The sequence below is a fragment of the Nothoprocta perdicaria genome, unplaced genomic scaffold (genome assembly GCF_003342845.1).
Source record: "Nothoprocta perdicaria isolate Ctin4 unplaced genomic scaffold, notPer1 scaffold_92, whole genome shotgun sequence".
NCBI classification, from domain to species: domain Eukaryota; kingdom Metazoa; phylum Chordata; class Aves; order Tinamiformes; family Tinamidae; genus Nothoprocta; species Nothoprocta perdicaria.
This window is the reverse complement of record NW_020456221.1, coordinates 2887825-3031658: the sequence shown is the minus strand read 5'-3', so window position 1 is coordinate 3031658 and position 143834 is coordinate 2887825. Positions and strand designations below refer to the sequence as shown.

The 143834-nt window shown below is 39.2% G+C and overlaps 2 protein-coding genes across 3 annotated transcripts; one reads left to right on the top strand and one right to left on the bottom strand.

The window, feature by feature from the left end:
• Nucleotides 1-22807: 22807 nt before the first annotated feature.
• Nucleotides 22808-110927, top strand: CAMK4 (calcium/calmodulin dependent protein kinase IV). Its single transcript, XM_026052855.1, has 10 exons — nucleotides 22808-22881; nucleotides 37171-37233; nucleotides 37859-37941; nucleotides 50295-50367; nucleotides 88842-88932; nucleotides 90316-90390; nucleotides 96397-96472; nucleotides 102779-102905; nucleotides 104926-105078; nucleotides 108703-110927. Exons 1-10 carry the CDS (start codon nucleotides 22867-22869, stop codon nucleotides 108865-108867), a joined length of 921 nt encoding a protein of 306 aa, XP_025908640.1. The 5' UTR covers nucleotides 22808-22866; the 3' UTR covers nucleotides 108868-110927.
• A 9645-nt stretch (nucleotides 110928-120572) lies between these two features.
• STARD4 (StAR related lipid transfer domain containing 4) lies at nucleotides 120573-130984 on the bottom strand. Of its 2 annotated transcripts, none has more exons than XM_026052847.1 (6): nucleotides 130943-130984; nucleotides 130531-130651; nucleotides 128022-128071; nucleotides 126399-126525; nucleotides 125014-125128; nucleotides 120573-124642 (listed from the first exon to the last, which is right to left on the bottom strand). In XM_026052847.1, exons 2-6 carry the CDS (start codon nucleotides 130633-130635, stop codon nucleotides 124416-124418), a joined length of 624 nt encoding a protein of 207 aa, XP_025908632.1. In that variant the 5' UTR covers nucleotides 130636-130651; nucleotides 130943-130984; the 3' UTR covers nucleotides 120573-124415. The 2 variants fall into 2 exon arrangements, with proteins under 2 accessions (XP_025908632.1, XP_025908631.1); XM_026052846.1 differs by lacking the exon at nucleotides 130943-130984 and adding an exon at nucleotides 130777-130825.
• Nucleotides 130985-143834: the final 12850 nt, after the last annotated feature.

The following is a 143834-nucleotide window of genomic DNA, read 5'->3' as shown; positions in this document are numbered from 1 at the left end:
TTTTTTTTTTTTAAAGTATGAATGCAATGTCTCTGCATATTCCCCTGATGTCATCCGTTAATGAAGTAACTAGAAGACAGTAGGTATATAGTGGGTATGTAGCTATTGAGTGGGGTTACTTCATCTTTATTTCTGGAAATACAAGGCAAAGTCAAATAGAACTAATCCTTCTTTAAACACGGTATATATATGTCATCATGCTGCGTTAATAAAACAAATGGAAAATGAAAATGTTGGTGTTCTGTTGCTGTGCCGCTGTGCGTTCAGCTCGTGGTAATCTGGTAGTGCCTGACTGTGAAAGTTTTTCACATCTAGTCATTTCAAAATTTCTTCCCTCCACAATTTTGAGGAGTGTTTGCAGCTTGGGTTTTCTATGATTTCTTTCCTGTTCTTTTTTTCTTTCTTTTTCAAAATTGATTTCTCTTCATTGTTAGGTCACTCTAAAAGTTAGCATAGAACTGTGCTCTGATACTTTCTGGCGAGTATCTCTTCATATAACAAGCTTCTTGAACCTTTAAATAATTATGTACACTTACCAGAATGTTACAAATGTTTATATGCCATTGTGAGAAGTGGTAGAAAAAGTAGTGTACTTTACTTGCCATTCAGTTCTTGCCTAAGTCATTCTTTGACAGTTTGGTAAAATTTGTTTGTATGTACAATATATATTTTAACGTTAGGAAGGGCAGCATCTTTGCTAATACTAGTTTAAGAAGTATTAAGTTCTAGCAGTGACATAGGCCCATATCTGGGCCTGCTAAAAAAGAGTGAAAGTACTTTCAAAATGCCTACCTAATTGACTGACTCAGTGATAAATAGACATCGTTTTAATAAACCAGTGGAATTTAATTTTGTATGTTTACCCTGTAAAAACTCAGAAAACTCAGTTTATCCAGTTGTTGTGCAATTTCAGTAGAATTTTTCAAAATTCATGACACTTTTTACTTAGTGTTCTATTATAAAAATGAACTATTTTTTTTTAAAGTAGCAAGACTTGAACAGTGTAGTTTTATTCCCATCTTTGTCTTAGGATTTTTGTCTTGTGCAATCAAGATTTATCCAAAATCATTTGACTTTAGTTTTCCAGTCATGTCAGGAATTAGCAGAAAAATTCTTCTTTCATTATTATGTCAGGAAAGCTGTAATCGAGCAAGAAGAGCAGCACTTGTAACAACAGCTAACTTTATATTTAAATGCTAAGTGATATGCTATAAGTGCCCTTGGAACTAAAGTTGATATAAAAAGCTGACATTTACAAAATGCCAGTAAATGGGTAAAGACAATGCACAAGGACGAAGTTTGATAACGAAGCCTATTGTTGGTAATTAGAAGATGAAATTAAAATAATTTCTTTCTAATTTACATTTGTATTTGGGAGCACAAGAGAATTGTGGTAAAAGATGGGTTTGAGAGGCAAGAGTAGCGTTAGTCTGTCAAAGATAGATTGATAATGCTACTTCTTACAGCCCTCTGCAGCTGTTGGGTTTTGAAGCTTGCAGGATGTGTTTACTTCTATGTGAAGAGCAGGTGGCCTTTTCTAAGGATGGTTTTCAGGCTTGTTGAGGGATATCTGGCTTAAAGAAACTTGTCTGCTTTAAATTAGCCTTAGTAGCATCTGCCAGACCTCAGGCTGCGAGCCTGCACAACAGAGGCATAGGAATGGTTTGTAAATTGACACCATCCCATTTAGACCATGTTTTGGTCATCAAGTTGAGAGTTATGCTCACAGCCTGAGGTTTGTTACTTAAACTTGATGCAGATGTCACAGGGAATAGTTTGTGTGGAAATTTGTTTTCCAGTTGCTGTATGTGGAAAGGTTGGAAGGGCATTATTATTTAACAAGTTTATGTCACTATTTCAACAACACTTTGCTGATGCAGAGAGCTTTTAAAAATTGGCATAATGATACATTTCCTACTGAATGTTCTCTAGCATATTGAGTTAAATTGGAAAAAAAAAAAGCAAACAGTATAGAAAGTGGTTTCTTCCTTCCTCTCTTCCTTCTCTTTTTGGCTTCAGCTATTTATCCATTTTTTAAATTTTATTCTTTCCTTTCTCGTCTTAGTTTTCCAAATTTGAAAATGAATACAATTGTTTCTATCATACTTTGTGATTTTCTTTCTCTCTCTTGTTTTCTTCCATACCTGGTCACCACATGTTCTGAAACCACAAATCTTATCTACATCTTTTCTGTTTGCCCCTACCACCCACTCCTCACCACCGTACCCTCATTCTCCTCTCAGTGCTTCCTTCTTCCTTCAGGCTGTCACTCTCCTAGTCTGTCTCATCTCCAGATAATGAATTTCCCCCATCTTTCCCCCATCCAAGACTGACTTCTCCTTTCCTTTCAAAGGGTTGCTCTCCCAGTATTCATTCACCTTCTGCTTTGAATGCTGTTTTGCTGTGGAGGAATTCTCAGTTGCATGTCCTGCTGCTTCCATACTCTGATTTCGTGGCTTGCGTTGGGCTGCATTGGTCAGGATCAAGTTCAGGGGAGGGAGCAGATGGAGAAATGGAGGAAGTTGTTGGTGCTGGCTCTATCAGAGCAGTACTAAATACTATAGGGAGGTTTCTGCTCCAGCTGAGAGTCTTTCACCAAGTCACTGCTGTACAGGCTGCAGTACTTAGGGTGGGCGTAATTTCCCCTAACCACAGACAGTTACTGTTATAGCTGCCTATGTAAAGCTTTGTTGGTGGTCAGAGAAGTGAAGTGCTTTTGGAGTGTGTTTCATCTGACACCTGTTAAATGTCTTTAGAATGAGTAGAATTGTGCTGCAGAATTGTCCATTTCTTGCTGTTATCTACAAAGAGAATTTGGAAGATTATCTCAGAAGGAAATGCCAACATTTGATCAAAGGAGTTTCACTCACTGTTTTTTTACAGACTCAGAAAAAATAAAATTGTGTCTTAAGACACACAAGTAGTTTGACAGTTGAGGAAAGGTTTTCAACACTTGTATTAGCATCACAAACTGTTCAACAAATGGGGAGATAAAGCTAAGTTAGAGCAAAGCTGTTCATGCTAATGAGACACTGATGAGTCCACTGATAAGGACAAATCACACAAAGTTCTGCGTTTTAACATGGGTAATACAAATAATGTAATGTAGGGGGAAAAACAACTACAGGGGTTTTTAAAACCTCTTGTCGCAGCTCAGTTTTACTCTTCAATAACACATCTGTGTGTATGTCTTAACTGGATGCATACAGAAAGGGAACTTCTCACAATTTTAAAGACTTCATTTTTAAATGTAGATTTTTTTGCTAGCCTTTTACAGTAAGTGGTAAGAGGATGTTTAGATTGCAAGGTAGTGTTTGCTGTTTGCCATGACCACCTTGATCTTCAATTCTGTATTCATGCAGCTCTTTTAACATCCACTTCTTAAACATTTTCAGCTCGTCAAGTTCCACTTTGGAGTCTTGCTCCTTTCTTCCTGTATGTATTTTTTTTCCCCAAAGTAAATTCCCTTGAACTGACATTATTCCCTTACCACTCTTACAATATTCTTTGAAGAGAACTAACTCCCTCAGTGAAACAGCCTTTAAATTAGGTTGGGGAGAAAATTTATCGCAAAAGAGTACTTCTGACTTTGAGGAAATTCCATTGATGCTCATGAAGGTTTTAATGATCTGTCAGAATATGTTGTGCTGATAGCTGTCATCTTACGTGCTTTGGGCCATATTATTCCCTGTTGTATAACTTCTTCAATCTCTTTAACTCTATGAGAAGGTTAAAAGTTGGTTCATTCCACAACTAAAATATACTGGAAAAGTAAAAAATCAGTAGGTCAACCAATTCAAAAATGTTGGTGTGTGCTCAATTCTTTCCAGTATTCAGCAAAACAGTTCATCAGTCTTTACTAGGAAACCGTAGACATTTCCCTCACACACTTGGACCATGTTGTACTAATACAAGTAAAGAAATGAAAACTTGTCCACTTTTTCCAAAATATCAATACACTTAATAAGACAGCTTTCCCTATAGTCTTAGACTTTCATGGTTGTCATAAAATTATTGTTATTATGGTCAGTATAAGGACCATAATTAATTGTATAAACATTACTTGAAATACCTATGCAGTGATATATATTTTTTTAACGCTGCTGTGTGTACTGTTTTGAAATGGAACTGGAAGAGCAGTTTAGATTATTGTGCTCATAAGCACTCCACCAGTATTTGAATAAATGGAAATGATTTAAAATTACCTCATTGTTCATTTCTAGTACTGTGGAGTATGCCAACCAACTTTTTGTGTTCATTCAAAATAGTCTTTACGAAATGAAGTGAGGTAAGTTTAAAAAAAAAAAAAAAAAGAAAAAGAAAAGCATACCAAAAGCAAAACCTTACAAGTGGTGAAAAAAGACTACAATTAAAAGCCTGAAAGCCTGTTATAAATAACTGTCTCAATAAACAGAGACTCTTTTCTGTAACTGAACTGATTGTGCTCACAAAAAGATAACTGAAGCAGTAAACATTTAGTAATATCAAGAAATTATCCTTTGGAGATTACTAATACAAGGCTTTATTATTTTATTTTACTGCTATATTGTGCATTTTCATCCTTTAAAAATGTCCTTTATTCAAGGCACTTTACATCTTATCATCGCATATTGCATGTTTCTATCCCTGTTTGCCCATTGGAATTAGATATTTTGAGTACTAATCATTCCTGTGTATCTGGCTGTGCTACAGGAATAAAAGGATGCCACTTGTCATCAGTCGTGGCAGCTACAGCCCTTCTCATAAAGAAATGAAGTCCTCAAGGTCTGCACACTGCATAAACATAAGGTTATCTGTCACACTCCTGTTCCTTCCAGCTCCCCAAGGTTTATAACTGTTAAACCACAGTCATTTTATTCTCCTCTTGTCTGCACCGGGAGCTGATGAGGTTTGCTTGTCAGATGAGCTTGCCCTCCTTTTCAAATGTGATATGCTAGGCAGTGCTCACATCTCAGAGTAATGGGTGGATCTTTCTCATCATGGAGTAATGCAATTACAAAACCAGATGTCTCATTACTAACCTCCTTTCTTTTACTTTGCTAGAGACAAGAGGCTTTCATTTATCACAGCCAGTGTTTTTCATTATTGGACGAACTGCATTGTTAGAAACTAAGCAGTCAGTAATCTTTATTTATGGATAATTACTGTTCACTCATTGCAAATTAAATTCGCTGTGATAGACAAACTACGAAATACCACTAAAGTTAATGGGAGTAGAATTGAAACTTAAGGGAATTATTTCAGAGCTACAAGCTGTAGTAGGAGGAGAGTAGTGGAGAGTAGTGGAGCAAACTTAAAGAAAACAGAGGTTAACTGTTGAGCTGGTCAGTGAGACTGTCTTTGGACCTTTCTCATAACGTTAGAAAGCTGATTTACTCCTTTGCAAACAAAATGTGGTGTCAGACTTACAAAGTTGCAGAGGCTTTTGGTGGGAGGAGGGACATAAAGATGGAATTAGGATGGATTAGTTGTGTGATATCTAAATGGAAAGTTTGATTTGGTTTATTTTTTATTGCTTACCAAAACAAAACTTAGGTTACACAGGAAGTTGGCAGTAGATTGTTAACTTCAACAGGCAGGTAAACAGTTTTGTTGAGACATTAGAAATGAGAGACTCTTAATATGTTTCTTTCCAAACACAGTTTACTTAATAAAATCGCAGAAACAATGCCATTTCCCAACAAACTACAAGTCTGTCTAGAGATTGCTGTTAACACAGAGTAACTTTTACTGTGCACGTTGCTACAATGAGTGTGTACATTCGAACGACTAGATATGTTAAGCCATACCATTACTAATTAGGTGTCATTTCTGTAGTTATTTTTACAAGTAAATCCATATAAAACACACCATATATGTGATGAAAGCATACTCTAAAGTACAAGCTCAGAACTTACTAAGGTCCTGAATACTATTTACAGTATTATCAAGTGTTGGTTACTCTGTTCGTTTATTTTCGTGATACTGCAAATACATTTGTTTGCAGATTTGAATGGTTGAAATTTCCTCTTCGAATTTTCATTTTTTTTTCCGAAGGCTAGCTATAACTTTTTTCTCAGTCTAGATTCTTGCAAATACTAATCCAGATGCTGTCTATTTTCTCTTCTTGAAATGTATTGTTTATTAAAATATTTGGTAGCTTTATAAGGGGTATTACCTGAATGGCTAATAGGTTTTCTTAAAAGAAGTCTTCTTGCTTACCTGGTTTCTTAATAGTCAAAAATGTGTTGATCTCAACTCTGAATAAGTAACTGAGGTGCTCTGGGCTCAGAGAGCTGCTGCTGATGAGGGGACACCCTGGCACAGCTCTGCCCTACCCTGCAGCTGCAGGCTTGCTGTCTAGTCTTGAGGGCAGCCTGGGTATGACAGTAGGTTTCTCATTTACTGGCAAAAAGCAAACAAAAATGAGAGAACATGATATGATAATTACATTTGACCTACAATAGAAGTAATTCAGTTGATTATGAACTGTACTCGAAGTAAGCTCTTGTATGCAGAATAGTTGTTCTTTTACAAATCTTTGATATAGTAGATAAGGAAATTAGAGGAGGACTAACCCACAAGCAGTTATCAGATGTGAAAGGGGGGTTTTAACTGTAAATTCAAATCTGTTGGCTAGGAAACAATAGGCTGTGGGAAAGCCAATATCCAGGAAACTAAGTAGATTCCTAGAAATAAGGGCAATTCGAAGATGCTAACTAACCTAGCATTAAACAGAATGATGGAAAACTTGTTCTAGAAAATTTCTGAGAAACTGTCAGTATTTGAAAGTATAAATATGAACTTTAGGTAAGTGACACATCTTTATGTGTCTATTAAAAACTACTAACCTCTTCTGTTTCCCTCTTACGGTAGACACCAGGATTTTTGTTCCAAATAGTAGCTGCTGATGCAATGTAACATTCATTGCTTTCTGCTGAATGCAGAATAAGAGATTGTCTGGCACCTAGGCTTCAAACTGCTGCCTCCAAACTTTCCGTATTGGTGAAATGTTTTAATTTTCACACTACAGTGAAGAAAGAATTTGGTTTCTTGCAGGGATTAGCTGTTGTGTTAGGAGCTGTTGTGTTAGGAGCTGTTGTGCTCCTAACTTCGTGTCAGTGAAGTGAAAGGATTCATTTGAGCTTATGAGCGGTGAATCATATAGTGAAACCTCATGAAGTTCAGTGAATTAATAATAAGAGTTCCAAGCAGAGGGCACGTGGTGTGAGACCATTTAACAATGCGGTAATATTTGACTTGATAGAGAGGATGCAGTTCAACCTTAAATTACACGGACTGTTGAAAGAGATATTTGAAAACATGCCTCGGTTTTCCTGCTAATAACTCATGTGCTGATAAATGCACCAAGAATACCCTAATTCCATCTGTCCGTTTGCTTTCTTCCTTCTGAAAAAAGGACAAACATTTGTAATAAATAATGAGAATATTGTTTGAAATTGCCACTAGCTAAAGGGTTGCAGAGTGTAACTTTGTGGTTCTTGCCCTGCACACTTTCCACTTGAGAGCAATTGATTGACCAAAACTGAGAGCTGTTTCATGACCCAGATCAATCAGGCAGAGAAATGTTGGTCTTCTGAGTCAGGGTGACCTTTTCAGAATTTCCTTCCCTCCTTCTCTCCATAGAGTTTCACCATATGGCTAGGCTATCTGAGTATTTCTGCAGCAATGACGTTTTATTTCTCTGCCTATAACCAACCCACCCTGCTGAAAAGCTAACAGATGGACTCTGTCAGTAGCTAGTGATTTACACTGGTGATGCTATGCGTTATTTTTAGTGTTATTTAAAAACCTTGGTTTTACCTGTCAGAAAGGCAGGTAGAAGGCATTCTAAATGCAAGAAAGGCATTTCTGAAATGTTGGTGTAACTTGGCTTCCGCTAAGGATACAAATGAAAGAATAACATAGCACTTGCAAGTCAGTCTCTCAGATAAACATGTCCCTGACAAAGACTAGCTGTTCCTGGCACAAAATATTTAAATTTTAACAAGAAGGAGAGATTTTGCCTTTGGGCAATTCTTCAGCTAATTTACTTAATTTAGATAATTTGTGTTCTGCTATTGTATCTCAGTGCTGCAAAACAGCATAGTTGGCTCAGGTTTTATTGTGGCTATTTGTGATGTGTATGATGAGCTTTTTATCCTTTGATAAAAGCTAAGAGGTATCTGAATTACATGACCAATATCTTTTCCATTTCTCCTTCCCATTATTTTTTATAAGTGCATCAACGTTCCATGTTAGAAGAATGATTTTGTTAAAGAAAGATGGATTTTGGTGTATGCTTTTGGTTTTTCCCTTTGGAGGAAAGAAGGAGCAAATTTAATCTGCAATTAGCCATCTCGACTGATGCTAGTGCTTCAACAATACACAGTTAGGTCTTAATTCTACCCTGATTGTTGTTGATGGCAAGTTTGCCCTGCAGGCAAATTTTGCATTTATGCTCTTTCAGAAAGGCTTATCAAGGATATGGGTTTTCAAAAAGTGCTTTAATTGGCTAAATGCAGCAGTAGGGTAAAATCTAGAGATACTAGAGAATAATGTGGGATAACAGCATATTGTATGGATACAGGGCTTTTTTTTCTTAAAGGATTGGACCCAGTGATTTTGAATGATCCTATCCAGAAATAAAAATGTATAAAAATGAAGTAATTAATGTGAAATACATGATCTTGCGGTAGCATGTTACTAGATTTAACCAAGAACAAGAATATATCATGGCCAGCAACGTTTTCTGATTATATTTGTTTTGGAGTGAATTTATTGCTTAGAAATGTGAAAGATTAATAAACACAGCTAGACAGATGCGACATCGTTTTTCTACACTCTAGCATGTCAGTTTTGTCTCTTGAGCATTAGGCTGCGCTGATTGAGTTCTGTGCTTTAACTGACATATTTCTCCAAACTGTGTGATCACTGTCTATATGTATAACTGCGTGACATCACCATGTCATTTGGTTTAGGCCTTTGACCTAAACTACGTGTCAGACTGACGTCACATGTTCACTGTTGAAAGGGTGCTGTTTAACTCATCTGCTCTTTAGTCTTTATATCCTCCCCCAACTCTCTGTTGTCTTTAAATGGGATATACAGTGTTTCTAACCTTTTAGAGCAGCTGTACAGTGGGATATGTTTGATGTTGTCTGTCAGCTCTGAATAGGCAAACTTTTTTCAACCTTGTGCTTTCTTGAAATTACTAAAGTTACATTTTTGCAGTGTCTCCCTGGAGGTTCTCTCTTGGACGCTTTTGTTTGCATGGTATTTGTTGTGTTGCTGGTTTTAGTGTGCATACTTAGCCTACCTGTGAATCAGCTCTTGTTCTGTTATGGGTTTACCAGGAGAAGGAAGATGGCTAAAGATTTATTAGTGCTAGCTTATATATTGTGCCTATTCTAGTCTCAGTCACAGCCGCATGACTGTGTATCGCAGAATCTCAGACGGGCTGAGGTTGGAAGGGACCTCTAGAGATCATCTAGTCCAACCCCCTGCTCCAGCAGGGACACCCAGAGCACGGGGCACAGGGATCCAGACAGGTTTGGAAGATCTCCAGAGAAGGAGACCCCACAGCCTCCCTGGGCAGCCTGTGCCAGGGCTCCATCACCCTCACAGGAAAGAAGTTCTTCCTCACGTGGAGATGGAACTTCTTGTGTTTCAACTTGTATCCATTGCCCCTTGTCCTATTGGTCCCTTCTTCCTTACGTTCACCTTTCAGATATTTTTACATTTTGATCAGATCCACTCTAAACTTTCTCCAGGCTAAACAGCCCTAACTCACTCAGTCTCTCCTCATACGAGAGATGTTCCATTCCCTTAATCATCCTGGTTGCCCTTCTCTGGACCCTCTCGAGAAGCTCCACGTGCCTCTTGTCCTGGGGAGCCCAGAACTACCCCCAATACTCCAGGTGCGGCCTCCCCAGAGCTGAGCAGAGGGGCAGGATCCCCTCCCTCCACCCGCTGCCAACATCCTCCTGATGCAGGCCAGGATCCCGTGGGCCTTCTTGGCCACTGCTGCCTCATGGTTAACTTGGTGTCAACCAGGACTCCCAGGTCCCTCTCCGTGGAGCTGCTTTCCAGCAGGTCGACCCCTATTCTGTCCTGGTGCCTGGGGTTATTCCTCCCCAGGTGCAGGACTCTGCACTTGTCCTTGTTGAATCTCATGAGGTTCCTCTCTGCCCAACTCTGCAGCCTGTCCAGGTCCCTCTGGATGGCAGCACGGCCCTCCAGAGTGTCGGCCACTCCACCCAGCTTGGTGTCATCTGCAAACTTGCTTAGGGTGCCCTCTGTGCCCTCGTCCAGGTCATGGATGAACAAGTTGAACAGCACCGGGCCCAGTACTGATCCCTGGGGGACACCACCGGCCACAGGCCTCCAACTGGACTCGGCCCCATTTATCACCGCCCTCTGAGCTCTGCCATGCAGCCAGCCCTTGATCTGCCTCACCGTGCACTAGTCCAGACCACACTCCCGGAGCTTTCCTATGAGGATATTATGGGAGACGGTGTTGAAAGCCTTGCTTAAGTCAAGGTAGACAATATCCACGGCTCTCCCCCCATCCAGCTGGCCAGTCATCCCATCATAGAAGGCTATGAGGTTCGTCAAACATGATTTCCCCTTGGTGAATCCATACTGGCTACTGCTGATCACCTCCTTCTCCTTGACATGCCTAGAGACGCTCTCTAGGATGAGCGGCTCCATCACCTTTCCAGGAATGGAGGTGAGGCTGTGTAGTCTCGCTGTATCCCTCATGTCATATTGTGGGTATTTTTATTGCTTCCTCTTACAAGGGATAAACGTCTTCAAGTATGGAAATTAGTTTATAGATACATTACAGCTTCCTCAACCTGAACCATATCTTTGATATAGGGAAACCACATCTTTGGCAGGAGAAAGAATAGACATTTATTTACGCATAACATGAAGTTGTAACATTTTTTTCAATGAGGTATTTATTATTTCAAGTTTTATCTACTTATTTTTAATTGGCCCTAAACAGGAATAGAATACTACCTGAGATGAAATGATGCACAGTCATCTCCAAAATATGGAGGTTTATAGCGGAGAAAAATGTAAACCATAGGTAGTGAAATATGACATGCAAATCTCCTGCAGGAAAATGGAAAAAGCAAGGGACTGTAGGGAGGCAAGGACCAAAAGCAGAGCACAGGCTTGAATGTCCTTGGGAATGTGTTAGACATTGTTTACAACACTTTGTGGATCCTTGAAAATGCAATATGAATTACTCATGCCAAAGGGCAAGGCTGTATTAGGCATGATCATTCATACTTTGTCAGCCACTTCCCTTTATTAACAAGACAAAATATATTCTTTCACCAGATTTTGTAACCTGTGTGCCTCCAACAGTTTTTCAAGTTTGTGAACATATTTTCAATGTTTAAAAAACATTAGTGTTGCTTCATTGAAAGTACTAGTTTTCTGTTGCTGCGTCCTTCTGACTGAATTCCTGAATTTGCTATTTTAAACAAGTTTATTACAGACAGTTTACTAAGCAGTCTGGGAGAGAGACTAAGATCAGAAGAAAAGAATAGATCTGAGAATGTAAAAATACATGAACTTCTCTGTCAGCATTAATAGTGAACCTTTAACAAATATGGTTTTTCTGAAGATAAAACACGTCATTTAAATTTATAATATAATATCCTCCTTTTTGAAACTAAAGCTTAGACAGTTTGTCTTCACCAAAGGTCTTTAGGAAATCGACATATGCTAAAAATATATGCGTGTATATTATATTTTATCTTGAAATAAAGATATATATGTATATATTTCAAGATAAAAGCATTGTTAACTGAATCCTTTCAAAAACTTATACATATGTAAATATCATAAATGCATAAGCAAGCAGTCTGGATGGTTGACCTATTGTTCATAATAAGAACTAAACATTCTTTCTTAAGTCTTTAAGAAAGACCTGTTAATCAGTTTGTTGCAGTCTTAGTAAATGAGGCTCACAAAATCTCAGTCCAGAAGGGGCAATTCAGCACTTGTGAACTACGTGGAGTTTGGTGAATAGAGGACTTCACATGTTTGCATCACTAAAATCTTTAAGCTCACTCAGGGTATTTGTTTCTCAAACCTCTATAAAATTAGTAGTAGGAGGCAGTGTCAGAAGTATGGTTCTTATTCTTGAGCCCATCTCTGAGGTTACACTCTTCTGTAATGTAAGATCATGAAAAATATCTCCTCTCTGTTTGGATTCTTCTACCTGCCATACTTAACAGCAAGTTTTGTTTGCTCTAAAGATCAGTCTGTGATGAGAGGCCAGCACTGGATACCATTGATAGAGCAGTGCTTTTGCTGGTGGTTGCTGTTCAGAGACCTGCTTGAGATGTGGAGATGTGATTCGCCTTTGCACACATTTTCTCTCCATGTTCAAGTGGCCCTGTGAAACCTGGAAGTGGGGCTGGAATTAGCTGGACTTGTTTGTTCTAACCAGTTCATTCTCCTTTATCTTGCTTTCTCCTTATGCACAGGGAGACACTAACTTCTTAGAGAAACAGATAGAACATCTATTTCTTGCTGTATTGTAAGATGCTAAAGTAATCTCAGATGTAGGCAAAGTGTGGAAAATGCTATAAATGTGGAGAAAGTGCTTGATCTTCTCACTTTGAGATACCAGTTGTTGTGCAACATTGTTAAACAGCTCTAAATACCTACTTCTTTGGCAACAGCTTTAAGAAGGATGTATAGGATAGGTCTCTGACAGAAGACTTTCTCTGTCTTCGTGTGCATCACTGTGCATCACGACTTGTCCCGATGGGATGTCAAGCTGTGGCGGATAGGCGTGCTGAAGCCCAGCCTGAGAGTGCACTTCCCAAGCAGTGTCATCAGCGGCCAACATGCACCAATAACTGACGGTATCGTCATATCCCAGCAGAGCCTAGAAGCACCTGAACGGGTACATGGGCATACATGGGCACTTTTCATTTCAAGTCTTCCTCTAAAAGTATTATACAGGCATTTTTTTTTTAAGTATATTTGTAAATCATATAAGGGGTATGTTGCAAACACTGCTTAAAGAGTGATTTTATTTTGCGTTCTGATGAAGGCTGAGAATGCCAGTCTTTAAATGTTTCACTAGCATATGCTGTACTTGAAGTTTCAGTACTTTGGGGAGAACATGGAAGAATTTAGTTTTAAATCTGTAATGTGCCATAGTGCTATTTTCTTTCTATATTTTAGTGTTTTGGGAAGAACATGGAAGGATTTAGTTTTAAATTTGTAATGCACCGTAGTGCTACATTCTTTCTGTGTAGTGGTAGAGGCCTAGCTATATTAGATTAGAGTTGTTGTCCTGTATTGCATCATATCTCCCTCCTTCAGTCCTTTAAAAATGGAAATTGCAATCACTGGAAACTACAGTCTTTCTATAACATAGCCTGTTAACATTGCTTACTCACAGTGGCTGAGTCAGGAAGCTTTAAGAAAATAATATATAGAGATGTTTATGGAGAAGATCTGGAATCTTCCCCTAGAAAACAGTAATTTTATTTTCATATTTACAAAAAGCTTGCACATCTCAAGCACTGAGTAGCAACGACACATTCTTAAAAATATGTTTTGTTGACATGCACTTGCTTGTGTCTATGTCATTACAGGATTCTCAGTTATCTCGATCACTAAGGTTGGATTCTGTAATGTTCTGAATGTCCTTTTAATTCCTGTTAAGAGTATGTGTCTGCACTCTAGATTTGTGAAGAGGAGGAGGAAAAAAAGTTCTTTATATAATAGTGAAGACAAGCAATTAAAAGATTTAGCAATTAAAAAAGATCAAACAAAAGCAAATAAAAGAGGCCTTCATGAAAGGTTAATAGTAGCCAGGCAATTAACCCATTTTTAACAGTGAAATAAATGCAGGCACATATACAAGAGATTAGAAAATATTTAGGTAACTGGGGAAATGCTCATGTTGGTAAGAAGTTAGTGATGTTCACCCCAAATGCTGAAGAAACTTTGTGGAACATATCTCAGCCCTTAGCTGGTATCTCTGAGAATAGACAACAGGCAGCGGAGCTCCCAAATTAACTAGTAAAGAGGCAAATGCATGGGAGGGAAAAAGGATGAAGATAATGATGAGTAAATCCATGGATTATAATCTATTGGTATGACTTCCTTTTTTTTTTTTTTTTTTTTTTGTAATAAGTGTTTTGGTATGTTTTGGTTTGCAGAGGGTCAGTGGCCCAAAGAGTGATGTGGAACAGTGAATAGTGTGTCTTGAATTCTGATTTCAGCCCGTCGCTTGTGAGCCTCTTGTGATTACAGATGAGAGAAATGGGTGAAGCACCACACATAGAGGAAATCTAGCATGTGGGGAAGCCCTAGATGTCTTAGCAGTGTTGCCCTTCCCAGACCTTGGATGGAACATCTGCCTTGCTGGAAAGGTTGGGCAGTAGTGGCATACATGGTCTGTGATTTCAGTTTATCATTTTAGTTCAAGAATACAGTATTTCTAAAGGAGAATATAGCATTAGCAAAATGCAATGTATTGATTCCAATTATTTCATATTACCCAGCTTTCATTCTTATCTCAGTCTGAAAAGGGCTGTCCCATGTGTTTCAGTGAAGAAAATATACTTAGAAGACCTGAAGAACTTTAGATTATGTCATGTTAAAGTTATGTCCGTCTTGTTGTGGTAAAAGAATTATGAGTTCACATCGTGCATAAGCATATTGGGGAAGAATAAACAGACAAACCAAAAATCAACTTCTTTCATAGAAACGATAGCATACAAATGGTTGATTCAGCGTAAGGTGCAGAAAGCATTATAACTTAACTAAATAAGAGCTGCTTATGGTCTTGAGATAGGCATTGGCACAAGAGTTTGAAATATTCCAGAAATGCTTCAGCCTGAATCAGCTGGGGAAGAACTTTGTTCGAAGCTTGGTTTAGATGTGCAGAGATGACTAGCAATTTTCCATCCGATTTCAGAAGTTTGTTTGCTTGCTTGCTTCTTTGTTTGTTTTTCTACAGAGAGCAAGCTGCTAATATTCAATCTTCTGTAACTCCTCTTCTGGATCCCTTCCTAGTCCAGGAAAATTTATTAGCCTTTGAGAACTACTGGGTTGTATGAGACTGTTACGTTAACATTTTCTTGTCATTTAGTGCAAATATTGGTCTGTGTTCTGCACCTGGAGAATATCATGAATCAGTGATGTTGACACCCATTCAAAACACATACCATTTAAAGCACTTCCTGGAACGCTTTCCAGACTAACCAAAGAATGTCTTCGAGGGAGAAAGAAAGACCAGCTGTTCTGAAATGGTCCAGGAAGAAAGGTCTTGCAGGGTATTTTGGAAGCTTTTAAAAGGATTTTACTGCTTAGTGCTATCTCTTCTTGCACATAATACGTCATGAAGATTAAATAAATGATGAGAATGGAATATTTATGCTTCATTAATGCCTCTTCTGAGGAGAGAAAACATGAAAGAAAGGGCTGCTTCTGAGATAATGGATTAAACAGTGTTTAAAACACGGCGTAGTAGCTATGTTCACTGGAATATTGGAAGTTATTGGGCTTCGTGTGCTGTTTAGAGAGGAAAGACAGCAGCACTGTGCCTTACAGAGGTAACAAGTATATGTCAGAGCGTCAGTAGCCATGAGAATGCATATGGGAATATATATATGAGGATACATATATATATCCATTATGCAAGGATTGGTGGATCTGGCTTTGAAAATTTACTCTGGAGTTTTCAAAGTTCAATATTTAGGATTAAACCTGCATTTTGTTGGAAGCATTGGGAGCTCAGTGGGTCAACTTTTATCTCCATTTCTTGGTTCTGCCTTTTTCGTTGAGTTGCTTGAACATGAGTAGATAAGTCTGTCCCTGAAAAGGGAAGAAGTCTCAAAGGAAACCTGTTTTAAATAAAATATTCAAAATCATTTCCTAGTTCTATTGAACTCAAGAGCTTCATGTGGAAAAATAAATTTGACACTATTGCAACTTGGTTTTCAGCCACCTATTTTTTTTCCCCAGGCAGCTTTCACTTGTAAATTTTTTTTGACTTCATAGAAAGATTTTTTTTTCCTATTGTGAAGCTACCCTGCTGTTTTAGAAATAGAGCTGTTCCTTTGTGAAGTCTAACCCAAATATTTGAAAGGGATAGGAGTAAGAGATAGGAGTAAGAATGAGCCCCTAATATTTTCTCTGTGTTTTTCTTCTGTGATGCTGCACGGCTTAAGTGCACTAGCTTTCACCTCCCATCTGCATTTCAGAATCTTACTAAAAATATTGCTCAGGAAGCACCTCTATGAAAGTGAGTAACACCAAGGAAAGCAACATAGCCCTTTACGAAGTGATAACTTCTGGTAAGTCACTCCAGATTGTGCTTACATGCTTTCAAATGAAGGTAGGAAATGAGATACTGTTTAAGACATTTCTAGTAAGTCTGGGTCCCTTTTCTAATATATGGAGTTTCCTGATGCTAAAGCTATACATTTGATAGAGCAGGCTTAAAGGGAGGGCAGTTCAAATTTCCTCCACTTCTTAATGCGAAGGAGGAGTCCCACTGGAGAGAAAAGCCTCTTCAGCCCCCTGAAGCTGCTGCAAGGTCAGCCCAGGCTCCTCTCCCTGCTCCTCTCCTCTCCCTGCAGTTGCAAAGCAGCAGAGCAGTGGCTGCTGGTCCATTCCTGGTGCCTTGGGCTGCTGCGTTTTGATGAGCCTTTCGCCAGCAGACTTAACTCACATCTAAAGCATTACAGTGCTATAGATTGTTACTTATAGAAGATGCTAAGTATGTTGTTAAATGTTCATAAGAGCATTGGCAAAAGCTAGTTTGATTACTCTTCACTTACAGATAATATAGGCTATAGACAGATAACTGGATACATAGATACATAACACAGATAACTCACATACAGGGAGTATTAGGAAGATGCAACTGCTTAAAATGTCAGGAAAAAATGTATATTGCTTTTAAGAAATTTCTTTGACTTCCTTTTTTGTCCGGTTGCTTCTCTTAGGGTCCTTTGCATTTGTCTATAAAATGCAGTGACATTTTAAATTGCCTTTGCAGACCGGGATAAATAAGAGTAGATTGTTATAACGTCAGATATAGATTAATGCAGAAAGTAGAAATCATGGAATGAAAATCTGGAAGGACATTCAGTTTCTTTCTTGTCAAAATCAAAGCAGATAAAACTATGAAATATTATGGAATTATGTTTTTTCCATAAATTATGATTTTTTTCTATCAACTTTGCCTTCCTGAAATAGTGACTTATTATATAAATAATTTTATTTAAGATTTCAAGCTGTTTTTAAACTAACTTCTTCATTTTGCAAAATTTTCTCTTTTATTTATTTGGTACAATACAGTGATTTGGGAGGACTGCAGTTCCACAGAATTGCATTCAACTCACACATGAAGCAACTAATGTTTAGAAGAAGCTTTTAGAAATTATTGAAGTTTTTTCTGAAGATCAGCATTAAGTCAGAAGAGAAGAGGAATAACACACATTTATGTAGTCTGTACATTCTTTAGAACTTTCTTTGCACTTGTATTTAGGAAAGCAGGTTGTATGATATCTTAAAAATTGCTTATGAGTTCACTGGAGAAAAGAAACTTTGTTCTGGTATACCTAATGCCTTCTAACATAAAAGTTGTGACAATTTCTGAATTAATGCATGTGTGTCTTTTAAAATGAAAGAATGCCGATACCATGGTATATATCATTTTTAAAATGTAATTTTCATTTGTATGAGAACCACTTTTTTTTACTAACTTTCCTTGTTCTTTCTAAAAACAGTAATTTCATTGCTTTAAATCCAATTTAACCTCTGCGTGTCAATGTAAGGCAGTGATGTGTTTTATTATGATAGAGAATGGTGAGGTGGATTGAGAACTTGCCGCATGGCAGAGCACAGAGAGCGGTGGTTAGTGGCACGGAGTCCAGTTGGAGACCTGTAGTTCCCCCAGGGGTTGGTCCTCGGTCTGGTCTTGTTCAATTTATTCATCAACGACCTGGATGAAGGGCTAGAGTGCTCCCTCAGCAAGTTTGCTGATGATACCAAACTGGGAGGAGTAGCTGATAGCCCTGAGGACTGTGCTGCCATCCAGAGGGACCTGGACAGACTGGAGGACTGGGCGGGGAGAAACCTCATGAGGTTCAACAGGGGCAAGTGCAGGGTCCTGCACTGGGGAGGAATAACCCTGGACACCAGTACAGATTAGGGGTGGACCTGCTGGAGAGCAGCCCCGCAGAGAGGGACCTGGGTGTCATGATGGATGACAAGATGACCATGAGGCAGCAGTGTGCCCTGGTGGCCAGGAAGGCCAACGGGATCCTGGGGTGCTTTAAGAAGAGCGTCTCCAGCAGGTTGAGGGAGGTGATCATCCCCTTCTACTCAGCCCTGGTGAGGCCACATCTGGAGGACTGCGTCCAGTTCTGGGCTCCCCAGTACAAGAGGGATCTGGAGCTGCTGGAGAGAGTCCAGCGCAGGGCTACGACGATGATCAGGGGCCTGGAACATCTGCCCTGTGAGCAAAGGCTGAGGGAGCCAGGCCTGTTCAGCCTGGAGAAGAGAAGGCTTAGGGGGGACCTGATCAGTGTCTATAAATACCTCAAGGGAGGCAGTGAGGAGGGGACTGGCCTCTTTTCAGTGGTGGCCAGCGATAGGACTAGAGGAAATGGCTACCAGCTGAGGCACCAAAAGTTCCACAGGAACTTAAGGAAAAATTTCTTAACAGTGAAGGTGACAGAGCCCTGGCACAGGCTGCCCAGGGAGATTGTGGAGTCTCCTTCTCTGGAGATCTTCAAAATCTGTTTGGACACAATACTGTGTCCCATGCTCTAGGTGTCTGTGCTGGAGCAGGGGGTTGGACTAGATGATCTCTAAATTTTTCTTCCAACCTTAAGGATTCTGTGATTCTATGATACTTCTGTAAACTGTATAAACACTGAAGATTTTTTATGGAAGCCAGTATTGGATCTATGTCTTTAATGTGAGAGTGGAGATTTCTATGACTCTCTGCTGTGCACACTTTTCTTGGACCTCTTCATTTTGTGCCTGATTGGATTGGACAAACTAGATTGTGTAATAACTCTGACTATTTGAAGCACAAACTAATTTATTTAAAAAAAATCAATTCAAAACTTAAGGAATTTAATCTAAATGAAATTTAAATGAGATTATATTGAGGAGCGTATTTGTACTGAAGTTGATTTGAAAGGCATTACAAAATCTGGGATGAGTGTGTGGTTTGGAGATGCTGTGACCTACTTTTGTGAAAGGACCAGTTTCTCTGCTTGTAGAGAAAGTGCTGTTGATGACTGCTTTTAATATTTTATTACAGCAACTGTAGCTCCAAGATTTCACTTTTCCTAGCTATCAGTGACCAAATAGATGTGTGGCTGTGTTTCATTTTTGTGCCCCTTCTTCTTGTTGAGGCAGCTTCTCATGGGGCTGAGGGAGAAAACGGTCCTTCCAACCAAGCATCATTTCTTGCCTTGGCTCTTCTCTGTCTGTGTCCATTTCCGCAGTGGCTCCGTGCCTGGTTCTGCAGATTCCATTTTGTTCTGCTTTGCCTTTATTTGCAAATTCACAGTATCACTTCCACCTCCTTATGGACGTTCCTGCCTTCATTCCATCTGTGCTGACACCCTTATTTTTGACTTCATGTTCTTGAAGCTTGAGTCTCCCTTTTCCCTTGCATTTGCAGTCTTGGCTCCATAGCATGAGCAGACCCTATCATGTTTCCTTCCCTTCATGCAATGAAATTTAGCTCCATTGCCTGCTGGTCAGACAAATCTACCTGCCATAGTTGGTCCAGCTTTACCACAGATACTCGGGTAGTGTGTCTTTTCTGCAACGAGCAGCTGCAGTATCTGAGAACTTTAAAATGCAGGTGTCATTCTCTTTAAATACTATTTTTTTCAGACTCCTTGTTAATTTTAGTATCCATCCGCATTATTCTCTTCATTTTTACCAACATGTTTACGCTTCTGCAGTGCTTTTTACCCTTGTCTTTCTCTATGCCTTATTTGCAGATGCTGTGAATCTTTCATAGCTCGCAGCTATGGAAGCAGCCCCTTCAGCCTACCACTCATGTTTCTTGTTTGGAAAATCCTTTTGCAGTCCATGGTGTCAGCACAGATGTCTGCTTGGCTCACATACTTTAGTTCACATCATTTGTGAGCATTCACTAAAATATTGTCTGTAAGCCACTTGTTTTGTGATATGTTTATGTTCAGTGTAGTGTAGAAGTAATGATATGCTGATCTTCTGCTTTTTTAAATATTTAAAATACTTCCTTTTCTAAATTAGTGTCCTAACAGAATTGAGAAGTCAGTAATGCCAAGCACTGTAAGCAGAAAAAAATTCAAAATGATCAGCGAAGTACATATTAAAGGACAAAAAAATTTACATATACATATTTCTATTTCAAAAGGTCTTTCAAATTTACATGAAAAGCAACACATGCAGAGTTCACTGATCAGAATTTAATCTGATTTCATGTATTAAGCAGTTTTAATACTTCAAATTGTTCATGCCGTCTTTGAACTAATTGATGAGTACATTTTTCATGTCAGTGAAGTTTTCTTGTAGCAATGTGGCTCTGCAGTAGTACTGAACAGTGTGTGCAGCAACTGTGATCTATTTCATATACAGCATATAAAGAGGGTTTTTTTTGAGTTGTTACTGCTCATAGTGCAGTGCATCAGCCCATCATGTGGAAGCAAGTGTTTTATTGTCCATTATGACTAAGTAGCGTTAGTTAAATGCTAGTTAAGCTTTTTAGTGAGTTCCAAAAAACAGAAACCAAGGAATCATTGAAAATGTTGTAGTGTTTGGAATTTTTGTTCATATAGAAAACTTCTCAGTGCCAAGTTTCAAACTGGTAAAGCAAACACTGCAAACAGTATTACGGAGATGGTGACAGCCCTCCATGTACTGTCTCATCTGGTTGTGCTCTCAGTCAAATAAAACTGTAAAATATTGTTTGCATAAGCATTTCAAGAAAGATTACTGCCTACTTAACAAAAACATATGTCGACTAATTAATTTAACTGCTTATATTTCACTATGAATATGAGAACAGAGAAATGATTTGTAGTTTTTTCTGGGTATTCCCCCTTGCAGTACTGTAGAGAAATGTTAGAACTTCGAAACCTTATCACTGCACATCTGTATCTTTTCACATCTTGTGTTGCATGTAAAAACGTAAAAAATGTGTTTTTTTTTTCATATGGTGGGATTTTTGGCCAAATAGAAGAAATCTAATTAAATTTGTGTAATGATTCTGGGACTTACTGAGGCTTGTGGAATCCCCACACATTTATCAATACACTATTAGACAATTATAGCATTTTTGCTGAAGAGTACTGTGTTTGCACTTGGTGCACACCACTCCTTGGATGATTGAGCCATGTGCACCTTGCAGTAGGTGCTGTAGGTGACCTTTCCTGATGAGGAGGTCTTTCTGTAATGCATATTCTCAGTCAGTTCTTGTGCTCACCCTGGTACTCCAAAGAGTAAGGGCATGTCTGTATAGGGCACCTGCACCATGCCTGGCAAGTGCAGAGCATGCACGCAGGCCACGCAAAACCCAGTTTTGCACTGCACCACAGCCCAAATAATCAGCCCTATAGCAGTTTAATGTATGTGTGCAAATATGACTAAAACATTCTTTTGTTTAAAAACAAAGAACTGATGTCATACCATAGCCTGTGAGTCTCTGTTATAGGCATAGGAACTTGAATTTCCTCTGATTCAGAGATGTCTGCAGTGCATTTACCTATGTGGTACATATGGCAGTCTTTCACTACACAGCTTTCATCTCTGTTGTTCAAAGTGTACAGTAATGGCAGTTCCTTTACATAAAGATCTGCAGCTATTCAGAATTGCTGAGTCCTCTAAGTGAGCAATGGAAATGGAAATCTCTTGGGGACAGATTTGCCTGCTCTGTTCCACATGCTTAATAGTGTTGGTCAATTTAGAAGTGTCTTAAACCCAGTGCTCATTTGCAGCACTTTAGTGTATCTGTTTTTTTGTCATCAAAAGATTTTTCATCTTTTTACCACTGGTAAAAGTGGGAACTGGACTTAGTACTGGTACATTCCTAGCAAGTACCAAACAGTGCACAGTGAGTTACCCAAGGAGGAATGACTAACCTTATGTGGGTGTTTGGGAAGTGCCTTCCAACTAGCAATTCTGTATTTCCATGTTATGAGCGTTCAACCCTGCTGCATTCGAACGAGTGCAGCTTGAAGGCAGATGGGAAATGTGAACCCAGTGTAGTGAAAAAGCTGGGGATGAGCACCACCAGTTCCCGTGGTTCTGCTTGCCTGGGCTAGTGTCGGGTTTGGGCGCTTGGGCACCTGTACTCTATCCTCCTCTCCATTACCACCATGAACTTTTATTTCACAAAACTCAACTAATTGTTGCAAATGGATTGCACTAGCAAAGGCAAGTTATGGATTTGGAGCCAGATTACTTTTCTCCATGTCTCAGTTTCTTCATTACTTCCAGAATGTTTCAAGAGCCAAAAAAAAAAAAAAAAAAAGACCCATAAAGTATCTTGGCCTCTTGTTTCTGTTGGCTAAATAACCTCTGCAGTTTACTTGTCTAATGAGCAAATAATGAGCAACTTGTCTAATGTCAACTGGTTTTCGTTGATTCTGTGGGGAAAAAAATGAAGTCTCTTTGCTTCCAAGTAGGGAAAAGTAGAAAATACAGTTCTAGCTGTGACCATCTAAAGAATTAAGTTAATTGTGTTTATTGACATATTTGAAAAGGTGTATGTTCAACACTTCTTCTTTTTTTTTTTTTTTTTTTTCATTTAGTGGGGCTACATCTATTGTCTACAGATGCAGGCAGAAAGGGACCCAGAAACCTTACGCCGTCAAAATGTTGAAGAAGACAGTAAGTTTCCTTGTTTTTTATTTGGGAATGTTGTACAGAGGTGGGGGTCTCTTTGTCAAGAGGGAGCAGGTTAGATTGAGGATATTCCTGAGATTTGTATTTTCTGCAGATGAGTTTTTTCCATTCCTAATGGTTAAAACAGCTTAGAGATGGCAGTACTCTGTTGACAATGTCTTATTCCTGTGAATCTTGCTTGTACCTTCATTTGACGTCCTCTGTATAGACCTAGATCTGGTCAAAATGTTCTTTTGGACAAAAATTTATTTTCTTTTTTTGCCAAAGAAAAGATACAGATTCAGATTCATTCATTTAAATATTCCATAAATTCATTTCACGTTAGTGCATTCTTTTGCTCCAAACCATCATTTTATCAAAAAAAAAATCAAAATTATCAAAAATATCAAAATATCATGACTGGGCTTTTTCAGGAACTCTTTAAAGTATCAATTCAGAAAATAAATTCATTTGGATATTTGTTTCAGTTCTACCCAAAAATCTTTTCTTAGATTCCAGTAGAATTAAATATTTCTAGTGATTTTTTTTCTTCCGTTAAAAAACTCATAAGAGAACCAGTTGAGATGTCAGTTATTTTTGCAGCTCCGTATATATCATACTTCTACAACAGTTATTTCTGTGTGTGCTGCAGAATGGTTGGTAGAAGGCATGAAGAGAGCCTCAAGAGGAAAGGCTAGCACTAGCTTGAGAGACTTTAAGCAGCAGGAGAAAGAGGGAGATAGGGAAGAGCAATCCCTGTTTCTAAATAGAGAGGAACAGAAATTTGAGAGCAGGCTGGCAAGCAGTGAGGCATGGACATAATTTTTATTCATGAGTCATTTTGATGCAGTTTATTCTAATGGTAAATCATCCATTATTCCATAAAGTTCAGCAATGTCCCCATGTAGCAACATAATGATGGGTGGGTAGGCGTAAACATGCCTAAACGTTGAATGGTCTTTGTGCAAGACATAATGAGCAGGTTCCACATGAGTAAAATGTTGGCATTAATTTTTCATCTCAGAAAATAAGCCAAATTTTAAACTGGCTTAGAAATTTAGTTCTGTGAGCTGCTTTTGAATCTGCATCTGGTACAGTGGAGGGAGCAGAGCATATGCGAGGCGTTTACATTGCTTCTGCTTAAGTTCTGTTATCCCTATGGAAATGCAGAGAACTTCAGCTTCAAGTTTTTATCTGTTCCCTATGCCAGTGATTCCCATAATGTTTTACGAATGTGCTCCCATGTTTCTCACTCTGAAATGCACTAAGAAAAATTACATTATTTGAAAATATATCTTTGCTATTTTTGTTTTTTTTATAGCGTGATTAATTCATCTTCATGATGGGCATATTCATACTAGATCCAACTATTTGTTTTGGGGAACTGTTTAATTCAGACTTTTAGCATACTTTTGGAGCATGTGAGTTATATGTTTGATGATAGAAGTATGGGAAAGCAATGAACAAGAACATAAGAATATACTTACGTAAATTGTTTGCACAGCAACAATAGCTGAACTCAGTTGGGCCTTGATTATGTTAGTAAGATTGTTTACAATCTTACTCAATGCAAGTTTTATTGTATTGTATTAGAGTGAGTATAGTGTGTGTATATATGTATGAGCAGTGTGCTACCCAGTGAGTATAGTTCATGAAATAGGGTTTTTCCTGTGTAATTGTTACACTCTGGGATATTTTGCTGCCTTATGAGAACAAGAGATATTAATATATTGATGGGTTTATTGTACAATTAAGCACGTGATAGAATAGATTATTGGTGATAATATGCCACCATATATGTGTGAGCCATCAAGTGCAGCACTAGATCAGTTTGGCCATGCAGTTAGCAGCATCAGTGACAGCAGTAACGGTGTTAAACAGTGTGCTCGTAGCAGGTGTCTCATCTTTGCACAACTCAGTATAAAATAAAGTGTGGTCCTAATCATATACTAACGTTTTTATTAGTTTAAGTTTCTTGTTGTTATTTTAGAACAGCGATCATAAAGAACAGAATCACACAATTGTGGAAAAAAAATAACGGGGTAAAACAAGAGGAAGATGAGCTGACTTATTTTTGATGCACACAGTCCCACTTTTACTGTTCCTGGTTCCAAATGCACATGTGGGAGCACTGGAGAGCACTGAGAGATTAGGAAGAGAAAACTAAGGAAAATGGTGAAAGCGCAGATTTTCTGTTCTCTGATTTTCTATTTAAACTATCTAACTTTCCATGCTGCTTAGGACAGTACTAACTAGGGGAAGAAGAATGTCCCTAAGAAATGTGTGAGGATCAGGGAAAGAGACAGCTTGTTCTGGGGAGGGTTGCAAGTCATCTGTGAGGAGCAGGCTGGTACTGACAGACATTTCCAGATCTGTGCTTGCTGATCACCCTGGTGCTATGGTTTGAAGAGCCTCAGGAGTCGTTATTTTTGTCCCTTGGGAACAGCTTAGCCAAGAAACAAATGATCCTTTGCGAGTTGAACTAAATGGTATAGTGGAAGCAGATTGCAAAGAAAATAAAATGCCTATCAGTGCTCTTTTTATTTAGATAGTAAGACTAATTTTTCATTTTGGCTAATGCTTTGTCATTTAAGAGAAAGTAAAATTTGGGTGAGACATATTAGCCATTTCTGAGAACAAACTATTGTTGAGAGATCTGAGTGCCTAGGAATTTCTGTAGTAGCTCTCTATTATATATGTTTAAAAAAATAATATTCTTAGTTTTTTTGGTACAACCTTGTTTTTTTCTAAGTATTTTAACAAAGAGAAATTGAGGAAATATGTTTGTATAAAATATAGCTTTGTGAATGAAATGAAATAATAATTTGAGAATGTTTTATTTCAGGGTAGAAGTGTAGTTATTCTTAACTATTAATTAAAATTTTATACTGTTTCCAAAGAAGAAAACTCACCCTTTTTTTTTGTTGGTCTGAAACAGTTGATATAAAATGCTTCATTTTCCTCCTTTGTTTTGTTTTTGCTAAATTCAGCCCAATTTTTGTTTAGCTTTGGATCCACTATGTTGTTACATAGTGAATATTACTGTTAGCGAATGCTACTGTTAAACAGAGCAGACAACCTCTGCTCTGTGGTTTCCAAGTTGAAATACTGGGGGTCTACATCTTAAATCTAGCAAGTGCCAACAATTGTATCTGACGTAATTTGGGAGCAGTTGTTGCAATAAAGCAACATGCTTTGAAGGAGGGAGCATGGAATTGTAAGTCAGATGGTCTAGATGGTCTCGATACATCCTACTGTACTTCACTGTGCCGTTGGCACAATGTAGTCTTCTAAGAGAAAGTTGTTTTGCTCCTTTTGTTTCAACTTCTTCACCCATAAAATTGAGAGAGTATTTACTCATTTTGCTTCACAGCAGTGCTTTGAAGGATAGCCTGCTTAAAATTCCTAAGTTTTAATTAATATATCTTGTCCCATAAGAGTTATTAACCATGATGAAACATTAGGCCCCCTGTGTATGAGTCAATGAGGCATCCAAATACAGAGACTATTTTAGAGAATTCTCATTTTGACTTCATTTTTTTTTCCCTGTATGAGTGTCTTCCCTCACAGGATTTGTGATGTTTAATTAATATCTGTGAGGCACTTTAATTAAAATCAATCTTTATGAAGTAGCATTCTTTTTGAAGACTAGTTGATGTAGTTCAAAATCACACAAGGCCACATAAACTTTTTCTCAGATCAGAAACAGAACAACTATTTTCAGGCTATCCATATGTTGAAAATAGTATGCAAATGTTGAAAATAATTATACTAATTAGTTGGACAATTTGAGAACATAAAATAGTTTATATCTGTGGAGCAGAGAGGAGGATGAGTAAAGGAGAAGGTAAAAGACTTCCGAGCCTCCCTCCTGGACATGTGGTTGATATTTAGAGGTAGGGCCTGAAGGAAATTATAGTAGGCTGTGGAAACGAATATAAAAAGTCTAAACTGAGTACATGCTTTTCAGCATTCAGTAGAAAACTAAAAGTGACTTTCTAATCACACCAGAAGTGTGTGACATGCAGGTGTGAGGAGATGTAAGGCGAGTAATTACTTTTGTTGTGAGGGACCTTGACTATGGCGTTCTGAAATATTAGGGTAGCAAATGTTTAACTCTGTTGCTCTGGCAATGGTCTATCCATCTGCTCTTTGTTGGTCCAGGGAAGTTTGTTACTAGTCATGAGGATGAGAGGGTCTTTGATCAAACAATGTAGAGGTATTTTGAGGGGGAAGGCTGTTTTTTTTTTTTTTTTTTCCTAAGACATAATTAGCTTCTGATGTAGATAGCCATTTTTTAATCCTTTTCATTAGTAGACAGTGTATGGCAAGCAGGGGTGTAGTTGTCTGGTCTTTTCATTTTGCTTTGCAGTGAGATGTAGTGCTAAGTGGTGGTCAAGAGGCTCATTTAAATGTTAATCAGAATTCTTGGAAGAGTGCTGCTCTTGGCTGAACTTTGCAATTGACTGAGGAGGCAAATGTCACAGATACTTGCCTTGAAAAGGGCCTAGGGACTTTGTATCACACTCAGAGATAATCACTGTTAGAATTAATAAAACAAGACCTTTGTTGACTTGTTGAGGGAAAAAAAGTGTCTTTTTGTGGCTATGAAATGAAAAATTTTATTTTCTGGCGTTATGGGACTACAGTTTGAATGCTCTTGACTCCGTGTTCCTCTAATCTCAGTATCTATGGGCTCTGTAACTAGACCATATATGTCATGTGATATTGCAATTGAGAGCACTCTCTCTAAACTGCTATATGAGAGGAAGTGTTAAGTCTGGCCCACAGAAGAAAAAGCCTGAGATAAATACTCTCATTTGCCTGAAGTACTATAGCAGTAGTTCTTTTTTCTTCAGTTTTCTAGTGTCAGAATATCCCTCTAAATACATGAATGTGTTTATATTTAAAGACAATGTTTTTCTCACAAAACTGACATTCTTCATTAAAAATTCAGTTCTCAAATAAAAAAGAAATCTTTCAGTTGTTCTTAACTGTAATGCACAACTTCAGTGTAGCACAGAGGTTGAGTAAGCACTCATATTTTTCATAGTTAGTATTTTCTGAGTACTCTTATTGCAGTTTCAGTAGTTATTTCAAGCTGCTTCTAAATATAAATTAAATCCATGAAATGTACAGTGTGTATAGAGGCACAGAAATATTTCTTTGTTTTTCTATCTACACAGGCAAAGAATAGCCAACTAAAAGCATATTTTTTCTTCAGTAAGATTCCAGTTGGTTTTTGTCTTATAAACCGTCAAGTTAGAACTGATTTAATAAAAGTGGAAATGTTAATGAAAAAAAAATCTTAGTAATATGCTATTTCAGTCCTTGGAAAGCAAAAAACAATTTTTTGTCTCTATTTCAAGAGCGTCCTTTGGAAAAAGAAAAAAAATCTCATTGTATATCTGAAAAAAGTGTTCTGTGTACAGAAGGTTATTTAACAATTTATTAGTTCTTAAGTAATTTAGTTATAATCTGCACTACAATGTGTTATATTATATTTCATTGTTATGCAGATGATACTTAAAAATCCCTTTATGTAGAACAATATTTTTTACTTGTCACTGTTTAGATAAAATGTTCTTCATGAATAAGTCATCTCCTAGGGTAAGTCAAAAGTAGAGAGTATGTATTATGTCTCCTTTTTTTCCCACTGCATTTAATTTACACGTAATTAGCTAATTCATTTCTGGCATTCACAGCTTATTTTTTGGAAGTAGAAAGGCAAATTACTAAAAAGAGGGAAACGAAAAGCTCAACTCCTTGTGCAGTTCAAGGAAGCTTGGCCTACTGAATAATTTGCATTGCTGAGCAAATCCTGAGAGGCTAAATAATATCCTTTAGACTATGAATCCAATGAAAAATGAAATAATTGTCACATGCATATGTTTAGGCTTGAGTAAATTAAGGAGGACTTTCATGTAACAAGTCCCAAGAGACTAAATAATATCCTTTATTTTGTTAATTCTGTTAAAAATGGAATGAGTTTCACATGCACATGTTTCAGTTTGAATAATTTAAGAAAACTTTTGATGTAACAATCTGAGCTGGTTTTCTTCCTTCACCAACCCATCCATAGATATTTTGCTCCTGACCACAGTGTTTTCTTCTCCATGGCTTTAAGCATGTCTAGCAAAACTGTGGAGTCTGGTTTGTACGTATTTGTAGAGCAATAAGAATGGGAATTGGCATGAAAGATGTTACTGCATGATGGGCTATTTAACACCAAAACCAAAGCTTCAGGCCTGCAAAAGGGCAGAGCTAAGTAATAGTCTGTCTGAAGCAGAAGTAAATATTAGTCTATCCTGAGATTATAATCCTCTTCTTTAGAAACCCTTTGCTATTTACATAGCGTTAAAGACAGTATAGTAAAATGCCTTTGGAGCTGTCCTGGAGGGAAGACAGGATTTGTGTGTAGGCAGCCTCTCCACAGGGTTTGCACTGGAAATTTGGGAATATCTCCTCCTCTTGTGTTTCAGGATACCATAATTTTCAAAAACTCTCTTTTGGGATCCTATAGAATGAATTACTATTAATATTAGGGGAGAGAGACTGAGTTTTCTTCTTTTATACCATCAAACAAACAAAAAATATAAGGGAAAGCTAGGTGCATGTACAAAAATGAAGAGAAAAGAGCAGAAGACAAATGACAGCATTCTCTGTGCGGCTGGCAATTCTGTTACTGGAATAAAACAGGGACAGAATATGACTTGCATCCTGGATTCATTCCTCTGGCCTGCAGTCAGTCCCTCTCCAGCCTCTCAGAGAGTCAAATCCAATGCAGTTTTGTAAGACAGCAGTTATTTTAATAGGAACTTGGTAATCATCGTTTACTTATTTTTCAAACTGATTGGGCTCACTGGTATATTTCAAGATAAAATATGTCTTCTTTGGCTTTTATTCCTTTTATTTTTTGCCCATTAAAAAAGGACACAGGTAGGCAGAAATAGAAATGTGGAGGTGGAAGGTAAAACAACAGCTGTATGCACAGCAAGACCTGTGAGCACAAGTTATAGAAGAGCCTTCAAAAAATCATGAAGCCAGCATTGCTCTCCGATCTCTGTGGCATGTGTCACGTGGTCAAAGCATTCCTAAAGACTGGAACAAAAGTGCAGTACAAGCTGAATATTTGATGGTAATAGCTGCAGGGTTACTGTATACGGGTGAGGATTATTGTAACTTTGGGCCAAACTGAACTAGCTCTCCATTTGAGTAGTACTTCCTTATGAAAAAATAAAAACTAAATAAATGATTTTCCATAAATGCAAAAAAAGCCAAAAAAGTTATTCCTTCTCCTTCTTTGTAAGCAGCCTTCTAGTATTATTGTTTATTTCCAGCAAACTATTCCATTATAGTTTGCATATATTGCATTAACAGGCATTTGAAACTTCAACCAGTATGTACCAGTTAAAGTATGTAACTTGTATGTTTTAAGCAGTTTCGGGGACAAGGCCTCAATCACTAACTGTAGGTGTAGAGTTACTACCAAATGACACTAAAGCGACTTAGGGAACACCTCATTGCCATGAACTGTGGCTGATGCATGTCTCAGAAGACTAATCTGAAGGGACTAGATAAGGACACTGCAAGTCATCTTGTCTAGATGTCTTAAAAGAACCAGTGCTGAGATTCTGAGTGCTTCATTAGAGGACACACACAAGACTGGTACTCCACTCATGAAATTCTCAGAATTTTATCTTGCCTAATGTATTTTGAGCAAATCAGTCTCAGCTGGTCACCAGACTTGCAGCCAGGCCTTCCTCAATCATTATCTATGTTATTGCTTATAAAATGGAGTGGTAGAACATTTGTGTGCTTGCCTGGCATAACTCGGTATTAAGGATAAAATTTACCATACTTATGATGGCACTGGTGTATCAGACTTAATCATTGAGTAACCTTGAAGGATCATATGAATCATTAATATGGCTATGTACATTAGCTTAGCATTTTTGTACAGTTACTTAAGTACCAGCAAGCGTCATCTTGGGCTACTACATTTGGCTATACCATATTTAACATCATTATGACTCCTTTGAGGAGTCCAAACACATTAGAGTAGTTTAAGGTAAGGATATGTCCTACTACCTAACAATTCTTGGTTTCTAGAGAAACTGCTGCCAAGCTAGACACTCGAGAGAAGTGGCAATATGGTTTACAGGTCGGGATGCAGCCTTTACACAGAATGTCAGCTACCCAGAAATGGTTGCATGAGGTAGATTATGAGCTAGCTCAACAAATTTTTACCTGAAAGTAAGTTTTAAATGTGAAAATGTATAAAGGAAAGGTAAGGATGGACAAGAAAATGGCAAGGACAAGTTTTCTAAAAAATCTTATAAACAAGGGTACTTGAGAATGGAAAATTATCCTTGCCTTTTGATCTACACATTTTTCTTCTGCTTTAAAAAATCTCCACCCGGCCCTGAGAACTGCAACAATACCAGTGTCACACTATAAATAGTAAATAGCTGAAATGAACAGTGCATGAATACCTAATAGCCTGAAATCTGCTTGCATAAAGTGCTCAACATTTATCAAATGTATCTGCAGAAATCTGTATATAAATGAGTCAGGACCAGAAATAACAACCAAATTAGTGCAACAAACCACGATGTATAATAAGGTCAGCTCATTTAACATGTAGCTTCTTTTGAACTCAGTTGTAAAATGTGTTATTGCAAGTCACCAGCATAGTCGAAGCTGTAAATGCCACAGGATCCACTCTGCATCCCTTTGTGATACCACTGAGCTGAGACTGGTGGGCAATAGAATCCACCCACAAAGACGCGGGTGCCTTTGGATAATATTATGTGAGTCTGATCAGCTTTACCTTTAAAAGCTGGTGTTACAGAGTGCAGGGCCTGTTAATTATAATACATCAGCAAGCAGTTTACTATGTTGAAGTCTATCCTTCAATCCTGCAAATCATCATTATCCATCTGATGACATCTCTGCCAAAGTGAAGTGCCTTGCTATGTAACTGTATTTTGACAAATGGACATTCAACACACTATCATATACAGATACTACATTTTTCTTTCCTTTCACTTAGCACCTAAAGATAGAAAATATTATTTTCTCTAATAACTAGAGCTCTAATAAATGTTTTTGTATTAATAATACAAGTTGCTTTACCATATCTCTATAAAAATTCTCAGCAAAAATCCCTACAGAGTTTATATACGATATTGCAGGAATGTGCAATTACCTCTGTGCTTTATTATATTGTTTGAATTTTTTTTTCTTCCTTAGGGACCTCATGTACAGCTTGAATAGACCCAAAATAGTCTACCAAGATTTAAAGACAAAAAAAAAAAAAAAAAAAAAAAAAAAAGAAACTTTTTTTGTTAAAGAAAATGTTACACCACTGTGAGTACAAAGGTTACTGCCTTGCAAAGAGAGCTGCTGACCTTGCTGAGGAGGTCAAGCAAGAAGGGCCACTAAAACAAAGGAGGAAGTCTTTATTTCTGAAATTCATTTTTATCCAATAAAAGTTAACCCAGAGAAGCAAGTCACTGGAGGCTGATGTTAAATGCCCCATTTAGAACAAAGAGGTAATCCTTTATTTCAGAAGGGTCAGCTCTCTTGATGCAGAATTTACCCTCTGTCCACTGCTTCACTGGTTGCTAAATTGCCACAGAATAGATTAAAAAGATAGCTTGGATCAAAGCATCTATTTTTTTTTCCTGCTATACTGCCTTTTGTATCCCTCCAATATTGTTTATTATTTATGATGAAAGCTGACATCCAGATCTTCCACTGTTTGTAAACCAGTTCAGATGCATCTGTTTCAATGGTACTATCCAGGTTTGTACAGGTTAGGAAAAAACAGGCTGTGTGTCTATGTGGAGTTGTAGCACATACATTCAAAAATTTTCTTTAAAGTCTTTTTATTCCTGAAGTCTGAAAGGCATTTGAGGAAGATATTATATGTATGAGTATCTCTGAAAGTGGCTAGAATTAAAGTAGAATTTCTTGTTATATAGAATACTTTGACAATTAAAAAAAAGGCTAAAACAAAAAATGCATATTTTAAATCCTTCTCTTAGGAAGGAATTATAAGTTTTATTTGAGTTCACATTTGGCAACTTGATTTCTCCTTTCTTGACATTTCATGAGAACTAGTAACCCAGTGGCCCATTGCATAATCATTGAGAACTTGGTAATAGACATTTTAGACCAGAAGAAAATAAGCAACCCTCTTTCTTGATAGCATGTATGTGTGTAGTCTTTAATATTTCAATTAAACTATAAGAAGATAATATAATGATAAAGTAAAAAAAAAAAAAAAAAGAATTTCCACTTTATTTTTTAAGATATTCCAGCACTTTCCCTTGCTGAAGTAATTTGAGGTTAACAAATTAGGATGATTGATTATAGGTCTGGTGCTGCTTCACTGACAGACCAGCATCAAAGATCCTGTATTAAAACTGTGTCTATAAAACATTTAATTTACTAGTACAAGAGAAATGAAATAACTGCAGAGAAAAATGCTAACACATTCAGAAATAATGACATTTCTATGGCGATAGCTTAGTGTAAATTAAGAGGGTGGATAGTTTCATTCACCCGCATTTTCAGATGTTGCCCTAACTTTCTGGGCCTTGGCTTCATTATGTATATAGTACTCTATTAAAACTATTAATCCTTTGTCTGCCTGGAAACAGGACAAATGATCACCGTTTCGAATGGGCATATTGCACCACCATCTGCCTAGTGAACTTGGATCACCGTGAGGCTGTGGCTACCTTAGCTGATTGCTTAAAAGCCAGCCTGCACATGCCTACCTGTGCTGCAGTCGCAGCTTCTTTACTTATTTTGGGTAAGGGGACGGGGGGGACACTACATACAGGAAAACTAGGTAGTACTGTATCACTACTCAAGATCATGCTTGCTAGCTTATTGTGTTTTAGCACTTCATGAAGATGGCTGCACAGAGAAGCCATAGGCAGAAGCACGTAAGTGTAAGTCTTAATAATCACAAACCATTCTTATGATCCTGTGAATTCTTACGAATTTGTATCTAAGGACAGTAGAGACTTCATGCCTAAGATCACTGGTGAGGAACAGATTAAATAATTTTGGCAAGGTGACCTGAAAAAGCGCTACTAAAATCGAAGTGGACATACCACAAGAGAAAGGCAGAATGCTATTTCTTAGGCCCATCACAGAAAATGCCTTTTGATTGCTTGCAAATGGAAGATACAGTTCCATAGAATTTCACCAGTGTTAAAATCACCCAAATGTGACGTCTGCACAAAATGAATCAGAACTAATATGTAAGTTCTTCACACAGAGAAAAGCTATCTTGTAAGTCAGAATCAAATCATACTAATGAAACATCTGACCAAAAGTGTACACTCGTATGTTTAGCAGAGATAAGAGACAAAGAACAAAGAAAGCTTGTACAAGAATAATTGATAAACGCATAGAACCAAGACATGTCTGAAATTTAAGATAAAAGAAAAAAAAGAGACAAAGATAAATAGTTTGCAGGTCAGATATTAAATCTGCAAAATCATATCACAGTATTTGATCTGTCCAAGCATACTTGCATTTCCCCAAAGTTTGTAGCAACACTCTTTTGGAAAACTACACTTTTTTTAAAAAAAGGTACTCCTACAGAAGTATCATATGGAGCAGGGAGAAATGGCATGACTGTGACCCTAACAAATGGTTTATCTCAGGAATATTAGTGCCCTAGTATTTGTGACCCAGGTAAACAACTAAGGCAAGTTTGGAGCTGACACAAGGAGGGACACTTTGTTGGAAGGAACTGAAATAAGGTAATTATTCATATAGTTCTATGTTTGTGTAAGAGAAGAGCATAAAAGTAAATGAAAAAACAGGTTCTCTATAATGATATAGACTAGGTGGGATCCTGCTTTTACTATAAAATGATTCAGTCACCTACATGTAAGTACTTCTGTTGTAATAACTATCCAAAGGCTATTTTGCAGGATGCTTATAAATATTTAGTATTGCTAAGCATCTATGTATTGCTAGTTTGCTATTACATCTAAAACATCCCAAAGTATTAGATAAAATTTCCTCATAGCACCCAGAGGAAGTATTATGAGAGTTATTCTTCAGGGTAAGTGCTCAAAAACAGAGAGAGTTGCCTGTGATCACAGAGTAATTTTGTAGGAAAGCAAGGAGTCCAAAGTGAGTCTCAGATCACTCTTTTTTGCTTAATTTGTTGCCACCAGCTATAGAAGAAGAGGCCATAATCATTTCTCAGTAATACTCCCTTAGAGCCAAAAGGAAACATCTTTAGGATTTGGACAGCATATTACATGCTTATTGCCAGATATTCTTGACGCATGAACATTTTTGAAACAAGAGAAAACAAACTGTAGCTTGTTCAGTTTGTACCAGTCCTTCTGGAGGAGGTAAGCAGCTCAAACCTAAACAATTTTCATGGGGAGGAGGATAGCTGTCCATGCATTACTGCGTTAGTTTTTCTGATCCTATATGAGACACAGAAGCCTTGTACGAAGCATATGAATCCAGTTATATTATTCTCTCCATCGTCTGCATCTTGTGATTCCGAAGGGACCAGGGTGAGCTTTCTGGGCCTCTGGCTGTACATTTTCACTCAAGCAAGTAATGCAGAGATGAAAAGTCACTAATGTCAAGAGGGTTTTGAACCCGTGGGAGGCCTCTTCACAGGAGTCAAAATGGATAGGCTGTGCTCATAGCATTTTAAGAAAACTGTGTGGGAAAGACAACATTTGGGCTCTTTCCCATACAGAGTGTGCTGCAAGTGCTGAGAGATATTTAGTTATTGATCATGTTTTTTTATCTCCAATAAGATATTCAGAAAATAGATTATTTGAGTCGTGTTTAATTTTTGCTTTCTACTACTTCTCTGATTCATCATATCTGCTCAAAGTTGTTTTTTCTTTCTTTTTGCTTCCTGCCAAAGTCACTCGAAACAGATAAATGTCAGTTTCAAGAAAGCACTAAGTGTCTAATTATTCATTTCCACCGCTTCTACAGCACTGTAGAACTGCTATCTTGGAACTGCTTCTGATTTACACATGTACACCCAAGGGGTGAATCACATTTTCTTTCAGTAAATCTCTCTGCAATCCTGAATCTGACTTTCATTATCTCTAGAAAACTAAAATACTGCAATGTACTTTTCAGCTTCCAGGAATTTCTTTTTTTTTTCTTTCTTTTTTCTTTCTTTTTTTCTTTTAGCATAAGTCTTCTGAGAATTTGAAGTATTTCTATATTCCTTTTAGAGTTTTAGGTAACAGTTAATTCCGTACGTACTGTAAAAAAAAAAAAAAAAAGAATTGTGTTTACTGGAAACCTTTAATTAGCAAAATAAACAAGCACGTTCAATGCAAGTTCATCTGTGTCAGCAATTTGGGAGAACTTAGTCCCTTAACTTGCTGGATGAAGAGTGCTGCGGAAGAAATACATTAATGATTTTCATCAGCATAGGATTTCTCTTGAGTTTGTGCATGCTTGTTACAAAGATATTTTCTTTGTAAATGTATTGATTGCAAAATGATTCTTCTATGTTTAAGCACTCAAGTTGAGAGGTTCTGTCTGATGAATGAAATACTCCTCTGGTCTTTGTTCTGAGAAGTAACCAAATAGCACCAAGGGCACCAGATTTTGAGCCTGAACCTTGAAAGACTGTGCAGTTTGAGGAGAGAATGAAAGAGAAGGGTTAATCCTCCCTAAGTTTCAACCAAAAGGATAGTATTTTGCAAAAATATATCTTTTTCTATTTTTTTCCTGTAGCAAGTGAAAATTAAAGCCTTTTAACCTTTCTGAGGCTGAGGAATGCTGGATGCTTGCATCGCTTCTTCTCTGGATGTTAAACTACTTAGGTACATACATTGTATTGGGAGCTGGTAAAACAGACTTTTCTCTTAGGCTGTCTAATACAACTGTTGATCACGGTGTGCTGGAAAGATTTGGTTTTGGTGTAAATTGCACCAAATGAAATACAGGTGTGCAGGACAAGAGCAAAATTTAAATAAATATAGGAAATTTGCCTTTTTTCACATATCTTTCCGATATTTTATTTCTACATGTTTATGTGTACATTTGGGAATGTTTTGCTAGAAACACATGTTTTTTTCTGTTCTGGTAACTGTCTCACAATAAAGGAAAATGGCTCCTTACATTATGTTTGGTTTTTGTATCTTACTTTTTCCCCTAAGAGAAAGGGGAAACTGCCGTTCATAGATACATCCTGTGATGCAGCTGAAAGTTTTATGATGAACAGATAAATCAATTTTTCGCTTTTTCCCCCCTACTTTTAACCAGGTAGACAAGAAAATTGTCCGCACAGAAATAGGAGTGCTGCTTCGCCTTTCACATCCAAACATTGTAAGTTTAGCTATGTTCCATTCTTGTGTTCTTTTTAAAAATACCTTCTGTTCCTAAGAGCTCCATATTGACTGCTGTAGTTTACATATACAGGCTTATGAGAACCTTCAGCTAAAGTTTAATATTTTCCTCATAGGCACATTAGAGCCTTTTTATGCAAGACTGTAAAATCATTCTTATTCTTTAAAACAAACTGTTGATGTTCTGGCTGAATAAAATGAAAAACTGTGCAAAACAAATTCTGTAAATGGAGGAGGATATGGTGTTGTCAGCCTGTGGAGGATGGGGAAGGTTTTACATTCAGCTTGCTCTGAAACATTGTCAGACAGGTGTTGACAGGCACTAAAGAAAGCAGTTTCTAAACTTCATGTGTTACAGAGAGTTTGCTGAGGTAGGAAGAGTATGACAGCAACAGAAAGAGAATGCAGAATAGACAAAATCAGTAAAAGAAAAAAATGTTTTCAATAAATTGCTAAACTGAAAGCCAGTAACACACCAGTTTCAGTTGGTCACATCTTTTGCTTTACTTGATGTAGTCTGTTTCCTTCAATAGGTCCTGTGGTATCAGTGCTCAGCAATTGCATAGATGAATCATTTTGGTTTTCTTTTTTTTTTTTTTTTCCAGATAAAACTGAAGGAGATATTTGAGACCCCTACAGAAATCAGTCTTGTTCTGGAACTGGTCACAGGTGGCGAGCTGTTTGACAGGTGAGTGGCCTGTATGCACCTCGTTTTGCGCAGTGCACAAGGCTTCTCCTTTGCACACAGTCCCTATGTTACTAATTACTGGTGTTATTTCATCAACATACGGTTTATTCACATGCATAAATAGCTGCAGGAGTTGGCTTCAAATTCGTGTTGGGAAATGTTAGAATTAGGAGGACTTTTCTAAGGACAAAATGAGTTGAAAATGGAGGAAACTATTAGCAAATTTGAAAAAGCTTGTACTGTTAAAGGAAAGTGGGTGGTGTCAGAGTGTGCTGGACCAGGCAAAAAGAGGGAAAAACGGGCAAAATTACACTGGCAAGTCAGCATGTAAAATGTGGGAAGTGGCAATCAGCCAGCCAGGAGAGCAGCACTACATCAGATTAAAAGGATGGTAAGCAGGAGTGACAAAAAAAGAAAGACTGTTTGGCATTAATTGTATTCATAACAATTCTGCTTTTGTTAGAAGCATTTTGCAAGATAGGTATTATGTTCTGAAAGTAATTTGCTCCTAAAGCTGCACATTCTTGTAGTGTAGATGCATATGTATAAAATGAAAAGAAGGTAATATTGTTGGGGACAGTATTTTAATGTTAGGCATTTGTTCTCTTAAAACAAGTGAAAATATATACATTTATATTTATATATAAAAGCATTTAATACTGGCTTGGGTAAGCCAGTTAATTCAGTGAAGCAATCTAAGGAAGCTGTAGTGCTTTCCAAATCGTTCAAGGATGAGTTATTTAATCTTCCTTCTTCTATAATTAAATTTTAGTATTGCAGTGGATTGTTACATAAACATGCATTGAAGAAATGGTCTGAAAGGCTCTTTGAGAAAACAAAAACGTACCTTTCTTTGTATTATGCTCATAGCTACAACCTTGAAATGAGCTATTTCCGAAATGTACCAAGTAACTCCTTCTGTAACATCTTTAATTCCAACTGAAGTAAGGTGCCTGCTAATGCAATATACAGTAGAAAGAGAAGAGATGTGCTGCAAGCAAAACAACAAGTTCCCCGTCCTCAGCTAGAAAGGACTCTTTGCAAGATGTCTTACTTTTACATAGCCCTCAGTATATGCACATGGTTTCAGATAAACTGTTTTTCAGGAAAGCTGGGTACTGCACAAGAGTCTCTGATGGGAAGTGTTTGTCAATGAAAAATAAAAAATATGCCAGTAAAAGGACTGCTTTCTGAGCACGGACCATATGTTTGGTAGAAGAGCTAGAAATGGAACCTTGCACGTGATCCAGGACGGGGAATTGTGTTACTATATGGAGCTTGGATTTAGCATTATGACATTTTCAACATTCTGTAATCTTCTGCTTGGGCTGAGATTATAGGATTTGAGTCCTTGGGATTTATCAGTCCCCAAAATTGTGCGTATAATCCATGAGTTTAGCTGTTAAAAACCTCAGGATGTGCCTAGAACAGAAGCAAAGCTGTTCTGTCACTTCTCAGAATTGCGGTGCCCCCTTGTGATGCTAAGAACAAGAACTAATATCATCAGTGAACTCCTCTGAATTAAGCACACTCCATACAAGAGAACTGAAAATTTTGGCAATACATCCCTATCTGATTTGTGATTTGGAAAAATTTTAAAAAAGTATCTTTAGCTGCTAAAGACAGCAATAGAGAAATAACTTCACTCTTCAACTTTAGTCTGAAAATAATTTAATAGAACTATGCAGTCTGGATTTTTTGCACTAAAAGCATGAATTAAATGTTAGCTGTCCCTTTCTTTCAGTGAGGCTGAAGGATTAATGCTGTCACTGTGCTGAACAGTGACTGCCTTCTGAGTTTTAGTGAGGGATTATTCAGCCTTTCTTCCATAAGGCAAGTTTCCTCTCTCACATCTTGTCTTTTCATTTTATATGTCTTTCTCTCATGCCTGAGAGAAATGTTCTAGTTTTCCAAGAGCCCTTGCATGTTCTCTCCTCTTTGTTTGTGGGTCTACCAAGGGTTTTAAGAAAGCAGCAAAGTAAACTCTGTACCTTGAAGGAGTTACTCTCCTGCCTCTTCCAAATTAGCTGTCAGCAAATGGCAACAGTGGACCTGTTGCACAAATGCATCTGGTTTCCTTACTGTAATATGCAGCTACTTTCTACATCAACTATTTTACTGCTCTTTCTGCCATTCAAGATTTCCATTCTTTTTTTGCATAGTATTTGATTTGCTGATGAGGATCTTGCTTCCCCTTATTGTGAAGATGACTTTATAAATGCCTTTATGAATGGCTTTATAAAGATCTGATTAGTTTTCTAGAATCATATTAGTGTTATTTATGCAAAGCTAGTTTCATGCCCGTCTAACATAGAAGTTCTGGGTAATAAAGTTATTCACTTCCTTCACCATATTTAATATTTCCATGAAATCATCTATGTTATGTTTAAAATGAGTCTTCATTGTGACAGTTTTTCAACTGTGTTATCTGAAAGGAGATATTTCCAACCAAAACCAGCCATTTCACATCTCAATTAATGGAGCTGAAATAAGACTGGTTTTCTAAAGATTATTTTTCTAAGGGAAATCTGTCTTGCATACCTTATAAATCCCATTCTAGGTCCTAATCTAGTGCAAAATTCCACTGTCCCAAACATAACAAATTTAAGTCTACCCCCAATTTGAAAGGTTTTATAAAACAGAATGTTTGTGCAATGACTTTTGTTATCTTAGTAAGTGCGCAATAACAAAAGACTTTTGAGGACAAATCTGTATACGAAATGAATACAAAGCTTAGAGAAAGGTATGCTAGCTCTGAATGAACTGAGGCTTCAGCTGTTTCCTAATACCTTCTCCCAAGTCCTGTGTTTTAGGACTTTGATGTTTATTTGGCCCTCCTCTTTCAGTCATGCATGCTGTAAGTGCATTTAAAAGAGAGGTATTTCGACAGGGCACTGAGGGACAACTCTCCTGTTCTGCTGAGTGACCCAGCTGCAGTGTGTTAAGCAGCATATGGCAGTGTTTCACACCCTGCCAAAATACTGAGGGCAGGCTGCTGTCACACATCCTTGCTGGGGCAAGTCCTTACTGAAAAGGCTAAAGCATAACAAAAATAGCATATCAGCTCAAGTACATGGTAGAATGATCACGGATAGTTTTACTCTGCTTTCTCTGTGTACCAGCATGGTCCTTGAAGGACTTTCAAGAAGCAGTTTAAATGAAAGGAAATCTAAAGCTGCTACAATCTCTACTAAAGGTTGTTTGAAGTATCCTTGCGGATAGGAAATTGCAGGACTGGAGAAAAAGACACAACCAAAGGCCACTTTTCACCTCACTTTCACATCTTCCCTATCAAGTTGTTGTCATAACCAGGCATGCCATGCAGCCAGAGTTCAGAACATAGCCATTATGTTTTTGTTGTTGTTATGAGAACCTTGAGAGAGAGGGAGGGAGGGAGGGAGGGAGGAAGGAAGGAAGGAAGGAAGGAAGGAAGGAAGGAAGGAAGGGGAGGGAGAGAGAATAGAGGTGTTCTATTTGTTTTTTGGATGACTTCATATTATGAATTGATTTGAAATCATAAAGTAATAAAAAATAATGTGGGTAGTTTTAAAAGGCAGATTTATAATCTGCTCCTAATTTCACCTCCTCTCTGTGTAAGAGGAGAAAGCTAAAGGCAGAGTTGACTCCATTAACTCTCAGATGTCACTGAATTATCTGAATTTCAGCTCAATTAAGTGGAATCAGACATTTTAATATGAGTCAAAAATCACAGTGGAAAAAAGCTTAAATTCAATGACTTTAAGGGAATGCAGAATGATTATGTGGCTCAAAAACTTCTGGGGAAAAACTGCCCCTGAAGTTATTTATCATTTCTATAAGTAAATGTCTGTCAAAATAGTTGCTTTTTAAAGTATTTTTGTTGCTAATCAGTAAATTTTAGACTGTTCAAAAGTCTGATTAGATAAGTACCGAGTAGCCTCTTCTCATTTTATTTTATTAAGCCTTTTGATTATTATTATGACTTATTTTTTCCCTGTAGTTCTTCCATTTTGGAGTAATGATTTCTTTTATGATGATTTCAGTTACATTTTTTCTTGTCTGTTCCCTTTGCCCTTCTGTGCCTTCATGGTTCTTTTCCTAAATATAATTTCTTGATACTCTTAATTTTGCCTGTCTTTTGCATCATATGGCATATTTCATAAGTTTTTTTTTTTTTTTTATCATTTTATTGATCTTTTGGCTTTGCTCCAAACAATTAACTTACTTAGTATCACTAACAGGTACAGGTCTTGCTGCACAAATGAAATCTGATTTCTGTCTTTTATTACCTTTCTTCTTTTTGAAAATGGTCTTTTTTTTTTGTTCAGATTTTATTGATATTTATTGCATTTTGATTGAATCTTTGATATATCCCTTTTTGAAATACTAATATCAGGGAGGAAACAAAGAAAGCCTCACCTCTATTTTAACTTCATTTTGCTCACAATGCCTGAAGATTAATGAGAATATTTTCCATGAATTTCTTTTTTCTTCAGCTTGAAACTATTATGGCAGTCATATATTCTCCCTGGCTGAACTTTGTTGCCTTGAACACAGACTTGCTTCCTCATTTGCCTGTTGATTAAGTACCATGAACACCATCTAAAAATATTGCTACTGACCTATTCTTGACTAACTTCTGTTTCAAATTTCTTACCATTTCCTCTGAGACATATGTTTAATCTGATACTCTTTCAAGAATTTCCTGAAACCTCCAGGCATACTGCGGAGAGATACCAAAAATAATAATGGAATTCAGCAGTAACTGAAATGTGCGCTTTTTAGCAAAGTGGTAGCAGAGAGGATCATCTCCATCATTTTGAACATATGTCTTATTCTGTGGTGGCATTTTGTCTCTTGAACGTGAATTAGAAGAGTCTTTGGACTCTCTTTTTCATAGGAGCAAGACACAATCCTACCTCTGGACTTGGAAAAAGGAGCTCTGACTTGACTCTGTTTTTTGAGTAACGGAAGACAAACTTAACACATAAAATATCTCTGATAAAAGTTCCACTTGATGTCGTAGTAACACATGCAGTATCTGTTGATTTCATCTGCAGCAGTGTTAAAAATCAGTAATTTACAGAATAAAGAAAAGCTTTATAGCTTTTGTAGTCTTTCTGTTACTAATTAAACTAAACTAACCACAAACTGAAGCTTGTTTTCTTTCTGTTGCTTTCTGGTATTTCCTTCCTGTACCATGTCTATAGTAATATCTTTGTGCTTGTTTGTGTTCAGAATTTCATTTTCTAACACTGGACAGAGCTACTCTAAGCAAATATCTGCTTGGCTCTAATGTTCTTTCAAGATGAGAGATAGTCTAGTTTAATATTTTTTAATGTTTATATATAATATATTATTTAAAGTATGACCAATGCATGCACTTAGATTAGATCAAACACCAATCACCAGAACACACACATTTACAGCTTTATAAATGAAGAAACAACTCAAGTAGTGATAATAATGCAATTACAGTACTGCTAGACTTCTGAGAAGCGCCTCCACCTGTGCTTTCTGGTGAGAGAAGTGTCTCCTCCGAGTATTTTGCTGGCTGCCTGCTGTGTTCTAAATGTGAACTTGTGTAATACCAAAACTTGGTAGTTCTTAACTTGGAAAGCTTTTAATTTAAAGGCATTTTCACTTAAAATGTGCTTTTGGCTTATGTGGGTATTAGGATGATGTTGCAGGAATTGTGAGTGGGAGTGTGTCCTAGCTGGATCCAAGCTGTATGTCACTGATCAACTCTGGGAATTGGGCAAGGCTGTCAAAGAAAAGCCAGGTTGGTGCCCCAGAGCTCTGGAGTTTGGCTAAAGGTGTTAATACCAAGATACCTTGGGATTTCAGTGTCTTTGAGAAACACATTCTCTTTTCCTGACAAGGCCTTATTGTTGGGATATAGATGTGACCCATATGCCAGAGAAAGGGGAAAATAGATGCATCTGTTAATGTAAATAGTAACTGGAGAACCCTTAGCTGTGATTTCCACACTTTCTAATAAACTTAACTTTTTTTTTTTTTTTTTGAGGGGGATGAGGAGGGGAATGTGAAGACCTATTGGCATCTTTGTGCAGACACCGAGCTCTGATATATACCTAAAGCCAAGTAGGGAATTCTCTACTTGAGCCAAGAGCTATTTGTCACAACTTTGGTGGTGATTCAGTGCCTATAATTGTAAAACCAATGTGCTTCAGTGCTTAACTGGCACTGAAACCAGTTAAGATATGAATGTTTCATAAATTTTGTGCATATATTTGTTTGCTTTTCCTGTTTCCATCATGGCAGGAACATAAGAGGAAACCAAAATATTTTAGGAAGCAATATAGTTATCGAAATATTCAGAGCACTAAAATGTTTGTTCAGAACTTGCCGGCCGTTTGTTTCTGCTTTACCTTTCTTGGGAGGTAAATGATGTTGTAGAATGAGCTCCAGGGCAATGTGTTTAAAATGTGTGACACCAAAGCTGCGCTGTGTGGGCAGGTTGTTCACCTGTGCTCCGGCACCATTCTCAAACATTCTCCCACACCAGCCAGGGAGTCAGATTTAGATTCAATATTAAGAAAAAAATCTTTTTGGAAATTTATCCAAAAGCTGATTCCTTTTTTATAACAAATTTTGACACCTGTAAGATCCCTAGCCTCTTGTTTTTCTATGTTGTAGTGTAAATATTCTCAGTTCCTTCAAATTTTCAACCTTGGTCATATTTTCTTTGTCACACTTCATTACTCCCCTTTGTAATTTCTTCTCATTACCTGATTACTACTCAGTACTCTTTCTTTTATTCTTTTCATATGAGTAACAGAGTTTCAATAGAATAAATACAGCCACTACATGCATCCTTTTATTATGAGATGCATTACTTTCAGTGGCTTCATACAGATGTGTCAAGTTGAAGTGTACCAAGCTCTAAGAAGTTTGTTTGAAAAAGAACACAATTCAGTGCATGAGCTTTTCTATCTACATTGCAGGTTGCAGAAGCAGAGTGAAAAAGTTTGTAAAATTTGTTACTATTTTATGCAGAGCCTGAAATAAAAAAAGTCTTGAATAATGAAAATTCGAACAGCAGAGAAACCTTCCTGCTTTTGCAGCAGAGTAACACTGCAGATGGCCAGTAGCTACAGTAACCTCCTCTGGAAAACTGAATAACTTATTTTATCAGACACCTTTCAATATTCTCTGTGAGAGAAATGACTACGGGAAATATGTTATTCCAGCTCCAGAAACTAACTTTCCCTTTATTTGGTAGTGTGAGTTGTCCTGCTGTATTCATTTTATGCCTCTGGCCTTAGGAGTCGTGTCAGGTTAACAGGGCAGCCCAAGCCCAGGATCTACTCATCCCACTGTCCTGCGCTGCCAAAGAGAGAGCTCCTGTCTCCGGGGGCAGTGAAAAGGAAAAATGACAAGGACAATCTCTTTTTTCCTCTTTCTGTAAGGATACAAATATGTCTCAAATATGTTTGCACATGTTTGGGAAGTACGATTAAATAAGGTTGTATTTTAAGGCTCCTGGTGCTTGATGTCATGGCCCCAAAGAAGGCACTGTGTGCTGCCACAAAAGCACTTTCTGATATACAGCTAAAACAATATTCTCTTAATCTACAACTAAACAGCATATTTACATTCACTAAAATTCAGACTAGGGTCTCTTGATTATCCGAGTAACAGTAACATCAGTCTGGAAATGTTTTATAGTGCTTTCTCTGGATTTCTATATTGACATGTTGGATAATTAAAACATTCTGATGCAATCACAGAATAACAGAATATTCAAGGTTGGAAGGGACCTCTAGAGATCATCTAGTCCAACCTTCCTGCTCCAGCAGGCACACCTACAGCATGTGGCACAGAGTGGCATCCAGGTGGGTTTGGAAGACCTCCAGAGAAGGAGACTCCACAACCTCCCTGGGCAGCCTGTTCCACTGCTCTGTCACCCTCACAGGAAAGAAGTTGCTCCTCACCTGAAGATGGAACTTCCTGTGCTCCAGCTTATGGCCATTACCCCTCGTCCTATCACTGGCCACCAGTGAGAACAGCCTGTCCCCTTCCTCCCTGCATTCTCCCTTCCTGAACTTATACACATTAATCATATCCCCTCTGAGCCTTCTCTTCTCCAGGGAAAACAGGCCCGGCTCACTCAGCCTCTCCTGTACGGGAGATGTTCCATTCCCTTAATCATCCTGGTTGCCCTTCTCTGGACCCTCTCGAGAAGCTCCACGTGCCTCTTGTCCTGGGGAGCCCAGAACTGCCCTCAATACTCCAGGTGCGGCCTCCCCAGAGCTGAGCAGAGGGGCAGGATCCCCTCCCTCCACCTGCTGCCAACATCCTCCTGATGCAGCCAGGATCCCATTGGCCTTCCTGGCCACGAGGGCACTGCTGCCTCATGGCTAACTTGGTGTCAACCAGGACTCCCAGGTCCCTCTCCGTGGAGCTGCTTTCCAGCAGGTCAGCCCCTATTCTGTCCTGGTGCCTGGGGTTATTCCTCCCCAGGTGCAGGACCCTGCACTTGTCCTTATTGAACCTCATGAGGTTCCTCTCTGCCCAACTCTCCAGCCTGTCCAGGTCCCTCTGGATGGCAGCACAGCCCTCTGGAGTGTCGGCCACTCCACCCAGCTTGGTGTCATCTGCAAACTTGCTCAGAGTGCACTCAGTGCCCTCGTCCAGGTCATTGATGAACAAGTTGAACAGCACCGGGCCCAGTACTGACCCCTGGGGGACACCACTGGCCACAGGCCTCCAACTGGAATTGGCCCCATTTATCACCACCCTCTGAGCTCTGCCATCCAGCTAGTTCTTGATCCACCGCACCTTGCACTCATCAATATCTTTTCAAAAAGTTAAAAGCAAAAACTCTGAAAAAAATGGACATTTGCAGCCATGCAATCCTAACTTCATACCTATAAATATCTGAAATATTAATACTTTCATCAGTATGTACTTTGTAAGATGTTTGGCTGTGTACAATGTAGGGATCAGCATCTGTCAATAAATGCTTTTATGAAACTATAACAATATGATTGTACACAAATGTGGTTAGAATGTCATATGCTTGTTTGTTTGATCATCGTCTTCAATTTGAATCTTTATCTTGACCTGGTTGTTTGTGATCCCAAATATAGCTTTTTGGTCTATCTCGCTCTTTCATTGATATGTCAAAGACAGTACTTAATAGCTCCTTATTGTTTCTTTATTGTGAACTCTCAATGAAGTTTTAGGCTTTCTTATTCATGTTTTTGTTAAGGATCGTTGTGTGAGCAAGGTATAATGTTTCCTTTCCATGTTGACAAAATACAGTATGCTTGTAGGTTTTTCCTTCTCTCACAAAAAAAAGGCAACGAGGCAGTGTTCATCGGAAGGCTCAAACCACAAAACTCCTGTGAAAGAGACGTTTTGTTAGTCTCAGGTAGGAGGACTATTATAATAAGCAAATTGTCACACCTACCATTTACCTCCTGTAAACTATCACAAAAAGATGCAAAAATACTATGCAAATGATCTGTTAGGATTATTACTAGATCTAAACTGGAGTCTTTTTTATTGCTGCCTCACATAGAGCCAGTTTGGAGTTTTACAGCAGACTGCCCCTTAAAAATAAGTTCGCATCCATAGTGAGTTGTATATGTTATCTCACGTTCTTGCTGTTACAGAAGATTAGATATTCTATTTACTGGAATAATATTATTTAAGAATAGATATGTCTAGTCTCCAGACTTGTGAAAAAAAAAAAAGGTAACTGCATGTAACATAAGCTGTGCATATATTATTCACGTGTAATGTAATGTGATGACTTGCATGCAAAATATTATTTTCTACGGTTGTTTTTAATGCTGTCCCAAAGCAAGACTGCATATGTCATTATAAGTTGTTTATTCAAACTGTAAATTCACAAGGGCTTTGTCTTTAATGTCTATGTACTCTGTTTAAAAGGCACATACATAATCAATCTTATCAATACTGACATATAGTTGTCTGAATCAGGATGTCAGTTTTGAGTATATCTTTGATCTCTCTTGTTTCAAGGGATCAGGTAATTGGTAGTTCTGCTTCTGCACTGACAGGTAGCTAGGAACTTCTTTTGGTTTTGGTGAGTTGAGGGGAATACAAAAAAACAAAATGTCTTTTTTTCATTTTGAAGATGTATCTCTTTAGAGGGGAAGGAATGAGTGTTGGTTTTAGACTGCATGGCAACATTGGAAATTCATCAGCTCCAAAGGGAAATGTAAATGAAATTATTACTGCATTGCCATGTTTTTCTCCGATTTTAGTCACATACATGGGAAAAATCAGAGAAATGTAAATGCTGCTGCATAAAAGAAACCTACCCTTGTGCCTCGTATATTTCTGAGGTCACATGCAGAGGGAGACCTTGCTGCCGTTCTGGTGTCTTTGCTTAAGACCTGGAGAGACAACTCATTTCCCTCACTCATGAGTTGGGGGCTGTCCTTCCTTGTGATGACCCCAAGCTCTGGGGTATTGGAATTAAACCCCATGCACTTTTGGCAGGCCAGCATTCCTGTAACAATTTCATGTGCAGACTTTCAGTTTTCTGCTTTCTGATTTTTTCCTGCAATGCATAATGGGATATATTATAAAAAATAAACTAATGTGGAAGCTGAGGGTCACATTAACATATCCCCCACCCTTTAGGGGGAAGAACCTACTGGTGGCATTGTAGAGTCCAGGAAGACAGGTTGGTGGTTCCACTGCAGAGCTTCCTGATCAATATAGACTATTGTCTAGAGCATCATGTTTGCGAGACATGTCTCAAGTCTCAAGGTTTATTCACACTTTTGCATTCATTCATACTGCACCAAAGGTCATAGAGAGTAAGTAGTGGCGGTTTTCTTATGCATATTAATCACAACTTTTTTTTTGTCATCATAGTGAAACTGAAGGGAACTGCTTCAGAGGTAGCTCAGTATGAGTCTAGCAACAGGAGTGATGAAAAAATACTGTAAAAGGGGAGTGGGATCAGAAAATTTCTATTCTGGACCCTGGGGCAGAAGGTTTCTGGAAGCACTGAAGACTGTTGGCTTCGAGCATTACAGACTTGTTCTTTCCTGATTCATGGGGCTCTTCCTGCATTGTTTTGTAAAATTAACTACTGTGCCTGTGGTAGATCACTTTATAAAATGTGTAACGAGGCACCACAAATACTGCCTCTAGAAAACAGCTGTGAGTATTTTCTTGATCTTTGAAAAAATGAATATGATATAAAACCGAAACTTCAAGTCAAGAGTACCTGTGATGTAATTTTCTAAGGGAGAGTTATTGTGGTTCACAATTACTGTGTATAGGTAGGTGTGGTTATAAAAATACTGCTGAGTTTCTTAACTGGAGCATTTTTAAGTTTTAATTATGTTTAAGTTTAACTTAAAACTAATTTTTAAGTTTAAATTATGGATTACTTGTCAGATTAGTACAGTTCAATGCAACTGAACTGTGCATTTATATTTGGGTTCATTTTGTAATGCTAGTGTATATTCTGGAGGAATATCAAATCCTAAATCAGTTTCCAAAATCTGTGTCACTGCCAACATTGTTCTGAAGGATCTCTAAAAGTATACATGGATTTTGGGAGGAAAACTGCATTACATTTTCTGCCTGTTATAGATATTTCTGAAACACCACACTAGGTTAATGTTTTATCATTTAAGATTCCAAGGAAAGAACATTATTAAAGAAGAAAGCTTGATTTTCTTTTTCTTTTTTTTTTTTTTTTTTTACATCATTGAAAAATAGATTTTTGGAGATCTTTGGCACTGATAAATATTGTTGAACTCACCAGAAGCTGCGCATAGTCAAGACATTTATCACATCAAGTGTCATTTATGCAAAATAAATACAATATACTGGAGATCTACATTAAGAAGAAAAAAAGGTTTTAACTAAACCATGAGCGTGTGTGTTGACTACAGAGCCTCCAGCTTTATAACAGTGGGAAACTAAAGACAATTGTTCATCTCATTAATAGCTGGGTTTTTTGAGGAGTTGGGGAATAAATGAGCACTTAAACACAGCTTAAGTTAAGTCCAAGTGCAAAAAAGCAGCTCCTAAGGAATACCAAAGGGATACTTGGTTCATCTGAGTGTAACTGCTGTTCCCAGAATTTTAATATCTATTGAATCAAAAAATATTTCAACTGGCAATACGTACATTATGAATTCTGTACTGAATTGGTATTTAAACTCCAGTTTCTCATTTAACTGTGAAACACAGATAACCTTGATTATAAATGGGATGTTTTTATTCTTTAAGGACTCCTAGGAGTGCTTAAATTTGATTGTTTTCTTGTACACTTTTCAAAATAAGCTTTAACTTGCACAGTTTATATACTTTAATCCTTAACACAGTTTCTCCTGTTGCCTTTTCTGTAGGATTGTGGAAAAGGGTTATTACAGTGAACGAGATGCTGCTGATGCTGTTAAACAAATCCTGGAGGCAGTTGCTGTGAGTATTGTCTAGCATCATATGCTCAGCACCTAATCTTTCACCTAAAATAGCTCAATGAATACACAGTTGTGAAAGAAGCAGAGAAGTTCACTAAAGAATAGTTTGCACAATTTGCCTTCAATAATTACTTTTTATATTGATTTTTTTGTTAGGATACTGATGCTGTGAAGGGGAAAAAGTGACCTTGGATGGCAGTCAGCAATAGAGTTAGGGCTCATCTTTTGGAGCTGAGTGAATGTTCTTTGCCTCTATTTAGTTTCAAAAACCTTTGGAGTTCTGCACTGGTATGTGAGCTCCAAAAGCAATTTGAAATCATTGGCACTTATCTAGTCTCCCATTCATTTTTGGATGAGTAGATAGCAGTAGTTTGCATGGAATCTTAAACAAAAGAGAGTACATTACTCTCCCTCTCACCTTAAATGGATGATAGATTGATTGAATGTGTTAGGTGGTAAAGAGTTAGGTTACATGAATTCAAGTTAGAGATTCATGCAGAGTATTACCATGAAAATAGTTATGCTTGATTTGAAGTTGTTGCCTGGAAATGAACATTCACACTTTTTGATGCTATGCAGAAGCATTCAGAGAAACAGTCTTCAAGGAAACATAGCAAGAAAGTGCGCTCCTGAGGAGATGGATAGTATAGATTACAAAGTATCCAATCAAAAATAGTTTTCAGAGCTCCTTAAATTAGATATGCTCAGATTTGCAGTAATATTGTTAAATTTGTGATCAGTAGGTTGTGCAGTGCCTAATGTAACCTCTTCCTTTCCATTGTGTGTGATTTTTAAAAATTTCAAGTTTTGTAGAATTGTTTCACATTCAAAAAAGAGAGATAACAGTCTTCCATGGCACAGCACAACTTAGAGAAAAGTTTAAATGTCTTTGAGGCAACGAGGCAAAGTCTTCTAAGAGCTACACTTCATACTACTGTATGTTATCAATATTTCTTAACCGCTTTTAACTGTCCCATCCGATTTCACAGCAGAGTTTCCTAGGCCAGCAGTCAGATGCTAAAAATGTGCATAAGAAATTAATTAGTGTACACACTAGCATCAGTCACTTCCAGTGAGCAAGAGATGGACAATGAAAAACTGGCCAATTAGGATACTCAGAAGACTTGAGGCGAATTGCTCTGCTTTCTGCAAATGCAATATTAGCTAAGTAGAAGGAGAGATACAGGCTAAAGGTTTTGTCCGGTCGTTTAACTTTAGAGTCAGTTAATATATTTTGATTTAGAATCATAAAATCATAGAATGATAGAATGCTTAAGGTTGGAAGGGACCTCAGAGCTCATCTAGTCCAACCCCCCTGCTCACGCAGGGTCACCTAGAGCACGGGGCACAGGGCTGCATCCAAGCGGGTTTTAAAGATCTCCAAAGAAGGAGACTCCACAACCTCTCTGGGCAGCCTGTGCCAGGGCTCTGGCACCCTCACTGTCAAGAAGTGTTTCCTTAAGTTCCTGTGGAACTTTTGGTGCCTCAGCTTGTGGCCATTTCCTCTAGTCCTGTCACTGGCCACCACTGAAAAGAGGCCGCCCCCTCCTCCTCACTGCCTCCCTTGAGGTATTTATAGACACTGACCAGGTCCCCCCTCAGCCTTCTCTTCTCCAGACTGAACAGGCCCAGCTCCCTCACCCTTTGCTCATAGGGCAGATGTTCCAGGCCCCTGATCATCCTGGTAGCCCTGCGCTGGACTCTCTCCAGCAGCTCCACATCCCTCTTGCACTGGGGAGCCCAGAACTGGACACAGTCTCCAGATATGGCCTCACCAGGGCTGTGTACAGGGGGATGATCACTTCCCTCGACCTGCTGGAGACGCTCTTCTTAATGCACCCCAGGATCCCGTTGGCCTTCTTGGCCACCAGGGCACACTGCTGCCTCATGGTCATCTTGTCATCCACCACAACGCCCAGGTCCCTCTCTGCAGGGCTGCTCTCCAGCAGGTCCACCCCTAATCTGTACTGGTATCCAGGGTTATTATTTATTTATGTAGTATTTATGTAGTGTGGTTGTCTACAGCAGATGTTTGGAGTGAAGTGGTTAAGTAGGCAACAGGTTGTGAAGGCCTTGTGAAGGGGTAGCTAAAAGCACTCGTAGGAGTGCAGACAGTGCAGGCAGGAAGCCAAGGAACTTTGGTTGTTCTCCAAGAATACCTGACTCTTCAAACAAGCTCCCATTGTCAATATCTTGGAGAAGAGAGGTCACTTGGAATGGCTTTTTCGCAGTATAGTGATGAGCCAAGCAGGATCTGTACAGATTGGACAGGGAAGTGCAGAATGTGAAAGGAACTGTCTTGAATATAGGATTGGGGGCAATGAGTACCCTCCATTGGAGCTACCCCATGGTGAGGAAAAGTTGATGTTGAGTATGTATGTATATAGAGTTATAGAGTTGATAGGAAGGCTGTATAGGGAGTGACAATGTGTTTATTCAGAGAGAAAAGACCAATTCCATTGTAGTTACCTGAGATGGGAATGAACTATCTCATTGTGGAAAACTTCTCTAAAAATCATGTTTGATGTTGTCTGTAAGCCCGTTCACCATAATTTAGAAACAAGAACAAGTATTTACTGCAGCAATGTGACACATTACAAGACCATCATGTTAGCTTCATGCTGCTTTCTGAATTATCCTGACTGCATACTGAGTCACCCACATGCAAAGTATGTATTTAAATTTGGTGCACAGCATAATGAATTTGTATAAGCTTCTTAAGTTTAGATCAGATTATTATTTTATGGCCAAATGGTTCTTCCAGTAGGACTGCACCAATTAAGATGGTTCCAAATTATTTACCATTCTTTTGCAAAAATTATACATTGCTGAAAAACGTTTCAGCTCTTTATTTTTAAAAACAGGAACCAGGTAAGATCTTCGGCTTCTAAGAAATGCAGTAGCTTTGTTCAAGTCAACAGAACAGAGGTGGAGAAAGGTGAAAAGCTTACTTTTTGTAAGAGCATAGAGTAGTTTAATTTTGGACTATTATATATGCCAGTACTTGATCACTAAGTAGAAGTGCTATAAACTTGTGTTCTTATGGCTGACACTGAACATCCGTGCCATAGCTGTGAAAACTGTGGTCATGGCTGCTCCCAAATTGGGATTTTGCCAGCTGTGTGAGTATTTCAATTCCAACAGAAATACTGTGGCAGAATGGGTTTTGTGGATAGCATTGGACTTACCTCTAGAAACTGTCTCTAGGTACTGCAGAACAATCTTTCCAGAATGAAAGAAAATATATCTGTAGACAATTCTTAAATAATACATTTCACTCAGAAGTCTATGCCAGCTAGTACCTTATTGACTTTAGGTAGATATTTTTGACTTTACAAAAAGCAAAGCGTTCAGCCTTAATTTTCTTAAACTCCTGTGCTGATCTATCTACTTGTTTTATAAAGTCCTCATTAAGGACTCTTATAAATTTGTAGTAATGGATCTGTCTTTTCAATATATTATTGACATGGAAAGCTATTATGTCTTTATTTAATAGAGGGCTAGATTTTCAAGGAGGATATAATCAAAAGTGTAAGAAAATCAAAAGTGTAAAGAAATCAAAAGTGTATATCCTTAAAAGGATATAATCAAAAGTGTAGTGCATTTTTCAAAAATTCTTAAGCATTTTTGCTTAATTCCCTTTGAAATTATTAAACTGAATGGACCTCTATTCTTTTTAAAAAAATCACATAGAGCTTCTAGCTATTTCTGTTTCTTGTCAAACCCAACTACCAAGCTATGACTGGCCTATTGAAATTAGAGAAGACGACAGAGAGCAGCACAAAATGAATCATGATCATAGAACAGCATGGAAATTATAGAAATGTTTCTTCCCAAGAGGAAAGAGACCAACAAACACTATACTGTCACTGCTGCCTGGAAACCACAGAATGCATTTTGCTTTTTTTATGATTTTCCATGATTTTTCTTTTTCTAGGTTGTTGCATCTTATCTATTGTTCTAGGTCCATGCTCTAACACAGCATGGTCTGATCTAACAGTTTGCTCTGAGAAGAAATTACCCTTTTTTCTCTCTCTCCCACACCTTCGCTTTTTCTCTTTTTCTTCCCTTTTCTTTAACCAAAGAGACTGCTTCATTCACACAATAAAAGCTTTGCTCAAAACTAGGGCAAACCAACATTCATCTTTTAAGCTCTTTGGCTGCGCATTTCAGGCAGAGGTTTTATTCCTATCCAATCTCAGAACAGAATGAATTTCATTCTTTAAAGGAGATGTATTTGAAGACAGTTTCACTCAGGATATCATTGTCCTTTCCCACTTTCTCAGAGGATAAGATATATACAGAAAGATCTTTTTTTTTTCCCTGTGGGTTTCAGCAGGCATATATCCCAGGGTCTGATCTCACTGTCTGACTTGCAGGAGATATTACTTATGTTTGTAAAATTAAAACATTACTGAGCTGTTAGTCAAAAGAAGACAATGAAACATTTGTTTCTAAAGGACATGCTCCTTTTTAACTTTTGTAACTAATTTACTTTTTTGATTAAACTTAAGAAAATTATTCTAATTTCTTTTAATGCGTACTTTCAAAATCCTGTGTTTATCGTTAATAATAAACCACAGTCCTTCTTGCCTAGTCTGCACTAGTGTCAAAGTGGTAATTTTCTACTTGAGAGTTAAATTATTCTTTCTGTTATATTTAAATTTGAAATTATTTTTAATGATTTACCTTTTGTAATTAAGGCAGTTAATGACATATCCTTTATATTTATTTTCAAAGTCATTTACTTTAATTTCCCATCACATTTTATGAAAGGTTGTTTTCTTCTGATTGGCTATTATCTTGTCTAGATAGGAACATTTTTCTGAAGCTACATGCAGGCCCCTCTCCGTTTCCATTTCTGCTTTTTTTTCCTGCCATTTCAAACTCCATTGTATGCCTGCACTTTTATATTATTCCTTGTCAGCTTAAATTCGTAGGAAGTATGCTGAATTCTCAACTGTCATGACAAAGACTGAGGATACTTGCAGGTTTGAGAGTGAAAGTCTAGATTAAAGGTTTATATTCATTTCAGTGAACTTTGATGTCACATATAATAAGTTCTACAGTCATAGGTAAGGACCAAACACAGACATGCAGCTTGCAACTACATTTTATATATCCTGAGTCCTTATTATCTCTAAGAAGTAAAGCTTAAACCAAATGAGATAACCAGACTTTAAAAGATTACTTGAGACCCAGGAAAATTGATTAAAATATTTGGGGGTTATAACACTCAAATAATAGTGAATAATAAGTAAAAATTCAGGATGGATTTTTTTTTTCCTGTACAATCATTGAGTTAGTGCTTGTCACAGATGTAGGCCATTGATGGATTTTGGTTTAGAAACTGACTACAAGGCTGAACCTTTATCAAGGGTAAAATTGTTACAGAGCTCAGGAGTGGACACGGCAAACATGTTGTATTATTAGGCTTATGCAGGTCTAACAGACACACTTTTCACAGCGGTAAGTGGAAACAAATCAGAAAAAAAAAAAAGGTTTAATTCTATTTAAAATGAAGTCTCCTCAAGACAAATTCCATGGAGTTAGTGGAAGGAACAGCTATATATTGCATCACAGGATAAAGACAGGTATAAAACAGCAATAAAATGTGTGAACACTTTATGTAAGAAGAGAGAGCTTGTGCATAATTGTAGATATTGAAGAATTTTCACTTCCTCTGCTTATAAGATTTTGCAAAATGTTTCCACTTTAACAGGATATATATTTATACTTGTAAATCTTTCCCTACTGGATCTGAGTGTGTTTTGCACTCTCTCTGGTATAAAAGAGTGGTTTTCCAAGACGCTTTCTGCGATGTGTGGTGCAAGTTACAACTGGAAAGCAGCAATTATTCTGGTCTAATTCAATCAGAAACCAGCCATCCATCTCTGCACTTTCCAGGTGAAGGAAAAACATGTTTAGCCATAGCCCAAAGGGGAAGAGAAAGTTCTGGCAGATTTTTCTCCTGTTTGCTCAAAATTGATATTTTAGTGACTTGGCAAATTTTGACCCTTGAGGGAATATGGAGTTGTGAGTGCAAGGAACAATTTTTGTAACCATGACTGTGATTTTGTGCTAAGGAGTATGAGATTGTAATATGTTCTTTTCCAGCATGGTCTACTTTTCTATTTTTTTTAATAACCTACCAACTGGAAGAAAATTGCACTGGTTTAACACTAGCACTCTCCTATTTGAACATATTATTTTGACAAATTTATGTGGTGACATTTTGGAAAAGGAGGCAGAAGAATTTTGAGTTCAGAAGCAATACACCAGCTATTTGTAGTTAAAAATATGGTTTGTGAAGTAATCTGGGAGGAAAAAATGATGAGCAAGCTTGTAATCATCCCCTTTTTAGAAAAGCAACAAAAAAAAAGGTTATCAGTATGTCAGAAAAAGCCTGTATGACCTTTATGATGATTTGTGCCAGGAAAAGTAAAATACAGAAAATTAGGGCACTAAATCTCTTTTCTTTCTTTGCCCGAGTTCCGCAACTCTGTCACGTCCCTGGGCTAGCCTGCAGCACTGTTAGCCTTAAGCTTGCTTGGGAGGTGAGGACCGATCACAGGCTCGCTTTGAAGCTGCCGTGAGGTGAAGTGTCGATACCCGTGCCCATGAGCTGGGAGTGGGTGCCCTGCAGCTACTGCAGGGCCCTCAGCTTTCAACAGACGCCGTTTTCCCTTTGCTTTTGAAGCAAAGCAGACCTTGGAATAATCTGTGCTCTTTTTTATGGATGAGACACAAACCTGAAGTTTCTTCTTAGAAGAGTATCAGCTGCAATATCCTCGAGAGCTGATTGTGTCAATGGAATATTCTCTGCCTGGCAAATTTCTCCATATTTATTTTTTGCTGGCTTTTTCGTTTGTTTTAAACTTTGTTTTATAATCTGTTAGGTGGTTCTGTCACAGCAAATATACCACAGATGGAGAATACACAAGGGTGCTTGTTATGTGTGCCTTAATGCCAGGGGAGATGTTCCTAGGGCCATAGTATGTACCTTGTCTCCTGACCAGTTCTCTGTAATGTGACCTCTGCCTTTGGCTGCTGCTTCTTCACTTCTGATTCAGCAAGTTTGGGGAGCTCCTGCTGGCATAGCTTTCCCCAAGGGCAGCCCTTGTGCTCCAGTATCCTTCTGTCAACAGATCTTACTTGGCTTGTTCCCAAGCTGTCATTCGAGTCTTGTGAAACTTTGGCCTCTGAAAAAGTAGCAAGAGCATCTGTGCAAAATTGTGCATATTTCTGGGCCTCTTCGTTAGCTACTTTCAGATGCCCTCCTGTTCTTGGGAGCAGAACTGGGAGACAAAGAGGTCCGTTTTGTATGGACCTCATGTAATAGAAGTCTGTTCCAAATGGGGCATTTCTCCTTTGGGGTCCTGTTGATTTAAAGAATTAAGACAAAGGCAAAACACTCTTCCTGCCCTTTCTGCCCCTCTGCAACTGGGTGCTATTTTCTCTTGGAGGCTTGAGAAGGACACAAGAGGGGAACATGCACCTCTGTGGAGACAGGATTGCTGGGCTTGCAGTGGTTGTAGTGCCAGCATGAGCTCTTTTTCAGGGCTCTTAAGGACAAATGAGTTTATCTGAAATAATTTTGCAAAAAGCTAATAGAAAATTCAAATTACCATGTATTTGAGTTCTGCTGTATTTTTTGAAAACTCTTTTCACAGAAGCAATTGCATTGAAACAATATTAACTTTTGATTAATATTAAGGAACTGTTCTCCATTTTTAGAAAATGTTAGTGAATGCTAACATTGGTGTGGGGGGACGTATATGAAGAGTGTTAGTGTTAAATAAATGCAATTCATTTTACTCACTTGTGCCAATATTGCCCAAAAGATTATTAAAACAGATTTTGCGATAGTTTCACGCTGCTGAACTGTGCAGCATTGGAGCATAATGGGTCCATCACTGCAAGATGTCCCTGTAGAGAAAGTTAGCAATATGTGTTGTGTGAATTAAGCATTCTGCTTATTGCAGTAATCTGTCCTGAAGTAATGAAGCATTGAATGTTTTTCAAGTCTCTTCCTTTTCTTCTTGTCTTTTCCTGGTACTTTGTGTTTTGTTTGCAGACATAAAAAATACACCTCAATATTTGCTCATTGGCACAGAAACACAGGAGAGTATTGAACTTTTTACTTTGAGGTCAGGTTAGATGTCAAATGTTGTGGTGCTGTCTGTCCGAAGAAGAACTACTACCTGAACAGTAATCGAAGTAATATTTATGCATTCATCAATTGTAACATACGTCTTCAGCAATGAACATTCTTAGAAGCATCCTTAAACTCAAAGAACAGATTTTTTTTTTTTGTAAAATATTGTGCTTGTTGACAAATTGCTAATGTCAAAAATTTCATGTTAAGGATATCTGCATGGCTTGTGGCTATACAGCTCACACAAATAGTGTATATAAAGCTTTTCAAAGAATCATGTAGAAATCAGCTGCTTTTACACATTTCCAGTTAAATGCCTAACTGGAGTTATATGTAAGTGGGTAAAACAGATTTGCATACGTACGTGATATGCAAGCATGCAGTATATAAATCTAAGCGCAATTTGAAAATTACACTGAGAACATCTGCTTTTTATTTAAATATGTTTACCAAAATATTTACAAACCTCTAATTACAAATTAGGTTCTATCATTTGTTAAAGGAGTGAGATTATTGCTAATCTTTGTTTTTGTTTCATTTTGTTTTGCTTAAGTGAAAGATATTTTGTTTTCTGAGTATTAAAATGAGTATAGATCTTTAAACATTGCAAGTCGGTCTGACCTGGGCAATCGTAGTAACCTTTGTTTCCCCCAAGTGGCTACCCCATATTCAGGGACATAGCTGCATAACTACATAGTAATATTCACTTATTCACTGAGAGCAAACAGATTCAGCATCAGTGCTGCCAGGCCAGTTTGTACCCCAGATGTACCCCAGAATGTACCAGCATCTGTCGCTGCTCCCCGCCAAGGCAGTGCCCAGTGCTCACTTCTGCCATGGGCTGCCTCACATCCAATGTGCCGAGTTGCTCTCTGCCCCCTGTGTCTACACAGGACAAACTGCTATCAAGTGACTTGTGTTTTTCCAGTTCTCTCAATTAAAAATAAAACCCCTTAGTTCCTTTTGTGTTGCACCTTTTTCGGCCTCCAAGAGGCTATTTAGCACATGGACCAACTTTAACTTGTGCATAATTGATTATACACTATAAAGGTATGGCCTGAAGAATGTATTTTAACATATAAGACTCTGTAATGAGTTTTGCCTAAACCATTTTTTTGAATGTGACAAAATCAAGTATGCAGAAATTATGTAAACTTCAAGTGCCAGTAGTCAAACTGATTAGATCAGTCTAACCATCATTTGTAAGCTATGAATTATAAAGAAATGTCTGACCCAAAGATGGGAATACAAGTCATACAACTTTCAGAAAGTTTCTACACATTATTCCTTTGTAATGCAAATTAACACAGGAAATGTCAAGCCAGGTACCCCAGTTGTACTGAATGATTTAATGAGTGTGTGAGTAATTGACAGGTATTCTAAATTCTGTGTGAAGTCTTGTTCTGAAATAAGACAAAAGGCAATAACTAAATGGAATCCTATTAAAAAGGTAATTTATCATCCTTACTGTGAATAATTTTGCAGTGCACCTGAAGTTGCAGTAAGAGAAGAGAGCTTAACATATTTTATTGTTTATAACATCGTTTGTGTATCACAGTGCAAGGAAAGTATGGGTCATTTGAGAGAGATGTAATACCAAATGCCCAATATGATCTTTTTTGAGCTTCTTGAAATAACTTAAATACCTTCTTTATTATTCATTATATTAGATTAAAAAGTATGTAGGTTCTAACAATACTTCAAAAAAGAGTTTCCACTTCTTATCCATAGTAAACTTTGTATTTCAAGGCAGTATGCGTGAGACAGAGGAGAGCTGAAATGAGGGAAGAATCAGGCCGTATTCTGCAGGACAAATGTATATATTGCTCATTTGAATCTGAGCTGAGCATATTGCCATAGATACGGCATACAACATAATTCTTTATAATTGAGATCTAACAATATCCACCCTATGAGAGGTACTTTTTAAAAAATAATTTTCGTTGTATGTATTCCAGGAACAAACTGTTCATTTCCTCAAAATTTGTTTGTGAGGCTTAAAGGTGAATTCCCTCAGAGAGGGGTGATGTAGCCCATCACCTCCAGAGATGCCTTCATAGAGGCAGCAAAAACATCTCTGCCTTTCTTTCCATTTGGTGACAAGAATTTAACAAGGGTTTCATGAGCGATCCCAGGAGATTTTTCTAGCACATTTCTGTCAAGAACAAATAAGCAAGTAGGTAAACTGTCAAATTACATAAAAAAACTATTTAAATGCTGCTGCTGCCTGAGAGAGGAATACATTTGTGTCCTAAATATGCTATTTCTGAGGCAGCATCAAATAACAAATGGTCTCATAATGAGATAATGTATTTAGGGAGTGAAGATATTTTGAAGGAGTAGCTTCATCATTTTTCTAGTTTACCTTCATTTGTTGCCCATTGCTTTAATAACATGATCTAAATAATAGATTGGAAGAGTGGGTTTTGTTATCACACCTATCAGCACCTAAATTATTTTGCCAAAGGTATTTTGGTGACCTGTTTTGAACTTTGTATGAAGCTTCCTTTGCAGCATGCAGAGAAAAGATCTATGGTGAAAGAGTCTGGCATTGCTGTCATCAGCAATAAGGAAATGAGGGTATTGTATTTGCTATTATCTCTAATAGAGGAAATGGAACAGGCACTAATGATTATGCTGCAGATCTACTGTATTACAGTTAATGTCCAGTGCAGCAAAAATTCAAGGTCATATTTGCTAAGTTGTTAGTATCTCAAATGGTGCTTTTAACTGACAGATTTGTCGTCATACTTTGGAAACAAGTAACTGCAATATTATTTTTGAAAAATATGTGGAAATAAAAGAAGAAAATGACTACTTAGCACTTGTTTTAACTTACAGCATGCTTCAAGCAAAGTGTCAAATGCTGCTGTTCCAAGCCAGTGCCCGCAATTCATTCTTATGTAAAGAAAGTGCCTTTTACATGATTAACTGTTGCCAAAGAGCTGATTAAGGGCTTGAGGAATTGATATGTTCTGTGGTCATCTCAGATAAATGAATTGTTTTCTGTGCCTTTATTTATCACACAAGTTGTTGAATGTATGCGTGTGGAAGGTGCTGAGCCCGTCCAAAGGCCAGGCTAATCTATTTGATTAGCTGGGGTCAAAGGATAAGCTGATTATCCTTTGGTTATAACCTGCTGCCCCATTAGTGAGTTCCCACATGGAATTTGGGTACTCCAAGAAAAGAAGGTATTTGGAATGGAAAAGCACTGCTTCAGCGAACACCAAACATTGGTGTGTCCCTGAGCACCAGGGAGTCACTCTCTTTTCTGTGCAGTGTCACTGCTCCTAACCCACAAGTAAAGAAGGCAACTTGCCCTTAGCTCGGCAGGAGCTGCTGCCGGCCAGGAAACACTGCTTTATTCTTTCGTATTTTGTGTTGTGCAAACCATCATGCAGGGACATGGGGTCCAAATATCCATCTGTGTGAAATATAATATATATAATATGTAATATATAATATATATAAGATATAAGAGCGTGCAAGCTGTCTCCACCAGAAGTGCATGCCACAGTCAGATCCTGGCAGGGTTCTGACAGCCTCAGAGCCAGAGAAGCCCTGAAGCACCTGAGAAGCCTCCCAGGGGCTTCAGAGAGAGATGTAGACACCATCACTAGAGATCTGAAGCTGGAGAAGATGGTAAGAGTGATTCATGGTAGATCTCAGAAGACAGAAAGTTTGCTTCAGAAATCGCCCTATAGGAAATTACAGAAAAACACCTAGCTGTATACAAAGAAGGCACAAACCGACATTGTAAAGGTGTCGGCATTAATTACTGCCCTTTACACATAGCTTGCAACTCTGATAAATGGGATAGCCATGGGGAAAGATATTACTTATTTCCCTACAGGGCATATAGATCTCTAGTTTAATGCTATATTAAATTCCCTATTTTTTTTCCTAAGGCTTCAGAAAACATCTAGGGGTTTAATGATTTTTGCAGAGCTCAGTATAGGACCAAGAACCTGAATATATTGTGTACAAGGAACCTCCCTCCAGTTTTCTTTGTAGACTCCAGGACTCTTGTGTAAGTCACTGCCTAGTCCCACAAAAGGGTTTGCTGAAGTACGAGGAGGCCTCTTTCTTCGTGCATTGCCAGTCACAGGGCTGTGTTGTCATCCTGTCTCCCAAGTCTTCTTTGCCTGCAGAAGAATGTGAGTTATTTTTTGTTCTTGCCACAGTAATCAAGATAAGGAGAAGCATACATTGATTATCCAGAAATAAAATGCAAGTAATGCATGATGCATTTGCAAAGAAAAAAAAAACCTTGACAGAACTAGTGCTATGTGCATTTTTTAGTCTACAGATTCATAGAACTGGACTGGCTAGATAGCAAGTTGACAGCAAAATGGCCACCTACAAAATTGCTCTTTTTCACTATATATTATAGCAGTTTACCCAAGCAATTGCGCTTGTGGTATGAAGAAATGCTAAGACAATTTCTGTCTTCTTCAGGGATGGTTTCTAAAGTGCCAGGAGGATGGCACAAGTTAAAACTTGCTGACATTGGTCACTCTCCAATAGACTCTACTCTAATTTAGCAGTCTTTGTTTCCAATAAATGGATCAATTTCTGTGACCCCAACAGTAGGAGTGAAAAAGCACTTTCCAGATTCTTTATGTGTATCTCAAAATGAGAACAAATGTAGATCATTTAGGGACTTGCACTGAGTTTGTTTCTCCCCTTTTTCTGCTGCCTCTTTCTTGATACTTTTATGTCTCTGTGCCACTCTACACAATATTCTCAGTAATAGATGTGGGGTGCTGCTCTTCAAGTACTCATATGGAATATGTAAATATGTGCAAAAAAGCAAAATGTAATTTTTAGTGTGAGTGTCTGTGTATAAATGAACCCATGTGTCTCCTTGATTCAGATGACAGTGGGTGACTGAGGGCTTTTCCAGGAACACTGATCATCCACGTTTATTACACAGTGCCTGAACATAGTGGGAAGGTAGCAGAGGTTAGTCATCCAGACACGGACGTGTTTGTTTGCTTAGTGAACAGAGTGGGATGTGGGTTTTGGATGAATTTTCTGAAGCAAGCTGTTGTGTGGCAGTGGCAATGGACAGAGACTGGAATGTAAACAAGCAGTATAATGATAATATATATTATTGGTGTGTGCTTTTTTAAAAACTCTGTTCAGCTGAGTCCATCTGATAAGCACCGAGTCAGTATGTTGTCAGCTATGAAGTAAACAGAGGAGCGTTTTATTGCCTGGATTTTAAAAATTATTTTGTTGTTCCACTGTGGTTTCACGAATGTAATGCCTGGTGTCTTGGATTTTTCTGTGTTACTTTTCTTTACAAGTTTTAACTACTGTACAACTAGACATTATAAACCATCAAGGTTGCAGGTAGGCACTTTTCCTTGCATCTAACTATCTAGTTTACTGATATTTTGTATATTTTTCATGTTTTCTTTCTATCTTTTTTCATTTTCAAAACATCAATATATGTTTTTATGTTAACAAAATAACTTTAAAAGGCACCCAGTAAAAACTGTCTCAGTTTTAAAGTCTTAAAACTATCTCTCTTAGTTTAAAAAGTAAGTTTAGAATTTCATTATAGAATAAAAAGATATATTATGGAAGATTTTTTTTTCTAGCAAAAAAATCAACTTGGTTTTCTCTGTAGCTGCAACTCCCTAGAATAACTTTGTACATGTGGCTGTCTAGATGAAATAATTGAACAAACTCACTAATTAGAACTTAACAGCTCCCTGTCTCTTTTAAGAGGGAATTCTGTCTTCCTGCGAAAATGCTTCATCAAAGTATTCTTAATTTGAGCAGCACATGAGTGATCATAGAGGCTGCTGTAGAATATGCAACTGTTTCTTGATGTCCCACCAGGTAAAAAAATCCCCTCCAGGGTGAAGCATATGATGTGTCACGGCACAGCAGGTTGCTCTCAGTGCACGTGTGGTTAATGGTGTGTCTCTGCCATGCAGATGAAGCAAAGCTGTGTGGTTGCACTCACAAGGAAAGAGAAGGGGCTCAGGTCCCCAGGCATGACTAAAAATATGGAGTAACTCGTGGCTGTAACCCTTCTGGGATGGGGCACATCAGGTGCAAAGGATTAGTTTTCCATCACTTGTCCCCTGCATGGACTGAATGGCTAAACTGTTGAGGAAAAATTATTAAAGAGACGTTCATTTTCTCGAAATGGATTGAAATATAGATGAGAGGATGGGCAATTATTCATAGCCCATTCAGAAAGAGAATTCTTGGCAGGATTTATTTCATGAAGGATGTATTTGAAAATATTTATCTGCTTTTCTGTGCAAACATGACTGCCTACAATAAATTTGGCTGCATGGTTATTTAGAAGGACAAACCAGTAAAAAAAAAAGTATTAAAGTCACAAACAAAGTTAAATGCTTAGCAGCACCAGTCACTAGTAAGCCATGAATTCCCTTTTCCTGAAGGGATTCTGTTAAGGAATCCTTTCTTGAGGAAGGGGCAGATTGAAAAATAAAATTCTCTGAGCGTATCTTTTTATGTTGTGGTTTACAATGTCTATTTTAGGAACATACGGGATATACCTATACCTGTTTCAATAATATGAAGAAATACTTAATATTTTATCCAAAGTACAAGATAAGTTCAACAGAAAGAGGAATGATATGGTTAGACTAGCATGGATTCAGGAGCATTTACTGAGAAATAGCTACTGAAATAGCTAGTAAAACATGGCCCTCTTCTGGGCTTGCCTTGATCAGATGAGGGTAACAAAATAATGTAAGTTAAGGAGCAGGCGCTAGAACTGTTTTTAGGAGTGCTGTGTGCCGAGGTGCTTTGCGATGATGGGTGAGCGTCACATTTTGCAGGATGTTGTGGCTGCTGGGCTTGCGATGTCCCCAGCTGTGAGTGGCACGGGCATTAGGCGCAGATGTGCGAGGCCTGGGCTGCACAGCTGGCTGCCAGCCTCCTCCCTGAGCAATGCCAGAGCCAGCTCCATTTGGATAAGCAGCCTCTGGAACTCTGCTAATGCCGTCTTGCTTGGAAAGCCTTTAATCTGGGAAAGCAGGGATTTATGATATGCTGCATCCCTTCAAGTTTAATATATTTGATATAAGGTAGTCAGACTGCTGCACAAAATGGTCATGCAGCTTTTAAAAATATTACTCTATGTTACTTTTTACTTAATACTTTTTTGGGGAAGGGGAGGCTCTGCCATGACCATTTTATTGACTCCTAGAATTGTTCAGAATGAACTATAGCTCAATATGTCTAAACGGTGAAAAGATACAGGCTGCTAAGATTTAGAGATCTGTAGTTTTTGGAGGGTTGATATCTTTATGCTTCATGTGCTTGATTTAGAAAAGGAAAATTCAAATTTTCAATATGTCAGGGGACAGCTGTGCAAAAGAAAAGAAATAATTCACTAGACTGTCATTTTCTAACACAAACACCCCTCCTTGGAGGGTTGGGGTTCATTTCAGAGCTCTGTCCAACATGTTGCATACTTGGCAAGAGTGTTTGGCTAAATTTCTTCCATGTGGATTTGCAAATGTGAAAAGAAACTACACAGGCCAAATAAGGTAGCTCCTTATGCTTCCCAGCCGGCCCCGTGCCAAAGATTGAAGGAACAAACGCCACCTTTATAGCCCTTGCCCAAAGACCAAAGCTAAAATCCTCTCTGATACAGCCCATCCCAAAAGTCTCATTGGAAACTATCGAAAGAGTCTAGCAGCCGTTCATACCTGAGAGCCCAATACCACAGGGTGCCCACAAAAGACTACTCATGGAAAACAGTGTGAGAAGCACTGTGTACACACAAGTGAGCCAGCAGAGATGGGAGTCATTTGCCTTCTTCATTGAGCTTCTTGTTCCCCTGTTTTAGCTTAATGCTGTTGTGGTAACTGTGCAGCATTGAGGGCACTGCAAAGTTCTCTAAGATTTAAAACAACTTTTTTCTTTTTTTTTTCCTATAAATATGCTGAGTCTAGAAATGGATGTGGGAAGGAGGTTATCTGACAGGGACAGAAAACTTTACCTCCTTTACCAGGATCTTTTACCTGGGTGCTCAGGGCATGAGATATCATGTGGAGGTTCTCCGTGATTCCTCCTACAATCCTGAGCTGGCACAGCTGCATTCATTGGTGCTTTTGGGAGTTGAGGAGTTGATCCATGACACCAAACAAATGTAGAAGCTCCCAAAATGCTCTCCACTTCCAACAAAAGTGGAGCCTCCCACGTGCATGGCCAGTCAGAGATGTGCATAAAATGTAGGAAGATAAAAGAGCCAGCTTCGGACCCATTTCTATCTTCTCTATAGCATCTTACAGAGTGTATTTTTCTTCAACTGCTAATTATTTCAATTTCCTTGTAATCTTATACGTAAATATTTCAAATTTATTTTAAATTGTCAAAAAGTACAGGAGAGAAAAATATTCAAGCAAAAATTGTGCTCTTGATAAGCTGTCAAGCTATTGCTTTTTCTGTGATGCTGATAGGCTGGTAATGCCAGCATGTGTGTTTAACATTCATTTCTGAAGTGACACAGATTTACAGGACCTTCTGTTTAGAGTGACGGGCTGATCTTCATAGTATGACTTCACAAAATAATGATGTGCTAATGCACAGGGTTCAATAAGTAATGTGTGATATTATAGCTCGGAAATCTTCTGTGCTTTTTTCCCATACTTGTCCCTGCAAAATGCCCCTCTCACCTTTTGCAACTTGTGGGGCAGATGAGTTCTTCAAGCCAAGGGCTGTGGTAATGTGCTCTAAAGCAATTTTCTGCCATTGGGACATCTCATCAAGGTAGACAGCTCTGAGGGTCACTTTGTGGGCAAGGTTCATTGATTACCTAGTCATGATAGTTAAAGACAACTGATGGAATTTATTTCTAAATGAGTGCAGAAAGGCACTTTGAGCTTGGCTTGGCTCCTCTTCTTCATGGTCTAGCACAGATTTTCTTCTGCTTTTTTGTATTTCCCCAGTATTTGTTTGGATTTTTGTTAGCAGGAGAGTGTTACGGACAAACAACAGTGTTCCTTTTGATAACTAGTCTCTTAAAAGATTTTAGATGCAAGTTTTTCTTGGAAATCACCACTGGCCTTACCCCTTAGGTGTCAACACTGACTTCAAGTATAGAAAAGTTGCATATTAATTAACTTAGAAGATTGTTTTAATGTGATTTAATAAGATAGCTCCATTTTGTATTCCACATAAATCTACTAAGGCCAAACCGTTCTGTATGTTAAATAAATAGAGTCTCTTGAAACCCAATATTCAAATTAAATTTGTGGCCTGGGCAAAACTGGGATGAATCCAGAGCCCTGGCACTGAGGCCAGGTCCTGGAGAGGGAAAAGCCTTTTCCCTGGTTATTTCTGGTGAGCAGCAGAGCCGTGCAGCTCTCTGCTCCCACCAGGGCTGGAGCCAAGCGGTAGCCAAGGTGCTGCTGGATGAATCCCCGCGCCAGGGCCAGCTCCCGCCTTGCTGAGGTGGGAGGCCTCGCCGAGGCCGGCAGCCCCACGGCGGGAGGCAGCGCTGGCACCCGCTGCCACGTCACGGCGGTGCCTTTGCTCCCTGCAGAAAGAGGTGCCCACGCAGAGCATCCCAAGCGGCAGCCTCCCCTCCTGCCTCGACGGGAGCCACGGGCGCCTCTGCTTTGCCCCGCTGGTTGACGGAGGGAAAAGGGAGAACTGGAATTTTTCAGCGTTTTGCTTTTGGCATTTCTCATGAAAAGAAGCAGCTCTTTCAGAGGAATGGAGGGGAACATTACAGATTCATGTATTCTAACGTGCAGTAAACAAAGACATAGAGTTGGTTTTAAAATATACTAGCCTCAAATATTGTATAGCAGTAGGCTGTAACTGGGGGCAGGTAGAACTGCCTCCAAGACTGAGAGTCTTTATATCAGTTTTCAGGTGGTATCCTGAGTTTTAGAAAACTTTGGGTTTTGGCAAGAGTATTTTCCGAAAACTGCATTTTCCTAGGTATTTTTTTTAACAACGTTGTGCCTAGCACATGTTCATGGCATGTAATTGTAACCCTGCAGTTTCTCCCTCTCTTGATTTCCTTAAGAGTTATGCAAAGGGAAGGAAGAAATTATGCTATGACTATAGAAAAACAAACCTGTTTGCCAGCTCACCAGCAAAGGAATGAAAATAAGCCTCAGTTGAAATCCTTGAATATTCCCTTTTCTGATTTATCTAAAAAAAAAATATAGACAGTGCCAGTGGAGAGCAGCTAAAACTACCACATAATTCTTTCCCGGGGGGGCCCAGTATCCACCATTGCATGAGCTTCCTGTTTGCTTTCACAATTCTACAATTACAGTCTTCATAGATCAGTCCTATGAGAAGCAACAAGATAGCATCCGTCCCTTTCCATAATGATTGCTTTAACAACTTGTCATGTAGAGATCTTAAAATAGTTATATGTTGGCTCACAGCTGTAGCAGAAACTAATGTGCATGCAGTTTCACGTGGATAAAATGTCTACGTGGTATGCCGCTCTGAATTTTGCCCTACTGTTTAATAAATTAAATATGTGTGCTTTCCACTAGAAAAATATATCGGTCTTAACTTAGTGTGCTAGTGTATGTTTATATATACCCAGTTGTCTGTATATCTTGATAGTTGGTTAATTAACATTCTTGACTGCTCTTAGTAGGCTCTGTAATATTTTTGCATGGAAAATAACTGGCTATTGCACACAATTTCATGCATTTTGTTAAAATTTCATGATAAAAGCTTCCAAAATCTAGGATAAGACAGCTTAAACCAACTCCCACTAAGAAATAATCCAGCAAATGTCATGTTAATGTTGAAAAAGTCAGCATCTTCATCAGTGTTATATTTCTGAGCTATTGCTGCTGAATCTCACCTTTGACAGTATGCCTGATAGTGTCTCCTTCCTTGTTTAGAAACAGCTTTGAAGAAGCAGTTAGAAACTGCATTAGAAACAGTTTAATACTTACAAGCTGGCAGGAGCTGAGCACTGACTCTCCTGACCATCAGGAGAAGCCTCAGCCTTTTTGTTTCCTAACGGAGCTTGAAAAAAATTACATACCTGTGCTGAAACCTGAGCACAGGTTACATAAATCATGGCTTTTCCTCCGGCTGGTTTGTGCGTCGTGAGTGAGTCACCGATGCCGCAGCGTGGTCCACGGAGCAAAGGCACCAGCCGCACGTCTGTCCCATTGACTCACTACCATGGAAAACAGCATCCTGCCTTCATGGGGATGCTGCCTTTAGGAGCCCATTGGGGACACTTGAATCTGAAATTCAGCTTTTTGCTTCCACCTTCTCCAGGGTTCTTGTTCAGATGCGTTTATCCTGCAATGATGCATTTCCTTTGGAAGTTAGAAACACAAGGTTGAACATCCGGTCCAAGTGGCTGATATCACATATAATGCCTCTCACATAGTGATGGATCCAGTCAGGAAAGCAGTCAGACTAGTGAGTTTTAGGTCCTGAGATTCTGTTGGGAAGTTTTTTTCAGTGGTTAGGGAGCAACTTGAGATTTTTTCATTTCTTGCAGATGTTTATCTAATGTCTTGAGAAATGGCAGGCGTTTCTCCTCCAATCCTGTTAGGCTCAATAAATCCTTATGTTTAGTCTTGTAATCCCATGGACTTCAACATTAATAGATTTCTGATCAGGAGGACTGAACCTGATTTTAGTCACCCTGTGAGACTTTATTGCCAGGTGCTATTGTAGGCCTCTATGTTAAAGAAAAAATAACTGACAGTGGTGTAAATTTTCCTGATCATGCTGCTAGCCCTTTTCTCTTGTGCACCCCTTTATTTATTTAAAAGATGATTTTTTTTTTCTGGATAAAATGAGAATTTTTGTGTTCTCCTAAAATCCCTGCTTGCCTGTCAGTCCAGAAAAGATTCAGCATATAGGTTTGATGTTACAACTTATGGCAGTCAGACTTTTTGGTGTCTGGTGTAACCGGAGCCTGGTGCAGCATCATCACTTTGCACAACAGTACTTCCTTCACTACATGCAAGGACTGAATTTATCTCTTGCAAAAATGGCATTGCACTGCAGGTTCTTTCCCCTCTTGAGGTATACGAATACACCTAAATCTCTCTCTCCTGCTCTGGTATTTCCATCATTTCCAGCGGATGAATCCCCATCTGTGTGCTTGACAGCATTACACAGATGTCCAGTGGCAGAAATGATTACTACCCTTGGGAAGTGCTGCTGTTTCACGAAGCTCAGTGGACTTGCCCATGCTGAGCGCTGTTCGTCTCCAGCAGTCATGTGAAACAGTTTCCCTTGGCTGTGCAAGGGAAATGGCAGAGCCGTGTGTGTTACAGGATGAGCTGTCAGCTTGCTGAAGGGTGCACAGAGGTGGATGTGACCTGATATTTAACAGATTTTGGAGAGAATATCCCAATAATAGCAGCACTGCAAGAGAGCCAAACAGGTGGACAGGGTATGGCAGGGAGGCAGTGTGATAGCAGAGGAAGGGCACAAGCCCCTAGATGACCAGGAAGATAAAAGTGACCTGAACATTTAGGCCTCAGAGGAGGTACAAGAGTGAGAAGCAATGTACTTGAAAATTGTTTTTAAAAAACAGCAGTAACAGAAACCAAACCAAGATGAGTTACAGGCATTGTGTTAGTAGAGTTATGAAGGCTAAGTAGAAGAAGGTTAATTAAATTTGGAAACATATGCAAAAGAATTTGTGTAAACTGGAGGCCTTTTAATGAATGAGACTGTACAGAATCTCAGCTTCATCTTCTGCAATGCTGTCTTTGGTGTTTGCCAGAAGTCTGATAGAAACATGTGCTTGCCAGGTCTCTCTGAGCCTCACAGACTCAAAGGAGTAATTTTCAGCAGCGACTTCCCTTTTCATCACCACCTCAGAGCTCCAACATCTCTGTGCTCCACTGTCCACCTTGAACTGGTGCTGGCAGCCCCTTAAATCATTCTTCTTTGACATGCTGTTAACAGCCTCGCAGGCTGAGCCACTCTTGCCTTACAAAAGACATTTCTCATCTGAAATTCTTCCACTGCAGTGCTGATAGAGGAGTCATTTCCCCATACTTGCTTACAGCATCATGTATACTGCTGCCTTGGCTGAGTGGAGACTGTTCCTCGCTAGGACATTCAGCCTGGCAAAGATCAAATTAAGATCGATACTGAAATGAAGATGCAGTGGGTATTTCTAGTTCACTGATCAACCAAAGTCCTCCTGTCTCCTTGCTTCTCTTCTGTACGTCCTGCTCTAATTCTGATCTGTGGCCTGCCTGTGTAATCCCACCACACAAGTGGTAGAACCCTGCTCAAGATAGGGCTTGATGCATGGTTTAGTATTCCCCAGCATTTTCTTTTAAGCACTACAGAACCCACACAACCCACAGAAGCAGCTGGAATTGGAGACTAAAAGGTATCCAGAAAGCTATAAGAAAGAAGAGAAAGAAAAATATCCAATGCACTGTAAAACAGATACTTAATGTGTAAAATGATGATGTTTAGAAAAACACTATTGCAATCCAACCTTTATCTAAAACACAATATATATCCTTTTGTAGATAAAAACATGAGGTGTTAGTGTTAACTTGTCATTTTTATTAGAAAAAAATATATAACATTATTTTTTTTCCTCCGACCATCAAAAAGGTGCTTAAAAGGTGAGGGGTTCAGACAGTGTAAGTACAGAGGAATGCTTTAAGTACCATAAATAGCAATTTTGTTTTTAAGACAAACACGTTTTGCTCTGTGTAGATTTGGAAAAGTACTAAACTACAGAAGTGCAGCATGAGGTCTCCATATCCTGGGTGAGATCCTTGGCCTCCTGCCCTGACATCACTGTTCCCACCCACATCTTGCTCTTTGGTGTCAGAAAGGGATGAGCAGGACTGGGGTGCGCAGAGACACTGTGGGGAGGATGAGGATGAGGATGAGGGTGGTGGAAGGCAGCAGGGCTCAAGCAGATCTCTGCCTCCTGCCTCCCCTAGGAGCAGGGCCAGGGCATCTGCCTCTCCCTGTGCCAGAGGAGAGACACCCTCTCCAGGACCGTTCCCTGGAGACTGAATGGGAAACTAGCTGATTTTCCCCATGACTCACTTTAAGAGAGGTCAGCTAACTGTGGTTGGCAAATTCACACAAACTCCTAAAAAAAGATAAGTTTCTCTCCACAGGGGCACAACACAGACAGCACAAATCTCCTTTGCTCTCGGCTGCAGTCTCTGTCCTAATGGGAACCATGCCGTGTAGCCTTCTTTATAAATGTACAGAGCATCTTCTTATTCGTACTTCAGGTTTTGACCTCCCCACACTTCTTGGAAGGTTGCCCTTAAATACTCACAGCTTTCACAGTCAGGAGCCTTTTTTTTCATTTCTAGCCTGAAGATATTCATAGCTAACTTCTTGCTGGTTTTGTATGCCAAGAATCCTTTAGCTTAAATCTCTCCCTTCCACCTCCCTGGTGTTTGCCATAACGCTGTTCTAGGCAGCAGAGAGATCCTCTTTCGAGCCATGGCTTTGTGTTTCGGGGTAAGATGAGGTTGATGCAGTCCCACCCGTGCCCCTCTTGATCCCCATGGTCCTTCTCAGCACTTTGACAGGAGCATTTCCAGAATGTGGGAGGCAGGAGCAGTGTGCAGTCCTCCAGACGCTTCCCCAAATGCAGTTGCCTGAATTCTTCCCTTCTTCTCTTGGGATTCTCCTTTGGGCCTGGTTTGCCCTTGGCCTGTGCTCATCTCCTTCGCAGCTGTAGCTCCTGGATGGCCTCTAGCCTGCGAGCAAGCAGAGGTGCTGAAGCTTTACTCCTTGTGTGTTCCAGGCAAGAAGCTGACGGGTAGTGCCAGAAAATCTCGCTCTGTTGTAAATGTACCTCGTTGTACCTTGTGCTTCTTAATACCAGTTTTTCCAAGATCTCAGGCTTGTTTATGTTCTTTTTCCCTGTGTGGTATTTCCTGTGTGTACTGAAAATGTCCGCCTGTCAGTATCGTATTTTGTGGAAGTTAAAACAAGCAAGTGGTATTGCAAAAGAGGAATAGTTCCTTCAGCCTTCTTCAGCTTCATAATTCATTTTCAAAACTGTCATGTCCAACTTAGCCACCTTTCTCTCTACTTTACTTTTCTCCTGATAATCTCCATTTTTCAGTAACTATTAGCCAAACCAGTAATCTCTCTGAAGTAGTATCACATAGTTTCCTGAAATCCACACATATTCACAACTCTGGCTGTTGCATGAAATTTAGGTGATCAAAACCTCTGAAGACAGTAGCTTTTTTTGTACTGTGTGTGATCCATAGGCAGAGTGGTTTTGCCTTCAGCATTTGCCTCAGCTGTGATGTTCAGCACGGTTGTGGTATCATGATGCCAGGCTTATCAAGGGTGGAAATATTCAGGAGCACATTGAAGTCAACATTGCTTTGCTTTCCATGAGCGCTTTTCAGTCTAGCAGTTATGTTTAACCATAGCTTGCAAAGGCTGAAGTGAGCTTGAGAAATGGCCTGGGAGGGAGCTTTCAACTTTCATGAGCACTTTCCTCCACTGCATTCCTTCACTGAATTTCACATTCCTACTTGAAGTCCAGGTAAGTGAGAAGTCTCTGTAGAGAGCAGGAACTCTCATAAATGATAGCACTGTAAAGAACAAAATGGCCAAGACTGAGATGTTTACCTGATAAACGTCTACCAGACTGTCCATAGATCTTCGATGAAATCCTTTCCTCACTCTAATCAATAGGAATGTAGCCATTGTCTTGAAAAAAGCCAAAATAGTTTGTTTTTGTTAACATTGGTTTAATTTTATGTACTGAGATTGGAAGGAGAAGGTATTTCATCCTGTTTAGTATACTTGTCTCTCATTACACATTTTAATTTTATTTATTGAGATTTTGGATGTAAAGCTTTTTGTAAGGAAAGTCTTAATACTCTTATCTTGTCATTGAAGAGTAATAATAAATGTATTTATTTCTTATAGGGATTGTCAAACTAATCAGCAAAAAAAGGATTATGCATTCCTGGTTATCCAGTCTCTTTTTTCATATATAGAAATAAAATTAAGCCTATGCCTAACCTTTAAGCCTCCAATGCTTATTTTAAAAAGCACAATCCTAAGTTTAAATGGAAAAATAAAAAAATAAACAGCCACCTTAAATTCTGATAGTATGCGACTGACTAATGGCCTTTGCACTTAATTCCTCATTTTTAAAAGGGGAACCAAGGTAGTTAGCGTTGGCTGTTGGCTGTTCAAGGTCAGCGATGCCTTTGAAATATGACGTCAGAGTGACTAAAGGACCAAAACTAGCTTGTGTACTTTGCTTTCATTGGTAGGTAACAGGAACATTCACCAATTTCATATGATTCATTGCAGTTCATCATGTGTAGCTCTTGTTTTTTGTGGGTTTTTTTTTTTTTTGTAGCTATGCATTCTAATTGAACATTATTATTTACCATACATTTAAGCTTATTTTACATTGCAGTGTCCTCTACCATGAGATGCTTTTCTCACTTTAGAGCCTTGGGAATTGGGTCGGAGATGACAAGGAGAGGTCTGTGGCTGTGTTTTATCACTGTTTGCTGCAGAAATGCCCCCATTGTATGAGTTTGCGACAAGGCTGTTGTTGCTTTTGTTCAAAAATAGACCTGATGGCTGCAGATTGGAAAAGGCTGACTTACTTGCAGTGGCAATACCATCTGTCCCCAAAGTGAAGTCAAGGAACCGACATTTTCTTTTCAGTTCTGCAGCTATGAGTATTGGAAGAATTTGTTGCCTAGCACAATATTTTTATTCCCTTTGAGTATTTTTACAAGGATTTTTTTGAAATCTGAGAAGAGCATGGCACACTAACTAAGAAACAGAAATTTAACTTTTTTAGGCCCTTTGGGAGATCTCTGTTTTCATAGCAAAAATTGGCTTTGAATGAAGATAGATTCTTGTAGAAAGCAGGAAATTAAGCATGGAAAGGTGACTCAGAAATTTTTTCACTGAAGAAAATAGTGTTCTAGTTAAAATCTATTAGAGTGTTTTCCAGTATTGGGACATCTCATCAAGGAGATTTTTTTTTTTTTTTGCCTTCTGTGCACCAGATGTTGGATGATTCTATACATTATATGGGAAGCTTTAAAAATCTGTGTTGTCTAGATTTCTGGACTAGAAAACAGAACTCAAAGGAAGTTTTCTTTGTTAAGCAGAAGTTAAGCATCTTGTGGTAATCTATTGTAGATTTGTCTGAAAATAGATGAACTGATGGCAAATCCAGGTTTAAAACTGAATTTTTCTTAGGATGGTAATTGATATTCCAGTCTCATACGTTACTCTTTTAGAATTCAAGTTGTGTAGCATCCAGCATGCTGGGGAAAAAGTTAATAAGGCTGTCATATTTTTCAACAGAATCTGTATTGTTCTCTTGTATTCAGGAGCCTGCACCAATTGAATATATTTATTTCAAAAAACCACGTAATTATATTCACATGCAATGAGACATCTTTCCAAAGGAGCCAGTCAGCTAAATAATGCAGATATCTAAAGCCCTATCATTCTGACCTCTTCCACTTTCTAGTAGATAAGAATTTCTTAATTTCTTCTAAATATGATTTTGCAGACATAGGCCTTTTCTACAGTTTTGATTTTATAAAATCTATGGTTTCTTTACAAATAGCTGCGGGAACATTGATGTGTGCAACAGAAAGATCTGTTCTTCACATCATATAGAGATAAATTCAGGCTTGACAAACTGGAGTGGAATTGAATCTTAGAAGTTCCAGCTGTTTGGAGTGTGGCAGTCCTAAATAACTGTCCATGAAGATATTTTTTCAAATGAATAGTGTGCTGAGTGACTGTGATAGAGCTATAGTAGACTTCTATTTCTGAGCCTAAATTATGCTCTACAAAAGAATGAAAGGAGCAGACAGTTTACAGAACTTCAAGAGCACCCCTCAGTGAAGAGGTCGCTGAAGTAGGAGGGAGGTGCTGGTGTAGCATCTTGTCTTGCTTTTCCGAGCATGGGTTGTGCTTATAGGACTGTGTCAAGAGGATGGGATCCATCTAGGAAGACTGCACGTCGTCTGTATGCTGTGAGGGTACCTCAAAGAGTGAAAAGGCTGTTTTCATTGCAAAGGGTAATGCCTCACCTCTAGAGGATGCTTCAAAATGCATGTGTCCATGCTGACCTTGAGGGTTGCACCATTTAGAACTATCCTTTGTGAAAAGTACTAAGGAAAAGAAGGCCTCCTAATATTTTTTATGACAACTTTCAAGATATATGCTATAGACAATCCTTTTTTTTTCAGTATGTGATCAAAACAAGGCATGGAAAGTGATGCTATTATTTGTATGCCAGACTTCCTAATGCAAGGCAAGCAGTATAATTAACACAAAAGGGCATCTGCCTGCTGTTTATGAATAAATGGCAATTCCAATACTAAAATATAAATATTTATTGGTTATGTTGAATTGTTAAAATTATTGACTTTTTATACACATAGTGCAGGAAGAGAGTTTGACAAATGGGCAAGAGAAATATATTCATAGGTTTATTACCCTGAAACTGCACCTCGAAAACAAGTGTAAAACTGACCACACTAAAAATATCTGTATGAGTTGCTTTCTTTATGACAGGAAAGCTGAAATTCATTGGTGCTGAATGAACTCAGCTGCATGCACTGTCAATTAGGGCGCTGTGATGTCGCTCTAATTGTGGGATACTAGATCTGTGGTCAGTAAATCTGTGTGCTTAGAATACGTTTCTGTGTTGGGGATAGTTTTTTTTCTCAGCGTCTTATCAGCGATAGCATCACTGATAGGCCTGTTCTGGACTGTGGGAGTTTAGCTTTCTAAAAGCAGAACAAAAGACATTACTTAATGCAGAATTTTGAGATAACTCTGTTGTTTCAGCTATACTTCTTTTTCTTTAAAAACCTTTTTCTTCAAAAAACTAAACTTTTTATTTTGTACTGTGTTAATTCTTAGCTTAATTCTCACAGTCTGCAAGTGGGTGGCTCTTCTGCATGGGTTTAAGAAGAAGCCACTCTATCAAAACCGTTCTTCCTGCCGCAATCTTGTGGCCTACTTACAGTTTAAGAGGAGAATTTCATGCCATTGCAGACAGCTCCCTGCACAAAGCTCGGTTGTTTGGAATTTGTGTGGGAAGGTGCCAGCATTATCCTCTCCTACATATGTTAGACTGCACAGAAATGAATGCACATGGTTTGCTAGTATAGCATTGCTGCAAATAAGGCTGCTTCGCACTACAAAAAAATAGGAATATTTAAGAAATAAAACTGTTTGCGAATGTAAAGGAAAATAATTGTTAAGTTTACAGTTAAAGTTTTATATAAGCTAACTGCTTAATTTAGAACTTTCTGTCTAAGTTATTTCCTATCTTTGAAAACAGAAGAGTAAGCAAGGAAAATAAACTCATTTTGATTTATGCCACAATACAGAGGCATTTCATCATACTTTTTAATACACTCAGGCTCAGTGATTTCATAAATCAAATTAGCTGGGTATATATAATATGTATTTATAAAAGTGCAAAGGCAAATATGTTTTGCTATGCAAAATAATATTCTATTAAATTAGTTTAAATTAATCAAAGTTTTATGAAAGTTTTTGGGAGTCAGTGGAAAAGTTGGTAAGCAGTCAGTAAGAGACTTAAGGTTGTACTAGAAATTCCCAGAGCAAATAATAAAAGTCAGACATCTGCAAAGAGTGGGATTTCTGCTGTGTTTGTAGAAGCTTTCATTATTTGATGCCTTTCCAAAACTGTTTTATTGTCACCCAGATACAGAATTCCAGAACCTCATGAAATGTACCGAGAAGTGAAATCAATATCGCTGCTTAATGCAGTGATAAAATTATCTTCTTTTTGGTCCCAAAGCCAATGTAAGTGCAATACGGAAGTAGTGGAGGAGTGACAATTATGCTGCATATGAATAATCTGATGTGTTATCATTTCACACTTTTACTACTGCTACCTCTGACTCCTGTGTTGTTGGGTTGTGTAATGAACAACAAAAGCTGCGTCTTGTAAGCAAGAGCAATGATCCAAAATCAGTGGACAGGATCTTTTCAAAAGACTTTTTAAGCAAGAAAGCTGTAAGCAAGAATTTTAAGCAAAATACTGTATCATGTCTCCAAACAATCCCTGCACGTCCAAAATAATTTCAAATGTTGTTTTCTATTCTAGGAACAGATTTTTTTTAAATGTAGACCTAAATCAGCTTTTACACTGGAAGCAACCAGTGTAAACCAAATAAAATAAATGCACCTTTCTGCAACCAACAGAAATTATACTATCCAACTCATAAAGCCCAAGTCACTCCAGATTTCAGGTCCAAATTACTTACAGTCTGAGACATAAATGGAAGCAAAAAACCAAACCATTCATATTAGTCATATTACCTTGCTTTTAAATGTAGCCTGAATTGGTTGAAGCAGTGGAGCTTTAATTCAGTGGAGAAAGCACAGTTTTGATAACAGATCATTATGCAGCCCCCTGGCACTTTTACATTTGTCAGACATCTGAAATACAACCAAAGCCTCAAACAGCTTTAAAGATGTGGAATCTAAAGTGTAAAAAAAAAAATACGTCATTTGGTCTAGGATAAAAGACTACAACAGCTTCAGGTCATATACCATATCCTCGTATCAATCTCTTTGTCCTCATATCTATCTGTAATTGCTGTGCAGTTACTGGAAATGTGAATTATAAATCAGCTAGCACACTGAGAAGATTATAGCAGGATGTAGTTACTTGCTAACCATAAAATTTTGTATTTCTCTTCATCCTCCAAAATGTAATTATCACATCCCTATGTGTCGTCTTCTTCAAAGCCCAAAGTGTGTGACTAAAGTGTATATGTGTGTCTATCTGTACACAGTTAAGTTCTGTACTGAATGGTTATTTTAGACATAAATTATTTGGAGACTAGCTTTGCCATTCTTGGCTATGAAGTGGTTACAAAAGAGCCCATGAGAATTGCTCATTCACTTTCCGCTTCACAAAGAAGGGAAGAGAAAATAGAAATGTGTATTTTTTCTGTAATGAATAGTTCCTCTTTGTCTTGCTAGATTATTAAATGGTTATTTAAACTTAGCTGCTTCAGAAACATCATTAATTAACCACATCCCTATCAAACAGTACATAAGTGTAATTAAACTAAATTGCTACCTGGTAGCATTCATTACACAATGACATGCTTCTGATAGGGTATAGAAAGAGCTTAATTACAAGTCTAGACATCCATGAAAATGGAAATTAAAAAAAAAAAAAAAAAAAGCATATTCTTTTCAAATTTTTAAAGATTTAGTGTCTACATTTTTAGGTGAAGATGTACAATACTGAGTTTGAACCTCTGGCTTTGCTTCTGCCTTCAGCACCCTGCAATCTTGATTTTGCAAGAGATTAACGAGGAAAATCCTAAAAACAACATGTGTAGTAATAAAAGTGATACAAAAAAATCTCTTTTTAAAAACACAAGTGAATCTAGTATTTGTGGACATGCCAGTCTTATATAAAATTAACTGTGGTCATATTCAACAGCTTTGCTACATACCTTAACAGAAATTAATATTTAATATCATAGTATAATGCTAAAATAACAATGATAAAACCACTGTGCCAGCCATGGAGGAGAGCAAACTCATCTCCACAGCTGCATCACTGCACACTGAAAAGTGTCATCTTTACTGAGCGGGAAAAGGAGCAGTGAGTCTGCAAGCAGAGCACTTTCCCTGCAGAGAGAGGTTGGCTTTGGCAGGTAACAGGGAGTAATGTGAGCCCTGCTCCCCACTGCACCACGCTGCAGCCTACAGCCTGGTGCGCACAGGGGTCCCTGTGGAGCTCCCTGAATCACATCTTTGATTTTCTGACGGCCTTGGCATGGAAACTGGGCTCGAATGCAGCCAGGGCGCTATGACCCAGACACCTGGGAACAGCCAGGAGCTGGTGAGCAAGAGGGCAGGGAGCAGAGGGATTTTAAAAGGGATTACAGCATGCACAGAGGGCACGTGCTAGCGCTACAGCTGCCTCTGCTGCAAGAACGTCCTCAATTTGAAACACTGGGAACATTCCCAGAGCTGGGAGCCCAGATCACACAGGACTAACGCATGTTTTTGCCTGTCATTGAGGGCAAAGAGAAGATGTCTAGCAGTGGTCTTGCTGAGGAATAAGTAAAAGAGGTGTAGGAGGACGCACACCATGATCTTACACAGCAAGAACAGAATGAGTAGGGAGGTCTCCTGAGACAAGATACTTTAGTATGTTGATATACTAAATATACTATATATTAGTATATAGTAAGTATACTATATACTATAATCAATACTATTGATATGCTATAATATTATATGCTATGATATAAAGATATACTATCTTTAGTATATTATATAACTGCTATTTTCCTGGAGGTGACCAAGTAAGAGTCAATAGGATGTTACTGGGTTGAGCAAAATGTTGTTAAGGTTTGCTCAAGCTAGTTCCCTCCTGTAGCCCCCATGCCACACAGCAGGAGTGTGGCCAGCACAGGCAGTGTGCAGGGCACTGGAGGCATAGTGGGGTGTTCGTGGCAGATGTTTTCCCATCCACCCACTTGGATGAAGGGACAGGGGACTACCTTAAATCCTGGAGTTAAACGCAAGCAGGAAGTATACAGAAAGTGGAAAATTAGTGAGGCTGTTTGAGCTTGAGTGATTAGAATAGCTTGGGTGTGAAAGATAAAATTGGAAAGAGAAGGACAAAAAATGAGATGCATAAGATAAAAGGGATAGCAAAAATAACGATTCTTATAACAAAAAAAAACCACAAGGAAAGGAGAAAATCTGCTGGAAGATCTCTTACAAGAAGATTGCACTGCTTTTGTGACCTTTTTTGCATTAGTTTTTATTGAAAGATATGCTATAACTAGATGCTTCACACAAATAACAAATCTAACAAGACAAAGTAACAAGACCAATAACAAGAACAAAAGAATAGGGTTGAAGAGTATTCACATTGTTTAGATCTTTTTTAATTGGCTGTACCCAATAACCTTCTCAGTATGATCTTTCTTTAAAGAGCAGGTTTTTTAAGTCTGAAGCAGATTTCACTGCTAATAACAGTCATTTCTGATGGATGCTAGGCAAGGTACCAAGTGTATGTAGTACTGTGCTTCAGGAGGAAAGAGGAGGAATTAGAGAGTAACTAACTGTCTTGAATCTGCTTCCCAGGGAAAAAAGAAGAAAAAAAAGACTGTAATGAAGCACACTAATTTTAGGCACCTGGAAGATAATAAAGCAGGGAGGTCTGCAAGAAATTTTTTTTTTTTGTTTTGTTTTTTGTTTTTTGTTTTTTGTTTTTTGTTAAGATCAAGTCATTCCAAGTCTATTTTTTTCTCTTGTAGAGTGAAAGTTGTGGTTAAATGGGAGGAGCAGGCTTGATGAGTGTGGAACATTTGATACTTGCCTCCCCTGACAGTCTCACAGTAAATGAGGGAAATGTGATCATGGTTACTTGATTTAAACTTAGTGCAGTGCGGCTTGATTATCTGTATCCAGAGATGGTTTATGAATGTGTCAGAAGGTATCAAGGGAGGATATTCAAGAAAAAAAAATTCTTGGATCTGACACTTTCAGTATTATATTAACAGGAGCAGGTAGAATGGAGGTTATTCTTAATAAAAAAAAAAAATGGACAACATAAAACTGGGGAAGACTAGAAGTATTTTGGAAACAGCATTAGAAATAAAATAACCAGTAAAAATTGAAGATCTTTCAGGAGTGTCAAGGACAACATTGTGTGGCTTGAGTGGTCAACAGTAAAAACGTAGGACTGGGAACAGATCAGAAGGACCTAAAAGTTACACTGGATCAAAAGACAAGTGTGATAGTTTGTAAAATAGGCAAATATATTTACAAATATATCCTGTGAGATTTTTCAGGCCTTGACTAGAATACGTTTTTTCATTTTGAACACATTGATGCGATTTGATGTAGCCCAGAGGAGAGCAACAAAAAAGGACCGTGTGTCTAAAAAATTTAGTCTGTTAAAAAAAAAATAGAGAGAAAGAAATGGAGACTTCTAGTCTTAAGGAACCTGGTGGTAGACGTCAGAATACAGAAAAGGCTGCTGCAGAAAAGCAGTTAATCTGCTTTCTTCATCTAAGATATATATGAAAAAAAGTAATGAGCTTCATCTGCGCTTGTGAAAGTCCAGGTGAGATATAGGGGAGTATTTCCAGATTGTCAAGATAACACAGACCTATAATAAATTTCTTTGGGAGACTATACATTATCAGAGTATCTACTATCAGAGGTTGTTAGGTTGTAGGAGATCGGGAAACAGTTTTTGTAGATGTAGATGTGATCTTGCCCGTGAGCATAGGGAGACACAGATGATTTAGATTCATTTCATGATTTAGGTCCAATTGCTTTTCTGAAATTCTGTTTAATAGCTACTATAAATAAAAATAAGAAATACTGGCTTTTTAAGCAGCTCTCATTAATCCTCTTGTCCTAAAATCTTTCAAGTTAGATAAGAACCTGAATTATTAAAGGATAAAACAACAACAGAAACAATAAAATCTCATGCAGCTATTAGAAAGAAACTCTAAAAAGGAAGTGAAAGTCAGAAAAAAAGCCCTTCCTCTGCAGTCATATCAATTGTACAACAAGAGCTGATGTTGTGTACCATGGGAATAAAGACCTACATGAAGGCAGCCTTTATTTTAAATAAATGGTATTTTTAAATGGTGTTTCACAAAGGGCCTATGTATTATTCACATCTGGTGCTGGGGTTTTCCTTAGAGTTTATAAAATAGTAATAACGCTATCACATTTTTTTCTAGAATATGTTTATGGCAAATTACCTGAGGGATGATAAACACTAGTAATGCAGTAGCCTACTGTGTTGCTGAAGCATAGCTGATTTCCCATGCCTGGCCTACATGTATCTCACTGAGCAAAGCAATTGGAAAAATAAGTGTGATCAGAGAACATCCAGGGCTCTGTGCTTAAGAGAAAGATTTTTTTCACATATATTTTATTCCATTTGCATTGTGTTTGACTCAGCTAATACAGACTGTTCAGGGGCTCTAAATATTTCTGTTTATTTTATTTTTTCTTCTTGTTCTCTTTCACTGAGTAAAATTTCCATATGTTCCTGAAAACCAGTAGCAGTGCTGTTTATAGTACCTACCTTGATATTCTGTTCAAAAAAAAAAAAAAAAAACCAAAAACCAAAGAATAGAAGCACAAATGTGTAGGAAAATATAATTTGTTTTCTCTGTACTATTGGCCAATTTGTCTGATGGAGTTGTCAATACTTGGAGAATAATTTTTTCCACATGGGCTTCTTGCATAAGCTGTACTGTAAAATTTATGGTGGCCTGTATTCCATATACATCTCGTGAAGCCAGACCAAGTGTTGTTATTCTATATATGCTCTGATTATATAAATTGAAATTGAAATATGTTATACAAAAGTGATTTTTTTTAATTTAGCTAAATCTGTTTCTAAGTCAAGACAGGAAAGTGCAGATTGTTGTCCATATGTATATAAAAATTGTTATTATCAAGTAATCTTCAATAGGAGCAGGAGCAGGTACATAAGGAATAGGATTGGAGGTTAGACTCTTGTCGCTTTGCCTGTCTGGACTGATTAAAGACCAGGGTATAGGGACAGTGCTGAAAATGGGCACAGTCTTGGAAGTTCACTTTGGCGGTGGGTTGTAGAGCAGGAAAAGTTCTGTGTGAATGGCCCATGGCTCTCACTGCAGAGCAGAGGAAGAGGGAGCTGCAGTAGGTGGATGCACTGGAGATCTTCAGTAACAAGGCTGATGGGGTGCAGGCACATTTTACAGAGAGGAAGTCATAGGATTTCCCCCTTGCGAGGCTGGGGACACGGGAAACTAGCTGGCACTTTTGTGTTAATAAAGAGCACAATTTTTGTGTCAGTGACAATAATATTTATTTAACTTACTTAGCCAGGTATTAATGATCATGCTATCTGTCCTTTTGTATTTCTCCTAGTCGACTGTATAATTACTGACTCTGTTGGCCAGCTTCTGTAAAACTCAACAGAAGGTAGATCTCAAAGATATAGAATGCAATCAGCAAGCTTGTTAAAAATCTGGCTTGGCAGCTTTCAGCCCTAAACATATGCTTCAGTTTTGGCATAGGGAAAAGTCAGGAGGAGTGAGGAATCCACAGTGGCTGGGTACAGCAGAAGGAAGAGAAGGGGAGCTGCAGTAACTGGGTTGTAGAGACATGCAATATGCTGAGGCTCTGAAAGAGGTGCATTCAGTTTCACAGAATGACAGAATCAGAGAATGGCTGAGGTTGGAAGGGACCTCTAGAGATCATCAAGTCCAACCTCCCTGCTCCAGCAGGGACACCCAGAGCACGGGGCACAGGGCGGCATCCAGGTGGGTTTGGAAGATCTCCAGAGAAGGAGACTCCACAACCTCCCTGGGCAGCCTGTGCCAGGGCTCTGTCACCCTCACAGGAAAGAAGTTCTTCCTCACATGCAGATGGAACTGCCTGTGTTGCAACTTATGCGCATTGGTCCTTGTACTGGCCACCACTGAGAAGAGCTTGGTCTCTTCCTCCCTACATTCCCCCTTCATATACATATTAATCAGATCCCCTCTCAGCCTTCTCTTCTCCAGAGAAAACAGGCCCAACTCACTCAGTCTCTCCTCCTATGAGAGATGGTCCAGTCCCTTAATCATCCTCTGGACCATCTCTAGAAGCTCCACGTGCCTCTTGTCCTGGGGAGCCCAGAACTGCCCCCAATACTCCAGGTGCGGCCTCCCCAGAGCTGAGCAGAGGGGCAGGATCCCCTCCCTCCACCTGCTGCCAACATCCTCCTGATGCAGCCAGGATCCCATTGGCCTTCTTGGCCACGAGGGCACTGCTGCCTYGTGGGTAACTTGGTGTCCACCAGGACTCCCAGGTCCCTCTCCGTGGAGCTGCTCTCCAGCAGGTCACCCCCTAATCTGTCCTGGTGTCTGGGGTTATTCCTCCCCAGGTGCAGGACCCTGCACTTATCCTCATTGAACCTCCTGAGGTTCCTCTCTACCCAACTCTCCAGCCTATCCAGGACCCTCTGGATGGCAGCACAGCCCTCCGGAGTGTCGGCCCAGCTTGGTGTCATCTGCAAACTTGCTCAGGGTGCCCTCTGTGCCCTCATCCAGGTCATTGATGAACAAATTGAACAGCACCGGGCCCAGTACTGATCCCTGGGGGACACCACTGGCCACAGGTCTCCAACTGGACTCAGCCCCATTTAGCACCACCCTCTGAGCTCTGCCATCCAGCCAGCCCTCGATCCACCTCATTGTGCACTCGTCCAGACCACACTCCCGGAGCTTTCCTATGAGGATATTATGGGAGACAGTGTTGAAAGCCTTGCTTAAGTCAAGGTAGACAATGTCCATGGCTCTCCCCTCGTCCAGCCGGCCAGTCATCCCATCATAGAAGGCTATCAGGTTCGTCAGACATGACTTCCCCTTGGTGAATCCATGCTGACTGCTCCTCAACACCTTCTTCTCCTTCATATGCCTGGAGATGCTCTCTAGGATGAGCTGCTCCATCACCTTTCCAGGAACGGAGGTGAGGCTGACCAGCCTGTAGTTGCCCAGCTCCTCCCTCTTGCCCTTTTTGAAGACTGGAGTGATGTTGGTGTCTTCCAGTCCTCGGGCACCTCCCCTGCTCTCCATGACCACTCCAAGATGATGGAGAGAGGCTGAGCAAGAACCCCCACCAGTTCCCTCAGCACTCCTGGGTGCAGTCCATCTGGGCTCATAGGTTTATGGGTAGCCAGTTTTCCTAAGTGATACCTAACCCAATCCTCCTCGACTAGTGGAAGGTCTTCCTCTCTCCCAGTTATCTCTCTTTTAGCTGGGCTCTGCAGTTCTAGCCTTAGCAGTAAAGACAGAGTCAAAGGCAGCATTTAGTAACTCTGCCTTCTCAGCATCCTCCGTCACCAAGTCCCCCTCCCCATTCAGCAGCGGGCTAACATTTTCCCTCGTCTTCCTCTCGCTGCTGACATAGAAGCCCCTCCTGTTGTCCGTGGAATCCCTCGCTAACTCTAATTCCAGTCGGGCTTTGGCTTTCCTCCTTGTGCATCCTTATTCTCTGGCGATGTGCCTATATTCTTCCCACGTGGCCTGGCCCTTCTTCCACATGCTGTACGCTCTTTTTTTCTCATTAACTTTGCCTAGCAGCTCCTTGCCCATCCATACAGGTCTCCTGCCCCCCTTACTCCACTTCTTGGGGGAAATTTAAGGGGAAGAAGAGTTCAGGCAGCACTAAAATAAATGTGTGTGTCTCTCTCAGACAGTTACGAGGAATCTGAGTTGTGCTTGTTTTCTGCAAATTGTTTGCTGAATGGAGAAAGGAGATTTTCTAGCTTGGACTCTCTGGTGTATAATAAAACAGAGGTCACCATGCAATCGCAATGTAACTCTGCTAAGAAGTCGATCTGTCCTGAAACACAAGCATGGTTACGAGCACCATCAGTTAGCATCCTTGCTTGTATAATGGGGAGTCCATGAAGCGTATTCGCTTTTCAGTCTAAAGAGTTGCACAGTTTTTCTCCAGATTTCCCACCCACTGAAACACATTTTTGGGGAAAGAAGAAAGTTTTGATGTTCTCAGCCTCACACCATAAAATGTTATAAGAATATGGATGTGTGGAAAAAAGGGGCCTGCTGAAAGACTTCCTGCAAATTTAGCTGCAATTTGGCTCTGCATAAATTTAGTTTATGGCATGTCACATGAGTGAATCCAAACTGTCTACTTTCCACTGGTTTTCCTGAAATATCCATTCCTTCTCACTCCTACAGAGACAGAAAAACTGATTTTTAGCAAATGAACATGGATCAGTTGAGACACCCCTTTCTGTCCACTTTGACTTGATTGCATTTGGCATGCTCCCTCTGTGCTGCTATTACCTCTGCATGTCAAACACATCAGTGCTGGGCTGTGGGAGCAGCTTTGCCACAATTTTACCTTTCATTGGCAAATAAAAAAGTATTATAATCCAGGATAGAGGCAGGCTCATTTAGTGCAGACACACAGATGTGGCCACATTAAATGATGCAGGAGAGAGCAATCCATTAGCCTCTCGGTAAAATATGGTCTGTTCTTACATTGGACAGCTAATTAGCGATCTCGTTGTACAACACACAGCTGGGTCAAGCCCTTTGACTGATGAGAGTCGTTGGCTGATCTCCTAAAGCAATGTCATGATAAATACTGCCACTTCGGGGTTTTACAGAAAGACACTGCATTTAGTGCACTGTAAGAGATGCTTAAAAGAGCACTGGAAACAGTCAACAAAACCATATCTAAAGAAAAGAAAAAAGTATGTGTTATTACTGCATGCCATTTAATGAGTAGTCACACAAACTAAAATCCCAGTGGAGGATGCACAGAAAAGAGTTGATATCAGATGCTAACTCAAGTGAACACTGTAGCTTTGCTTTCCTGACTGATATTCTCTAATGCATTGTTTGCTGAATAATAGATTGTGCAGGATTTTTTTTTTTTTTTTTGTATATTGTGAAAACAGGGCTGAGAGATATTCCATTAAAATGTAGACCAAGACACATTCAAATAAGCTACTTGGCTCATGTTGTTCTGTGTCTTTTTTTCCAAGACTGCAAATTTTACCAACAAGAAATAGAGTGGGTTTTTTTTGTTCACTAGCTTCTCGTTTTTGTCAGTTTATATATTACAGTTTTTTCTTCATCCTTCTCTAATGCCTTAGATACTAGAAATGCTGTTTTCTTTTTGTGCATGACAGGAATTCAATGATCAGTAAATTTGTATGTATTGCATGAGCTTTATCAAGGTAGTTGGAATTTTTGTACTGTAGGACTCTGTGATTTTACAACCCTTGAGCAGGCTGCTAAAGGTTATATAGTTATCCAGGACACAGGCTACATCCTCTGTTGCACTTGTTGTCTAATCAAGGCTACCTATTTAATAGTTTAATAGTTGTAAAAGCATTTTCTTATGCCTCAGAAAGTTGTAATGTGTCAAAGTGCCTTCCTCTGAGTCAAACTTTGGCATGTCAACATCTCCTCAATTGCTTCCTAGAAGTTACTGTTGTATTAAAAGAATCAATAATCATGCCTGAGATCTTTTTCTTTTTTCATGGGTGTGATGCTATCTTTGCCTTCCCAATTTTCAGTTTCCTTTTCATATGACAATATGTGCCCAAGGATCTCACGCTTAGCAGCTTTACAGAAAAAAAATGCTGCAGAGAATTAGTTGATTGACTGTATGTTATGAAGGTACCTGTCTGCACATTGATGCTATAGGTCATTACTGAGACATAAAGTTACGCTGGACTATACTATATCTAACACTCACTTAGATGTTTTGACTTTCTGTCTTTCTAGTATCTGCATGCAAATGGGATTGTGCATCGTGACTTGAAGCCAGAGAATCTGCTCTATGCAACACCAGCACCGGATGCACCATTAAAAATTGGTAAGTAGCATTAAATATATGCCAGATATATTATTTTGTATCACTAGAGTCTTTTTCACACTATCATTTTTTCCATGGTTCACACTCATACTCAGGTGAACCAGCATGTTGCTTGTTCAGTGGCAGAAAGGGGGGTGATTTTAGAAATAAGAAGTAGGCTAGTTTGGAACAAGAAGGGAATCTTTCCAAATCTTCTGACAAATGGAACTGTCCTGAGGACATACATTTTGATATCGGTCCCATACATCTTGCGCCTTCTAAGCCAATGAGCATTAGAATGATGCGGGTTTTTTTTTCTTAAATGCTATGCTTCTTTATCTTTTGACTGGTATTATTGCCCTGTTTAAATTGACTTTTGATGTACATAGAGTGATAGTGTTTATAAAAATAAAGTATATTTCCGGTTTAGATAAACAATATATAAAAGATAAACAACATAACTATGCATATCCAAATAAAATGCGACCTACTTTTCTCCTCATCTGAAGTTAAAATATTCATTTTTACAATTGTGCTGAAAAAAACAGAAGCATTTTTATTAGGTATTTTTAAAGGCCATGTTGTTATCACCTAAGCTGAAATTTGAAGAATCTGGGTTTATTCACAGTGAAATTGGAACAAGCAGTCGAGACCCAAGTTATTCTGTCTTTCAAAAGATAAGATGTGCAAGCACCGGGTGTAACTCTATGAAGGTTCTTGCTGTCCAGGCAGCAATTCAGTGAGAAGTGCTGCAAACCCACAGGATGATCAGGGCTTGTACTGACCCCAACTCGGCAGTCCTGGAAGCCCCATGTCAAAATACTGATGGGATTTTAGCTTGCAGGGCACTCGGTCTGTAGTAACTGATGCATGTGTTTTGAACACAAAAGCTATTCTGCTGATTTTACTGATTACTACTGATTACAAAGTAAAAGCTGAATATATACTTAAAATGAATTTCTGGATCACTCCTTCTGTGATGAAAGGCAAAACATATTCCAGGCAATTTTTGATTTAGCTTATAGGTTCACTGAAGCCCTTCACAACTCCAAGAGTTCTGTTTATTAAATACATATTCTTCATTTTAAAGATTTATTTTGTGTCCTAAGCATGTTTTTAATGCCTGAGGCATCCAGTAGAATTTATTATTATGTATTCTTCACATAGAAAACTAACTGCATTTCAAAAATATTTGGTTACTTAAGAGCCAGTGATGCTCACTTGTGTGGACAAATTTTGCTTCAGGATAATCGTATGGATGGATTTATTTAATTTATTTGCATCTTTGGAAATGGCAGCACTGTTCATTCAATGCAAAAATGTTCTTTTAATTACATGTACAATCTAAGATAAATGATTTTACAAATAAGTAAAAGCATTAATATTTCTTTAAAATCTTAACAGCTGATTTTGGACTTTCCAAGATTGTGGAAGATCAGGTTACCATGAAAACGGTTTGTGGAACTCCAGGATACTGTGGTATGTTACTTGATTATTTACAGTACGGTGAACTTAGCATATGACTGTTACATTTTCTCTTTTCTTCATGAGATGCTTCTTACTAACTTAAAAATTCAGAAAGCTTTCATAAAGCAGAAATAGAGAACTACAATTCAGAACTGGCACTAGGTAGAATTTTTCTAAGCTCATACTCTAAAGTGCTGAAGCTTAATAATCAAAACATATGTTATGGTATAAGTTCATCAGTTGCATGAAAGTAAGTCCAACTGTCATAAAAATAATGAAAGTAGTAAAGTAATACTGGAGAGGAACCAGCAGAAATATGGGTTATGTAAGGTTCATGGAAAGCATTAAGATTTATAGAAGTGATACTCAATATGAACATTTGACATCATTACAGGGAATTTATCTTAAAAAGATACGTTTAATCACAGAGGGAGCAGAATAATTCCATACGGTATGATCATAGCTTCAGCCACATAAACCAAGTCATTTCAGTAAGTGCATATTTTTAAATGCAGTTTAAATCTTAACTTGAACAGGCCCTTCTGTTCACTGCTAGAGCTGGACCTGAGTAATGGAGGATTATGACAGCACGGAGCACTCTGTGACCGACCCTGTCAGCCAGGGCGGGCGGGTAGATCCGCTGGTCTCTTCTTGCAGTAAAAAGGCTCCGGAGCTTTTAATTGATGTGTTTTTCTGCAGAACAAAATTGGAGTGAAATCAGAGGTTGGATTCAGTTTTACTATGACAGAGATTCAGTCCAAGCTGTTTTTTGCCAAATTGACTAATTTGCCTGTGCAATCACAGTACCCGAACAAACGTGATTCTATGGCTAGCTTCAGAGGAAACACAAGTCTCTTGGGGATAGCAAAAGCAGTGTAGTACATAAGGACAGTCATTTTAACCCTTTAACTAATTTAGATATTAGGGTATTGAATATTTGTTTGTGTTGGTTTGATATTTTTTAATTGATGGCCCTTAAGGATAGTTTTAGCTCTATCTATCTATCTATCTATCTATCTATCTATCTATCTATCTATCTATCTATCTATTTATCTATCTATCTATCTATCTATCTATATTTCCTATCTGTCATAGGAAATATGTGCACACTTTATAAACTGTGCTTTGGCTTGGTTATTCTTTTCTTGTATGTTTGTGGGTTGTGTTCTTTTGTTTTTGTTTTTTTCTCAAATGGCATGTGCATAAAGTTAGTACCATAAATGAAACGGTTGTCTGTCCACCTTTGATTTGCTTGGAAAGCAATAGGAGTCTTTCTTCTATGGGAAACCATTCCCTCAGTCTGAAAAGCCCATCTTTGTACTATTTTTATTAGAGAAGACAGGTTTAGAAATTTCTGAACTGATAATCCTGCATCCCTTGAAAATCAGAGACAAATTCCTATGGATTTGGTGGTAAATTAATTCTGACTAAATATTTATAGCATATAACAATTACAGCATAACTATTAAAGATTAAAAGATAACAGCAATACAAGCTAAACTGATTAGAATTTTTATTACCACTTCTCACAACTTCTGCTTTATGTTACTTTATCTATCTGAAATGATTTTAGTGTAACCTCATATTAAAGTACACATAATTTCCTTGAAAAGGAAGTCATGGCTTATTCTTACATCTTTGTGGTCTTTGTGGTTGTTAATAATGTAAGGCATCTAACTTGAAAGCAAAAGAAATATCCATGGATACTTGACTATTGAAACAAATGTCCAGAGAATCACATTTATGCAGAAATACGTTTTCATGCTGTCATACAGGAGAATGTTGTTTGATAAGCAAGCTGAAAGAAACATAGTATCAGTTACAGCATGAGTGGTGGGCCAGGTGGTCTTTTCCTCCATTGCTGTGGGAAGCAAGAGGCGCGTTAGCCTGTGCATCTCCTGTGGGAGCCACGATGGACGTTGCCCCTTGGCTCAGGTAGGGCTGGGAAGCTGAGCAGGCACATGAGAATTCCCAGCTGCCTGCAGCTCTGGACAGGCATCTGCACAAGCTCCTGGTGCTTCATGGTTGCCACAGCACCTATCAGCTGAGGGATGGCCACCTCCTAGACATGGCCATGGGAAGCTTGCCTGGACTTCAAGGGCCAGAAGATATGTGAGATATGGGTCCTGCAGTGCCAGAACATGCCAGGCAAAAGAGGATTAGATCTGCCTCGGCAAACTACTTGCCCTGCATTACACTAGGCAAGGCACTTTCATGTCTGCAAACCAGCTAATGGCTGGGGAAGTTGGGCAGCAGATCTACTGGGATGGTACATATTCTTGTCCCACAGCCAAGGTGATTTTATGAAAAAAAAAACTAATTTGGGACATCCTCTTGCTGAATGGGCTTGTAAAAAAGATTATTTTGATCTCAGGCAGACTACTATATGAGCTGGAATGCAGAGCAGTAAGCATCTCAAGTAGTTTGGGACACAACGGAGCTGAATCGTGCAGAAGCTAAGGGCAGCACATAGAAATGAAAGGTTAAAAGATGATCTTTAATGATTACACAGGTGTCCTCTGGTAGAGAGTAGAAAAATGAAACATCTGTTGAATTTTAGTGTGAATTATGAATTCATACTGTGTATTGTGTATGTGAATATTGCTACCTGTGCACTGAATTAGATACGTGAGCAAGGCATGTTTTACCCTAAGAGAGGACAGAAGGTCTCATGCTGAGACATGACAGACACTCAAATATCAGCTTCTGAATGATTGATGACAGCTGAATAATAAACCAACTAGACGCTAACAGTATAGAGATACCTTGGATTTACAAAATGTTCTAACTCCCAAGCCTGTATGAGGAGTCCCACCGGAAGAAACATGTTCAGTACTGGCTGGGTTTCTCCTAAAAGTAGTAAGTAGTTTATCGTGCAGAATGGAATCATTTAACTAAAACTTCTGCTCCTGTGAAGAAAAGATGCGGAAAGTGAACTTGTGGACTTACATATATACTCCCCTCTAGATGTGGTTTTGCAAGTGTTGAGAAGAGGGAAAGCCCACTGCTGTGGACCTGCTTGCTACTTGCTCCTTAATTCAGCCCTGGTCCTTCTCTGGTGCAAGGACACCAGAGGACCAGAGACTAAGGACTCTTGTATCCTACTTGCTGCTCTCCTAGACCTCCTCAGCAAGGCACCTTACAGCCTATCCTGTTACGTGGGTTTAGTCTATCCCTAAACTTTGCACTTGCTTTTATTACTTTTGGAGCAAAGGGTAGAAGATTTTGGTGAAGGCAATAAAGTTTACTGTCTTAGCTGTGGTCACAGCACGGCTGATAATGTGATGCAGATGACCTGGCCATTAGATTGTGCGATGCCTTTATTAAGAGCACACAGGTGTCAAACATGCCCTGGAACTAGTCCTAGTCTTTTCAGTTTCATAAAATAGTATTTTAGTATTAATTACTCAAATTCTAGCTACCTTCTTTCATGGTGGTAATACTATGCATGCTATTAAATTGTAGTTAGTGTTTAGTCCTTCTTATGCCTATGTTTGTACACTCTTAAAAGTAGATTAAATCTTATTCCTAAAAGTAATCTTTAATCCCAAGATTAGAGCTCAGTCACATTGATTTGGCTGGGAGCATTCAGTTTGAATGTCTGTGCTGAGAAAAGAAGAAAGTAGGAGCTTTGTCCCTACTGACATGGATTTGCAGTCCTTGCTTTAGCAGCTGAGTTAATTGACTAACGAGCATTCCTGGTACTTGGAAGATATTCAAACATTACTTTTCAGAAATGGAGGAAACACAGGAGGAACACTGCTGAAATGGCAAATTAAGCTGTGAATAAATGATAGTCACAGGCTACCAAATCCAATATCCAGCCCACCCATCTTTCAACAGCTTCTCCACAAAAGGCAGAGCAAGGGGAAAAGTACATGTGTGTCTGGATATTTTGCCATCAGACCTTTTCAATCTGAAGTTCCTGGGATGCAGAAGACTGAAATCAAGAAGATGGTCACAAATGTGCATTATGCATCTTCTTCTGAATGAACTTGGGGGCAGAGGTGGTTGCTTATAGTACCGAACAGGCCAATACAGAACTATGATTCATGATTGCTGTGTTACAGACAACATCTCTACTAGCAGTAATATTTTAGTACAATCCATTCCCGAGAGAAAACTCTTGAATTAAAAAGAAAAGTGTTTGCTATGTATCTAACTGTGTAAACACAATCCGGATAGCAAAGGTAGCTGCTGTGTTATGCTAATTTACATAACTAGTATTCTTTTTTTTTTTTTTTTTTTTGGTCTGGTTTATGGCCATTTTACAGTACTGAGGCAGAAGGTGGAGAAAAGTGAAAAAAAAAAGACATTAAGTATGTGTCTCCTGCTCTTATTCAAAGCAAGAAACACTATGTCCTCTATAAGCAGAAGCATGTCAGCCATAAAAAAATTCTGTTTGTTTTGTTAACCCACATGGTCTTAATGGACATGGAGGCAGAGCTCAAAAGCTCTTTTTCTGTCCCTGCTGCATCTCTCCCTCTGAGGCCATTGGTTGTTTCACCTCTCAGGTGCCCTGGTTCACTACAGGCTGGTCTGAATTAAATGCAGTTGGTATCTGGATATTTCTCTAAATATCCTGCCTCTTCACCTGTTTATTCAGTAGAAGAATAAGGCAACAGGAAGAGTCTGTATTTAGACAAGCTTCCACATGCAGCAGTGATACACAGAGAACTTGCTGATTAGTGTTACAGAGAACTTAGTGATTAGTGTTGTTTGCTTTTTACATTAGTGCTTTTTAAAAATACTTAGTATGTGTAAATCCTTCTGGTAAATTGAAGAAATTTAAGGCACTATGCCTGTCTCCTAGGTGAAAATCAGGGCTTGTGGGCTGCTGGTGGCAGGCAGTGGGTTTGGGATGCCTGAGCAGATCACCAGATCTGACACACAGACAGCATTGGTGTAGGTGGGCACAGCAAGTCTACTGTGCCCAAGAAATGCAGCAGTTATCACACCTGCAGTGTAGAGCAGGAGATTTCAGGAGCCAGGATGCGATGATGTAGGTATGATAATACTGATAGAGTGGGTTTTTTTTTTTTTTAGAAAGCCAGTTGATACATGGAAGTGTGGCTCAGCACACAGAGTCTTATTAATTATTTTTTTTTCAAAATTAGTTGTATGTTTTCTTTCCTGTGGCAGTAGCATCAGCAAATATTGTCTGAAGGATGAACCAGTCTGCAGAGCTTTCCTTCACGTGTGCCTGTCAAGCTGCTAGGGCAGAGATTAACTCCATTCCGTCACAGGTCCCAGGTTCCCAGAGACTGCCTTTCCTTTTTACCTCTTCTCTGCTATAGCAAAAGCAATTCCCTGAAATGGCCTTGTCTTTTCTAGGGCTGAGCTGCTTTGTCAAGAGTTAAAAAAAGCTATAAAGCTTTTCTTTAGATAGATTCAGAAAGAAATGATTCTGAAGCAATCTGTCTTGTAGTCCATCATAGTTCAAATATTGAGCTTCACTGAAATCTCTTCAGTGTGTACTAAAGCAGAGAGAAAAAAAAAAAGCAGAGTAAAAGATTTGGGGAATGAAGGAATGGACTAGAAAGAGAGAGAAAGGAAAATCTGGATCTGGTTGGAATGTTTTCAGGAATAAAATGTGTTTACAATCTTAATTAACCTTGGCACCACAATTAAATGTATTTCTGTACAAATAACAAATACCAAACTGAAGAAACAATCTCCTTTGTCAGACTGCAGCTCCAGGGCTAATGTAGCTCTCTGTGGTTCCTTTCACAAATTTGAACATAAAGAGTGATTTGAAAGTTCACCTTTCTCTTTACACATTTTCTGGCTCTGCTCAGACTTGACACCTGTAGCTTTGTGAATGGAACTCATTTGTTCTGTGAATGGAACTCATTTGCCTAATTAAGAGCTTAAAGGAGCAGGCCATGACTATTCTTCAAAGGTGGTTAGAGAAGCACTTTGAATTTAAGTCATATGGCATTTGAAATTCTTGGGTTTTGTGACTGTTGTTTCTGCATTCAACTTTTGTCTTGGTAACAAGGGTTTTATCATCTGCAGCACCAGAAATCCTGCGTGGATGTGCCTATGGCCCCGAGGTGGACATGTGGTCTTTGGGGATTATCACCTACATCCTGTAAGTGCAGGCGGTGCCACAGAGTGGTATGCGGGTGATCCATTTGCAAGCACGGTCAGGTTCTTATGACATGAGCTCTGCTTTTGGAGAACAAATGATACAAATGCTATTTAAATAAGTTCAATGCTAAAGGAGCATGGAAAAGAGTCATATTGTGTATTTCATGTGTAATGTTTATTAGTCAATGGCAGCAAACCGTGCAGAATTGTACTATTAATGTGCACAGATAACACTGAAGCTACTTAGATAAACTGTGTACAAGACGTAACTACAATCATCACAGAGTGAAAAATCGTAAGTGTGGCAGAAGAAAGTGGAAAAAAATGCATTTTATTGCAGACCAGGTATGCATATGAATGGTTGCTTCATTGTAGGTGTCATGAAAAGAAATTAAGTGTATTCAGTAATTCTGACAACCTCTGCATATCAGCAAGCACAGCTGCCCACCTCTGTAAACCACACAGACCTAGGACTGTGCTCAGAAATCCTTGTATCGGGTTCACGCTCAACTCTGGTTCAGTCCTTCAAAATAAATGAGATTGCTGGCTTAAATGATTTAATGTTAAAGGTGAAATGTTCCATGTTTGACAAAATAGCTAGATGTATGTTTGACAAAAGGGGTGTAAGTGATTCTGGTCGTGCATATTTTACATATTTGAAATTGCAATTACAGACCAAAATGTTCAAACAGTCGTGTCTAAAGGTAGGCACTTATATCTGCTCTGTAGTATGGCTAGTTCTAATTCAATTGGTAAGGATTGATATTGTTTTATTGTATCAATGGTTTCTGTCAAAGGCAAACTTTTGAGAAAGGAAAATTATATCTGTACTTTTGACACTTCTCTTTATGGGAAAAAAAATAATTTCAGTTATTTCCTTTAGCCACAGTAATGCTAAGCAGGCTTGTGCAGTTGTATACAGTATTTGCTGGATACCTTTTATGGAAGAAAATAGGATTTTATAAATATACATAAAAATAAGACTATGTACTATTATTCTAATTTTCTTTTGGACTGTTTAGGACTTACTAAATGTGTTCAACAAGTCCAGTGTGTAATAAAGGAAATATTTTCCTTATATATTTGTAAGAAGCACTTGTATTTCTATTTTTTTCTATTAAAAATACTTCTCAAGATATATACACTTTATCCTGTACATATGCTTCCAATAAGGTCATAGTTCTCCTTTCATCTCCCTATAAATAATAGATTATATTATTCTTATATAATGTATGTTAAAAAACACATGCATATAACAACAATCAGTTTTGGAGACCATGCTTTGAATCTTTGTCATCATTTTGCTGTCATTTTGTTATCTTCTCCTTTTCAAATGTAATTCCTTTTCTCAAGGTCTGGCTAAAGTCTATAGAGCATCACATATCAAATAGTGCCTATCATATATCAAATATTTTATAACCTGTATGCTGACAGTGCCAACTTTAGTGTCATTCCATTCATATTTTTATTTCAGTGTAGAGTTTAATCATCAACAGATCAAAGTGACTTTTCTAGGGCTATACATGCACTTTGTGACACCAGTTTACCAGTCCATCTATCATCATCCTGTGCTGATACTGGGTGGTTGCATCACACTGGGAGAAGAACAGGTTGTTTTCCAAAGTTAATTAATTTCTGATTATTTCTTAAAGCAGTTCTAGTGCCTCTTTTTTTTTTTTTTTTTTTTTTTTTTTTAAGTACTTTTCAGAGATATTTCAAATTTGCCAGTAGGGCTGGTGGTGAGACTGGAGGGACACCTTTGGTTTCAATCAACAAGAATGTCTAGACTGAGCCATGGGCTTGCTCAATACTGAAGGATTCAAGGATGGCTCTACTAACTGGAATTCACAGCATCATTTGGTCTGAGCTTGCTATCAAGTGTTGGCAAAGCTCCTATTTAAACGTATGGAGTGTTATTTGCCATATACACCTTTTCCTTGTATCGGCAGTTGCATCTTTTCCAAACCTTCCAACATGCCACGTTCACCTACCACAGTGGTATAGATATGTACATACAAGTTAATGTTCTGACTGGGACAGATGCTTGCTGAAGTCCTCCTCATCCTGTTCTTCTCCTCCTCCTTCTCCCCTATCAAAATCCATTTAATCTACAAGGATAAGCCAGCCAGAAAAGGTCCTACCCTCTTGCACTTAGCTGTCTCTTCCATTTAGCTTTAATAATGCTGCACATTTTAAACCCCTTTATTGAGTGTAATGCTTTGTAAGTCCACTTTTTTTTTATGGATTAAAAGCTAAGATCAAAAAGGGATCTGTAATGTAAGATCATTCACTTCATTAATCCTGCAGCCTTAAGGGCAGTATTGCATGTCTCAGCCTCATATTTTAGTAGAAAGAATGTGTATATGTGGTCTCAAAGTATATAGCTATGTGTACCCCAAAAATAGTGGGCTTAAGAATTAACTACCATGTTGTATGTGTGTGTAGAGCTGCATCTTACCAATACGGTCTTAGTTCCCATTACTTTAAGAACTTTGACTTAAACTTCAATAGCATAGTTGCTATTTTTGGTGCAAATTATATTAAGACGTACTGATGTAAATTGTCATAATTCCAGGAAAATCATTTTTTACAGTTCCATGAGAATAAAGGAACAGTCCTCTTGTATGACAAGTTAGAAATACTATTGCACATAATTTTGCACATTTGAGACACAGCTAGTAATCAGCAAATGTAGAGGTCTTGCCTCTGGTCAAAATAGCATGGATTTAATTAAAGGTGTTTTTTTTTTTACCAACTTACTTAAAAGGTTACAAAACACTGTCTAGTCACTTCTAATTGAATTTTAAACTTGTTTACATTGATTTTTCTTTATTCAATTTGTAATTGAATTTAAATGAATCAGCAATAATCTGATTTAAAAGAAATCAAGAGCAGCCACACTTGGTTTTACCCTGGTTTAAAAACCTAATTTGAAATTTGCAGCTAAGGTTTCATGTAGACAAAAATCTATCTTTTGAAATGAAAAAAAAAATTACTTTTTAGGTAGAAGCATATCCATAAAAACTGTTTGTAAAACTCCATTAGGTGATAGTAGTGAGTTATAACAAAAATATTTTTAGGAGTAAATTGAAAATCACTTAGTTGAGCCTATCACTGCCACAGACAAGATAAACAGACATTTCTTCAACCCTTATAAACATCTACAAGAAGCCAAGGAGATTTCAAATGCATGAGGCTACATTCGATATATTCTGTGTGTAATTACATTTTTTCCATGCTATGTCTACAGTGACAAGTATTCTTTTATGGCAGAGCTAGCCATCGCGGTAGTAATGTTCAACCAGAACTATGTCTAATGCATAGATTCTGCAAAGTTCTGAATGGAGTTAAACTCAAAATGGATGTATATTTGGAAAAAGCTTGTTTTGTCTGTTTAACCCAATGTCTCTAGTATGTTTCCTCTTCGACTAATCCTGCAATTAATTCTTCAGTCTACTGAGAATACCAGGATTTCTTCCCAAAGCTTACATTTAAGATTTCACCTGCTACGCATTTGCTACTCAAATGGTAGCTGAGGGAACTGGCTTATAGATGCAAATGAAGTGCTGAGAGTAAAGGTTTGATTCCATCCCAAGTTAAGCACGTTCTGTTTACAAGCAGCAAGTTACCAAATCTCTAACAATATGGGGAAAAGAATGTATTTTACTACTTGTACTTTAAGGATTAGAAAGACTCTAAACTCAGGCAGTTTTCTACTGCTGAATTTGTATTCTTCTTCTGAGATTGTTATCTGTAATGTGTCTTCAAATGTCTCCATATGGGAAGGGAGAGGATAGAAGGAAGCGGCTAGTTTTCCAGCTACACACAACTCTGCATCTTGCCAGCATCAGTGCTGAGGGCAGGTTGCATGTGTTTGATCCACTGGATTTCAAAACTCCTTAGTATTGGCTTTGGGTGCAGTGCTGATTGATGCGGTTGTGTAGAGCATGAGGAAACGAAGGATTAAGAGGAAACAGAGCCATGACGAGATATCGCAGGTAATGGTTTTGAAATCACCCACAGAGCACTGCCAATTTAAGCCTGAGGAAAGTCTCAGCCAACAAGGGCAACATGTAGAAAAGCAGCTACTTTAAAAAAATCATCTGGAAACGCTTATGTTATGAAGCTTTCTAGCAGTCGATGCAAGCCTTAAACATGGTCTCCCTCTCTATATTATCTCTCTATATCAGTTACCTAGTAACCAGGAGATACTTTTGGCTGGAGCAGTTAGTGGCCTGGCAGCCCTGCTCAGGAAATTTATTTCTTTGAAAATGGAGCCTACTTGAAACAAACTCAAAAAAGATGGAGAGAGAGACCTAAAGCCAGGCAAAAGAGCATGGCCATCGCTCACCTGTTTGGGCGCTGTATTTGGAGACTAGATCCCTGTATTTTAACCCATGTCTGCCAGATTTGGAAATAAATGTGCTCACACTGGATTTCTCTTTTCTCTCTAGCTGTATAACATGACTATTCCATTCCACCCACAGACTACACACAGTGAAAGCAAAAAAAACCCATTTGTTCCTTGAATATCTTTCCCCATTTCAGGACAGTATGCACAATGATTGCCTTTTTAAAAAATAAGAATGTGTTAAAATATAATTTTGCATTTGTCAGAATGGCATCCTTCTTTGCAGTTTGCTGTTGTTTTCCTGTCATCATCTTGATGTTCCCTATTGCATTTTCCTGAAACAGTTCAGCAGATAGAATTTCTTTTTTAATGGATAATATTTATTGGTTAAATAGGAAGTCACTTTAAAACATCTGATTACATGTGCAGGTGTGATTAAAGTGCATTGAAGCAGCAGGGAAGATACTACATAAGTGGAAATCGTTTCTTTGAATTTGCATTTCCCATAAAGTTTTGTGAAAGATATCTAATTTGTAAATTATATCTTTAGTCAGATAATTTGCGAGGTATCATTTGATGAAGTGCTCTTCCACTCTGTCTAGAGAGACTTCAGATGGAAGAAGCTTCCTATAGAGTTTGAAGAGTTAGTAACAAGCTTGGTGTGAAATAGAGCTCAGTGAAGATAACATCAAAGCTGAAATACTAAATTCATGTTTCTTATCTGCCTTGAAAGTGGAAGACTCTTCTGGAAGGGAAGGTATCACTAGACCAGTGGACAAGGGATCAAAAGGACAAGATAGTAGTACCCACTAACCCACGTATTCTAAATGAACTCGGGTGAAATAACTCCTAACAGAGGCGTAACTTCTCCTGTCCTCTGGTGCTTTATCACCTGATAAAAGGTAGAAAACAGAGTAAGAGTGAATGGTCGGCCTTGCTCCTTGGATGTGAGATCTAAGGATTCTGATAATAAATCTGTGAAAATTTTAACTCAGGGCTCAGAAAAAAAAAACTAAAAAAAAAAGAGCAAACCAAAGATAGGAATTATTCGCAAAGAAATTGAGACTAAAATAGAAAACATCATTATGCTAATATGCAACTTCATCATGTGCCCACACTGACTGTTGTTTGCACCCACTTCAAAAAGACATGGAATTGGAAAAAAAACTCACAGAAAAGGGCAGGGATGAGCACAGGTTTCAGGATAAGAAGTAATTAAATAGTCTAAACCAGAGATCAGCAGATGGAAAATACACTAGAAATAGTTTGTGGCACATGGAGGGTAAATGGAGATGAACTGTTTGCTGATTTTCTTTGGAAGAAGCTTTAGATTCATCAAACAGAACTGCCGAATGTCAGGTTCCAGGCAAAGCCCTTGAAGCTGCTTGCAGGGTGCGTGATGGGGCTGCTCAGCACCACCCCCAAGCCACTGTGTTTGCTAGAGGTCTATATCCACTCAAATAGGGTCTGAGAAAAATTCATAAAAGTCTGTGGAAGTTTACTAAATATAAACATGTAATTTATGATTCAAGAAGTCTTTGAACCATAGATTACTGTTTTTTTCTGTTCTTCCAAAGTTGTCTGCTTTTAAATAGTCAGAGGATGAAGAGCTTAAAGAGCTTTTGAGCTGACTTTGTCATATCCTTGTGTAAAGGAGCACATGAGCAATTCTTCCTCTTCTTCTATGAGCAATTTAATTGGAATTACGTGATAACAGAAAATTTACAACTTGATCAGCCTTTTCCAGTGCTTGTGAATGCTTATAGCCAACATTTTGCTTTGCTGTACTGTAGAGCTAACAGTTGAGTATAAAATTTAAGTGTGCATACAGATCCTCTCCCCTGAACAGGTGGGCGGGATGTGAAGTGCAGAAAGATCTTACTGGGAACTGTTTCTCACAGCCTGAAACCTATTAATCTTCAATAAACTTGTCTGTTGCTTTTTTTATCGTTGCAGACTTTGTGGCTTTGAACCATTCTATGATGAAAGGGGAGATCAGTATATGTTTAAGAGGATCCTGAACTGTGAATATGACTTTGTTTCCCCCTGGTGGGATGATGTGTCTCTGAATGCCAAGGATTTAGTAAGTGCCGCAAAAATGAGAGCATAATATCTTTGCTGATAAATATTATGTTAGCATCTCTTTCACTGACAAAGGCAGTGGGCATTTGGGGAGGGAGGGTCTTGCCTGGGGGGAGATTAGTTAGTTAAATGTTCATGTGACTCCCTGAATATTAGGCAGTTATGAAACACCCCCTGGGAATTCAGTGCTGTAATTTTGCAAGGTATGGAACACTCAAAACTGTGGATATTCAGATCTTCTAGGTAATTAAGCCACAGCTTTGCCACAAGTCACCAGTTGTGACAGTATTCAAACATGCCAGCTTTCCTTCAAGCTCTAAGGTGTTTCATCATTCCTTTTTGTGGAGTATTCACCTTCAAGGAGAACCGAGTATTGTGCGGTTTTCAACTCTGAACTTCAGAGAAAGGCCAAGAAAATACATTGGAAAGTTGAGGCTCCTCTTCTTGATGACTGTGTTTTTCTGTCACTTTAAGTTCTTTCTCAATAGATCTTTCTCAATAATGAGTACTCATTACCCTTAAGTATGCTCTATTAATAAAAGGCCAGGGCTGGTTTGGTATCTGCACTTTGTGTCATTATTACTGAATGAAGTAAATTCTGTTATTTCAATAACTCAGTTCCATGTTGCTTATACAAACTATCCCATAAAGTACTACATTATTTAATGATTCAAAGGACTTAAAGATGCCTCGGATCAAAGGCACTGTAGAAGTTAGAAGTATTTTGTTGTTGAATTTGATTTTAAGTTTTTCTGGGCTCAAGAAGATATCATTTAGTGCCTTGTGTTGTCAAAAGTCAGATAAACAGCAGTTCACAGCAAAGGTGCATGTATGCTCCCTGTATGCAGAGAGATTTGATCCAGACCAATCCCTACCACTTCCCTACAGTAAAGCTCAGAGTTTTAGTTCGAAAGGTTTGGTAGCAGCTCCTAGGCCATCATGAAGCCTGTGGCTCTGAAGACACAATTCATACTGTGGCAGTGTGGGGATGTTTTGCTGCAGTGATTTATTTAGATCTCTTTGGTGGGCTTACAGCAGTGTGACTGTACATTGCACTACCAACTCTTCATGGAACTGTGTTTCTTTGATATTTGAAGGGCCTCTGTGGAGGATTTTTAGACAGCCCTGCCCTTGCACTTGGTCTGCGGGGCAGTGATGGAGCCCTGTGCTGTCACAAGTAACTCACTCCCAGAAGGTGCACAGTCACAAGAACAGCATAACTGTGCTATGTTCTGTGCCAGCGCTGTACTTCTTAACTCCATCCCCACCCTTCGTATAAAACATCTCTTGTTTCAATGTGCAAGTATCCCCATGAGCTGCAGGTTGGCTGGGCACCCCTACACACCCAGCAGTCCAGTGCAGCTCTGCATCAGTGATACACCTGCAGTGACACATTCCCAAAAGTTCCCTCGTGTGGTGCTTGGAGAGGTGCAGCTCCTTTGTGACAGTGGTAGGAGCAATGATACAGATAGATAGCACTATTTTCAGCATGGTCTAAGGAAGAAATATTGGTACAGCAGGTTATGCAGAGCCTGAAGGAGACATTTGACTTTCTCTCTCTAGCAGTGATTACATAGTACAAGTCCACAAAGGTATTGCACAGACTAGAACTTCAGCTTTCTAATCCAGTTTAAAGCCTGTTTGACCCCAAAAGAGAGAGAGGTGCTTAAAAAACTGACTGAGAAGGAGTAGTCTTAGAATGTGTTAGTGTTTGTGTGACACTTTAGATGTACAATAGTCTATATAAGTATAGTCCAGTTGCAGTGCCCAATATTCTTTCCAATAGTGGTAACTGTTTGATTCTTTTTCTTTTCTGCTGGCTTTTTTTCCAGGTATTATTTACAGAGCACTAAAAAATATCAAAATAAAAACACATAGAAAGACTTGATTGTAAATTCTTTCTGATTTCTAGAATACTTTTCGCTAAACTCAGAGAAACCAAGACAAAAACACTGAAATGCAGAACTTGGTAAATGTCACTGGAGAATTAAGTCATCTGTATTTCTTCTACTCTAATGCAGGTTAAGAAGTTGATTGTTTTGGACCCCAAGAAACGCCTCACCACTCTGCAGGCCTTGCAGCACCCATGGGTCACAGGGAAGGCAGCGAATTTTGCACATATGGACAATGCACAGAAGAAACTCCAAGAATTCAATGCTCGGCGTAAACTTAAGGCAAGTCTGTGGACATAAGCTCTGTGCTGGCTACAAAAAATGCAGCAAAATTAGGGACCTACATAAGCCTTGCACAGCGTTCCATAACAGCGTAGAACCTTTTTATTTAAGATGACTGATGAAGTACTTGAAGCTAACTTTGTCATTTTCTGCAGTCAAATAGATACATGTGAGGTTGCCTGAAAACTCTGAGCAGATTAAACTGCTGGGAATAAGCCCAGCTTTCACATACCCTATCCTCTCGTTCATCTCTGTGTCTATTCGTCTTGTTTATTGCTGCATCCTTGAGTTGCAGAAGAGACGCAGTAGAATTCTGAATAGTTTCCTCATGAGGTTGTATATCCATTAATCGAGAAGAAATCTAATCTATCATTGTGTATTCTATTTTTTACCTAGTTTTACCACCTACAATTTCTTTACCAATGATTACAAAGCAATAACATAAGGCGTTCTTCTCTATGATTTTGAGTCGGCATTTCAGATGCTTTGTAAAATGTATGAGTTGAGAATAACAGCTCCAAAACATGCATTTCCAAGTACCTCTGAGAGCAAATGAGCAATTGCATTCCCTATCTGGAAATTGAGCATTGCTTGGCAGGAATGTATGTGGGACCTGCAATGAAAATTGAAACAAATTCTCCCAATTGCTTCTCCACCATCTAAACTATGTAGCTATCATGGGAAGATACAGGAAAAATGGCAGGAGGCTGGGCTTCTAACTGATATGACAACAGGAAAATTCCTTTTCCCCCTATTTCCTTCCTCAGTTATTCAAGACTTTTTTCTACTTAGAAGAGACTCCAGGGTTACTTTTGCACAGAGCTTACCAACGTCTGCACTGAAGCTGCCTTTGTACCCCAGGAGAATAAGAAAAAAGAAATCTTGTCTGGGAGCTATACAACCCCATGCAAAACTAAATTCACAAGTAATAAATGACCTTCAGCTGTTTATTTTTGCTCATTTTTTTCAATAATGTCAGGGAACTGTAGCAGAGAATCTCCACAGGGCAAAAGAGCACGATTTTGTCATTTACAAAAGTCCTGGGCACTGCACACATAATTCGTAGTGACACTTTGCAGTGCAGAGCTGCCTAAGTGTGTCTATTAACAATGTTCTCTTCAGAAAGACTTCTGTAGCCTTAGAGCAAGATTGCCCTATACTTACTGAAGATGCCATGGAGCATCATTATATCAAAATGATTTCAGACCATGGACAGAGTCTTAAAATTCATTATTTCTGAGTGAGCTGTTAGATTTACTGCCCAGGAGGTTAGAAAGAGCTGTGTGCCCTTTTTGCATGTTTTGATTTCAATTCTGTGTTTTATTTTCGCACTTTTGAAATGCCAAATAAAAATTTTAAGCCCAGTTTATTTAAGCTAATGTATTTAAACAATTTTTACTTTTAACTTTAAACCTTGTTGCTTTTTTATGTTTATTTCTTTACTGCATTTCTGTCAGAGACCAAATCTCTAAATATTAGTTAAAAATGATTAACTAGATTTAGTAACTGTTGTACATATAGTTAATAGTGTTGTATTTATTTACGTGTATGCACACACATATATAAAGAACACACATAAAAAGAAAGGTTTTAGATAATTAACTCTTCCTAATAAAATTAAGAACAGAAAACTAGCTGGTGAATACATACTTTACTTGTTGTTCTATTAGAATAATACCCTCTGCAGCCCACTGTACAAGACTATCATAATACTCTTCCCTTACGCTTAAAAATATATTTATGTAGGATAACTCTAAAGCTCAAAACATGAATTGAGTCATGATTTGTTCTGTCATATACTCTGCTGCAGTTGTTTTGTATACAGCCACATGGCAGTCAGGAGTAAAGGACATTACAGATATGTTTTTTTCATATAACTGAATGGCTTTTCCTATTTCTGGTTTTCTCAGATCATGTCACTGTTGGTGTGATGCATGTGACCAGCCCAAGACTCCTGACTTCAGAATTATTGCCACTATTTTTGACAATTGCCTTTGACTTCATGTTCTACATTAGCTGATTTTAATTTGATGGCAGGTCTTACACAGTCTTCTTTTTCATTTGCATCTTTGCACCTTTTGCACTTCTGTGTGGCTACCTCTCAAAGCTACCCACAAAACTTGCTAAATTCATTCTCATCCTTTCTGCAGACCTGTAGGCCAGCCAACAATAGTTAGGGTTGTGCCACCCAGCCACCAAGCTGGGTGGAGTGGCCGACACTCCGGAGGGCTGTGCTGCCATCCAGAGGGGCCTGGACAGGCTGGAGAGTTGGGCAGAGAGGAACCTCATGAGGTTCAATAAGGACAAGTGCAGGGTCCTGCCCCTGGACAGGAATAACCCCAGGCATCAGTACAGATTAGGGGTCGATCTGCTGGAAAGCAGCTCCACGGAGAGGGACCTGGGAGTCCTGGTTGACACTAAGTTAACCATGAGTGAGCAGTGTGCCCTCGTGGCCAAGAAGGCCAATGGGATCCTGGCCTGCATCAGGAGGAGTGTTGCCAGCAGGTCAAGGGAGGTGATTCTGCCCCTCTACTCAGCTCTGGTGAGGCCGCACCTGGAGTACTGGGGGCAGTTCTGGGCTCCCCAGTATAGGAGGGACTTGGAGCTTCTGGAGAGGGTCCAGAGAAGGGCAACCAGGATGATTAAGGGAATGGAACATCTCTCGTATGAAGAGAGGCTGAGTGAGCTGGGCCTGTTTTCTCTGGAGAAGAGACGGCTCAGAGGGGATATGATTAATATGTATAAGTTCAGGAAGGGAGAATGCAGGGAGGAAGGGGACAGGCTGTTTTCACTGGTGGCCAGCGATAGGACGAGGGGTAATGGCCATAAGCTGGAGCACAGGAAGTTCCGTCTCCAGGTGAGGAGCAACTTCTTTACTGTTAGGGTGACAGAGCAGTGGAACAGGCTGCCCAGGGAGGTTGTGGAGTCTGCTACTCTGGAGGTCTTCAAAACCCGCCTGGATGCCACTCTGTGCCACATGCTGTAGGTGTGCCTGCTTGAGCAGGAAGGTTGGACTAGATGATCTGTAGAGGTCCCTTCCAACCTTAAATATTCTGTGAATCTGTGAATATGCAGAAAGCGTTTTTTTCTGAATAGAGAGAAGAGCTAATTTAATCATCTTAATGAGTATCTTCAGTTTGTAATGTTTTATAAGATATAAAAGCCAGTCCCCAACCTCTCTATCCAGGCTATTGCCAATATGTTCTGTGCCGTTGTACTTGACATATGCAGTATTGATAAATATTGGTTCTCTTTATTATTTTTCCAAGAATAATGAGTGATAATCACGTTACTGAGATGGAAGCACTGTGTCATTGCCATCTATCTTAAATGAAGATGGTGAGTGGTAGTTTTTAAAAACAAACGACATATATATGCATCTGAAAGAGGAGTTGGTTTGTGTTGGCCAAGTTTGAGACCTCAGGAAAGCAGCACTTTCAAATCTCCCTACAGCATTTCAGATGGCATTTTCAGTCTGACTGGGCCCTTGCAAGTGTCTGTGTGTGACATTACCGTGAAGACTAAACACAGAAGCATTCACCAGCTGCCTGATAGGGCAGGTGGGCTGTGATACTGACAAACCATGTCCTTTAAGCAACATCTGTTTGATGCTCTCTTTCTCAGGCTGCAGTAAAAGCTGTGGTGGCCTCGACTCGCCTTGGCAGTGCAAGTGGCCATGGTGTCCACGAGAGCAACAAGCCCAGCCGCAACCCATCTCCTGTCCACGACGGCCAGGCTGAAGAGAAACCCACTCAGGAAGCAGAAGCCGCTCCCGAAGAAATGTCTTAAGTCATTTGCTTCCTTGTTTCAGCTGAGATCTATCATTTCATACACCAGCTAATTTGTCATTCAGCAAGAGAGATTCATAAGCTTGGCCGCTGTGGTTCTGCTTTGGGGTACTGAATGCCCTGGCTGGTGACTCTACCTTCAATGCATGTGACTGCTTATGAAAATAGTAAACTGTTCCATAAGGCATGTCATGGAAACAGTGTTATTTGCAGTAATACCAACAGGTGAAAATAGGAGAATGAATAACTACCTACCATAATGCATATATTTCATAAACATCTATACAGTGTTTCTAGGTGGCATTTGAAACAAAGCCTATTTAATTTGGTTTTACGGAAGTAGATGTCTTCTGTATGTCATGACATCTCTTTGAACTGCTTCCTTCCAGAATCGTAGTCCTGCAGTAGATGAAATGGAAGGAAACACCAAGCCAGTGCTTTTAAAACTGATGTATTAAAAAAAAAATGCTTTTTATCTGTAATATTTAAAAATTGTTTGGAGATTTATATGCAAAAAACATTCCACTACTTCTGGGAAGAAATTGAAATGTTAGTTCCACTGAGCATGAAACTGTACATTCCTCAAGCTTGTGTTGAGAATGCCTTACTTGGACTTTACCAGTTTATATACAGTATTTTAACAACAACCAAAATTATTCAGATTTCTGCCATTTCATTCTCTAGTAAAATGTTAGCAAATAAAAAATATAGAGTAGAAGAGGATTAGAGTAGATGCAAATTTTTGAAATTCCATTGTATTTATTCATGACTTTCTAAACTGTGCAGCTAGAACATGTTTTTATGGAGCCTAGGGGAATAATCTGCAATTACACAGGTTTTAAATGCTTGAAGGAAGCTACTCCACAGCCTAATGATTTTGCTCTGGGGAAACACTCTTATAAAAGATCTGGGAGCCAGTAGTATAATCTCATTGCTCCCCAGGTAATTTAATCTCATGAATAACCAGTTTCCACTTATCACCATAATTAGTCCAGATTTTCCTAACAAAGGACAGATCCTGTAAAATGATCCACGAACCCAGGTCTTACATCCACCTAGAGCTGCTCTGATTTCAGTTACAAGCTGTGTGCATGGATCAGTTTACAAAATTAGGGTCAGGCTCTTGAGCCATCATGATTATTTGTCGAACATAATGGATAGGAATTGGAAAATTACCTGCGTCAGTATATATGACCATTTACATTGTTTGTTATTACTTTGATAGCACGTGAATTTCATAATGTATTAGTATGTTTCAGAAAGTAAGAACCTGATGTACAACAATGTCATTTGTGTTTGTTAAACTTTTTAATACTAATAGTTACCTAAACCCGTAATACACTCAACATTCCTCTTTTAATGGTTTTCATTTGCAATTATTTGGCCTTGCACAACTTGCCTTGCCAAAATATATCAGCTACTGAAAAAAGCCAGTCACTAATAAAATATTCAGTAGCTATACTTCCTGTTGAAATTAAGTAAAAGGTAATAGAATAGTATTCACATGTCAGGTTTGCTAAATAGTACAAAAAAATTTAAGATACTGCCTTCACTAGGTGAGAATGCATGTTTACGAATGTATTGTCCATTATATTTATATCCATTTCTTACAACTCTTTGAATATGTGAAAGAAATTAATGACTAAGGACAGTTGAAATTGAGAGTATGTGTATACATCCTTTTCCCAGGTGATGTGCTTTCAGGTAATATAATGATTTAAACTGAAAGGTCTTGTCAGCTCTGTAATGACTGCAACAGTAGCAAGATTTTGTCTTAATTTTAGAGTTCAGGCTAGGAACAGGCTGTTACAAAACTACTGCAGGTTTTCCATTGGGAAAAAAAGTATTATCAGAGTAATCACAGGGGAAAAGGTGATAGGTATACCCACACAAATAGTAATATATACCCATCAGATTCTTGAAATTGTTCTGTGCTAGATTATACCTTAGCGTATCATAAATACCAACCAATGCCGTGCAACTGGGGATCTCTGGGACATCATGAACTTTGAGGCAGGTTGGTCTTGTGCATAAAGGCTCCGGGCCTTACAATATCTTTGCTTAGTTTTTTTGTGTTCCGTATAAAACAATTAGGATGGCTTTGATGAATGGATTACTAGTATGTGACTCAGCAAAGTAGTATCATAGAATCATAAAGTCTTTAAGGTTGGAAGGGACCTTAAGAGATCATCTAGTCCAACCGCCCTGCACTTGCAGGGTCACCTAGAGCGTGTGGCACAGGATGGCATCCAAGCAAAGTTTGCAGATCTCCAGAGAAGGAGATTCCACAATTTGTCTTGGCAACCTGTTCCAGTGCTCTGTCACCCTCACTGTCAAGAAATTTTTCATGTCTTATGTACAGCACTCTTATGCAGAAGGGACCGCAGCATTAGGAAGTAAGCATGTTACTGAAGAAAGGAACTTCTCATGCATTTTTTCTCCCTGAAAAAAAGATCACATCCCATTGACATCCACTGTAATTCAGACCTGGGAGTGCAACCCTTGTGTCTTTTTGTGGCTAGAAAGTATGAATGCAGTACTGCCATTCAAAGCCATTGGAGGGTGCCGGTTCCAGGCTGGTATTTATTAAGTTGATAGGAAATTAGCAATGTTCTTTCCTGTTGAAATCCTAAGCTTTAAAATTTTTAAATATTAAACATATCAGCAAAGTTCTTCAAGTATAAAAGGGGGGACCTTGCCATCTTTTTGAAGTACTTGAACTTAGTAAAACTGTAGAGGCAAACCACAGCATTAACCAGTTAAAGGTCAGTATTTCAGAATTAGACTGGGGATCTGATGTCTAACAAACAGCCAACCTTCTGGAATGGCCTGCCTTTGCAGAACAACTTCTTTAAAAATATATGGAAATATATGTATACTTGGAGATGAGTGACAAAACCCATCCAGCATCCACCTTCCCAGGACCTTTGCCTGTGAAATTGAGCAATGTGCTGGGAAAAGCAGATGGTGCTCGAGTAGGATGCAGGTGACAACCAGAAAGTTCTGAGCAGAGTCTTGACTCCTGGCGTGAGCACAGGTTGTATATTTTCTTGGGGATAATTTTGATTCTGTGCAGCTATGTCTTGCCTTGTTACTAGTGAGATAACCAGTGTACACAATTTATGTCCGTGTTGTGTTCAAGTAATAAAAAAATGTCTTCTTGTAAAGGGGAAAGGAGCAATGAGGTTGCTGCCGTGGGCTGCACGGCTGGATGTAGAGTGCAGAGACAGCGGGACACTGTGAGCAAGCAGGTCCTGCACATACCAAAGGTATGATGAGACAACTTGGACTGTTCTTAAAGTTATGGTAAAAATAAAGAACAATAATTGCACAAAAGAATCTCCTTTCTCCCTTTTATAATTGTTTCAAGTAAAAAACAGTTACTTTTTTTCAAGTGAAAAACAGAACCACAACGGTAAAAGTACATCCTGCTTTTATACAAAGACTGCTTTTATACAAAGTTTCTCTGGTGCGCCCCTGTACAAAAATCTCTAGCTGCATTGGAATCCAAGAACAGCAGAGTGATAAGGAAGAAAAGAAGAAAAATAAGAATAAAATAATTAGTCTAGTTATGTCCAGAATTTAAATATGTTAATTCCAGGAAATGTGTGAACCTGTACTGACAAGACTGAAACCTCCATATCAGCAAAATTGTACTTCATGACTGGGAAGTAGAATTTATGGCCAGAAGATTCAAAAAAGATTGGTGGAAAGTGAGGACAACATAGAATGACTTTCTTGGAGCAGGAGGATATTATAGCATATGTGTATGTAATTAAAACAGCCAAAAAGAAAAAAGAAAAAGTGCATTGCTTGTTGTTCTGCCCTTCTGGAGTGGGAAAGAGAACAAAAACATGTGCCAGAACTGGGTCGTTGCTGGCAACTGATGTCATATACTGTGAGTGGAGACCTAGAAACAGAATAGAGGAACAAAATAAAAAAAGCAGCCCAGTTTTGAGCATATGTATAAAATTAACTTCGCAGACATACATAAAAGTACACACATGCACATATATAAATTTACCAAAAGAGAAAATATAGCAGAGTATAGTCCGTCAAAGCCACATTTGCAGTGAGAATTGCAGTAGCTTTTTAAGCTGTCTTCTCCAACTGCCAGCATCACTCACTTGGACCCGATACCATTGTGTTTTGAGCATAAGTAGCTAAACTTAAGAGAAATGCATCTGTCCATTTAAGTGTCTGGTTTCAGGAAAGATTAGAGAACATTTATGACCCCATGGGCACAGAGGGATCATCATAGAAGAGACATCCAATGCCTGGCAGGTCTTGGCTGCTGCCCTGGCACTCGCGGACTCTGCTGCTCTCTGAGCTGCTCGTGCCTTGGAAAGACATGGAGTTTCATAGGTCGCTTACATTACATGGCACAGCCGAAGCCACTCTTGGCGTGGGTCGTCACTGCTGTCTTCCTCCTTTCCTAACCTGATTTCAAGACCCATGCTGCTCTGGCACCTTCTGCGTCAAAAGCTCATACATAGAAGTTGTGGTTTTAGCCATTCTTAAAACGAGCATCAAGCTTCGGACCTAAGATCAGTGCCATATCATGTGGCCAGTGATCAACCTGGTATTTAATACCAGTTTGTCTGCTTAATGTCATTTTTGTTACAGCCTGGCCAATTAAAGCACTGGCAGAAGAAACAGCTAAGTCAATTGTGGCATTTGGCCCCTTTGCCCAAAGCTGTGAATAACAGTCTGCTTTTATAACACAAAACTGGTTGGAATCAATCACTTCAGCTACATACAGACATATAGGGAAAACCTGTCAGACAGAAAATACCGTACTTGTTATCGCTGTGCTGACTGCCCTAAGTGAAGATCACTTCAGACAGGATTCTGATAGCTCAACGGCAAGTCTTTGTGTGTGATTTCAGCTGGGAACAGCCCGTGGTCTCGCCTAGGGGCAATGTGCTGCAGTAGCCTCTGAGTCGTGTCCATCCATGGGTGCATCACCCCATTCACAGGGATCAGCCTCAGCACATCGGTGCCCAGCATCATCTGTCACATCCTGGAGAGCTACTTCTTCCAAAGCAAAGCTTGCTTCTTCAGTCCAGGAAAATTAAATTCTCAGTGCACAGAGTCAGCAGCTGCTCAGCGGCATCCTCACAGCAAGGAGCTTCGACACAAGCAATCCCTTTTGGAATAGCAGCATCAGTGCCCACATTAGCTGCACTGAGACGGTGCTATTTCAGTGACACCAACAAATCATCTCTCCCCCTTGGACAAGCCTGAGGAGCTCTAGATTTGCAAATATGACTCAATTACCATTTCAAACTATGCTTAACTAGCTAAAGTGGGTGTCTTAAGGGCAAAATGCAAAAAAAATCTGTGGCTGTTTGGGAGCCACCTGTCTGAGATACCACTGCTAAGATCCACTAAGGTACACTCGTGCTTCATGTTAACCAAGAAGACTGGGCCCAGTTTGGTCAGTTGACCTTGTCCCAGCAGTAGAGGCATCTGCACAGGAACGGCTTTGCAGAGCAAGGTATACATATCCACAGAAATACACCCAAAAAATCCCTAAATGTTAGCTGCACTACACTATGAGGCACTACAGCTACCATACCTGCAGGAATCCACGTATCTAGAGTGAAAATCTTCCCATGACACAATTGTGGTACACATTTCTGAGCTAACCATAAATCCCCAAGTACCAATTATATATGTATTTATATATATATATATATATATTCCATAACAAAAACATGGGAGGATTTTGCTAGGGATCGCAGCTAAGTGATTGCTCTTAACTGTGTTCAGACAAAGAGAAAGGAGGAAGAAATTCCTGTATGCCTTCCTTTGAAGTCTCAGGGTCTTTAATTTCTGCAGTTTTGCAAGTCAGCACCATCAGGCATATTTACAAAATCCTTACCTCCACCACCAGCCCCCGGCAGGTGGGAAGAGCTTGCCACCAACCCCACTGCTCACTTACATAAACCAGCACTGCTTTGGCTACACTGCTAACACCCGGCCTTGCTCTTAGCCCCTTGCTGTGGGGCAGGTCTTCTGGAGCAGTGCTCTGATCCCGGGGGCCTTAGAGTACTCTTGAACAGTGAGTGGGAATTTGCTGGCAAATGTTAGCAAAACAGAGCAAAATGGGACCATGTAGAACTTACGTAACTCTCCTCAGACAGTTTACTAAATCCTGCTGTGGTGGTGTCCTCCGGCACAGCAGCCCGGAGGAGCCTGTGCAGGGTCCAGAGAGGAACCTGCACCGTCCTCCTGCGCTCATAGCTTTCTCGGCGGGATCTCCATGTGCTGGCGATAAGGAAACAGCAATTACACTCTAATGAGGAGCAGCTACGCTCCTGGCTGCCAAGAACAACCCCCAGCCACCACTGGACGCTAGCATACACAACAGGGGCCAGTTCCTTATTTGCACCACGTGCTCGTGCTGAAACATGCTAACACTTCTGACTAAATGGCCAAAAATTAATGTAATGTTCTTGTAAGGGGACAATATGCATTTTTTTTTTCCAAGAAGCAGTGTTAGGACTGTGGCTTGTGATAAAATTAACTCTGGAATGTTTAGGAGCTCAAGGAGCAGAGAGGATGGGCAGGGGTGTGAATCCTAGTCCTTAAGATTAACAGTGTGCTCTTTAAGAGCAGTGAGGGAAGTCCAGCCTCTGGGGGTGGGCTGAGTATCAGCTAGTCTGGAGGCACCAGGTAGGTTTACCTGGCCTGACCCAAGCCAGCCTGCTCCAAGCCCCTGGTGAGGAGCTTGCCACCTAGAATAGCCTTTCCAAATTACAGCCCAAAGAAATGAGATATTTATAAGGACTTGGGTCTGATGGCCCTTGGCTTTGAGGCTGGGTAAGGACTGCGCTATAAGTAGGAAGCTTTGCACTTCCTTTGGTTCAAGAGCTGCACATGTCACACTGCTGGAGTGCATGGTGATGCTTCCAGACAAATGGTGCTATTGACTTGTAATACCAAGCATTTTATAAGTCTGTTATAGAAGCTTGTTGATCTCAGACCAATATGAGCTAAGCTCTTACTAATATGAATTAGTATGAATGACTGTCATGTATCTAATAGGCTTTCTCAAATTTCTCCTTTTACTACTTAATGTGCAAACTACCCTGTAATGTCAGCCCTTCTTGCTTATACTAGCGAAGACGTCAGTGACTACACAGAGGTTTGTGGATTGTTTGTTTAATGTACATGTACACACTTAGTTAAGACTAAGTTTGCTTGTGTAGTAACTCTTCTGATGCTATGTAAATGAACCAGAGAGAAAATGGAATAAGGAAGAACTGACAGTTTTGCTGTTTTTGTGTATTGTGTTTGGGGCCAATGTAATCGCTTGTGTGGAAATGTTGACAAGTGATGAGATCATGCTCTGATGGTAGGAAGCTTATTTTTAAAGAACAGATTGCATGACCAACCTGATGCTAAATAAACAAGTTAATCTAGAAACACTTATATCTGTTCTTTGCTGACAGCTAGTACTCAGCATAGAATAAATAATGCGAGTCAGCCTCCAGGTTGTGATGGAGAGCGTGATGATGCATTGCTCTCTGTTTCAGCATATTCTTGAATGAATTTCAAACGAATGTAATATTTTCACTTCTCCTTTTCCCTCAAAATGTTAACAAGTAGATAACAAGCTAAATCAGTGGCAGGACATAGAGGCATGGGGCTGGAAAGACCTTTGCAAAGTTGCCATGCACATCTCTGTGGCCTGGGATGTGCTTGTCTAACTTTCTTTTAAAGACCTCTGGCAGAGAAGAGGCTCCATTTCCCTGGACAATCTACTGTCGCACTTTGATATTCTCACAACTGAGAAATATTTCACAAAGTTGAGAGTCTTTTTTGGCTGTAGTTCACAACTGACCTATCATAGAGACTTTTTTTTCCCATCACTTCTAAAGAATACAGGCCAGAGGGCTGTGCTGATGTTCAAAGGGACCTGGACAGACTGGAGAGTTGGACAAAGAGGAACCTCTTGGGGTTCAACAAGGACAAGTGCAGGGTCCTGCACCTGGGGAGGAATAACCCCAGGCATCAGCACAGATTAGGGGTCGACCTGCTGGAAAGCAGCTCCACGGAGAGGGACCTGGGAGTCCTGGTTGACACCAAGTTACCCACGAGGCAGCAGTGCCCTCGTGGCCTCTACTCAGCTCTGGGGAGGCCGCACCTGGAGTATTGGGGGCAGTTCTGGGCTCCCCAGGACAAGAGGGACGTGGAGCTTCTTGAGAGGGTCCAACAGAGAACGACAAAGATGAGTAAGGGAATGGAGCATCTACCGTACCAGAAGAGACTAAGCAAGCTGGGCCTGTTTAGTCTGAAGAAGATTGAGATATACTTATCTGATCAATAAGTATAAATATCTGAAGGGTGAATGTAGGGAGGAAGGGGCCAAGCTCTTCTCAGTGGTGGCCAGTGACAGGACAAGGGGCAGTGGGTATAAGTTGAAACACAGGCAGTTCCATCTCCCTGTGAGGAAGAACTTCTTTCCTGTGAGGGTGACAGAGCCCTGGCACAGGCTGCCCAGGGAGGCTGTGGAGTCTCCCTCTCTGGAGGTCTTCCAAACCCGCCTGGATGCCGCCCTGTGCCACATGCTCTGGGTGTCCTTGCTGGAGCAGCGGGGTTGGACTAGATGATCTCTAGAGGTCCCTTCCAACCTCAACCATTCTGAGATTCTGTTCCTGTGCCCCAGGATGACATTTGGTGCCTTCAGTTCCTTTTGCTCCAGCTTAGCTGTGGGCTCTATCTGCCAGCTCCTTGGCACTGCCTTACACTAGTGCAACTCATTATTCTTGCCCACCTGCAGCTCCTTAGGTCTGCGAACTGCCTGATGCAGAATCCCTTTGTCACTGCTGCAGGCGTGGTTTTCAACATAAGAGTGCTGCAAGTAAAATGAGTAGAAAAAAACAGAATTCCCTCTGAAAGACTTTCTACATGGCAGTGCTCCAGAAAACCTGCCTGTTTGGGCTCTTCTGCTTAGTTTCTTTCAAGCTGAGGTAGTGGATATTTCTTATTACTAGTTTAGTAATAAGTTCTTTTTACTAAGCCTCCCATCTCCGTAGCAAAGTGAGAAAGAGCAGTGAAATGTGTGAGAATCATAAAGAAAGAATAGAGAAGAGGAGCTGGGTCTTATGAAATAAGGATGCTAGCTGAAGTTCAAGATTTTTGTGCTTTGGACTGAATCTGTAGTTGCAAGTAGAGCATCAAAGCAAAGTGTGGGACCTTGTGTTATAGTGTGAAACTACACTGGTTTTGTAGTGAGCTTAAGACAAAGGAAAGTGTATATAGCTTGCAACCTAGGAGACCTATCTGGAAGGACATTTCACAAGCCAGGCTAGCTAAAAGGTTGAACAAACCCATCGTGCCCCAATTTAAAAAAAAAAAGAAAAAAAAAGTGCTCCTTTGGTCATACCAGGTGCACTCTGCTCCTTTATGTATCTTAAGTTTCCTGTAATTCTCATGCCCTCTGAGTAGTTACATGACATTTTCTCTTCAGTGTTCTCCACATATGCAAATACTGATCTGTCTAAAATATTGATGGATGCAGATGGTTTGGGGAATGACTCAATATTTTTACCTGCATTGTGAATTCTCTGCACTTAAAAGATTGGTTTTATTTGACATTAAAAAAAAAAAAAAAAAAAGGTCTAAAAGGTATGAGACTTCTTTGCCCCTCTTCATTACTTGCCTCATGGTCACTCTTTACCTCTTCCAGGTAGGAGGCCTTTAAGAGGGCTCAGCGTATGGTGGGAGGGAGGCTTCCAGAGTTTCTCACCTTCTCTTTCCAAATGCTCAGTTTTCGCAATACGGGCAGAGGTGGACCAGAAAAGGAGTTTTGCCCTTTTCTGTTTTCATGTTTTGTACATGCCCATGTGGTGCATGTACAAAATTTGATCTTCATCTTCCTTGCTAGACTTGGATAACTTTCAGTGCTTTCATTGAATGGGATGTGTTCTTGAATTAGCTTGATGAGCTAAGACAGGGAGACTATGAATTACATACAGATGGTTCTGCCAGGGAAGGTCCAATCCTGCATGTGAAAAGAGATGCTGTCTGGCCAGGCATAATTATGATTCTTCCTGCTGCAGTGGACAGACGTGCTCTGATTTCTTTCCTTCTCTTTCAAAATAGTGAGGAAGTCAAAATCTCACCAAGCATGTAGCAGAATGGGGGAGGATTGATTCCAAATAGTAAAGTGCTTCTGCTTGTATCACTTAGAGGCGCTCCCTTGGGCACTGCCCTGTGTCACCAATAAACCTGAGGGCTTAAACGAGTGACAGCAATGTGTCAGCCTTAATACGATGTGGTTGGAACCTGAATTAAAGGCAGCACTTGGGTTCTGCTGCCTTAGCCAAGGCAGGGAGCCTTACTTAGGACAGTGACTTCCTGACTTGCACCCTGGGGTTACAGTCTGCCCAGCAGCCATGCCTGCACAAGCAGGCAGCTGAGCAGGCTTAGGTGCAGGGCTCAGGAAATGTTTGGTGCCCAGGGCATGGCCGAACCGGTTCCCAGCCAGCCACAAAGGGCAGGAGCACCTTAAGTTCCTACGAGGGCTTCAGGCAGCAACTCATCCGCTGGTTGCTGTGTGTCCACTGCCTGCTTCACAGAGACCTTTTGAAGTTTCATCAAGTAGCTACATTGCCTCAGCTCACTGAAGGAGGAAAATCTGAGGACAATTAACTATAAAAAAGGGACTCTGTTGCAATGTGGGACACCTTAATCCACTGGCCATGCAAGGGCAGGTGAAGCCTCTTGCAGTGTAGGACATGCAGAGAGCCCTGGGGCTGTGTGCTGCTGCCAGCGGCAATTTCGCTGGCCAGCAACATATCCAGGGAAGGTTTGGACTGCAACATCCATCCCATGGAGGATAGGAAATGGGCAGGATGCAGCACTAAGCTTCACTTGCTGTCTAGAGGTCCAGCAATCCATGTTTTTTTTCCTACAGGATGTTTCATCTCTAGCACAGGTTTTATTATTAATCTCTCACACAGTCAGTCTTCTCTTGGAAGAAGTCATCCATCTTCTGTCATCAGGGGATGTGTTTAAATTAGGATTAAATGCTATAGTTTTCTCAATAACCCCGTTTAACATCCTCAATCCTTAATCTGATGCAACCTCTGACCCTCTTCCTACCCTTCTTTCCAGGGGCAGATGTGACAGGTTCCCTAAGAAAAGGTGCAGTTACTGGGATGGTGCAGTTGCTTTGCTGAGCAGCAGCAGAAGGCTGGAACGCCCTGTTCGGAAGCCAAATTTCACAAAAAAAACTTCTGTTTTTGTGCTGGCATAGTTGCAGGAACAAAGAAAAGATCCAGGCATATGATAGGCATTTTCTTTCTTTGTGGTTCCAATTAAATTACCAAAATAGATGCTGTAGAGTGCTTCAGCACCCTAATGCACATCTATACACCTTTAGCAAAGTTCTACATCACGTTTAGGCTGAATTTAATACTAGTGATTAAGAAACCATTTCTTAAACGTTGCAGGATAAGATGCATTGAAGATGGCCACGTAGCTGAAGATGAGATACATTTTAGGGATTTATGTCTGATTATGTAACTGAACACCACATCTGCCAGTGCAAGCATTGAAAACAGTGTCATGAATTTGATGGAGTTCATATTTTAATTTATTCTGCAATCTCATTCAAAATATAAATACAATTTTATTCAGCACTAAACATAATCAGTTAAAACCAGTGCTAAGACAGATTAACAATGCATAGGCACAACTTGACTGGTTTCAGGAGAACTACGGTTACTTGGTCAGCAAGATTGAATCCCTTGCGGATCGAATCACTAGCTTAAAGCAATTCAGTGTCTCCAATCTTGGTTATTGCTGATTACTGGAAGAATTATGCACCCTCATAACATCTCAGTCACTTACAGGCATTACAAACCTATCAAGCTTTGGGTCAAAGCTGTGCTGTTCCCAGAGTATCCACCTAAAGCACCGCTCCACCTCCTGGCAGGCTGCGGTAGAGTACACAGAGGTTGCACTTGCAAAACAAGCAGCACAGCTAAAGGCATGACTCTATTATGATGGAAAAAAAGGAAGCTAAACACAAAAATAGTCTCATCTTTAGGTGCCCTTCCCACCCACAAAAAGGAGCTAGATAAAGTGCTGAGGAACAGACTATAATAAAAGATATATTTTTAAAAAATATATTGATGATATAAAAATAAATCTGATGTGTCTATAATGCATGGCCTCTCTCTAGCAAAAACTCGTCTCAGTTACTTTGGGGTGCCAAATTTGGCATGTCCTCATTCAGAAGCTACTTTCAGATGACATTATCCCATACTCTAATGTATCTGAAACATTCTTAAAGTACCGCAGTCACCTTGTGTCCCCCCAACAATGCAAAGTATTGATAAACCTCACAAACTAATGCATACTTGTGAGTATGACAGAAATCTAAGCCAAGTCATTTATTTTGCTCCCCACTACCTCTTAACAACCAAAACAGCAGGCTCCTGCACTTTCTCCCCTCAACTCATTTGCTGTTTGTGCAGCTTTGGCTCACAGACTGAGCACTACCTCAGGATACTCTGATTTGCAAGAGAGAAATTTTTGGTAGAAATTGGAATGAAAGCAATAGCTCTGTTTAAAGGTCTCACATTCTTCACAATCCCTAGCTATATAAAAAGAAAATAAGATTTGATTTCAGACAACTATAACACATATTATGAACTGAACACATTCATTACAATTCTGTGAGCACCAGCTGTGCTTTGCTTCAGCAGCATAACTGACATATTTGGTCACTCATCATTATACTCATAATACAGAACATTTATTTTTAAGACTGTAAAAAGTCACAAAATAAATCCTTAAAACTTGTTAGTACCTTGTCCTAACGTTAGATTTACCTAATGTGAAAATGAAGAATTGCACAGTATTTTCTGTTTGTTAAAAATAAAATAATTTAAAATAACCCCTAATATCTTCCTCCTATAGTATCTACTGAGTTGTTGATTTGAATCGTCAAACTCATTGGCAGGGGTAATAGTGCATGTCTGTTAAAACATACAATAATCAGTGCTTAAGGAACAAAATACTGCAGCGCAACAAAAGAGACCTACTTTGCTTCTGGAAACTTTGCCCTTATTCATAATTTTTTTCCATCCTGAGGCCTATTACTGAGATCATTTCTGTTGATTAAAAGGGAAATCTGCATGAGAAGAAATACTTTTAAACATCATGCATAAACTATGCTGCAAATTATCTTCCACATAAACACATGTTTTTTTCTTCTTGGCCATTTCTCTGAACACTAAATAAGACTAGATTCTTTGAGAAGTTAGATCAGGGCCTTATTTTGGCCATTTGGAACAGAGACTTCTTTAAATTTTTCTGCAGTGCTTATCATGGTACAAACATCCTCCTATAAAAGTGTCTTGTGATCCTTTTGACCTGCATCTCTGGCACAGATTTGTCTCTGCACAAGATTTAAACTATGTTCTTTACAGAGTGTGTGTATATATAAATATACATACATGTATGCATACTGCATAACATACAAACTGCAGAACATACAAACCCAATAAGGAGATAACATTTTCCTGCCTGGAAAGACACAGCCATGAGCTTGATGCCACTGTCTTTAAGCGTCTTAAGCAAAATGCTTTGCTGCTTTATTAGGTGAGGCAAATTGGAAAATCTCTTGATAATATATCATGTTCCACACCTGTTCCCCCTACCTCTCTGCTCAAACAATAAGAATGAAAAGCTTAGCTACTGTAGCCAGCATTTAAAGAGCCAATATTGCAGAGAAAACAATGTTGTCTGACCTTGCCTAAAGAATGTCAGCTCACAAAAGCTGGGCAGATGGACAGGGGAAGGGAGGATATGGGGCTCTCTGAAACAGGTGTAGGAAGAGGGCAAAGCTGCAATTTAAAATAATGTAATCTGAAACTTCCATCTGGTTCGTTCCTACCAATCCTTGGACTGTGGAATAAATATTAGGAACCCTAAGATCCAAATAGCTCCTTAGGCTTTCTGGACATATGAGTAAACCACCAAAGTTAACACAGCTTGCTGTAGTCCTTTAGGAATTAATGTATACAACATGTCTCTGAAACACTAGGGCTCCAAGGTATTTTCACTAACCTATTACGCAGCTAAGCTTATTTCTATTAGCACTGGTGAAACAGAGGGATAATTACACCCTTATCTTGAGCAAATGATGGGTACAAATACTAAGCTCTCCAGACAAGGCTTTAAAGAAAATTAAGCTTCCTAGTAGTACAGATAGAAAGCTTTTGAATCCTTCTGCAACTCACCTATCAGCACCATTAGGTGGCTAATTATCCCGAAAAGTTTGACCCTTCAGCTTCCAAGGGCTCTGAGCAGCTCTGCAGCTTGAGTTTTCAGCCTTCAGTTGTTCATGTTTTAAAAATATTTATTTTGCCTACTGCAAGTTCCAGTTTAGATACATCCTTATACGCTGCACCAGCACATACACACTTGAGGTAGCTGAGCCTGGCTACATGCTCAGGTATGCTGCAAGTCTCTCATGTTTGGGCTACAGTGCTGCCTGTGGAGAAGCAGGCTAGTGAACCTGGCTGCAGTTTCTATAGTGTCATTTTGTCTGTTTGTTTTTTGCTGTTAAGAAAGGCAAAATTTAAATTGGAAAAAACAATTGCATGCAAATTTAAATAAGAATTACTTGGAGGTGTGGAGTACCACAGAGGAACCTCAGAAGGTTTGCTATTTTGATGATTAAGCATGTGATTAAAAGCCCACTGAATATGATGGAAAGACACCTGAGGACTTCCATGAGCTTTTGTTATCTATAAACTGAGACTATTGCATATAACAGCTAATTAAGTTACAGTTGCAACACTGAGGAAATGCCAATAATGAATACTTACTTTTGCTAATATAAGCAAATAGTTTTCCAATGAATAGTATCATTCAAAAATTCAGCTATAACATTTATATGGTAAATCAAAGAAGATTGCTAAATCCAAGATTACAAAGTAATAAACTACATTGTATAGAAATTGCAGATGTGCCTGCACACACCATATAGTTCAAATATCCAAAGTAAAGATAAAAAAAAACAGGTTATAAAATTAAATATTCAATGAGATGCAGCCTGCATGTGAATCTGCACCCACTGAAAATCCTGAGCAGTCTCCAATCTACATTCTGTTGGTTAGAGCTGTCTTCATGTTGCATTTACCAAGCCAAGGTCTGCATCTTGCATTATCCTTCTAGGAATAAAGAGGGCTTATATATAAGACCATAAGAGACTATATTTACAGCGCTGAGCATTATCCTTCTAGGAATAAAGAGGGCTTATATATAAGACCATAAGAGACTATATTTACAGTGCTGAACAGGAAAAGAACATCTTGTGCTGTGAGTTAGGAATGTGTGCAGTCCTGCTAAGTATCAAATCAAAAAGCACTTGGTAAAGTTGTTTGGATCTCCCTACATAAAGCTTCAGGTATCATTCAGGAACAATGTTACTTGTCTCTGAACTGAATAACTAACCTATACTAAGCTGTACAATGCAATTTGATTGCAAGAAACGCATGGACTTCTAGGTCAGTTTGACTATGTTTTCAGAGCCTTTTTGAGGTCAGAGTAGAAATTGGTCAGCGTACTAGCCATGGCAGTGTCAACTGCAGATTGCGGTAGCATCCCTCGCAGGTCAGTCTGAATATAACCTGTCAGAAGACTATGGCTAGGGTGGTCCTTAAGGGGGACGCAGAACCATCCACAAGGGTGATTGAATCCACGGACAAAATTAGGTCTCAATTCTCCGTAGTCTAAGCTTATACCTATTGAAGAAAACAAAGTCATGAATTCATTTAAGACGTACAAAAATAAAGGCATAGTAAATTTTAAAAGCACAAATTTCTGCTTGGGTAGTAGTAGTGATAAATGCATACATTTGGGGTACTTTCATGCAAGCAGGTTGTCTATTCTTCATTCAAACTTCTTCACAAATGAAAAGATCTGTAAAATGTCCAAATAACTCTGAAATACTTCTTGCAAAACATCTTCTGCAGTTTTTGACTGCTTAGGTATAGAAGAAATACAGAACTAAACCTAAACCTAGAAGAGAACCTAAACAGAACTAAACCTGGAGTAGTATCTTACATGTAGCTGTTGCAAAGTAAGAAACAGGCAGAGCTGAGTGGTGCCTTACCACATGATAGAAGCCCATCTTCATAACATGTAGTGTAAGAGAAATCAACAAACTCTCTTGGAGCTACGATGTTCCAGAGTTGGCCTGCAGTGGTGTAGCGCATCACACAGCAGTTCTTGTCAAGTGACACAATAAATAGGACAGGAAAACAAAAACAACTAAGTACAATGAAAGGGAAATTTATGCATAGATTTTTCCACAAAGGTGAGCACCTCCACTGGTAGCCTCTCTCCTTAACTACACAATGTCCAGACATCTCCAGTGAGGTCTGAATGAAGCTGTCATTTTCAAGTCTAAATGCTGGACACTTGTAAAGATTTGCAGTTTGCAACTGAGAGCTGCAGGTGCTGAGAATATCTGGTACCTTTCAACCACACCAACTAGAACTGTAAGTCAAGGACTGGGAGCTAAAAGCCATCTAGCTTTTATGTGTCTTATCTACTACTCAGCAAGTCTGAAAGGACAAGAAATAAACCCCAGAAGGCCACTCTCAGTACTAGCAGCCTCTGTAAAGTGGAAAAAAAAAGACGATGCAAACAAGTCTCCAGAAAGGTATTCTTAACAGACATTTAGTGTTTCTGCAAATATTACTAAATCACAATAAAACGGTTTCTGTAAATAATTAGCAAAAAAAAAAATTTCAATATAATTCTTCCTTAATAGATAAAGTAAAGATGATTAACCACTTTTGAAGCCAGAAGCCCAGAGGTTTTTGAAATTCTGTACTGAATGTCCCCAGCAACCAAACTACAGCTACCAGCTGGCACATAATCAGCTTCAAACCTGCCTTTCTTTTACAATTTCTGTCCCTCAGTATGAACTATTCTGGCTCCCAGAAAAAAGAAAAAACAATAAAAAAAATATTGCATAGTGAAGTCAGCTTTTTGGAAATAGGGAGATGCTGCACTTTCTTAGTTTCTCTAAAGGTATGTATGGGAATTTTTAGGAATTTAAAGTGGAAAACTTACAATTATTTACATTGAGAAACAGAAGAAACTAAGCTATATGAAAAATCTTTGAGACATAAAATACTTCTCTATAGTTCTCCTCCTATGTAATTTTTTTCAGGGGGTGGCAGAGCTCCCAGATCTGAGATAATCATAACCTTCCTAGTTTTCTCTGCATTTTCCTTATTTTCTTTAGTATCCTCATTTCTAGCATTGATGGAAAACTGTCCCTGAAGTTTCAGAACAGAACTGTGAAGACAACCCTCTCCCATCTGAGCTCACCCACAACACGTATACAGAAAAATTACAAGCACCTACAGAAAATATCTAACTCCTTTGGCTAATATTTCTATTTGTCGATACAATTACTTTATTGCACTTTTGAATTTACACAGGCATCTATATAGCTTTTCTTTATGAATCTAAACAAATTTTTACCTCTCCAAATGTTTCTACAATGTCCATTGAAGTCATCAAGCTGTCCCAGTCTAGCCTGTAAGGTCCAGGTCGTATATGATCCACTATTCTGTTGGTAACATCTTCCACCACTCCTTGAGCTTTGTAGCTAGAGAAACATATGTTTACATTTAACAGTGAGAAACTCTTTCCAAGTATCCTATTAGTTTGCAACAGCATGTTTACTGTAATAACTTGCTATTTGAGGTTGTAATCAGCATACAACTCTGTCAGAGAGGTAGTATGGAGGAAGACCTCCTTTTCACTGTAGTCAATGTTATTCAGAGGCACTTTCTGTTTAAGCTGCAACTGTATTTCTCAAACTGCAAATTCTTTCCTTACATGATAATTATCACTTATTCCTAAAACAACTTATTATTTTACTGCTCTCCCACAGGAAGCAAGTGAGTCTTCCAGGGAAAACTGAAAGTAAAAGCAAATAGAAGAGTACAAGGATATGTGGGAAAAACAATTTTCATAAAGTAGCAACAACAGTAGCAAAGTCAAAACAATAAGAAACTAAGTTATGCTTTGGCGTCCTATTAGAATACCATAGAAGATAATATGGTGTAAGTTATTAGACATTTGACTTTTTGCTTATTTGAGTTGCCTGACCCTCAAGGGAAAAGCAGATCAGTTATTATTTTCAAGACATTTCTTACTCATTAAGGTATTGTTATTAATATATATAGCTAATATATAATGAAATTATTCAGAAAATATATTATTTACTCACATAGTTCCCCCACATTCACTCATAGTTACATGGCTGGAGAACAAGCAGTGAAGCCAACCCCACTCAGATGGTTAGAGGTGGAGGACAACACTGACACGCCGGTGGCTTTTAGGCAGGTGTTTGTAAATCTCTCAAAAGATCCTCTGTTTGATCAGGTCTATATGCAATGCTGCAGTTTGCATTTGTAAATAGAAGCCACTGCCCTCTTGCCTATGTTTTAATATACAGCACCTGTTGTTGATGCCAATGTGCACTGACGGACTCAGCAGACTTGGCATTTGGGCTAACAGTTCTTGTAGACTCAACAGTCCTTGTAGTCCCCACAGTACATCAGTCCATGAGATACTTTCAAACACTACCATTTCACAATATTTGTTCCTTCCTAATACTTTCTACTTTCTATTTCACTGTCTAAACGTACAGTTACCTATAGAACTCAATCACAGAAAGTCACAAAGGAAAGGCTTTTATTGGCACACATCTTTCCCACAATTATGGGCTTGATGTCTCAATCTATTGTTGCATGGGTTGTGACAGCACAAGCATTATAAAAGGTGAGCTGTCACTTAGTAATGTCTGGGAGCTACTGAATCTGGGCTTAATTCTGTGGTTTACAGATCATCTCTCAGTTGCCAAATTAAGCTAATGGTAGTTTTGTAGTATATTTACCATTATTTATTCCAGGCAATACGTAAGAATAAAGCACCACAACATAAAACTAAAAATAAGTGGTAAATGCCATTGCACAGCAAAGAGATATATTAGATGATCCAGATAGGTTCTTCACATGCTAAATTCTCTAGAGCACATTTGTGGAACCACAAAATAATTTTCAACAAAATATGTGTCTCGTCTGAAGATAAACTTACAGGTATCCACTGAATTCTTCTGATGGCTTACGCCACACAGTAGCATCTTTCTGAAAAAAAAAAGTAGAAATTAGGGTAGTAACTGTTATTCACAGACAATCCTAAAATGTCCAGAAAGCTGCATTCTTTCTGAAGAACAAAATAATCTCAAAGTGCTTGCTAACGAAATACCTGGGAACTTTGGTATGTTTTTCTTAAGAACAGAAGCATACGTTTTGGGTATCTTCTGATAATCTTCCATTCTTCCAAAAAAAACACTCAAGTGACTTTCTCAGTATCAATTTCTAGAAGCCGCTCCAAAAATAGCACGTGGCAGAATAAGTCAGTTTACCAGGAGTGCAAAGAGCATAATGGCAACACATTATTACACAAAGCCTTCCTTCCAAACAAAAGATGACTGGAAAGTCTCTCTCTGGACACTGCTCAGACAGGAAGACTGTATTTGCATTTCGGTAACATGTGTGGCAGGAAGTGCTGACAGCAGCTGACAAGGAAGCTTAAGTTATCCCTTTCTCCTAGATGCCTGACTAGAAACAGCCTGCAAGCAGCTGTCAATTCATTTGCCACAACAAATAAAGAGATGGTATGGTGCCCTTTTTTTTTCTGACTGTAAAAAGAAACCTTGTTACAAATTTTCTGTATTTAAGTATTACAGAACTGTCCTTCTTTATTTGGATTTTTTTATTTGGAAGGGATTTTCTTTATTTAGTATTATGAATATATAACACTAATGATGAAATACCCCAAAGAACAGTACTGTAAGAACCACATCCTGTGGTTAAGCATATTGAGGAGGAAAGGTAATTTTCCCCTCAGTAAAATCTCCCAAAAGAGTCTTCCTTGCAGATTGTTAAAGCTTTGAATTGCTTTTACATGGCAGAATACCAAAATAAAATGAGCAAGGGAGGAAATGAGGTAGGGAAGAAGTTCAATTGGGAATTTTACAGGAGTAAAATATGGGAATTAAGATGATCTGAACACTAAGATTCAAGTAACTTTCTAAAGGAAAATAATGCTATGATATATCATTTAGGAAAGCAATGTTGAAGTAGATGTTTTGTAAGAGTAAGAGACTTGGGGGCCCTGTTCCTTCCCTTCATGAAATGAAATTTGTTACTGCTGGTAATAATTGAGTTACATTTAGAAAAATTTGACCTGGCCTAACCAACATGCACTCACAGATACAAAGTGTAGGATAATTTGTCTGTAGCAAGCCTCCTTTAGGTCTCTGTGGTATGGCTAAAGAGATCTTTACTAGAAGTATCTGGAGTTATCACTTTACATCGGGCTGTAATTAGTTAGGAGTCTACCTCCCTGTGGTTTAAACCCCAAAAGGAGGATGTCAAGACTTTGAGATAAGGCTTGTGTGGGCATCAGAACCCTCCCATCCAGACCTTGAGAGAAAAAGCCTTTTCTTGACCTGGAACAGTGATAACTGTTGAGGTCTGGTCTATCTTCTGCTTGTCAGGACCTTGAAAGACAAGGATAGGCCCCAAAGAAGAACAAGAAGACCTCAGATACAAGTATAAACATTAGTCTGAAACGCTGCATGAAGGGTGAGAAATTCAGATTGCAAGGCAATGCCCAGGGATTTCTTCTGTGTCCCTCTTTGGAGGCCTCCAGCTTGAGCTGTAATTACTGCACATGTTTCATTATAATTCATTTTTCTATGACCTGACTTCAAATTTCTGCTCAGGGGGAACCCTGGGTCAGACCCTGTCATGGTGACTGGCAAGAGTTAAGCTTCTATAACAAAAGACTCCAAAAACATTGTAACAAAATGACAAAGATACAAATTTACTATACTAGCAAATACTTTAGAGGCACCTGGGAAGTTTATTTGGATGGAGATGGACTCACATGGAGAGTGATGGAGAAGGACTCACAACTGTCAAGCCTTTAAGAGGAAGAATATGACAAGCTGCTTGGGTAAGAGCTTGGGACAGCAGTGGCTGTCTTCCGCTCTTATGGAAAGAAATGGGGCCACTGTTATGCTGGTGAAGCTTGAAGGTAACAGACACATATGAAGAGATGTGAAACAAAGAGCCAAGAGTGATCTCACACTTTAAGAACAGGAGCAGGGTGAGTTCAGGTATTACAACAAATGAGATTCAAGAGGTTGTCAGACTCTATTTGACGGCTATGACTGGACAGCTAGAAAGTACGGGACTGCATCTCGGAACACTGCTAGCACTAACAGCATTTCAGATTTTGCTTCATAGAAAGCCCACAACCTTATATAGGTAAGATTCCCCTGAGGGCCACTTCCCTGAAAACTTGCATGAAGAATGGCTGAGTACATCTGCAAAGAGAGGAAAACTCGCTGTTATCTAGGACAGCTATACTGTCCCAGAGCGATTGCTTCACACAGCCTCACACCTGAGAGTCCCGTAAGCATGTGCCAAATGTTTGACATTAGTGGTACTCAGCACAGCATTTCCCCCTCGGGGATCTCCCACTTCCTTGACACACTGTGCCACGCGCTGGAAACTCCGGCCAGGTCACTTACAGTTCTCTTGGCAACTCGCCATTCGCTGTCTCCAATGTTGTGGTACTGAATCAGAGTGTTCTGCAGCTTGGTAGCCAGGGGTGCTGAATCTGGCAGGAGATCCATCTTCTCTTCCCCTCTCCTGTGTTAATAACAGATAGATAAATAAATAGATAAATGTGAAATCAGGGCAGGCGTTAAATAACAGCATTACTCATTTAAACTCGCTGACATCCACTCCCTCTGAGCAGCGAGGGCGGAAATTACCAGGCTTGCAACAGACTCCCTCAGATCGACGCTCGCAGACGGACACTCGGGGCGGGGTGAAGGCGGGAGGAGGGGAGGAGACGCGGACCAACGTCCCAACGGCCGCCCCAACGTCCGCCCCAACGGCCGCCCCAACGGCCGCGGAGGCCCCCGGCCCCGCTCTCACCTGCGGCCGCTACCCTCGCCCGCCGGCAGAGCTATCCCAATGGCCGATGCCGGCAGCCAATGAGAACGCAGCCGGTGTCCCGCACAGCCAATGAGAACGCAGCCGTCTTCCGGTGCAGCCAATGAGGGCGCAGCCGCTCTCCGGGGTTGCGACGCAGCCGCCTCGGCAAAGAGCGGGATCCGGCAGGGGGCGCCGCGGGGGGCGTGGCCCGGGTGCTAATCCCCGCCCACGCCCGTGGCCTCCTCGTATCACGCGAACTTTCGACCGCTCCACGGCGTGTCGTCAGTGGCGGCAGGCAGGAGGCTGCCTTCCGATTCGCTGCCGCGAGGCAGCCGCGCCGCATGATTGGGTGCAGGCAGTGGAGTGATGGGCGAGGGGCGGGCTAGAGAGCGTGGCGGTTGGCGCGCGGGCGGGGGCGCACGGCGCAGCCCCGGGGGGGGGCGGGGACGTGACGGTTGCCGCGCGGGCGGGGCGCGCACGGCGCAGCCCCGGGGGGGGGCGGGGACGTGACGGTTGCCGCGCGGGCGGGGCGCGCACGGCGCAGCCCCGGGGGCGGGGGGCTGCCCCGAAAGCGCCGCGTGCCCAGGCAGCGCCGTGGGGCCTCGTTTATATATTTATTTCGTTTATATTATATATTTATATGATATTAATTACAGTTTGCTCGGTGTTGTGGATGCGGTGACCTTGGTGCCTTTCAGTTGAGGCGCCGTGCAGGCTCCCCGCGCCCGCCTTGGCTGCTCGTATGGAGCCTGTCCGGGTTCACATAACTGGCGTTCACCATCCTAGTTCAGCTGTGGGGGGCACGGGTGGTGGAGGCCACGAGCACCCCCCAGGCCAGCCCTGACCTTGTCAGGGCAGCAGAAACGGTAAAGGAAACAGCACATGCGGAGGGTGTCGGGCCGGTCTGCGCAGCCGGCTGCAGCGAGGAGAGCAGTGGCGCGCCATTGGTGGTGGCAAGCAGCGCTTCCCTGTGGCTCAGCGCGCTTCAGGGAAAGGCTGGGCTTCTCTTTCTCCCTGTGGAGCAGCTCTGGGGCTCCGCGTTCCTGCACCACGAGGCAGGGCGCGAGGGCAGCCCGGGACTGGAGCGAGCTGCAGGGCGACGGTGACCGGCTGCCGCCCGTCTCCTCGCTGCCTCCCCTCTTCCGCACACCGCAGCCAGCAGAGAGAGGCGCCTTTGGTGACACCCTAAGAGGAAGCCCTAGCTCCTCTTGGGAGGCAGTGAGAAAAGAGACAAGAAGAACAGTAAAAAAGCACCTCTGAAAAGTATGGGTACACCAGCTTCTGTGGTTTTAAGTTGTTTATCTTCACACAGAATCACAGGATGGCGGAGGTTGGAAGGGACCTCTAGAGATCATCTAGTCCAACCCCTGCTCCAGTAGGGACACCCGGAGCATGGGGCACAGGGGGGCATCCAGGTGGGTTTGGAAGATCTCCGGAGAATCTTGTGTTAGCTTCCAAAATGAATGGTTTAGTTGTCTGTAGTGTTCTCAGTACACTGCACTACACTAGGCTTTTGGAGCTTTCGCTCTGCCCTGTTCTTCAGCTCCCCTTGGTGGGGTGCTCTCTGTGGGGCACGGCCTGTGTAAACCAGGCCTAGCAGGAGCTCTCACACAGAGCCGGCGCAGTTCACATCCCTCAGGCACTTTTCCTTAGATGAACATTGGAGAAAGGCCCTGCTAGGATAGCTGAGGTGAAATGTCTTAAGTGCAATCCTTGAAATCTTAACTATGGAATCAAAATAGTCGTTCTGAGAGTAAATTTTAGGGACATTACTAATGGCCTTACATTCCTCTTGGCAAGAGTTTGTTGGTCGGAGAGCTCGGGCCATTCTCCTTGTCCTGCAGCATTCTTTAAAGCCCTGTGTCTTCTGGTCTTTGGAAATTGCTTTCTTTCCTTAATAGTGTCTCTTACTTAGTTTAACCTTCCAAGGTAAGTTTGCTTTTTTGTTTGTTTGCCTCATTGGTTTCGGGTGTGGGAAGGAGGGGCTTTTTTTGAAGTGCCTTTTTTGAGGCAATCCACATGACAGCACCTTCATACATATCTCCTGGGCTATGTTTCTTCCTTAGGTACAGCAGGAGCAACAGGGGCTGGTGGACGAGCTTGTGTGGGGAAAACCCTGATGCTGCCCTTTTCCCGCTGAGGAAATGCGTGCACTGGCACAGCTGGCGCTTCCCAACCACTGTCAGGTCACGGCAGACCTCGTCGCCCCAAAGGAACGTGGTGTTGCTGGAGAAGGATATCCATTCCTGTTGCCCAACATCTTGCACAGGGAAATGCTGATGACCTAAATGGTGAGCAGGGTCTCTGGACACTGTTAAAAGCCCCAAATACCTCTGCCATTCAGCATAAAAATAACTGCAACCAATCTTATTTTATATGTATTATTTAATGTACATATATAAATAAACACATATTTAGTATGTTGGGTAAGCTATGTATTATATATACATATATGTGTATATATATGCATGTACATTTGTATAAACATATATAGAGTGTATATACATGCATATAGATTATATTGTGTGTGTGTTTATATATAGTAGTTTACCAAACATAATCTACATATATACATATATGTGTATATATACACACATACATACAGAAGTTTACCAAGTATAGTGGACCAAATTCTGCTATTCTATTATGTTTTAGCAAAGGGTATTGAATTATTTGCATTTAGTAGAGTTTTTTGTTTACTTGTATTCCTACATGACATGTAGAAGGTGCGGAAGTATTTTGCAGGATCAAAGTCAAGTATCAGAAAATAGAGAAAAAACAGCCTGTTATTGCTTCATTAAGCTGATCCTGACCAGTGTATTTGTCTTGAGTTTGAATGCCACCAGCCAAATGGTGCTCTTTTACAGACAGAAAACCAACCAACTGCCCTTAATAATGCACTTAATAGGCTCAAACTTACATACAGTTTGAACCTGTGTACACAGAGAATTCAAAGAAAGGTATTCAGTAAGTCTTTTCCAGTTAAACAGGCACTGTAAAACACACTTCATCCTCCTGGGGCTGGCTGCTCCTTGCTTGTTGAGTTAGAGTGAAATGCACAGTGATATAGTATATACCTTTAGAATTAAAATTAGTAGAACTCCTTAAAATTAAAATCCAAGATATGGCAATAGAAAAGCAGTGGAAAAGCCAATTCAAGGTCAGGCTTTATATAATCTGATAAATAGCTATGGGTAACTCAAAGGCTCCTTTCTTCCCCGTCTAATGCACTGTTTCTTTGAGAGCTTTCTGTTTCATACTGTAAGACTTCCACAATCAGAGGTGTCAGAGAATTCACATGCAGCAGCCTGGAAATCCGGTGGTGCCTGACATGCTTTATGCTTTTGGGCCTCTACATTCCTTCTGCCCGATAACTTGACAAAAGCTGGTTCTGCGGCTTTTTGAGAAGGAAGATGAAACTGAAAGACTAGATGTATATGCTTAACATTTGCGGGGCGGGGGGAGGACAGGCAGGATCTTCATACTGAATTATTAATCTATTTTCTGGTAAATAGACTGCAGTATATCAGTGCAGGATGATTACCAATGTGTCTTTTTTCAGTTGTTGTGCACCTGTGAAAGCTAGCTGCATTTCTTATATCAATGATTGCTGCAGCACTATTCAATTTCAGATATCAGTAATGAATGTTACTTTTCTCTGGTTAGTGTTTCTGTGGAATGCTAATTTAAAGAGTACTTTTATTGATTCATTGATCTGTTCCTAGACCAGTGCTCAATCGGGTGGTCATAAACATCATATTTTTCCATTAATCTCTTCTGCCTGCTCGGTTTTTCTGACCTGGTTATTGTGCTCCGTGTCACTAGGACATTAGTCTCAAACCTACAGATAACAAATACCTACTTGTGCAAATGGTTTCCAAATGGTTTCCTTAATTTCAAGGAGGGTACTTATTAATGTGATGAAGTATAAGCCTTGCTTTTTTTTTTTTTTTTTTTTAAAGGAGAATGTTAGAGATAATCATAAAAGATCAAAAGCATTCCACATATGTTAGGGAAGGGCAGGAGGGGCCTTTGCATAAACACCAAGGGTCGCTGAAAGATTCAGGCTATCGAGACTATAACCTTGGATCTCCCACAAAACACACAGACTTTATAATCGTTTAAAACTGTTCTTTTTTTAAGGTATATCCAACAATATTTTTTTTCTCTTGGAATTGACTTCTAAGATATTTCTTTGCTAACCACTTGATTTTTATTCTGTGGCAGGAAAATAAAATATCAGTATTCAGGTTTGTAACTAAGCTGCAAGCACAAGAACAGCTGAAAGTTGAGCTGCCGGAAGAGGCTGCTTTGGAAAATCAAAGTCTTGAACTATCTTAGGGTATTCTGCATTTGCACAGCTGCACTCATATCTAGGTAGAAGCAAGGTTTTGAAACCCACTGCCAGCTTACCCAAAATGATCCTGCCCACAAAATTTCTCTCTAAATAATAAGCCTGTTGAAGTGTTTTGCCCTTAGCTACTCCTGTTGTTTCCACAGTCAGACTAGCATAGCATTTCATCTGGCCAGAAAACTACTGGAGAACTCCAATTTGTCTTGGAACATCAGCCAGCAAAATCTTGGCTCTTAAGTGTTTATTTCTTGCTGACAACATGAGCAAATATTATTCACCACTAGCTGTCAAATGATCCACTAAATCCAACCAACTGTAAGTCCCTGTTGAAGGCCCTCTCTAATCCAGGATGAAAGAAAATGGTTGTGGGTATTTTTTGTTGTTGTTGCATTTTTTCTTTCCAGAGAAATGTGTCACAAGTAAGATGTAAACAAAGAATATTTTTTTTTCCTGTCCTTCAGGCAGCTCAGTAGGTGGAGCTGGGCTAAATAGACAGTTAGCTAGTGATTCTTGTGATATTGCTTTAAAATAAGCCTTAACAACAGACAAACACACACACATACACACAGAGTCTTTAGAAAACCTCCACTATTCCTCATGTCTGACTTTTAAACAGTTCCTGGTTTTTGTTTGTTTGTCTATATTCAAGTAAATGTTTATTTTGTTCTGGTTGGCCCACATGTAACTGCAAAAGTGGTGCTAGGATTTCATGTTTATGAAAATAACATGTTATTTTTTTTGCCTAAAAGCACTGAATAAGCTTATATTAAATCTCAACCATTGCTTATAAATGCAAAATAAGTTTGAAAAGTTTGAAAGACTAAGGCTGGTTTCTGAACAGTCACACATGTTCAGAACTGTGGCTTTCCTGGTGGGCAGAAGCAAAAAGCTCATGTGTTTCCCTGGCATTTACTTGCTAGCACTTGGCTCTGCCTCAGTGAGTGAGCCATCGTGGAACTCAGCTCACTTCTCACATAATCACTTTAGAACTATTTATATAAGAAATATGAATGAAGTAAGGTAATAACTGCCTGACTGAGCCTCGAGTCCAAGGGAACAGTCTCTGCAAGGCAGGACGGTGTGTGATCAGTCCCGTGGTGAGATCTGGACTGTCCAACTCAACTTCTTTGTACGGGATCAAGTCATCTGAGGATCTTACTGGATCCTAAGGTCCACACAGCGGTAAGCCGCATTGCTGTAAAGGGGTGGCGGTGTTTGGTTTGGAGCACAAGTTAGGCTCAATAGTATTAAAAGAGCAATGTCATCACAAACCAGCCTTTGTACCTGTTTTTTTTTTTTTTTTTTTTTTTTTTTTAAGTGTGTTTTGTGGTTAAGCCACAAGATGGCAGGATAGCAAAATAAATATATTTTCTTTTTTTTTTTCTTGAGGCTGAGTTAAGCTCAGCTTTTTGCTGACTTGAAAGAAATGTCTAGAAACAAGTATGATCAAGAAAGGGGCTAATTTCCCTCATTAAGCCCTTATAAAGTTTTAGTATCTATGCACAGAGTTTTAAATAATGTGATCTAAGTGTGACTTGTTCTAAACCCTCATACAATGTTTTCCTTTAATCTCCTGCTTGTGAGTGAGAACAAATGCTGTCTTTTCTTTTGCTGTAGACTGTAAGGAAACAGCTAGCCCTAGTTATTTCCCCTTTGGAGTTCATTGGAATATGGAATCAAGAAGAATTTCCAGAATTATACTTAATCTTTGCTTTAGACACTTTAATAATATACAGCCTTAGCTTTGTAGTTGAAAAAAATCTAAGTGAAATGAATTCTAAAGTGAAAACTTTATTTTCAAAGTTGGTTGGAAAATCACTTAGGAGATTCAAATGCTGACTTGGTTCAGAAGATGTTTTGATTTGAAGAACAAAATGTAGAGGTTTCATAAAATTATCTTTGTTCTCTATCCTCCTGCATCACCTGGTATTAAGAATCTACCGTAAATCTTTGCTAAAAGAGAATTTCAAATGAATTTGATTCCTCTTCTGCCTTGTCAGTGCAATCTAAATAGATTGTCTGGCTTTTAAAGCACCCTATCTCCATTTTCAAAAGCAACAATCACAATTGCCTCATTAGTATGAATAATAATAGTATATGATAACAGTGTACAGTAATTACATCAGTAATAACAGTGTAAATGGAGTCTCACTATCAGTTGTCAATTACTTTGAATAGTCCTGTCTCATGAACACTCTAAATGTCCCTCTTTTAGTGCTGGCTGTAACCAAGAGAAGACACTGTCTGGCATAGTAATAAATAGGGTTTTTTTTCAGCATTTTGTGTAGCGACATGAGTAAAAGATCCAATAACATACTTTTAAAAATTTCTGTTATTTTAGTTGTTTTCTTTATTATAGAGTCCCTAGCCACACCTCCCTCCAAAAAAATTCATCTTGTTTTGGTAGTAGATGTTCAATTTTGCACATGTTCTGAAGTGCCAGGGAACATTCTGAATCTGATAATTTCTTTCCCTCCTCCATAGACCAAACCATCTTGTTTTGGTGGACCAGGAACCCCCCTCACTTAACCAGTCCATATAAATAGTCTTTCTTATCTCCAAAATTTTGTTGCCTGTATCTGGGCCAGGCTTCAGTGACACACTCAGGGTCATCATTAGCTTTGTCTGTTTGTGATCTTATTATACCTCCATTCTGTCCCTAATGTATTATTTGCTGCTGCCTCCTCAGCTGTTTGCCTTCTAGCAGGGATGCCTTTTATTTCTAGGACAGACTGCCTTGGTCATGTGCCAGCTGCAAAGACACTACCTTGCTGCGACTGTCGAGAAGTACACCATTCTGCAGGTGCAATGGCTGTGTCTTGGCCACAGATCAGAAGCACAGATAATGCACCATGAGGTAGCAAACAGAACCTTATCCCGTACAGGAAACGAGTAGCACTTTGTGGATTTGCAGTTTTGTTTAAATAATTGTGGTCAACCTGAAAATAGTTGCCCATATTACATCTCCCTTAACAATGGAAGAAAAAATGCAGCTGAAAAAAACCGCTTCTCCATATTGTTAAGCCATGTTTCTATATACAGCACACTTGTTTGTGTGGGAACTACTGATACAAACTTTTCTGCTGCTGACAAGTTGTTTCATGGTAGGCATACCGGTTTTGATTCCCTCCAGACTTAGGCTGCAACTCTAAAGCAATTTGTTTATGTAAAGCAGTCGCTTCCAAGTTTGTTCTCTGAATTGTCCATACTTAGAGCCATGTCTAGGAGTAATATCAGCAAGGCATAACTGCTGGATATGTGCCTGTTTTACCTCCTTATCTTGCTCATTTCCAAGTTGCTCTAGATAGAAACTTGTTGATAACTTGATGAATAATGAAAGTATCATCTTAGTGTTTAGTGTCTTTGAATCCATCAGGCACATGTTCCCTGAAAAGAAAGCAGTCTTGCTCAGGTTGCTGCCAGGTGATAAAATTCACACTTAGAAAAACAAATTGCTTTTTCCCATGACAAGGGGAAAAAAGAAAAAAAAAAAGAGGAAGGCCAGGATTAGACTTGTTTGAAAAGCAAATGTTGGAGCAAAGGATAAACTCTACATTTCTACATAGCATATTAAGATGCCATGGATGTTAGAATTTGACTGGGAGAATTAGAGCGTTAATTAGCATTGTCTGTTTTGAAAGCTATTATTGTTTCCCAGAAATATGCTATGCTGAAAGTTTTCAGGAATATACATTTTCTAGAAATGCATTACATTGAAAGTTTCTTGTTAACCTGATATTTCCAACTTGAGGGATTTCTGCGGTAACACCTTGTTTTAAATTATATTGTCAAAATCTTAGTTTCTATCTTATTTCCTTATTATTCCCCTTGCACCCAAAAGCAGAGAACGGGCATAAGGCATTCAGCTGTCACGGGCGCGCAGTGTCAGAGCCGAACATGCAGTCACTGCTGTCAGCCCCTTCAGGGCCCTCATACCAGGCACAGAGATCTCCCTTGTTCCTGCCCACCCATACTGCCTGCAAATTGAACTGCAGTAAGTTTAAGGAGCAGTGTCCATGGTCAGACAAAAGGGAAACAATAATCAATAAATAACACATATTTTGCTTTCTCTGTGGGCTTCTTTGGACTCACTCTGTCTGTTGGTGACACTATGTTTTTGTATGTATTTCTCTTCCCTTAAACATGTGCTGAAATCTCTCGTGGCCTTGTTCTCTTCTGCTTTGCTAAGATCGTGACACAAGCAGAACTGGAAACCTTGTTCCTGCTGCATTTGCTTCTACAGTGTTTCTATTCTTTTGTAAATCAAATTATTTAAACATGCTAAACTTGCTGTCACTTTTACCATTATAACTTTGTTTATGTATGTTTATGTATGGGGCTGCCATCATCATCAAGATTATTTTTTGGACCACAATCAAACTTACTGTCAGGATACAGGTGAGTTCTTGTGACTTGTATGATTTCCAGGGTAAACTGAAACACTTGCTTTTAGTATTTTTTCAACACAATATATATTCTAAAATACTTAATTCTATTTGCTTCCCACAAATGGATTTGTGGCTGTATTCATTTTCTGTCTATTTTCTTGTATCATAACTCGTGTGATGACAAAACAGCATGGCACATAGTCCTTTGTCTTGCTTTCAGTCTTTTTTTTTTTTGTATAAGAACACTCCCTACATCTGTTTTTTTGTGTGTGTGGTTTTTTTTTTTATCTTTTTTTTTTTTCATAGAAAAGCAGTGAGCTTATCTTAGTTACACAATGGAAACTGCTTGCAGTACTTCCAAGCTGAGAACTTACAGCTTTAAGACCTTAAAGCTTGTTTGGCAAATTTTCAGTTAGTGAGATACAGTTATCTTAGATTTCTGAGCCATTTCCTTTGAGAAAATGTTATTAGTATTTGAAAATAAATAAACCTTTTTGACTAATGAATTGAACATGATGTAATTGTTTTCATACACCTTCTGTTTTAATCAGCTAATAATATGGACCTAATAAATGCCTCAGTTTTCTCAGTTAGTCCAGAACAGACTTGACATCATGGATTTTCTCTTCACTTTGGGTATAAACTATTGTGTAATACTGGGAGTGACTATTAGGTAAGGCTAACAGAGTAAGGTATTTCTGTTTGAGGCTTCTAGGTAGGTTCAAGAAGTCATAAACTGTTTTTCAGATGGAGCTTAATGTATTATACATAATAACAATAGGAGACCGAAGCTGACTATCTTAAAAACTTCCTTGAATTTTATGACATGTTGTTCTGTTAGCTGTGATAGTACCTTGTGGTATAGCCTAAATAATAAATGTGAAAATTCTTTCTGTGTACCAAGGAGCTATGGCTTGAGTTTGAATGTGATTGTTCTGAAAATAGGTCTTAGGATTCATTATAAGTGGAGAGTAACAACAGGGCAAAGGAATACTGGACAATAGTCTGACTGGATACGGTCATTTTTTACAGAAGGAGAGACCACTTAAGGTGGCATCAAATGGGACTGAGATGACCTGACTTTCTAGGAGGCAGAATACTGCTGATCTGGGATGAAATCCTAAAAGATCGACTTCAGAGGGAAAAAGCTCAAAAGGTCACACAGCGGCTATGGCAGTCTGCTAAAGATGCAGGAGTGAATGTATATGGAAAGTCTTTTTGCAAGCTACCATGTTTCCACAGAGGCAAAACAAGGTGAGGGCTCAGGGAAACTGTATACGCAAGCAATTAGGAGAAGTGGGAGGTTTCTCAATGATTTGAGGAGTATAGATCATCTGATAAAGGATCTAATTCTGTTAGACAGTAACACAAGCTGGATCACAGGGGTCAGAGAGAGTCTGTTTGGTGTCCAGGACTCAGAAAATTTAAGTGGCTTTTGGTCACATTGGCTTCCTCTGGTTTCAAAATGGAAGAGCTTGAGTAAGGCTCTAATAAGAGTTTAAGGAGATTTAATATGTTTGAAGGATGCTATGAAACATAATCTTATGCAGTGCTCCTGAAATAAGAGGCTGAAGCTGCGTCAAGAGGGCAATATTCATTGAAGCAACAATATTTTAAAATAAAGAATGTGTTAGAAGACCAAAATAGGCTCTTTTTTCCTTAAGAGGTCTGGGAAATTAATTGTTTTAATGAAAATTTTCTATAGTTAATACTGTCTGCTTTGTCCATTTCTGTGTCCAACATGTAGGATGTTGGATAGATTATCTAGGGATAATGTTGGATAGGGAGAAATAGTTTGCATTAATTGGCTTCTCATTTAAGCCTTTTAAAGCAGGAAGAAGTAGGTAGATCTATTGATTTCTAGTATGTTATAAATATGATGTGTGGCTATATATTATATATATGTATATGTATATATATACATATGTATATATGTATGGTCTATTTTAATAACAAATCTTGCCTTTGACTCAAGACCCAGTAATAGGTAGTTCACTAACATATCAATATATCAAGGAATTTAATATTTGCCTACATGTGAACAGCAGCAAGTTCAAGAGTCTAAAACAAGGTCACTTTTTTTGTGTAACTTTAAGATCATTCCTAGGAATCAGCACAAAACATATTTCTTACTAAAATATGTAAGTTATCACTAAGTTTGAGAAAAACATTGCAGTGTATGTCTTATCTGTACCGAGACAGTTTTAACTTATGTAAACATATAAGTTAAAGTTAATCAAGAGCATACCAAAAGCCTTTGCTGAAGTATGACTGAATTCTTGTTCTGTTTTTTTGAGATATGGTTGGAATTCCTGAAAGTCTTACTAATGGTCTGTTGTCAGATTTTACTTCATTTTTCTTTATTATACCAAAGTGCAATTTCCATCACTTTATACTCTTTTTTTTTTTTTTTTTTTCCCTGCATCTAATCTTCATTATTCATCTCCTAGGTTCACATAGCTTCCATTTCCTTCATTCTCCCCTTCTTCTATTCCCTGCTCCCCCTAACTTGGTTGTATGACAAATGTTATTTTGTTCCTGGTGAGTGTTCAGCAGTTGACTAAAGCAGATATATCAGGGAGAGTACTGGAGCAGGTAGCACTTGCAGCTGTCAAATATTTAAGATAGGGCAACTCTGGTTACGTTACTTCAGTTCCTATTTTGAATACTAAATAAAGACGGGAGGGGACCTCTGTTTTGCTTGCCATGCATATTCTGCTTTCTAAGTGCCACTATCTACTCTGTACTCAAAGAAAGAGGGGCCCGAACTCTGTGTTTATGAAGTAAAGTAGGCACGTAGAGTTTGTTTAGTGCACAGGACCATTCCACCCAAGAAGCCCTCAGATCCTTTGGAGCAGTCCCTTCAGTCTCTCCCCAGGCAATCCAGCTGCTGGACAGCTTTCGTGTGGCTTCCTCTTGAAGGGATCAAACTTCAAAAACATGTTTCACTAAAAGCTTTGATTTGCACAAGCCTGTAGTCCAGACTCACAGATCTGTCAAGTAGGCTGAAAGCGGCATATGAACTGAGAGCCACTGCTAACATCAAGTGATTAAACAGTTGAATAAAATAAAAAAAAACCTCAAAGACCAACGCAAAGATAAATCATAAATGTATTATCAGAAGAACTGTTCCAGCCAAAGTTACTGTTTTTATAGGTCTGCAAAATGCTTTTTAGTATTCTGTCAGGTTTCTACTGGGTAACTACCAGACAGCTATTTATATTAATGGTGAGATATTGTAAAGAGAAAGAAATGCAGGTAAACTCTACGGGGCTATTTTATGTGGGTCTGGAATACTTAACGTTGCCACTGGCCAAATAATTTAAAAGCTAGTGCCTTGAAAGAAACCATCTGCACCAGTCACATGGGAGATGGAGGTAGCTGGAGTAAGTTATACGATGTGTAAACATTCAGCTATTTGGACTTGAACAGAAGTAACTCCATGGCATGTTACTTTTATAAGCAGTTTTCCTCAAGTACATGGAAAAAGCCTAGAAGCATTATGACATTTCTATTACTCTCTGAAATAAAAGCACATTCTCAAAGGATTTTCTTGTCCGTTTTCCAGAGTCCTAACATCCATTTCTACAAAATGCCTACATAACAAGTGTTTCTTGAACAGCCGAAAGTCAGATAGCTTGCTTTCAGTCTCTTTCTACAGTTTAATCTCCTATTGTGTTTTTACAGCTGTTTATAGAAGAATGGATTTTAATTGGTGCAACGCCTGTTAATACTTGGTTGATAAAAGATATGTGACATAATGGTCTGATTTGGAATGCATTTATTCTTGTGGGCTTGCATATTCCTCAAAAATAAATATTGATTTAAGTATATTGATCTAATTTATTCTTGTCCTAGCTCTATGTAGCTCACCTTGCTGAAAAATAACTTGCAGATTCCCCTTGCGCAGTATATGTAAGGTGCATTTTTAGGTGTTTCTACAGTAGCCATCTATTTCTTAGAAACATTCAAGAGTAACTTTAACTTGGTCTTTAACTGTGGTCTACAGTATTTCTTGCTCTTAACACACTGTGCCTTTCTACTGGAATGGAAACTCCTGGAATTATAAATTCCTAAATCATAGCAGATTTTGTGACTTGTGGTTTTTTTGGGGGGGGGGAGGGGGGGTTGGTTTGTTTTCTTCTTTTGA

What these genes read in the sequence shown, in the direction of transcription:
- CAMK4 (XM_026052855.1), top strand. An exon ending in GCCTTTCACATCCAAACATT is followed by an intron (nt 37,234 to 37,858) that starts GTAAGTTTAGCT and finishes TTTTTTTTCCAG; the next exon opens with ATAAAACTGAAGGAGATATT. An exon ending in TGGAACTCCAGGATACTGTG is followed by an intron (nt 90,391 to 96,396) that starts GTATGTTACTTG and finishes TATCATCTGCAG; the next exon opens with CACCAGAAATCCTGCGTGGA.
- STARD4 (XM_026052847.1), bottom strand. Translation starts at nt 130,635, where the DNA reads ATGGATCTCCTGCCAGATTCAGCACCCCTGGCTACCAAGCTGCAGAAC. An exon ending in GGCGAGTTGCCAAGAGAACT is followed by an intron (nt 128,072 to 130,530) that starts GTAAGTGACCTG and finishes TTTTTTTTTCAG; the next exon opens with AAAGATGCTACTGTGTGGCG. An exon ending in GAAGAATTCAGTGGATACCT is followed by an intron (nt 126,526 to 128,021) that starts GTAAGTTTATCT and finishes ATGTTTCTCTAG; the next exon opens with CTACAAAGCTCAAGGAGTGG.